The following is a 142,328-nucleotide window of genomic DNA, read 5'->3' on the forward strand; positions in this document are numbered from 1 at the left end:
CTAAAAGTTATCATTTTTCACATGTCACTTTATTTAAAAGTTGTCACTTTCTGTTATATCATTTTATCTAATAGTTACAATTTTTTATTATACTACTTTATTTAAAAAATTTCACATTTTTTCATGTCTCTTTATACTTATTCTAGCTCTTTCATCCTTATCCATCATTTTTCTATTTGGCTCTAAATTACATCCTAAACTTTATTATATATTTCTAAATAGATATAAAAATTAAATTAAATAAATCAAATATAAGAAATTAATTTGGTGGTATTTTCAAGCTATCACAAATTTAATTGTCAACGAAGTGGGCTGATTAGTCTTTGTCTTTGTTGGATGGGTGCTGCCATCTGCTGTTGCCTCGGGAACCTTGCCCAAGGCTTCTGATGTTTTTCATTATGTGAGTCTTGGCCAAGGCTTATTCGACAAGGGGCTTCTTATAGTTCTTTTCCACTTTGTAGGATGATTGCACTAACATTTGGTCACGAGTTTATTTCTGTCTACGAGGATAATTTACCTTGGGATTCTAACTTACTTATCGATGTTGCTAGTTGACTGAATTGAGTTTCCAAATTCTGTATGCCGACTCTAGTCTTCTGTTGGAATTGCTGAGTTTCCTATTGGAATTGATGGATGTTAGTGGACAAAGATTTAACTGTCTTCGAGAAACGTACCAAACATAGAGGATGTTGTTTCATGACGGTGATGGTGGCCTACTCGGGTATTGTTGGTAATTTTATTGTCGTTGCCTATAACTGAAATTTGGGTGGTCTTTCCAACCAGGATTGTACGTGTTGGAAAAATATTCGTATCTCCTTTACAGTTGGTTCCACCCACAGCATTGACTTGCTGTTGGTCGTCTTCTTGCAGCCATATTTTGCACAAAATGGGTTATTTCATAAATTTAGGATTCAAGAGAAAAAATATTTTTCTCATTCACCTTTTAAGGAGTGTCATGTGTGGCACCGAACTGCTTGGAAGTGGCTGCCAATTGTCTACTACTGCAAGTTCTTCATATAATATTTCTTCAAGAAAATTATTTAGGAATTTGTAAGGATATTAAAATTTTTCAACAAAATACGTTGATGGTGCTGCTTCTAAGTTTGTCAAGAAGATTATATCAATGAATAGTAACAAGTCATCAGAAATAGAGATTGAATCTAGAGACATGATCTTCTCGGCCAAATTCCTCCTCTAGATTGAATTCAAGATAAGGGCTTTTTTTTCAGGATACGAGAAGTCACAAGGATAAAACAGAAAGGTCTTTGAACAAATTCACAATTTTAAGATATTGACTACATGGTCTACTTTTCTGCAATGTGAAAAACCATATGTATTAATTTCAGTTTTCATTTCTGTAACCAAACAAAACCATGACAAGATAAAAAAACTCAACACGCCTAGGTTTGCCATCTCAATCCCATGAGAACATTAAACATGATATCCTATTCCATATATCCAATCTGATTTGCTTCTGGGTTCATTTTAGAACACTGAATTCTAGAGTTACAAGCTCTATGGTATTCACTGCCATATAGATTTTGACCCTGGAGCTTTAAGCCATTCGAAGCAATATCAAATGGAGACTGCTTAAACATGTTAGCAGAATTCGAATTGAATGTCCTGAGTGCTGCATCACTAGGGTTGTTCCAGTCAAGGCCTATTTTCGGCATGCTGGAAACAAGCTTGTGCTGCGGTGACAGAACATCAGAGTGATCAAACAAAGACAGTGAATGATGTTCGGAGAAGGCTGAGTTCGTTAGGTTAAAAGTTGTTATGTCATGGATGCTTGGTCTTCTCTTGTCTTTCCCTCCTGAAAGCTGTCTTTGGTAATACTTTTGGGCATGGCTTGCCACTTGAATAGGAGTCTTGGACACCACAAAATTCCTAGAGATGTTTCTCCAGTCCCCTTTGCCATATTTTAGAAGTCCCAATAAAAATCTCCTATAAACTCATACATCAAATCACAGAAATTAGCAGCTAATCTCCATGATAAATTTACAGACATTCCCAAAATTATCAGCTCTAAATAACATGCTGACTTCCGTAACTCCCAGAATCTAATAGGGTTTTCTTTGAGTAATTCGTTTATTAATTAAACAATATACATAGATCAATTAGACAATAAGAATAACCTTCAAGAGAGGAGACATAGAAAAACACAGATTCGACTTGAACCCATGAACTCTAGTAAAGAACGTACTGATCATTCAGTTATGAAGTAATTGATAAATCCAATATCACTCTAAATGAACTACAGCTAGACTTGCTAAGAGAACTGTTATGTATTAGCAACAATAGGGGTCTGAATTCTGTGAAATTCTACACATGATTTGCAGAAGATGGAATTCTGATGAAAAAAGAAATTATGTTTACCCACAAAAAAGATAAGATTTTTATTAATGGAAACTTTACATATGTTCATCTTCTGTCCATGGCACACCCTTCTTCCTCTCTTGCTCAGAAGCTCTACCACTCACAGGCTTTTTCCTGTATGCATCAAAATCACGATTGTTAACCAGTTCTAATGTAAATGACGAGCTCAAGTAACCCGGAATGGGCACCTTCCCTGCTTCTATATCACTAATATCATCGTCAAGCTCCTTGTACTGTTTCATCACATCAAACACTGTCTTTCCCGGAATCATGGCAACCACTTTCAGCCACCTATCAGGCGTGTCTTCTCGATAGATCGCCAGAGCGCTCTCAAATCTCTTGTTCTCTTCTCTCGTCCAGATTGTTCTGCTCTCTTGAATAAACCAGTTGGAACTTGCCATGAACGAGACTGGAGATAGAGTTTCCATGCTTCTGGATTGTGATTGTATAAAAAATGGTAACTTCAAAAGCTCATGTTGTAGATGAAAGGGGGAGGCACAAGGGGAGAAAAAGGTTGAAGCTTCTTTTTTTTTGGATTTTTAGGGTTGATCAGAGGAGGACTAAATCAAGAACTATTTACAGGGAATCAGGAATTTTCTTTTAGCTGCTTGATTAACAGCATAAACTGAAGAATCTGATAACGACCCACCTTTGAAGAATCAAAGAGAATCCGGAAAAAAAAAATCTCATAAAGTTCCTGGCTTTCTGAAAAAGAAAATAGAGAACAAACAAACACCCAGATCGATCTTTAGAATTTTGTAGCAGAGAAACACAAAGAATTGTAGTTAAAGAAGTGGGAAATTTTTGTTGTCTATTATTTACACCATTTAAATGACAAATACCCAGAAGAACAAAGCAACAGAAACTGTGAATAAGGAACCCGAAAAACAAGAGAGAAGGAAAGAAAACATAGGAGGAAGATGATCCGATATTGTAACGGCCCCGAAAATTTAAAAGAAAATATATGTATTAAAAATTCTAAGTGCGGAAAAAAAATAAAAATTCTGATTAACATCCCTTATACAATAACTAAAAACGTATTCAACGTATGAAAGAATAAGCTAATTAAAGGAAATACTCGAAATGAAAACTATAAATAGAACTATAAAATCTTTAGGCGTCTAACTCACCGTCTTCCTGTGGAACGGGCTCGGGAACCACGTATTCCTGATCTAAAATGGTTAAGTAAGGAATGAGCTGCACTACCCCAGTAAAGACATCACACTATCTCACTACTACGGAAATAAATGTTGGTAGAAAACAGAAACGACCAATAGAGCATAATTTATAACAAACTCATTTATTAATAATAAAAATCTTTACTGTCCACTTACCTCGGTGAGATTCGTGAAAATAACATATGAAAACAATAATATTATAACCATCATAAAATCATATACACTTTGTAACATAACACATGTTATACTTTTGCACTTCAATACTTTTGCACTTCAAAAACCAGCCTACTAGTATTCATGGGGATCCATAGGGAGTCCTCGCTACACGTGAACCATTAACATTAATAACTTAATTATATGGCCGTCCCCATACCCCGTTCGGTATGGGCGCCTAAAAGCCATGGACCTCAATACCCCGTCCGGTATGAGAGTGAAACGGGTCGTCCCCATACCCCGTTCGGTATGGGCGCCAAATCATAAGGTCTCTATACCCCGTCCGGTATGAGAGACCACATTCCCGGTAGGGTTCCCTACGGATCCGTTTCGTTCACCATCTCCCAGGATATCTAGTCAGGCTGTCCATATTATACATTTATCAATTCACATAACATTTTTCCCATTTTCTTTGGTCTCAATTATCCAAATCAAATATAAACACGTAAAACAGTAATGAACACCAAACAAGACAACAACGGGTTCACAATAATTCAAATCATAATAAACGAAACCGTGATTCATACATACGAAACCATAAAATAAATATATCAGATACCATGCTGAATTCTAAACTGTAAAATAGATCAAACAACAACTGACCGACAAATACACTAGATTCGAGCTCCATTAGCAACCTTAAGCAATTTTACACATCCATTAATTCACGAAAATACTGTTTTATCATTTATTGAACTTTAATACCGTGATAGAAAATAGGGTAAGAAATCTTTACTTGTTTCGGGGTCTGAAATTGGGTTCTCACTGCGCCTACGGGCTGTCCCTAAATTCTCTGAATTTTTCTCGGAAAATTAAAACAGACTACCGGTACCTGCACGTGTCCCAGAAAACCCCAAATCAGACCCAGGCCCCTTTTCGGCCAATATCAAAATTCCGGCACGGCGGCTCCGCCGTGCTCCGACGATGGCACCGCCGCCCGCGGCGGCGATCTGCCACAGGTTGTCCATTTTCGGCCGTTTTCGGTCAAACTTGCATTGGTTCCTACGATAAAACAACCCTAGGGCCCTCGGTGGGCCAAAAAATCACGAAAAACTGAGACTTACCGGCGGCGGAGCTCTCGGGTGCGGTGGCTTCTCCGGCGCGAGTCACGATTTGATGTTTTGCTCTGATCAACCTGTAGAGAAAAGGACGGTGATCACAGTGGTGTAAAAATTGCATCGAACGGGAACCGGGAAGGGCCTCATCGGAGGTAAAAACTGAGGGAAGCCATGGCGGTGCCGCTGGACTTCAGCGGTGTTTTTCGGCCGATTGGCCGGTGGTTTGGCTCCGATTTGGCCATAGGCGAATTTAGCATCAAAAAACGAGCCAAGGGGAGAAAATTTACCTCGTTTAGCGGTCGAAAAATCCTCCAGTGCGGCAGCGGGTGGCGGTGGTCAGCTCCTCCGGTGACTGGTTCTTCTTCTCCGGCGAGGATACTGGCGGCTAGGGTTTGGGGTCAGGTGTGGGTGAGGCTATTTATAACATTCTCCTTTTAATCTCAGCTGTCCATCACGATTTAATCTGAACCGTCCGATCGCGATTAAAATGGGAATAATCTGGGTCATCCATCGCGATGCGATCTGGGCCGTCCATGCATGATTCAATCATGGTCGTCCGTGCGCGTGAGATCTGGACCGTCCGTACGCATGAGATCTGGACCGTTCGATCGCGTGCACGTGGATCGCCCACGTGGCCTCCTGCGTCAGTGTCCTTGCCACGCGGCGTTTTCTGGTTGGTCGGGGCTGCTGACTGGGCTGCTGACGTGACTGCTGACGTGGCACAACTTTTCTAAATTGCGTTTTGACCTCTGATTTTCGATTTTTTTTTTCAAAAACACCCCCAGAATCTAAATTTTCACCCATTTTTTCCAAAATCAATTTCAATTAAATTACAAAAATAATTTTACCATATTTTATTATTATTATTATTTTTATTTCTATTAAATTAAATTAAATTAAATTAAAATCTTATAAATTAAATATTGAAATAGAATAAAAATTAAACAAAAAGATTCTAATATAAATTAAAATAAATTAAATAATAATAAAAATAATAAATAAATTTTTTTTTTGGTGTTACAACTCTCTCCCTCTTAAAGAAATTTGGTCCCCCAAATTTGTCTCTTACTCTTGGTCAAACAAATGGGGATATTGGGCTTTAAAGTCTGATTCTATCTCCCAGGTAACCTCTCTTGGCGTGTGGTTCTACCACACGACCTTTACAAATGATATTTTCCAGTTCCGAAGTATCCTGTTCTTTCGGTCCGTGATACCGACTGGTACTTCTTCATAAGATAAGTCCTCTTGGAGTGGAAGCCGTTCATGAGCCAAGACATGAGAGGAGTCCGGGTTGTACTTACGTAGCATGGATACGTGGAACACATTGTGAACCTTGGAGAGCTATGGAGGCAGTGCTAATCTGTAGGCAGCAATACCAATCATATCTAAGATCTCAAAATATCCAATAAATCAGGGGTTCAGTTTTTCCCTCCTGCCGAACCTACTAATTCTCTTGAAAGGAGTGACCTTAAGTAACACCCGGTCGCCTTTCTCAAACGCTAGATCTCTCCTCCGGGTGTCCGCATAACTCTTCTGCCTACTCTGAGCCGTCTGAATGTTCTTTCTGATTTTAACTATTTTAGGCGTGGTCTCCTCTACCAACTCCAGGCCGAACAATCTTCTATCACCTACTTTTTCTCAACAAATCGGTGATTTGCATGGGCGCCCATATAACGCCTCATATGGAGCCATGCCGATGCTCACTTGGTAGTGTTGTTGTAGGCAAACTCTATCAGGGGTAGATGGTCGTCCCAATGGCCCTCGGAGTCAAGGACACAAGCTCGGAGCATATCCTCAAGTGTACGAATTGTCCTTTCTGATTGTCCATCAGTTTGAGGATGGAAGGCAGTACTGAGAGACAGCTTTATTCCCATGGCTTGCTGAAAGCTACTCCAAAACCGAGAAGTGAACCTGGGGTCCCTGTCGGATATCACTGTCACTGGAACTCCGTGTAATCTGACTATTTTTCGGATATACATTCTTGCCAACTTGTCCAAGGAGTTAGTCATCTTGATGGCTAGGAAGTGGGAAGATTTGGTAAGCCGGTCAACGATTACTTAGATGGTGTCATGTCCTGAACGTGCCTTGGGTAATCCCGTTACGAAGTCCATGGTGATGTGTTCCCACTTCTACTCAGGGATTGGTAAAGGCTGAAGTAACCCACCTGGGCGCTGATGCTCTGCCTTGACCTGCTGACATACCAAGCATTTGGATACAAAGTCGATTATGTCTCTCTTCATCCCATTCCACCAAAACTGGGGTCGCATGCTTTGGTACATTTTGGTGCTTCCGGGATACATGGAAAACTTCAAGCTGTGGGACTCTGTCATGATATCTCTCTTTAACTCACTGTCGTCTGGGACACACACCATGTCTTGGAAACGGAGTAACCCATCGGCAGAGATTCGAAATTCTGAGCTCACTCCCTGTTCTGCATCATTTTTGTGGGCTACCAGGGCAGGGTCGACTGACTGGGCTTCCCTTATTCTTTGGATTAACTCGGGCTGGACTGTCAGGCGGCCCAAACATGTGACTCTCCTCAGGTTCTGAAGTCGAACCTATTGTGTGGCTCCAATTTGCCTGCATTTTGAAACCATCAAATGGGCTAAGATACCTGCACTTTTCCTACTGAGAGCGTCTGCTACCACGTTGCCCTTACCCAGATGGTATAAGATATCACAATCATAGTCTTTAAATAGTTCCATCCACCTTCTCTGACGCATGTTGAGATCCTTTTAGGTGAATATGTGTTTCAAACTCTTATTATCAGTATAGATCTGAAAGATCTCTCCGTATAAGTAGTGGCGCCAGGTTTTCAAGGCATGTATGATTGCGGCAAGCTCCAAGTCATGGGTGGGATAATTCTTCTCATGATTCTTTTACTGTCTAGATCCATATGCTATGACCTTCCCATACTGCATCAGGACATAACCCAGGCCTAGATAGGAGGCATCATTATAAACTGTATATTCCCCCGATCCACTTGGTAAAGCCAATACGGGTGCAGTAGTCAGCCGCTTCTTTAATTCTGAAAAACTTCTTTCGCAGTCCTCATTCCACTCAAACTTGGCATTTTTCTTTTTGAGTCGGGTTAGAGGAGCTGCTAAGCTGGAGAATCCTTCAACGAACATGCAGTAATAACCTGTCATCCCTAGGAAGCTCCGGATTTCCTTAACTGATGTCAACTTCTCCCAGCCAAGTACTGCTTCAACCTTTTCGAGATTCACTAATACTCCTTCCTTCGATATGATGTGTCCTAAGAAGGTGGTCTGCTCAAGCCAGAATCCACACTTACTCAACTTTGCATATAACTTCTTTTTTCTGAGGACCTACAAAACTTGGATAAGATGGTGAGCATGTTTTTCTCTGCTTTTTGAGTAGACTAAGATGTCATCGATGAACACGATAACAAATTGATCCAAAAACTCTCTGAAGACCCTGTTCATCATATCCATAAAGATTGCCGGGGCGTTGGTTAGCCCAAATAGCATGACCAGGAACTCATAGTGTCCGTACCTGGTTCGAAAGGCCGTCTTGGGGATGTCTTCTGTTCTTATCTTTACCAGATGGTAACCTGATCGCAGGTCTATTTAAGAGAACACATGTGCACCCTGCAGCTGATCGAAGAGGTCATCAATCCTGGGAATGGGATATTTGTTTTTAATTGTAACTTTGTTCAATCCTCTATAATCAATGCACAGTCTCAATGTTCCATCTCCCTTCCTAGCAAAAGTGACTCCGACACCTCAAGGGGACACACTGTGTCTAATAAAACCACTGTCTTGCAATTCAGTGATCTGTTTCCTCAACTCTTCCATCTCAATGCGGCTCATGCGGTAAGGCGCAACCGAAATGGGCTGGGTGTCTAGCTGTAGGTTTATAGTGAACTCGACTTCCCTGTCCACTGGCAGTCCGGGTAGTTCGTCTGAAAATACATCTGGAAAGTCTCGAACTACAGGAATCTCTTGGATACAAATTTCCTTCTTGGGCTTGCCTAATTAGAGAAAACAGCAAGATTAAGGTACTAGAAAATTAAGAAAACTTGCCATCAAGGAATAAGTGCTAAATGATTTTATTAATTTACAAATGGCTCTTCATTGGGAGGATTAAATACAACCTTCTTGTTAAAGCAATCTATGGTGGCGTGATACGCCGCTAACTAATCCATTCCTAAGATTACATCAAAATCTCCCGTGTCTAAACCTATCAGGTTTACACTCAGTTTTTTATTTGCTATCTCCACGGCATAAACCCTGTAGACAACTTTTTCTAATAGTGTTTCATCCCCAGCAGTAGACACAAAAAACATTGAATCAAGTTTATCAGGTGATACATTAAGTTTGCAAGCAAAAACATGTGAAACAAATGAATGCAATGCACCAGTGTCAAATAAAACATGAGCAATATGGTCATAGATAGTGTACATACCCTGTGCCACGTCCACATCGGCATCGGCATCCTGTTGGGTGTGGTTGTAAACCCTACCCTAAAAAGGAGGTCTTCCTTGGTTCTGGTTCCACGGGCATTCTCTCGCATAGTGCTGGGCACTACCACATATGCGACAGGTGTTGTTGAGGCGGTAGCATGGTCGGTCCCTGTGATCCCTGCCACAGTGCTGGCAGATCTTTCCACGTGCTGCCCCTGGAGCATGAGGAGAGGCCTGGATCACTGGTCTAGGCCTCTTATTTGGTTGGACTAGCGCAGTAGGTGCTGGTCTGCGAGGTGGAGCTGAGAGTTGGTGACTCCCTGCTGACTGAGGACGGTTGTTGAAACTCCTTTCCACAATCTGTGCCTTTGCTAGAACGGCTGAGTATGTCTTGAGCTCCAGTACCAATAAGTGTTGCTTGATCTCTAGGCGGAGGCCCCATTGAAATCTCCTGGCCTTCATGCCCTCATCCATCAATGTCTCTGGGGAGTATCGGCCCAGCTCTAGGAACTTACGAGCATATTTCGATACTGTTATGTTTTCCTGGACCAGCCGAACAAACTCAATCTCATTCAGGTGTCGGATGTGTTCAAGGAGATACTCCGCATGGAAGGCCGCTAAGAACTGTTCCCAAGTGGCTGGCATAGGCAGGGTGGTTTGCTTGAGCTCCCACCAACGACCTGCTTCCCCTACCAGCATGTAGGAAGCAAGGGCAGCTCTCTACTCAGGAACCACTCCCAAGGTCTTGAAAGCTCTCTCAGTCTCCGCCAACCAGTACTGGGCATCTTCGAAAGAGGATCCCCCTACAAAAGTGGAAGGGTTCACTCTCCTGTACCTCTTTATGTAGCCTGGGTCGATCAAGGAAGAAGTTGGGTCCCGTGGAAGAGGGACTAAACCCGGCTGGGGATAGACTGGGGGGCCCTGTGGTGGCACCTACTGATAGGGTGGGGGCACTGATTGTACTGTGGCGGTGCCAGGCAGTACGGTGGTTGGGGCACTGGTTCATACTGCGGCGGTGGTGCCGGGTGGTATTGTGGTGGAGTAGGCTCGTGCCGGGGTGGCTCGGGATCTGTTTGCTGCAGCGGTGGCTCAACCCATGGTAGTGGGGAGGTTCGGGTAACTCCCTTCTCTCCTCTCGACCTTGCTGGGCGGCCATGATCCTTTCCAGCATCTCAAATATTCTGTCCACATCTTCCCGAAGTGAATCATCCCGGGCTGCTTGGTTTAGTGGGGGTTTTCCTCTCCTCATTTCTTTGCACCTGCATTTCACAAGGAAGAGTTGAGTAACGATTTATCGGTGGGTATTTCTCTAAGCATTATTGTGTAAGGGATGAGTCTGAGGAACGCGGCTCTGATACCAACTATAACAGCTCTGGAAATTTAAAAGAAAATGTATGTATTAAAAATTCTAAATGCGGAAGTGAAATAAAAATTCTGATTAACATCCCTTGCACAATAACCAAAAACGTATTCAACGTATGAAAAAATAAGCTAATTAAAGGAAATACTCGAAACGAAAATTATAAATAGAACTATAAAATCTTTAGGCGTCTAACTCGCTGTCTTCCTGCAGAACGGGTTCGGAAACTACGTCTTCTTGATCATGAAATGGTTAAGTAAGGAATGAGCTACACTAGCCCAGTAAAAACATCACACTGTCTCACTGCCACGGAAGTAAAGGTTGGTAGAAAACAAAAACGACCAATGAAGCATAATTTATAACAAACTCATTTATTAATAATAAAAACTTTTACTGTCCACTTACCTCGGTGAGATTCGTGAAAATAACATATAAAAACAATAACATTATAACCATCATAAAATCATATACACTTTGTAACATAATACATGTTATACTTTTGCACTTCAATAATCAGACAACAAATTTCCTCTTTTACCAGCCTACTAGTATCCATGGGGATCCATAGGGAGTCCCCGCTATACGTGAACCATTAACATTAATAACTTAATTCCAGGGCCGTCCCCATACCCCGTCCGGTATGGGCGCCTAAAAACCATGGACCTCAATACTCCGTCCGGTATAAGGGTGAAACGGGCCGTTTCCATACCCCGTCTGGTATGGGCGACAAATCATAAGGTCTCCATACCCCGTCCGGTATGAGAGACCACGTTCCCAGTAGGGTTTCCTACAGACCCGGTCCGTCAACCATCTCCAGGATATCTAATTAGGCTGTCCACATTATCCATTTATCAATTCACAAAACATTTTTTCCATTTTCTTTGGTCTCAATTATCCAAATCAAACATAAACACGTAAAACAGTAATGAACACCAAACAAGACAACAACGGGTTCACAATAATTCAAACCATAATAAACGAAACCGTGATTCATGCATACGAAATCATAAAATAAATACATCAGATACCATGCTGCATTCTAAACTGTAAAATAGATCAAACAACAACTGACTGACAAATACACCAGATTCAGGCTCCATTAGCAACCTTAAGCAATTATACACATCCATTAATTCACGAAAATACTATTTTATCATTTATTTAACTTTAATACTGTGATAGGAAATAGGGTGAGAAATCCTTACTTGTTTCGGAGTTTGAAATCGAGTTCTCACTGCGCTTACGGGCTGTCCCTAAATTTCCTGAATTTTTCTCAGAAAACTGAAACACACTACCAGTACCTACACGTATCCCAGAAAATTCCAAATCAGATCCAGACCCTTTTTCGGCCAATATCGAAGTTCTGGCACGGCGGCTCCGCCGTGCTCCGGCGACGGCACCGCCGCCCGCGGCGGAGATCCGCCTCGGGTTGGTCGTTTTCGACCGTTTTTGACCAAACTTGCATTGGTTCCTACGATAAAACAACCCTAGGGCCCTCGGTGGGCCAAAAAATTACGAAAAATCGAGACTTACCGGCGGCGGAGCTCTCGGGTGCAGCGGCTTTTCCGGCGCGAGTCGCGATTTGATGTTTTACTCTGATCAACCTGTAGAGAAAAGGACGGTGATCACAGTGGTGTAAAAATTGCATCGAAAGGGAACCAGAAAGGGCCTCATCGGAGGCAAAAATCGAGGGAAGCCGCAGCAGCGCCGCTGAACTTCGGCGGTGTTTTTCGGCCAATTGGCCAGTGGTTTGGCTCCGATTTGGCCATAAGCGGATTCAGCATCGAAAAACGAGCTAAGAAGAGAAAATTTACCTCGTTTGGCGGTCGAAAAATCCTCTGGTGCGGCGGCTGGTGGCGGTGGCCGGCTCCTCCGGTGACTGGTTCTTCTTCTCCGGCGAGAGTACTGGCGGCTAGGGTTTGGGGTCGGGTGTGGGTGAGGTTATTTATAACCTTCCCCTTTTAATCTCAGCCGTCCATCACGATTTAATCTGGATGTCCGATCGCGATTAAAATAGGAATAAATATGGGCCGTCCGTGCGTGATTCAATCTGGGCTGTCCGCATGCGTGAGATCTGGGTCGTCCGTGCACGTGAGATCTGGGCTGTCCGTACGCGTGAGATCTGGACTGTTCGATCACGTGCACGTGGATCGCCCACGTGGCCTCACGCGTCAGCATCCTTGCCACGCGGGGTGTTCTGGTTGACCGGGGCTACTGACGTGGCACAACTTTTTTAAATTACGTTTTGACCTCCGGTTTTTGATTTTTTTTTCAAAAACACCCTCAAAATCTAAATTTTTATCCATTTTTTCAAAATTAATTTCAATTAAATCCCAAAAATAGTTTTACCCTATTTTATTATTATTTTTATTTTTATTTCTATTAAATTAAATTAAATTAAATTAAATTAAAATCTCATAAATTAAATATTAAAATAGAATAAAAATTAAACAAAAAGATTCTAATATAAATTAAATAATAAATATATATATATTTTTTTGGGTGTTACAGATATGGTGGAGAAAGCAAGATTACCCAGTTGAGAAAAGAGGGAGATTCTTGAGAATCAAAGAGAGAAAAAAGCGGGAAAATTTGCTTCTTTCTTTAGAGAGAAGAAACGGAAAGTGGAGAGCATAAATATATGCTTACACATATATGTATATGTAACTTAAATACATATTCTATCTTAATGCGGTGCTGACGAAGGGGTAGTCAGTGAGAAGGAATCGAAGACACGAATCAGAAGCAGTGATTTCTTTTTTATTTTCCCCCGCAAGATTGATCTCAAAGGGAATAAGAATTGAAAAGAGAAAAGGAGATCTTAGGAGTGGCCTGTTAGCATTGGATAATTAAGAATTGCTTTTCGTCCTTATATAGTTATTATTATTATTATTATTATTATTATGTTGTATAACATTTTGTTGTATTTTTTAATTGCTTTTTTTATGAATTTACAAAATTTATCTAATACTATTGCCCAAAAAAAAAAAAAAAACTACATTAGACAGTTTTATGATATTTTTGTCAAATTTTAACATGTGAAATTTAGTTTCGATTTTTTGTTGTTAGATATCCTTAAAAACATGAGGAAATTTTAAGGTATTAATACTTTAGTGAAGTTGCATTAATTAAATTGAATTAAAATCCTGATATAGTATTTTTCTTTTGCATAAAAATACATATTTTTTTATTTGGTCAAAGACAAATTATTTTCAATAAAATTAAAGAAAAATAAATGAAATGATAAGAAAAACTAAGAATCATTTTGCTAAATGAAAAAATTTTGTCCTTCGGATTTTTTTTTTTTCAAAAGTTATATACATTCTATTTAAAAATATATATATAATTTAACAACAAGCAAAATGGTAATTAAAATGATGATGAAGTATTGAAACTTTAAAATATTAGTTTTAACGTTTTCCGAAAAAAAAAATATTTTCATGTGTGAAACAGAGTATAAGCTTTTCTTAATCAAATTAAATTATTTAATATGAATTATTTTAAATAAACCAAAGAAAATTTCAATATTATATAAAATTTATAATCTATTTACAAACTTGCCCCTCCATTCTTCTAGCCTTTTATAGGGGACTTCATGAGAGAGAATCACACAAAAAGAAAATCAATAGTTAATTTTTTACTAATCTATAATTAATTATTTAGCATAACATTATATTAAAATAATTCTTAATCTTTATTTTCCAAAACTTTTTGTCTCCTAAAAGAATAATAAAATTAAATTATTTTACGCTCTTTTAAACTTAAAAATAATTATATGTTTCAAGAATATTTTTACCTTTTTAAAAATATTATGCCAGTTATTTATATTTATAACTTCAACTTGGAAGAGAATATGTGGTAATAATTGGACACGTGCAGCTAATTATTATTACTTTTTTTATAAATAAAAAATCTGAGCATCTTAATCAGCATGCCATTCTTAATCATAATTGACTAATGACCAAATGGCTGACAATCTTTAGTCATATAACCCCGCCTACATTGAATTTTAAAACTCAGTCCCCATCCATCAAGACGGCGCCTGTAGCTCAGTGGATAGAGCGTCTGTTTCCTAAGCAGAAAGTCGTAGGTTCGACCCCTACCTGGCGCGTGCCAAAGATTTTTTAATTTTTACTCTTGAAATCTCTGTTATTACGCCTATACAATAAGAATTTAAAATTTATTTAACAAAAAAATTAAAATATGATGAGATGAAAAAAATTAAATGTTTGGTTATTTAAATTTATAATTTCTTTTTTGTGTAGCATTCTAGATAGAGAATACACATACTCTAAGAAATCTAATTATTTAGTAAGTCCTCTTTCTTATTCAATTGAAACTAATTTTCTCAAAAAGATTGAGTAAAAAATATTAGTAAAAATTGAAGATATTTATATGATATAAATACATATTCTTTAAATTTTACATTAATTTTTAAATTTTTTATATTTTATGTAAATTTTGTAAAAATGTAGGTGTATAAATAATTCTTGTAACTATAAAGCATGTAGAATGTCAAATAATCATTAATACATAAATCTACTGCTAGTGTTATTTTCAAAGAAGTATTTCGAAATATCTCTTAATTAGATAAGTATTCATATACTTTTAGAGTAATAGTGAGATTATTTATAACGTATCGAATCCGAGAATTAGACTCGAAATAACGTATTTAGTCTCTAAAATAATAATAAAAATTAAAGAATTTAATTTGAATTACTTTTGTTTTTGAGAAAATTAGATTTCGAATGTTTTTGAAATCATTTTCAAAAGTTATGGTCAAACTGTAAATAAAAGAATGATATATTTAAAAGAAAAGTAAGAAAACATGGGCCAAATCACAAAAAGAAAAAATTAGGGCCACGTAGGACGACCACATCAGTAGTACAGCGAGTCAAAATGCGCCATGTAGCGGACGCACTGGCACGGGCTCCACGCAAAAGCCATGTGGGCGATCCACATGTCTGGCGATCCAACAACCTGTGCTCACTCCCGCGCGTATGAACGATCCAGATTGACTTTCTGAATAAGTGAGATCGAATGGCCCACACGCCTTCGATCGAACGGACCAGATCTTTTTTCCTAATAAGCACGATTGGACAGTTGAGGAGGCTCCATGCGGGCCTAGATGGACGACTCAGATCGAGGAGAGGGGGGATTTAAACTTCTCTTCCAAACCAAAACCTTAACTCTAGCCGACACCCCCTCACTAGAGAAGAATAAGAAGGGTGGCTAGAGGAAAAACCAGCCACCGCACCAATCCAACAACTTGTGCTCACTCTCGCACATACAAACGATCCAGATTGACTTTCTGAATAAACGAGATCGAACGACCCACACGCCTTTGATCGAACGGCCCACACACCTTTGATTGAACGGACCAGATCTTTTTCCCTAATAAGCACGATCGGACAGTTGAGGAAGCTCCATGCTGGCCTAAATGAACGACCCAAATCGAGGAGAGGGGGGATTTAAACTTCTCTTCTAAACCAAAATCTTAACTCTAGCCGACACCCCACCGCCAGAGAAGAATAAGAAGGGTGGGTAGAGGAAAAAACAGCCACCGGAGCCACTGCACCGATCCAACCAGCTGTGCTCACTCCTGCGCATACAAACGATCCAAATTGACTTTCTGAATAAGCAAGATCGAACGGCCCACAAACCTTCGATCGAACGGACCAGATCTTTTTCCCTAATAAGCACGATTGGACAATTAAGGAGGCTCCATGCGGGCCTAGATAGACGACCCAGATCGAAGAGATGGGGGATTTAAACTTCTCTTCCAAACCAAAACCTTAACTCTAGCCGACACCCCCTCGCCAGAGAAGAATAAGAAGGGTGGCTAGAGGAAAAACCAGCCACCGACACCACCGCACCGGAGACCCGAAATGCATCAGTTAGTGCGATTTTTTTTTCTCGTTTTTTTTCCATTCCTCTGCCCTTAGTTGTATAACTTATTTTCATTGCAGGAGAATCGAGAACAACCGCGAACCGCAAGGAAGGAGACAACGAAGCTCGTCTGAGCTGCCGCACCAGAAACTGAAAAACACTCCGGTAAGCCCTACTCTCTTCTTGTTCATCCTGTTTTTCCTACCCTTTAGCCGTATAACTTGTTTCCGATGCAGGGTGACTGAAAAAACCACGAACCGCGAGGGAGAAACATGTTTTTATCGAGAATCAGCCGAAAAATGGTCTGACCGAGAAGGGGAGCCACCGAATAAGGAGGACCCGATGGCGGAACATGGCGACACTACCGCTTTGGAATCCCAAAACCGACCCCCAATGAGATTTTTTGTCCTTTTGGCCATTTTTTATATATTTTCACGTAATTTTTTACGAATATTTTGATTTTAGTAGAAAAATCCAAGAAATCTAAGAACCAAAAACTATCAAGAAGTATAGTAAAACAGGAGGTGTTCTAAACACTGACCCAGTATAAGAATCCCTCACCTTTTTTTTATGTTCGGAAAAAATTGAATCTAAACTAATAAATAAACGAAAAATTTAGTTAATTTGAGGTCCTTTAATTGATTAAAGTACAAGTTGCCAATGAAGAAAGTAACCGGTTAGTTTACATCTGTTTGAGTTTTTAATCGCAATAACTATTCCGATAGTTGTTATTATGTTATTTTGTTTACTGTACTGTTTACTTTAATATGTTTGTTATGAATTCTATGGTAAACACGGTAAGACCTCTCTATACATTTTGTCTTGTTATTCAATTGTGCGTTTAGTAGATTTTTATCGGTATAATACGTGCTTTTTTCATGTACTTACCCTAAAATATGAATTCATTACTTATGTGGTTAGGATACAGATATACGTGCCTCTTATGGCTAAATAGTAAATAAAAGAAAGCATATGCATGAATTAATCGTGTCAAATAAAATGGCTTACCGGGTGTCTTGAGAAAGAGTGTACGAACTTGGTGCATAGGGTAAACCCTACTATGGACGTTACCTTTAGTCGAACAAGAATGAGAAGTCCCATACCGAAAAGGGTTGGAAATTATTTTAATTACACTCATACCAGATTGGGTATCGAGACGATTATGTATTTTAGTGCCCATTACCGAACGGGGTATGAAGACGACTGTTAATTATAGAATGAATGCTTGTGTCCACGTATAGTGGAGACCTCTATGGACCCCCAACGACACTAGTAAGCAAAGTAAAATGATAAAGATGGATGAGTTAGGAATCCAGTTTTATAAAATAATGAAAAATTAACTGTTATATGTTCTTAGAATACGCATTGTAGGTTATTATCCTGATATTTACCTCAATAAATGACATTTAAGAACTTACAGGTGAATTAAGAAAATTAAAATTTTTAGTTAAACGAGTTTTATTAAAAATGAGCTCCATTGGTTATTTTATGATTTCTACAAACTTTTAATTTTATGTATTAGTGGTAAGACGTTGATATTTTTACTGAGATAGTGTAGTACACCCTTTATTATTAACTATTTCATATTAGGATGACCAAGATCCGAATCCTAAATAGCAAGAAAGCTAGCTAGAAGACTGTTTCTCCACTTCTCCAGTTTCGATGAGAGGTTGATCACATTTATTTTCTTATTACACTTTTCATTTAAGTCTTTCAAGGACATTATCATAGCCCTATTAGGTATTTTAAGTAAACTATACAAGAAATGTAACCCTAAACTCTAAATTACTTCCGGTAAATTATAAATTTTAGTATTGTTTAATTCTACTATTCCTGAGTTATATTCTCGGGATCCCAAGTATGGGTTCGAACTTTTATAGTTGGTATGAACGTCGCGTTTCTCATAACCATTCTTTGCACATAGGGTAAGAGGGATTTAATGCAACCTGAATCTCAAACCATTATTATGAAATGTAGGTAAAAGAACATGAGGAGAAGAAGACCCCTGCTAAATAGAGCGGCCCTTGAAGGATCGTTTCGGGATAATATTGATCGACTCTTTGAGATGCTTGAAAGACTCATCTCTGCCTAGCAGACCAGGGAGGAGAGAAGGGAGTTGCCTTATCCCCCTCCACCACTACTACAGTATGAGCCACCTCCACACTGAGAGGATCCAGTACCGCCATAGTACAACCCTGTTCCTCCACAGTATCATCCGGTACAGTCGCAGTACAATCTAATACCTCTACCATACATCCCAGTATCGTCACAGGGCCACTTGGTCCTTCTCTAACATAATCTAATTCCCCTTCAGTAGGACTCAGCTCTACCCATGATGAACCCGAGCTACATTGAGAAGTACAAGAGATTCAATTCATCTACTTTTGCAGGGGCATCTATTTTTGAAGAAGCTGAGCATAGGTCAGTAGAGACAGAAAAAGCCTTCGCGACCTTTGGAGTAGTTCCCGAGCAGCAGGTTATCTTTGCCGCTTATGTGCTCGTAGGTGAGGCAGGATGTTAGTGGCAACTGAAGCAGGCTACTCTACCCACTCCAGTCACTTGAGAATAATTTTTGACAACCTTCAATGCTGAGTATCTTCCAAAACACCTCCGACATCTGAAAAAAATAGAGTTTGCACACTTAGTAGGAAGATTTGTCAGTATCAGAATATACTCAAAAATTCCTAGAATTAGGTCGGTTCTCTCCTGAGAGCATGACAGACAAAGGTAGAAAGGCAAGAAGGTTTGAATGAGGTCTTCTTCTTGAGATCAGACAATAGTTGTATGTCTTGAAACTTGATACTTATTCAGCGGTCTTGACCAAGGCACAGTTGATAGAGAGGAATCTCTACATTTTTTCCCTAATAATGGGTCACTCAAGGCCCCCAGTTTTGCATCGTGGGCCAATGCTTACTACATTGAACCTGTAGAATAAGAGACTAAGGTCCGTATCTCAGGCTCCTCCACAGGCCCCGATAGTATGACACAACAAGGTTTGCCAATACTGTGGTAAGGATCATAGAGACAGACTTTATTATCACCTCAACAACATCTACCGCATATGCGGGAGTGCCCAACATTATGCGAAAGAGTGTCCGCAGAATCAGAATCAGACCAGATCCACAGTCTAGGGTAGAGTCTACAGACTCACCCAGTAGGATGTTAAGGCCAACTCAGATGTGATACATGGTACATATACTATATACAACCACCTCACACATATTTTGATTGATACTAGTGCTTCACATTTTTTTTTCTCACATATTTTTACTAAAAAATAAAATATATTATCTGAAAGTCTTAATTCTGTATTATTTATGTCCACACCTGGGAACAAAACCTTACTCGAGAATGTTATATACAAAGCTTGCATCATAGAGATAGCGGATAAAGAATTGAGCGTAGATCTTATAGTGCTTGACACATAAGATTTTGGTGTAATTCTGAGAATGAACTTGTTAGCAGCGTATCACGCTATTATGGATTATTTTTACAAGAAGCATATATTCAATATTTCTAACAAAGAGTTTTTCAATAATTAATAAAATTTTAGATGTTGTTGACACATGGTAACTGTATTGTTTATCAAATACCTTTAACTTAGCTATTCTTTTCCATACTAGGCAAATCTAAGAAATAGATTTATATTCAAGATATTTCTATTGTCTGAGATTTTTCGGACGTATTCCCTGATGAACTTCCAAAACTGCCAGTAGATCGAGAAGATGAATTTGCCATAAATCTTCAGCCTGATAACTAATCCATCTCGGTTATCCCATACCGAATGAGTCGTGTCGAGATGGAAAAACTGAAAAAAATAGATCAAGAAATTGTAGGATAATGGGTTCATTTGGTATAACATATCCCCTTGGGGTGCCAAAGTTACGTTCGCAAAAAAAAGTGATGGGTCCTTGAGATTGTGTATAGATTATAGAGAACTGAACATGGTCATAATCAAGAACAGATATCTCATCCCCAAGACTGATGATCTTTTCGATCAATTACAAGGTGCCCGTATTTTCTCCAAGATCGATCTGCGTTTAAGATACTATTAGGTAAAGATCAAGGCAGAAAACATTCCTAAAACGGTCTTTAGGACCTGGTATGGACATTATGAGTTCCTTGTTATGTCATTCAGATTGACTAATGCGTCTGCAATTTTTATGGATTTGATGGACATGATCTTCAAGTCGTTCTTGAATCAGTTTGTCATAGTTTTTATTGATGATATCCTAGTTTACTCTAAGAGTAGAGAGGAACACGTTCAACATTTGACTCAGATCTTACAGGTTCTTAGAGAAAATAAATTATATACAAAGTTGAGTAAGTATGGATTTTGGCTTAAGTAGACTTCCTTCCTATGACACATAGTATCGAAAGATGGAGTGTCAGTAAAACCCCCGACAAGATTGATGCAGAGATGGGTTAGAAGCAGTTGACCTCAGTCAAGAAAATTAAAAAATTTTTGGGTATGACAAGTTATTACCACATATTTGTTGAAGAATTCTCAAGTATAGCAGCCCTCCTGACATGACTTACGAAAAAATGTGAAGTTCAAGTGGAATGAAGAATGTGAAAAGAGCTTTACAGAACTTAAGGAACGACTTATTACCACATCAGTATTAGCTCTGCCGAATGGAACAGGTGGGTATAACGAATATAATGACACGTCTTACCAAGGATTGGCTTGCGTTCTGATGCAACATATAAAAGTTATAGTTTATGGGTCTAGGTAGTTGAAAGTTTATGAAAAGAATTACCTCGCCCACGACTTAGAGCTTACCGCCATCATCCACGCCTTGAAGACCTTGTATCATTACTTGTATTAAAAAATATTTAAAATCTATACAAACCATAAGAGCCTAAGGTATGTATTTACCCAGACCTCAACATACATTAGAAGCATTGGATAGAACTTCTTAAGGATTACGATTATAAGATCTTGTACCACCCGGGCAAGGGTAATGTGGTAGCCGATGCCCCTTAACAGGAAGAATGCAAGTATGTTAACTCACATAATGGTCTCTAAGTGTAGGATGATAAAAGCCACACAACATATATAACTCCAAAACTTGAAAAGGGCCACATATCTAGCTCACTTAGCAGTCCAACCCGAGTTAATCCAAAGAATAAGGGAGACTCAATTGGCCGATTTTATTATAACAGCTCTCGAAAAGGACACAGAATAGGGTTTGAATTCAGAATTTTGAGTCTCTATAGATGGGTTGCTCAGGTTCCAAGATAAGTTGTGTGTTCCTATTAATAGTAAGTTAAAGAGAGATATCATGACAGAAGCTCACAGTTTGAAGTTCACCATGCACCTAGGAAGTACCAAGGTGTACCAAAGCATGCGGTCTTGATTCTGGTGGAGCAGGATGAAAAGGAAAATTGTTAATTTTGTCTCCAAATCCCTAATATGCTAACATGTCAAACTAGAGCATCAACACCTAGGTAGGCTACTTCAGCTGTTGTCAATCTCGGAATAAAAATAGGAACATATCACTATAGACTTTATAACAGGATTGCGTAAGTCACGTTCAAGACACGATGCGATATGGGTGATTGTTGATCGACTCACTAAGTCCTCCCATTTTCTAGCCATCAGAATAACAGACCCCTTGGATAAATTAGCTAAAATCTATATTCGGGAGATAGTCAAATTGCATGGAGTTCCAATGACAATGGTATCAGACAAAGACCCCAGGTTTACCTTTGGGTTTTGGACAAGTCTTCAATAAGCAATGGGAGAAAATTATTTCTTATTATAACATTCCATCCCCAGACAAATGGACAATAAGAGGAAACTATTCATACACTGGAGGATATACTCAGAGTTTGTGTTTTAGATTTCAAAGGGCACTAGGATGACCACCTAACCTTGATAGAGTTCACCTATAATAACGATTATTAGACAAGCATTAGTATGGTTCTGTATGATGCATTGTATGACCGACCTTATAGGTCACCGATCTGTTAGGAAGAGGTGGGTGATATAAAATTGATTGACACAGGTCTTATAGATGAGACCACAATGAAGATTACCAAGATCAGGAAAAATATTCAAATGACCCAGAGCAGACAGAAAAGTTATGCGGACACCCGAATGAGAGATTTGAAATTTGAGAAAGACAATCAAGTGTTCCTTAAAGTCACTCCCTTTAAGGGCATCACCAAGTTTGGAAAGAGGAGAAACTTGAATCTCTGATTCATCGGACCATTTAAATTTTGAACAAAATTGAGATATTTTTGCCTACAGACTAGCACTGCCCCCAGAACTATCCAAAGTCCATAACATCTTTCACATATCGATGTTGCGCAAATATAACCCTAACCCCTCACATGTTTTGTCTTACAAGCCACTTCCACTTCAGAAAAATTTATCTTATGAGGAGGTACCAGTTAGTATTTTGGACTAAAAGAGCAAAGTGTTTCACAATAGAGAAATTCTTTTTATCAAAGTTCTATAGTAAAATCACTCGTAGGACGAGGCCACCTAGGAGTTGGAATCAAACTTCAGGGTCAGGTATCCTCAATTGTTCGATTAGATGACAACAATTTGAGAGACTAAATTTTCTTAAGGAGGAGAGTTGTAATGTCTCGAACCTGAGTATTAGACTTAAAATAATGTGTTTAGTCTATAAAATAATAATAAAAATTAAAGACTTTAATTTTAATTATTTTTAAAAAAAATAGATTTTAGGTGTTTTTGAAATAATTTTCATAAGTCATGACCAACTGTAAATAAGGAGATGGTATATTTAAAAGAAAAGTTAGAAAACATGGGTCAAATTGCAAAAAAAAGGAAAAATCCAGCCATGCAGAACAGCCACGTCAACAGCACGACGAGTCAGAACGTGTCGCGTGACAAACACACTAACACAGGCTCCACGCGGGCGATCTGCGTGTCTGGCGATCCAACGGCCTGGGCTCCTCCCGTGTGCACGAATGGCCCAGATTAACTTTTTGAGTAAGCGATATCGGACGGTCCACACTCTTTTGATTGAACGGTCCAGATCTTTTTCCCTAATAAACACAATCGGACGATTGAGGAGACTCCACGTGGGCCCGGATGGACAGCCCAAATCGAGGGGAGGGGGGTATTTAAACTTCTCTTTCAAACCAAAACTCTAACCCTAGCCAATACCCCCTCACCAGAGAAGAAAAAAAGGGCGGCTGGAGGAGAAACCAACCACTGGCGCTGCCACACTAGAGACCTAAAATACACCAGTGAGTGTAGTTTTTCTTTTCGTTTTTCCTCGTTCCTCCGCCCTTAGCCATATAACTTGTTTTCGTTGCAAGAGAACCGAGAACAACTGCAAACTGCAAAGAAGAATACGGTGAAGCTTGGTTGACCTGTTGTACCACAAATCAAAAAATACTCTGGTAAGTCGTATCCTCTTCTTATTCATCCCATTTTTCCTGCCCTTTAGTCATATAACTTGTTTTCAATGCAAGGTGACTGAAAAAGCCACGAACCGCAAGGAAAGAACGATAGAACCTGATTGAGCTACCGCACTGGAGACCGAAAAATGCCAATAAGCCTTGATTTTTCCCCTTGTTCCACCGATAGACACCTCTTAATCATGAATTAAATAGGTTTTTATCGAGAACCGGGCGAAAACAATCTGACCGAGAAGAGGAGCTGCCGGAGAAGGAGGACCCAATGGTGGAGCACAACTGTATTGTCGCGCTGGAATCCCAAAACTGACTCCCTTATGAGATTTTTTGTCTTTTTGGCCGCTTTCACATATTTTCACTTCATTTTTTTATGTACGTCTCGATTTTAGCAGAAAAATATAAGAAATCCAGGAAGCGAAAATCGTCGAAAAGCATAGTGAAAAAGGTGGTGTTCTGAACACTGACCTAGTGTAAGAATCTCTTACCTCTTTTTCCTTTCGGTAAAAATTGAAGCTAAACTGATAAATAAATGAAAATTTTAGTTAATTTGGGATCCTCTAATTGATTAAAGTACAGGTTGTCAATGGAGTAAGTAACAAGTCAATTTATGTATGTTTGAGTTTTTAATTGTAGTAACTATTCCTATAGTTGTTATTATGTTATTTTGTTCACTGTACTATTTACTTTAATATGCTTATTCTAAATTCTACGGCGAATACTGTAAGGCCTCTATACATTTTGTCTTGTTATTCAATTGTGCGTTTAATAGGTTTTTACCGGTATAATGCGTACTTATTTCATGTATTTACCCTAAAATGTGAATTCATTACTCATGTAGTTGGGATTCAGATATACGTGTCTCTTATGGCTAAATAGTAAATAAAAAAAAGTATATGCATGAATTAATAATATCAAATAAAAGGGCTTACCGGGTGTCTTGAGAAAGAGTGTACGGACTTTGTGCATAGAGTAAACTCTACTGTGGACGTTAACCTCAGTTAAACAGAGTTGAGAAGTCCCATACCGGAAGGGGTTGAGAATTGTTATAATTACGCTCATATCCAACTAGGTATTGAAGTGGTTGTGTATTTTGGTGCCCATTACCGGATGGAGTATAGGGACAACCATTGATTATAGAATGAATGCTCGTGCCCACATGCAGTGGAGACCCATATGGACCTTAGTAGCACCGGTAGGCAAGGTAAAATGATAAAGATAGATGAGATAGAAATCCAATTTTGGGAAATAATGAAAGCTTAACTATTATATGTCCTTAGAGTGCGCGTCGTAGGTTACTATACTGATATTTACCTCAATAAATGACATTTAAGAACTTACAGGTGAGTTAAGAAAATTCATATTTTCAGTTAAACGAGTTTTATCAAAAATGAGTTTCATTGGTTGTTTTATGATTTTTACAAACTTTTAATCTTCCGTATCAGTAGTAAGACGTTGATATTCTTACTAAGCTAATGTAGCTCACCTTTTATTATTAACCATTTTAAATTATGACGATCAAGACCCGGATTCTGAATGACAAGAAAGCTAACTAAAAGATTACCTCTCTGCTTCCCCAGTTTCGAGCAGAGATTGATCACATTTATTTTCTTTATTATCTTTTTTCATCTAAGTCTTTCAATGATATTCTCGTAACCCTATTGAGCATTTTAAGTAAATTGTGCAAAGAATGTAACCCTAAACTCTAAATTATTTCCGCTAAATTATAAATTTCAGTATTGTTTAATTCCACTACTTCTAGGTTATATCCTCGAGATCCCAAATATGCGTCTGGACTTTTACATCATGTACTTTTATTCATATCATGAATGATACATATATATATATATAATTGTTTAAATTATACTAAATTAAAATTCTTCATTTAATTCAGACTTACAAATATATAATTCATTAAAATTGACTAATTACTATAAATATATTTATATATTCTAATTTAATAATTAAGTACGAATACTGAGGCTAGTTAATAAAAAAAAATAATATACCAATATAATTATATACACACAGTCTATATCATACACATACATAATACCTAAATATAAACAATATCAAAATCCAAATAATAACAATAACTAAATTGTTAACAAGATATGATTATATAATAATAAAATATAGTCAAATTTAATAAATATTATTACTTTAATTGAGGAATGTAACGTTTAAATAGTTTTGCCTTACAAATTTAAGATAAGAATGAGAAGTGAACAAGCACAACTCTTTTTATTCACTCTTTCTCTCAACCAGCTGCTACTTCTTTTTCATTCACCATCTCCTCCCACCAAAAAAGAAAGAAACAACAAGTACCAATCTCAATCTTCCTTTCTCTGTTTATTAAGAAAATAACCCAAAAATCCTCCAAGTTTTCTATTTATTCCCCTTTGTTTCTCTTCTGTTCTTCTCAAATCCTCTCTTGGGATTTCTTTTTTCTTTCAAAGTCATTGTCTCGATCTGTTCTATTTGTGTCTGCTCTGAAATTTCTTTGATCTTGAAATGGTTGGTAGCTTCTTGGGATTCATTGATTAACACTTTGGGAGATCACTAGGAGGTGGAAGAAGTGACTCGTTTGAGCCTTTTCCGTTGTCCACTAAGAATGCCATCTTGAGTCCCCATGTTGTGTGTACTTCTAAATGACAGTGAAAAAACCATATACCTATAGCAAAAAAATTACTTGCGGTTAAAATATAAATAATTAATTAATTATCTAACATGCATTGTATCAAAGTAAGATATTTAAATCAATTAAGTTTACACAACGTATGTTATGTTTATATTCTTTTATACACACTTTTAATATGAGAGATAACTTTAAAAAAAAAAATTAATATGAGAGATAATTTAAAAATTTTCTGGTAAGTAGTGTAATCTTATAGAAATTTATATTTCTGGAATAAATATAATTCGAAAAAAAACTAATATCGAATAAATATTAGCGATATTCTGATATAAGGATGTTATTATTTTCATAAAATTTAAAGAGAAAAAAAAAATTTATTATAAGATAAATAAACTTTCAAATTTCATTAATACATGAATTCTATAAAAATATATTTGTTTTAAACGACCTTAGTATATAAATATAAAGTCTTGTAATAAGAGAATTAGTAAGTGTTTTTCTTTTTTAATTGTAAAAGCAAAGGAAGCTGAGTTTGAAAAGGAAAAAAAAAATGATCCCCAATTTTCTTTTGGCAAAAGGGTATCCTTATTTTCATAAATCTTGTAAAAAAGGCAGTAAATTTCAAGAAATCATTATGATGCCCAATAGTTAAAGATTATATCTTTTACAAAAGGGTAATCTTTATTTTTAAATGTTTATTAAAAACCAAAGCTGTTAAACATACCTGGATTATCTGCTCTGAATCTGATTGCAGTCCAACCAGCAGTAGGCACACTCATTGTATTCCGCTCCACAGGATCGACAAGATTGAATCGTTTTGGATCATTTACAGGATCAAAATTTCCCAGTCCCTTCCCAACAGCAAAAAAATTGAATCCATGGAGGTGAGTTGGATGACTTTCAGGAGCTATAATAGTGGTACCTTGTAACACAAGTTGAACACTTGAATTAAAAGCCAGCCTATAAAGCCTTGTGCCATTCAATGTCTGGAAGCTTGATGGCTGTGGACCTGTATAATTGAAAGGTACTGGTGGATTCCCTGGAAAATCATCAGTAAAAACTCCACTGATGTTGAAGTAATGAGCTTGAAGGAGAGCTGTTGAGGGTAATGCAAAGGAAATGTTGTTAATGGCTGCCACAGATTTGGTCCCATTAATACATGTAGCACAAGGATTAATCCCAACACTCATGGCGAAAAGCAAGGAATGGTCTATTTCTAGTGGGACTTTCGTGGGGTAATCTTTCGAGTTCAGGCTCTTCAGAGAATCAATGAACTTCATTTGTGACACTGTTGAATTTATCGGAGGCATTCTAGTTAGTATAGTTGGCGGGAAAGAAGGTGTCCCTTTGTACCTTAAGTAGCCAATTGATGTTAAATTGTCAACAGCAACAATTGTGTCCATGAATGGAGAGATACCAATTAGGTACTTCCCGGAAAGTTGGTCTGCTGTTAGGAGGGCATTCGTGGTTTGGCCTGGACCGATGAAAACAGTGTCAAGATTCACTGGTTTCGTGTAGGATGCATCGACTTCCACAATGGTGAGATTGTGGCCAGCGAGTTTAAAGAAGAGCTCATCATTGACTGCAGCGTTGATGATTCTTAGCAGATAAGTTTTGCCACTTTCAACATGTAAAGTGTATCCTGAAAAATGTTAGAAAGCCAAAGCTATCTTAGGGTTTGATTTCCTTCAGCTTGAAACTCTTTAGTAATAAAAATGAACCCATTATTTCAAAATTTAAAATGGATATAAAATGTATCTAATCACTAGATTAGTACCTTGAGAAGTGCAGCCAGGAACCGGGCCTGGAAAGCCATTAATGGTATGTGAATCTGATATATTTGGTGGAAAACCAGTCTGTGTAGCCTGATTGATAATAGTTTCAACATCTGCTTTCCACCATTCTCCTACAAATTAAGACAAGGAAACTGCGTCAAACACTGAGAATGAGCCTTAACTTGCCATTTACCTGAAGAAAACTCCTCTGAGATAAATTCAGTAGAGCATTGAGCGCACCTAGTATGATGATTTTTTCCTTGTGAGGTTTAGGAAATGGGTAAGAAAGGCCCTTCTTTGGCAAGATCACAATGGCACCATGGACAGTTGCTCGTAACCATGAAATGTGAGCGTGCCAAAGGAGCGTGCCTCGTTGGCCAACGAGGGTGAAATTGTAAACAAAGCTCCCTCCTGGCTGGATCGGACATTGTGTGATGTATGCTGGTCCATCAGACCATCCTGTCCTAAGTTGCCTGACTCCATGCCTGCAACAATACTCAAATTAGGCAGTTCATAATCCAATTAGCATCTCGTATACTCATTCATATCCGAAGTACGGAGAGGGAAGAATTGTAATTCTCACCAGTGAATTGTTAGATTGTATTGGACATTGTTGGTGACTCTTACAAGCACATTATCATCTTCTCTTGCATAAAGTGTCGGACCGGGGAACTTACCATTCACAGTGACAATTGATTTAGTTGCACAAAGCTTTATTGTGTTCGTCATGGCTACCTGCATTGATTTAGTTAAGATTTTATGTATAATATCACATGAAATAATATAGCTGCATTTGGCACGAGTTCATAAACATTTTGAGTTATTTCATACTACTTATGTTTGATTAAAAGTATTAAATACTACACTGAAACATTTTTTTTAAGTTTTGTGACATAAAACTAGAATTTTGACTTTGATATTATTTTTAATTCTGATACTATTTTTAAATAAGAATAGAAGAAAAATGTTAATGACATGGGATGCTTTACTGTTATACGTGTTGAAAACCTGAAACAACAATATAGCCTAAAATAACTTACAGTGAAATTGTATCGGCGAACCTTGGCTTCTGCCAATGATGGAAACACAAGAGCCAACAGCAGTAGCAGTAGCATTACTCGAACCAAGTTTTTCATTTTCTCTTTTCTATAATTGCTAATTTAATCCCAGGATAATCTTCTAGTAAGCAGTTCTAAAGTGTATATATATATATATATAAACAGAAACAGATATGCCTCTGATGGAATGTCATTTTAGCTGGTTAGGTGAGTAAAGCTCACTGTTCTTCCCGAGGTTTCTTGGATGTTACACAAAGTCGTAATCATATTTTTCCAAGAATACTGATAAAACCTCTTGCCATTTTCACTTGAATGTTACCTTTGTTAGAGATGAAACATACTTCCCATCTATCTGCACATCGATCCATCTTGATATCCTGCTTGTAAAAAAGCCTCTTGTTAAAGTAATACAATGTACAACTTAGTAATCATATATCAATTACTTTTGCATTAATAAGCAATCATACAATATTAACAGTTAATCTAATTGCTTCTCTTTGAGATTTAATGTTATCAGGGAATTCGTCTAAAAGGAATTCTCAGCCGTTCTTGATAAATTATGTTGACCGAATCACGTAAATTTTGTGTTTTTATTTTACTATTTTGAATACTTATTTATTTTTTAATTATCCTGGAGAACACCAAGGTCTAAATATTCAAAATCTTCATTGAAGGGCTTAGGGGTTTTTAATGTGTATCTTGCAGCTTAATTATGCTCTCAACAACTCTCTTAATGTGATTAATTTTTAGATAATTAATTAAAAAATGTCGGTTCTTACAGAAGAGTTCAAAGAGAGGTGGGAATTGTGGTGGTGGTGGTTGGTCTGAGTTTATGATACATTGATGAAATCAAAGTGGAATTTCATTTGATAGTGGAGAAATAGTTTTCATGAATTGAACATCTGAAGGCATGGTCAGCTGTCCAAATCTCTAGCAAGAATCATATAATAGAGTTAATGTATAGTTAATTGCAGCTGAATATGCCCTGCAAATTCTCAAATCCCACCTCTACCTTTCTACTAATTCGAACTCCATTTTTTTTCTCTTGTTGCTTCTAACCTAGTTTATTAAGAAATTTAACATCTGTTTCGTGGTTTATTTTGTTACCCGTCTTGAAACGTATGTGTGTAAATAAAATTTAACCAACTTCATATCAAAATATTTAATAATTTATAAGTTTTATATGAAGTTACAACTAATAATTTAAAATTAAACCTTTAAAAACTGGTAATGTAGGCCTAAAAATATCGGATAAATAGTTTTAGGGTGTTACAAATAGTATCATGTTCTCGGTTGATGACTCTTTGTGATATAATTCATAATTATAGTACATTTAATCTTGATTAAATTCTCAATAATTTTTATAAAAATTACGATATTCTAATTTTACGTTAAACAATTTTTGAATTCTATATAAAAATTTAAATCACTTACTATTAATAATATAGTTTAAATTTATTTAAATTATATAATTTAAACCTAAAACATTGTTTGATGCTTAGAACAGATTAGTTTTAGTAGAATTGAATAGCTTTTCTTATTTAAGACAGATTTTATATGCATGATTGAGATTCATGTGACCAATATTTTGGTACAAATTGTAACAAGAGAAGCCTAGTTTGACAACTCCAGAATGAGCATTAAGATCAACCTTTTTGAGATGTAGTTTCTATAGCACCAGCAATCTTATTAATGCAAGATTTGTATAGAAATCCTAGAAAATCGATGATGGTGTCCTCGCTAGCTCCTTCGAGAGGATTAATCTCGAACGACCAATCAACTAGTGTTGATTCATCTCCATAATCCACGAGTTGTAACGAATTTACAGACCCGTCAAGACCAACATTGCTTGCTTCCATTTTATAAACATATTTGTATGATGATGAATCCATGGAAACTAGTATCTCCTTGATCCAAGACCTTTCTCCATCTTGCTGAGGGAACATGAAGCCGGAGACAAGCCGAACATAGCCTGGAATGCCTTCGTTACCGGCTAAATCAGTGCACCTTTCCACCATTGGCATCCATTCAGGTAACTTTTCAGTCTGAGAAACCATGATCCATACTTTTTGTATTGGTGCATCAACTATAGCTGCAACCGAGCCTTGCCATTTCCTCTGTCCTGCTCCTTCAACTGCCTGGAGAAAAGTGCAGAAGTTTATGGACAAGATTTTTATAGCATAGTAAGTATCGATGCTCGTCACAAAAAACAATACAGTTCAGAACTCAATCCACATTCTTAGAAAAATGACATATTTTATGTATATCTATAATATGACTACAGGGGGAAAAGATCCTAAAATATAGGGAAGAATGCATACCATGCTTCTCTAGTTTTCTCTCTTCTTTTCAGCATTGACTAGTTCTATCCGTTGACATGTCAATGGAGTTTTTCAACTTGCAAAAGATGAGTCTTTAATTGAATATAAGATGTTATAACACAGTAGGTGATGTTTATGTTTGGTCTAATATGGAAGAAACTTGATGATAAGAAGACATTGGTTGTTTGTTGTTGTGGAGTCCTAGGAAATACAGTGTAAATTTAGCTGGCATGTTCCTTTGCAGAAGAGACAATGACATACAAAGATAATTACAAGGCTTGTTTCTTAGAAATTTTCATTTTTGAAACAACAGTTACACTGTAACGCCACAAATTCAGAGACACATTATAAAGTTGTATATTCATAAAAAAATTTATAAATATGCAAATCTTGAAACAATTTTAAATTTAATCAAATATGTTTTAAAAATTTAATTATTAGTTAACTCTTTTGAGTTGAAGTTTTATCTTAAATATAAAAAAAATTGATCTCTTAAATGATTTCTCAATCCAAATTAAATAATTATATCATTATTTCTTTTTTCTTTTCTTTTCGACTGGGTAGTACATACACATCTATTCATATATGTATATATGTATATTAACAGATAAGATAGAGATATAATTAAGATATAAGTTCATAGGAAACAAAAAAAATTCCAACAATTGCCTGGGAAGCTACTTTTTTAGTGTACAAGTAAAATATTCTCAAGAAAATGCTTGCTGACTTGAAGATCACTTGGAATGTTACCAAGATTTCAAACTTGTAAATCTGGGTCTTACCGTTGATGGAAAATCTCATCAGTCTCATACAAACTTAGATATGAAACAGCTTGGATATTATTCCAAAATGTAGAAAAATAATTAAGAAAAAGAAGATTAAAGTATTGTGATTATTTAAGCAGCAGCTCCAACAGGAATTCCACTCTTGAGCCTTGATGATCCGTAAAGAGTTTCTTCGAATCTGATAATCTCGTTCTTGGAGCCGTAAGCAACTTGAGTCCTGTCATCAAGATTGTTGACCGTCTTGTCTAGCACAGACTGGTAGCCATCACTACTGTATCCTCCAGCTTTCTCAATCAAGTATCCTAAAGGAGCTACCTCAAAAAGCAGCCTCAGCTTGGCCTTCGAAGAAGGTGATATCACATTCGTGAAGACACCTTTCTCTTTTACAATTATCTGCAGATCAACAGTCATCAGCCGTTTTAGATTTCTTGAACTTTTGTAAAATCGAATAAACTCAGTCGAATAAGGACCACGTGATAACTGATGTTGTAACTTTAATATTTTATAGATTTCAAACAAGTTAAGGAAACAATTGATTAGTAGAATACTTCATAATACCTGGTTAACATCTGGAACCATCCCTCCGGTGTATCTCAATGTGTATTTCTCTTTGACATAGTAGTTGATCAGCTGCTTATGTGAAAACAAGAAAAAGAAAAAGTTTATACCAGGATTAATTGACCCCCTAATCAATTTTTCTGAAGTTATAATTGAATTGGTAGACGTATAAACCTTGTCATATTCAGGATTATCATATGTTGCTCTGAGATTTCCAGGAGAAAAGAGTTTTCCTTCACCTATCTCTGTTGTCTCCTTGACATGTTGCCATTTTCCTGATGAACCCACCAAGTAAACACGGTGTTAAAGGAACTGGGTTTGGCCATCGATCAAAATATTTAGTGAAACCAGATTTTCAGTAGCTTCGTTAATCACGCTCATGGTTACGGATGAACTAAGCATACATGTCAAGAAAGAGAAGGTTTCTGACTGAAAAACAAGTTGGGTAGGAGAACTTTATGCTTCAATGAACTATGAAATGTTATAGTGAGCAAACCTTCATCAAGGAGAAGGAACTCATGGGTTCCAGGAATGTCCTTAATGGCAAGAACATAGGTGGTTCGAGGCCCATAAATCCCCATGGCTGCTGCAACTTGTTCCCTTCCTGTCACACCAGTTAGCTTATCTCCAGGCCACACACCAAAAATGGTGCCTACAGTGAAATTCGTATCGACAATGCTGGAACCATCGAGTGGATCAAATGCAACACTGAATCCTCCTGTCCAAATTGCAAAAGATCTATTTAGTTAAAATTCTGATTTATCAGTTTCCAAGTTCAGAACTTTGTTCACATTTCAGACAGACCTTCAACTGGGCCTCCCATGTCTTGGAGCTCAGGGACTTCTTCAGAGCAAGCATACTTACAGAAATGTGAGTACTGCAAAGCCTATATATATGCAGAAGATAAAAATTATTCAGCTGTAGTTTGACAAAAAAGAAAAAAAAAAGAAAGAGAAAGAAACTCGAACCTCGAAAAGAAGCTTGTTGGCAAGCATATCAACAGCAAGCTGCTCATCACCAAAGGAATTTACACAAGCTGTTCCTCCACAAGAAGCTGTTCTAACTTTAAAGGCAATAGTCCTTAATGCCTCTCCCATACACATCAGTAATCTGATTAGTCCCTTATCTGGAGTTGCTTTGGTTAAAAATTCTTCCTGCAAATTTTAATTTACTGTAAAGTTTGAATTACAACGAGCTTGAAATCCAGAGGTTTAAAGTGTAATTTGCCATACATAAAATAGATTTTTGTATTAATGGGTTTCCATATGCGAAAAAAGAAGAACTTTACCAGACTATCACCAATCTCACATTTGGTCACAACAGAAGAATTGATGTTCTTCACCTTTGAAACTTTGAGGGATGATCTTGGCACCACTTTTAATGATTCTCCAAATAGTGAGCTTGATTTTAGACTCTGTCATCCATTTTGTACATCGATCAACAACAAACTTATAAGAAAATAGCCATGTGAGTAGAAATTCTTTCGCGTACAATTCTATTTGAATATATTCTATATACTATATTTGTCAAGTAAGCAGAATTTTATGAAATTACAATCCTCAGCATGAAATTACTAGTTTCCTCTAATTAGTACTCAAAAGCTCAAGTTACCGGCTGTTAATCATTTATTATCAAGAACATATATAATAGTCATAATCTTACTTATTAATCAATATATACACTTTCTCATAACTCAAATTCAATTCCAAAACAAATTATTAGTAGTTCACAACTTGAATCCTCATATAAAGTTTGATATCTGAGTATGACACTCACTTTCTTACTAATCAAATATATTGAGGTGTCAATTATCTTGAAAATTTAGATAATAAAAGAAAAAAAGTCGAAATTAATGACTAACAAGTAGCTTACTACATCAAATATGTGTGTATATATAGAAAAGCTTGACATGAAGATGTTAGCTAGTGCAAGCATATGTGAGATATACTAATCTGCATACGTGTATGTTGTAGTAATATGCACCTTGGAGCTAAAGGAAGGAGAAATAGAAGGTGGAGAGACAAGTGCAGTAGAGGAATGCTTAGAGGAAACACCGGGAAGGACTATCCCACGTGCATAGCACGTGATGCCGGTCTCCATTGCTGTCTAAGTTCAAGCTTATGAGAAGAAGATGAAAAAGGTTGGAAGGAAGAAGATGATGCAGGCAGAGCTTTGATGTGCTCAAAGCAAGCAGAGTGTTACGAGTATAGATAAGCAGTTAACTGGGAAACGCCACGTGGCGGGCGGTGAGGGGATTGGGAAATTGATCAAGTGGACACCCTGTGGTGAGATTAACTGGTATCGCTCATTAATGTGTGGCTATGCTCATATCATATGACGGTATATTTATATAGGACCACGAGATGAATTAAGGTATAAGGTATAGTTTAGAGTAATTTGAAATTTATTTCTTGATTATATTTTTAAATTTTTATGTAAATTTAATTATAAAAATATAAAAATTTTAAATTTTTAAATTTATAGATTAATTTTCCGATTAGTTCATTTATATGTTGTCATGTCTTTTGTCCTAAACTGTAACTAATTTCAACAAATTGACACACAACACACAGCGAGTTAGTTCGTGTACAAAAGGTCCGATCGGATTAAATTAGTTTTAAAAGTTTAAAATTTATTTTGATTAAATTAAATTTAATCTATTTAATTTTTTTTTTTTTTGATAAATTAAACTATACTACAAAATAAGGAGAAAAATAAAAAGTCATTTGACTTGTTTAATTGTTAAAAAAAAAAAAAAGGTTTAATTGAAGACAAGTTGAGTTTAGAGACTCAAGTTGAATTGGGTTAAGGTAGGCCCAATGGGCCGAGTGATTAGGCTCAATTGAGTTTTAATTGAAATAATGCATTACTTGATATTTTCTATAAATAAAAAAAAATGCTTGCAGATAAATTTAAAAATGACGTATTTTTAAAGTAAAATTTTTTGTAATTTCAAATAAAATTTTATTAAATTAAATGTGAAAATTTAAAAGAATTTTGGAAAAATTAGTTTCTTTTTCTTTTTTTTTTTTTAAATGTGACCCGAAAAAAGAAATGAAATAAAATCATTTCTAAACGTCCGTAATTCGTCATTATGGGCTTGGAAGTGTACGATTGGACTTTCGTAGTTTTAATCCGAAATGGGTTTAAGTTACTAATTCGTTGAATCGGGTTGACCCGCTTTTTCCAAATATTCTGAGAAATTTAGGGGGAACTGGAAGCAGAAGCAAACCTAGAACTCAGGGAAGATACAGGCTTTGCTTTGGCTGTCCAAAACTTTAGAGCTTTATTATTCAGAAAAACCGTAGACCTTTCCTCCCAATAACCAAAAATGGAGTTGAACGTATCTTCTAGGGTTTTGGGGAACAATAAAGTCCGTTTCTTTAGCTCTATTCCAACTACAAGATACCAAAATTCAGTAAACCCGTCAAGTTTATCGGACACTAGTTATCATCATCATCGATTCTCAAATGCTTCTTTTCAGATTTCCTCTAGACTTTCTAGCAAGGATTTGAATATCAATAAGGTAATTTATTCATCATTTCTTTCTTTTTATTCTTAATCTCAAGGCTCTGCCAGCTACTCTAGCATTTTCTTCCAATGGGCTTCGCCAAAATACCTGAATTCTGGAGAAAGTTTTTGTTTTTTTTTTTTTTAAATGTGGGTTTTTGTTGAAATTGGTTGTTTTTAGGTGGTGAAGATGCCTAGTCATGATTCTAGGGAGTTTGAGCTATCGACCTTAACGGCACTATCTCCTTTGGATGGTCGTTATTGGGGTAAAGTAAAAGACTTAGCTCCATACATGAGCGAGTATGGATTAATCCGGTTTCGGGTTTTGGTTGAGGTAAAGTTTTTATTATTGCCTTTGTTTCTACTATATCGCATTTATATCCTTGTTTACGCTGTTGACATATTTCTTTATTCGCTGTCTTTTAGTTTTGGGCTAGTTTGTTTTTGGTTGTTTTTGGGTGTTCCCAGGACAAGCAAATTTAGCTTAATGAATTTTGTTGTAACTGAAAGTGTATTGGAATATATAGAAATATTTTTTTTCCTAGATGATGAAGGTATAATGGGCTTAGCTTTTATGGTGGCAATGGACTTTAATGTGAGATAATATCATGCTTATAATTTCCAACACATGGGCAGTGTTTATATGTGCAAAATTTGCATAGTTTGTCTTGACCCCAAAACTTTAAGTGGAAGACTGTTGCACTTAAATAAATTTTGGTTTGAGGAAATTTTGAAATGTACAATTCAATCAGCTTTTAGTTGATCTTACCTACATGAATCACTGCTTGATTGACTTTGAGAGACCTGTAAGCTATAATCTGGGTGGATAACGAATATACTTCCACTCCAGCTGCTCATCGATTTGGACTCTGCAAGTTGTTTGCTATGTGTTGGATTGATCAAGCAGTTATTATCTCCAGAAATGGAAGTGATTGATCAAGCAATTATAATCATATTTTTCATTGATCAAATAACTTGGTGCATCTCTGTTGACGTTAGCAACAGTTACTAATATCAATTCACTATAATTATGAATCTTTAAAACTATATGCATGCACTTTAATGGTAAATTTCATTTATTAAATTTTTAATATTGAAAGTATATCTCTATGTATCATGTGGTCATTATTTTATTTTGAGGAGGCTCTTTTATAATTGAATCTGCTAGATCAAATGGTTGCTGAAGCTTTCACAAATTCCTGAAGTCGCAGAAGTTCCAAACTTCAGTGAAGAAGCTCGCTCTTACTTGCAAGGTGTGGTTGATGGATTTGGTATAGATGACGCTTTGGAAATCAAAAAGATTGAGAGGGTCACCAACCATGATGTAAAAGCAGTTGAGTATTTCTTGAAACAGAAATGTCAGTCACATCCAGAGGTTGCTAAGGTAGTGCTTTACTCTTGTTCTATTCTGTATAATCTGTGGCTAGAGATTTTGATATTTGGAATATGATGTCATCGTATGCCACCTTTTCAGGTACTTGAATTTTTCCATTTTGCTTGCACATCTGAAGACATCAACAATCTTGCCCATGCGTTGATGCTGAAAGAATCGTTCAATGAGGTTATGTTTCCCGTCATGGATGAACTGATTCAGGCCATATGCAATATGGCCAAGGCTAATGCAGATATTCCCATGCTTTCACGCACTCATGGGCAGGTAGTAATGAATCCTGCTTAACTGCCAATCTACGTTACTGTTAATTATCATTTGATGCACTATTCGGCTGAGTGATAGTGTGATGTTTGCTCTCTCTTTCTCTCATATGCACGAACAAACACACACTTCATTGCTTGCGAGATATTGGAAAATATTTGCTTTTTGAGATTGGTTGTGACTTCAACCTTTTAGCTTTTTGTTTTTTTCTTCATCAGGATTGTTTTTTTGCTTAGCAGTTTATATGGTATATGCTTGTACTTTTTTTTAAAATGTGTTTTGTCTTTGGATGGTTATTTAACTTTTCTTATCATTGGCAGCCAGCTTCACCTACGACGTTGGGGAAGGAAATGGCAATTTTTGCTTTCAGGTTAAGTAGAGAAAGAAAAGACATTAATCAAGTTGAGATAATGGGAAAATTTGCTGGTGCGGTGGGGAATTACAATGCACATCTTGTTTCATATCCAAATGTTAACTGGCCTCGGATTGCAGAAGAGTTTGTTCATTCTCTTGGATTGAGTTTCAATCCCTATGTTACTCAGGTGGTTAAAGAAATCATTTGTTTTATTGATTTGTATGAGATGTTCATGCTGTTTCTTGTTAAGTGAAGAAGTTCAATGCCTAGTCTGTGGACCTTTCAGAGGCAAATTAGATAGACCATGCAAAGCACTATCCGATTAAATGTTTACTTTGAATTTGTTTTGCAGATTGAAACTCATGACTACATGGCCAAGCTTTTCAATGCAGTTACCCGGTTTAACAATATATTGATTGATTTTGATAGAGATATATGGAGTTATATATCCTTCGGTTACTTCAAGCAGGTAATTTTTGTGATTAAGAGGTGAAAATCTCAGCATGTTCCTTATGTTTTACGGAAAATAGACTTAAATTGTTTTCAAAATCTGGAGCAGACAACTAAGGCTGGTGAGATTGGATCATCAACAATGCCTCATAAAGTAAACCCTATTGATTTCGAAAATAGTGAGGGCAATCTTGGTAAAGCAAATGCAGATCTCTCCTACCTGAGCATGAAGTTACCTGTTTCACGGTGGCAGGTATGACCTTGTTCATTCCAAATGTATATTTTTAGACGTTGTAGCTGGCTTTTTCTTCAAAAAAAAAAAAAAGATTATGTAATGATTGCTGTATACTCTATGACAGCGAGATTTGACTGACTCGACTGTTTTGAGGAACATGGGTGGAGTATTAGGACACTCTCTTCTCGCCTATAGAAGTGCGTTACAGGGTATAGGAAAGCTTCAGGTATGTTCATTGGGGTTAAAATAGCAACTTGGCCTGACCTGTCAGTCCTGTTGTCTCTTTATCAGACAGGTTGGATGTTCTTATGTTGAATAGTTTTGAGATTTAAATTATTTTTGCTTTCTAGGTCAATGAAGCTCGCATAATCGAAGACTTGAACCAGGCATGGGAGGTCCTTGCTGAACCAATACAGACTGTATGTATCTTCTGTTGGCATTTGTGATAAAAGTTACTTTTACGGTTTTACCAATTGTAACTTAAATTATTGTATGAAATAGTTCTTCGCCACATACTGACCTCCTCCTCCGAGGCCCTTCTCCAATCGGGGGGAAAAGAAGGGAACTCTTTCCCCGTCTGCCTGTTATCCCTGATATTGAAAATATGCAAACAACATTCTCCTCACCATCATATACAAAAATGTCTTCAAATGTTTTGTCCATCTTCGTGGAACATATATAAAAAGGCAATCTGTGTGAATCATTGTTAATTGCCATACATGAATCCTTTTGCCAAAGTCTGTTATACTATCTGTTTCACTTTGTTCAAATTTTGGAGAAGACGACTGATATGTCATGCAGGTTATGCGGAGATATGGAGTTCCAGAGCCTTATGAGAAGCTAAAGGAGCTAACAAGGGGCAGAGCGGTTACAAAAGAAAGTATAAGAGAATTTATAGAAGGGCTTGAATTACCCAAAGAAGCAAAGAGCAGTCTTCTGAATTTAACACCTCATACCTACATTGGAGCTGCCAGTGAGTTAGCTAGTTATGTAGATGCAGCTGTGAGTTTGTGAATGAGAAATTGGGAGTTGAGAAATTTTGTAGCCAACAAGCACAGAACTTGTGCTGATAGTGTTGTAATAATCTTTATGGTGTATAATACACAAGTGATTGAATATTATTATTTCTTTTTTTTTTTTTTGGGATGGATGGTATTAAAAGATCAATAAGCTAATGAAGTCTGTTGGTAGGATGATTATTTCAAAGTACAACATAAGATATCTTTTAAAAGGGTCGAAATTGACTTGTCCATATGGAGGAGGAGATAAAAAGATACAATGAAGTTATTTTAAATATATATATATATATATATATGTATATAAATTTGGTTTGAACGAGTTAAAATGTGAAATGTCATAAATGCCATTCACTTTCACAAAAGGACAAAATAAATAACCAAAAAGAAAAAAAAAAAAAAAAAAATCAGGGATAATACTACTTTATTATTACTTGGGAGTTTCATGAATCCCATGTACTCCCCTGTCTTTTTCAGATTTATTATTATTTTTTTTTTGTTTCTCAATACAATTTTGTAGGCAAAATAAATTCCACGAAATATTAATAATTATTAATATTGAGGTTGAAATTTTAGATAACTCTTTCTCTGGTATATTAATAGTAAATTTTGGAAGTATATGTTTATTTACATTAATATAATATATTCATAATTTTATTTATACTCATAACACACTGACTAAATTATTGTTTTATATTGAAAATTTTATTCATATCGCATGTTCTTTACTAAAGCTGCAATTGACAAACTTATTATCAAGATGATAATTACAACTTAAACTAATAACTACTACCAAAATTAAATTAATTAAAATTGATTTTAAATGTTTTTATTATAATTATATCCTCATTTTATGAAAAATAAATTAAATTATAATAAAAAGCATTAATTTCACAAAAAGTAATAATTGTTTTTATTTTTGTTAAAATGTTTAGTTAATTTTGTAATTAAACTAAAATTAAAACATCGTTCATAATAAAATCTATGAGAATAAAATAATAATTAGATTTGAAGATAATAATAATGATTTCTGAAAATACTAATAATAATGATTGTCAGAGACAAATACTACTACTCGATACCAATCTTGAAGATCTCCAATTGGTTCTGTAACTCCTGTTCCTACAAATCACCATCATCGCTTCAACTCTTCTTTACTGTTGAAGCTTTACGCATTAACGAAAGTTGCCACCTTTATAATTCATAAACAATGGAAGAAGAAAGGAAGCTTCCTTGCTCTTCCTCTTCCTCTGTCTTTTCTGGGTTAATCGCCTTTTCCACTCCTTGTCATCTTTTCAGGTTCTCTCTTCCATTCGCTTCTTCTCTCTTTTTCTGATACGTACTGACAAAAGAACTGAACTCTGCTTTATTTACTTGCTAAGACGCTGGTAGATTTTGGACCTTTTCTCATCAGTTTCTGATTGGTGATCTCGTAGATTGAACCCTTGCGAATCGTCTGATTTTCTGAAAATTATGGGCTTCATGTTTTTTACCCATTCATGGAACAAGTCACATGATCAGATAGTTTAAATTTTTATTCTGATGAATGGAAGTTTAACTTCTGAACCCCAAAAGGCTGTAGGCTTAAATGGGTAATTCTGCAAATGAGGCTAGTCGAATTCTGGAGGATGACGAGTTTAACTGAGTTCATGTCTGTGGAAGATGAGGGACATTACCATTAGTAAATTCTAGGCTTTTTCTCCCAATTATTTGTGTTGCTTGAATGAGCTAAGCCAAAGATTTGTTGTTTCAGGTGACCCTTTTTCTTATCTGGAAGGTTTGTGGAGGTTTCTTCTGGTTGCTACTTGAACTGGTGATTGCTGATTAGGGCTAAAACTATGTCAGCCTATGCACATCAGATGGAACGGGAGTTCTCAGCCCAGAGTCTATCCAGTAGAGGGAATTCTGGTTGGCAAAATCTTCTTCCTCATTATTTTTTCTTTCTTGGATTTATGCAAGATTGTTACAGACACGTATGAGAATGAAAAATAATTAAAAAGAAGTCGTTTTGACGGGTTAATTGAAGTTCAATAACAAATTCTTATACACCGCTGTTGTAATGGATCTTGATTTCACAAGATCGAATACTGACATTAACCTATTTTGAAGATTTTCTCCTGCAGTCAGCTCTATATAGTTTTGTGTACTTTTGCTCAGCTCTACATGATATTGAATGTATTCGGGCTTGAGTTTGAGAGAGAAAGATAGAGAAATATATTTCAATTTCTAGGATTCTTTAGATTTAGTTCTCTGATAGAGTAGGTTAGCTTGACCGAACCATGTAACTTCTCTATTGTTTCATCTGCTTGCTTAATTTACCATATTGCACAACAATCACAAATTGTGATTCGATACCGAAATCGTTATCTATTTACAACTGCTTGTATCAAATCGTGATGTTGCGTTCTAATATCAAGTTCTTGGTGTGAAATAATGAGCTGAGCTAGATGGGTTTTCAGCTAATTGCCTCCCGTCTATCGGTAATCAGTTAATAGATATGAAATATTCATGTCTACGTTCTATTTATTTATTTTCTACTTCATGTATTTCATTCTTGGAACAGAAGAAATAATTTACCAGTTGATAGTCAACACCTAGTATTGATTTCTGGTGATGATTATAAGGATAGACATGTCAACATAGTTACCTTTTCAGTTTTTCTTGGCTGCAGAGGTAGGGAGTCAATACATTGTAGAGACAGGCTTCTACATGACATCATTTGCAGGAACAATCTTCATTGCTGCTCTTGTAACTATTGGGGTATTGTTGATAACGTTGCTGATTGCACTATCAGTAATGTTGCAGTCCTGTCAAAGTAGGAATTCGGGGCTTGTTGAAATTCCAAAATCAAGTGATGATCACAGTTACTGCAAGATTTTTGCACAGCACGCTGAGCTCAACAACTTGGAAGTGGGAGAGTTCCCTTCAGTTTGCAGGGATTTTGGTATTGAGTACATCAGAGAAGGACAGTATTGGAGAGATTTAAATTTTACAATGTGGATGATTGAGAGTTATTTCAGTAGTCTTACACCATTGGATGATGGATTAGATGTGGTGTTAATGGATGTAGATGAGATCTCTGCTTCAGATCTACACCCTAGCATATTGAAGTACCGGTAATTCTCGTGTAACTTCTACTTTCTTCGTGTATGTTCCTATATCATTGAATGATATCATCTATAGACCTGTCTATGAAATATTTGTACTAGGAGTTTCTTAACATAGATCATTCTCACCTCATTTAAATTCAATCTTAACATGCTTATTTCCTACTTACCAACTTTGTTGAGGTAGAATACGTGGGAGAACTAGATTAATTTGCCTTACTACCAAATTTCTCAGAGTAAAGATTCTATTCGTTACAGATTTGATGTATGGCACTGTGGTTATACTGATTGCATTGAAGATGCGAGAAACCAGAAGCATATGCTCATTCTGAAGTTATACTTGAAACTTAGATCCAAAGGATGGTTATTGATTTTCATATCGCGGAAACATGAGAATGAACGCAACTCCACTTTGAAGCATCTTATTTCTGTTGGATATACTGGATGGTCTTCTTTGATTATGAGGTATTATTACCGTCTTCCTTTCTCTGAACTGAAACCCTATGGATAAATTCTTACATATAGGTTTCTTTATAAAGAATGGTGTATTTGCTATGCCACCTTGGGTTGACCATAAGCTGGAAACTACGCTTTAACCCTAAAGGCTCAATTTATCAGAACAAAGAGAAACTTAGATCCACATTTGTTGATCCATGGACTTTTTCGTTCTGGTTAGATTATAACTCGACATAGCCAAATAAAAACTGCCTGCAATTTTGCAGGTTGGACGAAGAAATGCAGATGAATACTCATGAATACTTTTCGAAACGCAGAACAGCAATGCAGGAGGAAGATTTTAGAATCGCTGGTGTGATCAGCAGCCGTATGGATGCTTTGACCGGTCCATATTTAGGAAAGAGAATTTTCAAGCTTCCCAATCTTTCATTTTACAATTTAGAGGGTTATACTGAAACCAGAAAAATATCACTATAAAATGGTGTTAAAAAGGTGGACCTTACGTCTATTTATTTGTTCTCAATCTATTGGTTCTTCAAAGATCAACTGTATGCTCTGCCGTTGGAGAACTCTGGGTTTCCCCCAAGTATTTCTTGTATATAATTCAAATGAGTTTAGCTGTAATTCACAGCTTATATGACCATATGTACATAATAATAATATCTATGACATTTATAGTCGAAGGTGACCACCTGACTTATATCATAACTCGTGAAAAACTTGGTTGTAATAAATTTTCTGGCAAACAAAAATTTCTTGCAGTGCACCTCATCATCAAAAGACCCCCTTTTGATCAAGGGGGTGTCATCTTTCTGCCGGAGCCTTTGGCAAACCTCCATCCATTTATATGTGCAGGTATGTGTGTGTGTATATACACACATGCTCAAGCTCTGTAGGACATGCATCCATTGATAAAATATAAATGAACTCGAGGAGAAAGAGATTATTAACCCATCTGCCAAGAAAAAGAAAGGGTAGAGCAAAGATCAAAAGCTTATATAAACAGCCTGTAACCTACACGCCAAGAAAATGTTTTGACAAGCAGAATTTTTCAGCTAAGATTTGGTATTCAAACACGTTTCCTACTCAAAACTGCATTTGTTCATCTTTTTGTCTACAAGAATCCTATCTGTTCAACTTGTTGAAACTAAACAGGGTCAGTTAAGAAACCAGCAATACATAAGTTGCTGAACTAACATCTATAAACTACCAAGAAGTGTAAAACAAAAAGGCAAAAGCAAAGGAGATTGGGGAGTGTCAGAAGGAGATTAAATCAAAGGTGGACCAACAGACTGCAGCCGCTGTAACCACGCAATCCTAACACTAGGCTTCTTCAACTGAAGGAAAATTTCTCTATATTCCTTCTTCAAGAATATGTCCAAGGCAAACAAGTATAGGTCACTTCCTTGTTCTACCTCCTCCATCCCATCAAGACATTCAATGCATTCCCCAATATTGTAAGTAAATTTGTTGGGCATAGACTGGATCGGTGCAGGACTCCTTGGAACTGTAACAGGACTCCTTGATTCAACAGCATCAAAAAGATACTCACTTTTACTAATTGGATTTGCCATGGTATGTTCATTTATAAGCAAATATGAACTTGTAGAATTATCTTTGGACCTCATCTGTCGAATCAGAGGATCTGTCTCTCCAGTACTAGTTGCTTCATCGAAGATAATTTCCAATTTGTCAATGCACTGGAGTTCCTTATGGCGAAAGTGAGCAGCTTCAGGATGTTCCTGTAACAAAAGCAATAGGCATTTGATGAACACTATGCCATTGATATGCTAAAGTTCTATAAGATCTTCCAAGAAATTCTAATTAAGTAACAGCACCAGTAATTAGCTTTCTTGACACACCTGAGTATAGTTCATCCAATCCTCTTCACTAGCGCCAAAACACCGGGTATCTGGATCCCATTTCATCCTATCGTCATTAATGAGCTTACACCAGATTTTCCATTGTTCTTTAGTGTGATTCAAATGGTTTTCTAGTTGTATTCTATCATAATTCGTACCAGTCTTTACATAAAATGAATCAACAATATTCATCCATCCATCCCTGGTAAAATGTGTCCCGGGTTTATTTCCTTTCAGTACCTCTTCAAGACACAAGTCAATAAATATTTCATGGAAAGCAGGAGTCCAAGTGGCTTTTATCTTTGTAAGCAATGAGCTGGATTCACTGGGTCCACTTGCAAATCTTTGTTCATGTCTTAAGTCAACTGCATTAGCATCACAAAGGGATGTGGTTGAATCAGCAGCTTTTCGCTTACGCTGGACTAGAAGTGGCTTGTCTCCATTATTCATTTTACCAGCAAATATGACTTCTAATTTCTCAACATGTGGAAGCTCCTTCAACTGAAACTGTGCAGCTTCTGGGTTTACCTGTTATAACTACTATACAGTTATCAACAAGGAATTCATAATGAATTTCTAGTTAAACCTGTTAGGACTAATTGTTATGGAGTCAGTTCCTGTACCTTTAAATGGTTAGCCCAATCTTCTTGAGTGGCACCAAATGTATTTGTTTCTGGATCCCATTTCATGCTACTGCAATTAGTGAGCCTACACCAGGCTTTCCATTGTTTACAAACACAATCCCAGTGATTCTTTAATTGTTTTCTATCATACCTTACCCCAGTCTTCTTGCCAAATGATTCTAGAATATTCTTCCAACCCTCCTTGTTAAAATAAGTACCGGGTTTGTTGCCCTTCAATGTTTGTTCTAGACACACTTCAACAAATATTTCATGAAAAGCAGGTGTCCAAGTAGCTTTCACTTTCGGAACTGACAAGTCTGACATCCCCTTCCACTAGGCACTATTCTGCTAACATTCAAAGGAAATACAATAATTAGCATCTCTCATTTGAATAAGAGCAAATTTACCAACCTTGCTTAGTCTCTTACATGCTCGCCTGCACCTATTCACGAACAAACACATGCATGTTGACTTACAAATACTTCTTCTTGAACAGATTATTTTCACAAAAAAAATATATATAGAGGACCCACTATCTATTAAAAGATTAATACTAAAACTTGCTAAGAAGATCTGAAATCAGAAATATGTAGCTACATGATTTGAATGACTACCCTAACTAATGATTCATGAAGAATATACAAGATTCATGAAGGTAAAAATACAAAGTATCTTCTAACTAACTAATGATGTCCAGGAAAGCAAAGGGAATTTGAAGTAAAGAATCATGATGTAATCCAGAGTGACCTGTTCTTCAATGAAGTCAGAACAACTTATATCCTTGTCAACATTGAATTCCTTAAACACATATCTCAATATCTAATTCTCAAACATTGTACCGAAAAACACAATACACAATTACTTAAATTTCCTCCATCAACGGAATGACACGCACACGCACACGCACACGCACACATATAGATTAACAAAACAGGAATAATCGGGAAAAAGAAGCACTATTATTTGGCTTCTTGAATTTCAGGGCATGCTCAATGGATATGTTTCTGAACAACATACTACCAACATAGAAGCCACTAAATCTTTTTCCGAAGAATGTTTAAGAGACAGAATAGTTGATAACTTTAGAAAATTAAACTGTGGTTATGCAGTATGATAGGAATCGAGAACGTAAATACAAAAAGAAGATAAGCAAAAACCCCTGTCCAAAGCAGACCCGTGTATCCTCATAAGCAAAATTGAAGGTGTTACGGGCGAAAAAGAAACCGAAACAGAGATGCGTACCTGCAATTCAGAAGGGAGAAGACACCATTTGAGATTTTTCGAGCTTTTTGAAGAACCTCCTAATATAAAATTTGTCATGCGTTTTGGCCTTTTTAACCAAAATCTTCAGTGAGATAGCAGCACTAGGGCCTTATATGCTTTACATTGGGTTATAAACGTTCAAACTTTTAAAAAGGCCCAAAAGCAAAAAAGCGAATTTTTGGACCAGGCTTTACCACCCATGTCGGCTTGTTGCCATTCCGATTCGCCGTAAGTTCAGATGTACTCGGCTATGGAAATGGAACGGAATAAAAATTCACACTTTCGATTTTTTTTTATATTCATAAATATATGTGTATCATCGTCTTCCTCTTACTCTCCTCAGGGGACTCTTCAGTAAACCTTTTCTCTTTGGTGCTTTCTTTCCTCTTCATCCTCTCCCTGTTCGTCAGAGGAAAGCCGCCTCGCTTGTTTGGTGAAAATGAAAGAGTTGACTATTCATCGATGCAAACTTCCTCATGAACTCCCTTGGCACCTTACCACTTCTGAAGAGATCCCAGTTTCGAGCCTTTTTTACGAAGTTACTAATAATTATTTCATTTATGGAATACAAAGATCTCCTCCATGCATGGCATTTTCTGGTTTTGACGACTTGAATTTTCTTTCTTCCTAGGAATATGTCCTTTACAGATTTTGTTATTTGGATAGTCTGAGTCATAGTCATGTTGGATAGTTGAAGACTGAGTTTATGAACAAAGACAGTAAAATTCGATGTTTTATTGAAGCCACATTTATCACAGAATGCACACATCATTCACATCTTATCAAATCCCCAATCATCAAGCCTGTGATCTGTAATTTTCTTTATCAAAAATTTCTGTGGGGGAAATGAACAAGTCTGTACAAAGAAAAATTGCTACAAACAAGAATCTAAGCTTAATTTCCAAATGGGTATTTGTTGTACTAACACTGTAACCCTGAGTTCTCAAAATTGAGAACCCAATTCATCAAAAAGAAAATCATAAAATCAGAACAAACCCATTAAGAATATTGCAATCAATATCCCTCTGAACCAACCAATCCTGCTCACACCAGAGTACTCAATGTTGTACTTCTTAGTCGTGTTCTGATACAGTATTCCCCAATTCCTGGTTCCTTGCTTCCAGTCCTTGTCAACCAGTTCGTATATGTACGCTTCTGTTATTCCTTCTTTCCTCAACGGCGTACCCAGCCCAGACCTCAGGTGACCCACCAGTCCTTTTAGATACATCTCTGCATAAAACGGTGTCGCATCAACCTCCCCGGGATCGGGGCTGGAGCTTGGCCATCCGGTTTCAGCCACTACCACAGGGACATTCTGGTACCCGGCCACTGCCATGGCGCTAATCACAGCGTCCACCATCATATCGAACAGGTTCCTGTACCGGACTCCGGTAATCAAATCGTCCCGGAAGTTGAACGGGTGTTCTTGAAACAGAGCGAATCCGATGGGGATCTCGGCGTTTAGGCGGTACATGTTGTAAGGGTAGATGTTGATCAAGAAGGAAGAGTTTGTGTCTTCCAAGAACTGGAGCAAGGGTTTGATGATGAGATCGCCGACGGGTTGCTGGAACAGAGCTGAGGAAGGTGGGAACGCGGTGGTGATGGTGGAAAAGAAGGAGAACGTCGATGACACCGGGACCTTCCTGATTCCCAAATCGCGAAGGGCGAGATGGAGGTTCCTGACTGCAGGAAGGAGATAGGAGGAGACGTCCGGAGAGGAGGAAACGGCGTCGTTTCCAACCGAGATGAGGGAGATCTTTGACCGAGGATGGAAAGGAAGGACATGGCGGTAGACCCACCTGAGAGCGAGTGAACGATTGGCGGCGAGGAGAGGAACCAGGAGATTGGGGATGGAAAGGAGGAGAGAGGTGTTGGTGTAGGAGAAGGCACGGACCATTGACGGATCGGAGTCCGGGAGCCGAACGGCCGGCAAGCCGAGATTATTAATCACCGCCGCAATACGATCCGGGGACGGAGGCTGATCGGCAGCCGGCGGAGGCGAGGTGGAAATGATCGTACGTACTGTTGTGGGGACCGAGGGGGAGGAGTAGGTGACACCGATTTTGGGAAGCGAGGTGGTTCCCTGGAAGGTGCAGAGGAGGGAAAGAATGAGGAGAGAAGACGAAAGAGACATGGTTCCCTTCCTCTTGGTTTCTTGAGTGAGAGAAAGATGTCCGAAAATGGCGGTCTGGGTTTGGCGCTGCTTAGTCTCGGCTTCTGCAGTTCTGCGGGTTAAGTTACAGAGTTTTCTGGGTTTTGGGAGGAGGAAGAGGGGGTGCACAGTGCGCACGGGAGCGTAGTTTAGCGCAGGGCTGTGCGTTGGTTACAGTTGAATTGGGCGGGAAAATTCATTTTTCCTTCTGCGGATGAGAGATTCGGTGCGGTCGAGTACATGTTTTGAAATTTTACGTTGGGCCGTCCACGTTATTATTTAAAAGAAAACATGTCATTGATTTCCCTCTCCCTCTTTCCATTTCTTTTTCTCCCAAACAGAGCCTTAAAAGCGTGACAACATAATCCCCTCACATGGTCAAAATAAAAAAAAAAAATAGTTGATTGAATATGTAGCCTATATGCATATAATAAAATTTATATCTCTTCAATCTTACGGCAGTTATTATTGATTTACATCAAATTGACAGCTTTTTTTGGCAATTATTAAGTTATAACTCTTTGATAATTACAGGTTTAAAATGGTAATTAGAAAACAAAAGTAAGTGTTTGAGAAAATTTTAAGCTCGCGTCTTAGATTGTTCGCATGTGTATGGATGGGAGCAGAAGCAAACACCAGTCTCAGTTAAACATTCCTACCAGCTTTGGGGGGAAAAGGCTTTTTATCCATTACTAGCCATATCACATTTTTCTTCCAAGTTGTTGTCAAAATATATATATATATATATAAAAATATATGTGTGTGTGGGTATTTTATTTCATAATAATAATAATAATAATAAATTTAAAATATTTATATATATTTGGTTAAATATATATATATTTAGTAATGAATTCACCAGGAGAAAAAATAAATTCCATTATTGAAGAGAAGCCAACAAGTAGAAGACAAGGACACAATAAAAACAAGCTTTAGAATGTCTGACCATGTGAGCATCATAGTTGTTGAAATTTAAAAATTGAAAGGACCCTATCCACGTCCCCCCCCCCCAACACTCTACTCTTTTAACTACCACAATCACATACAAAGCATGATACCTCATTTCTCTACAGACTCTCTCTCTATACACACACACATCTGAAAGTCATAGTTATAACTTTTAGTGAGAAAAATAAATTTTATTACTTTCTGAATATATTATTAACTGACAATAATAATTTTATAATAATTAATTTAATAAAATTAATTTATTAATGTTTTTACAGAAATACAGTTATCAAATGACGAAAAAATATTTCGTTATAATTAAATTTTCTTATTTCAATAAACTTGTTATGCTTTTAACCAAAAAAAAAAAGGGAAAAAACATTTATGGGTAGGCTTCTTTAGTTCAGTTGCCATGACATGTTAAAAATTTGATTCAACTTTTTTCACCTCGAATGTATGCATATATATATTATTCATGAATGCACGAAGCTTGTATGGAATCCTTTTTGTATAGGTTTTATATGTATTATGATTATATGAAATTATTTTACTCTTTATCAATAAGATTAAATAAATCATAGTAAATTATGATATATTTTTATTGAATATTAAGTTATAATAGACCCGAACATTTCATTAATATTATATAACTTAAATAATAACAAAACCAATAAATAAATTATTAAGTTTTACATTTGTTATAATTTGGTCTTTAATTTTGTTCAATTATCTTTGACATTTTCTATTATTTCAAACTGTTCAGTTTTCATTAATTTTTTTAATTATAAAAATAAAAATAATCATATCATATTTAAATACTTTAAAATAATAACTCAAACAAAATTATTTTTATTTGTAATTAATTAAATTAATAATTAAAAAAAAGTACAATATGATTAATTAATTAATTAATTAAACTATTTTTTAAACATTTCACTGTGATTTAACTTTTTAAATTAAAAAAATTATAAGAAAATGAGTGTTTGAGACAAATAAAAATCATAGACATCAAATTATAACAAGAAATAATATATATCAATCTATTTATTTTTAAATAACCCACTAACAATTGCATGCCTCAACCAAATTTTGATAAAGCATTAATTTATAAGGGAATCAGAAGGTAAAAGAGAAGGACAAATGGCCTCTTGTTGTGGTGAATATGGCTTTAGAAAGGGCTACTATTATAATTGGACTATGGGGCTAAATTACACTTTCAGCAGGCTATTCTTCTTGCAGTTTTTAGGACACTTTTTGTAGGGTGCCACCTTATAACACGTTCATGCTCTCCCCGGCTCAAAATGGAGAGCTTGGAAATGAGCGTTCAGGAAAAAAAATTATGTTGGAAATAAGTATTTACCCTTTTGAAATAATTTTTTTACTGTGGTAATTAGAGATAGAAAAGGAAATAAAATCAAATGAATACTTTAGCACAAGACACATGTTGTAATTCTTTTAAAGCTAATAAATATATTTATTTATGTAATTTCATGTACTTTACTAACTTATATAATTATAATTATAAGCCATTTCCAAAACAATAATTGAAGGGTTCTCCATATATATATATATATATATATATGTCCTTCTTGATCAACATCAACAGATAGGACCACGGGGCTTGAAATGTCATCTTAACATTTGTCCGTGAAAAGAAAGTGGGAATGTGACTCTCCAAATTAAGGGGTGTGACACTTCCCACTTTTTATTTTTATTTAATACAGAAAGATTAAAAAATAAAATAAAAGAGGAAACAGTGTTTTGAAATATGTTTTTTATTGAATGTCAATAAATAAGGATGTGATTGGTGTTAAAAAAAATATATATATATATATTGAAATTAGCTTTTTAATTTAGAAAGATCAGAGAATGAGGAATAAAAATTAATTTATATTTTTACACATTAAATAATAAATTTTACAAACCCATAATTTTAATTAGAAATATATAGAATTAATCTTAAATTAAGATATTATTTTTATTGAAATTTGTATTATTATGTTTACATTTTTATTTGACTAAATTAAAATTTAAATAAAATTTACCATAAATCCTTTTAAGTGTAGTGTTGTATTCTTAAATAGAGCACAACAAATTTATTTTAAATTTAATTTGTATTGTTAAGAAATGGAGTTAAAGAATGGATAAAATAATCCCCCAATCAACCAACTGAACCCATTGAAAAACAAAGAAACAAACAGTGAAGAAACGATAACTGCGTTTTACGACCACGGAACGTGGCAAGTCACACCCCGTTTTGCTTCTTTACTCCGTTTTGTCTCAACGCGCGTTTCGATCCTAATTTGTTTTTTTTAAGAATACCGAACTTATTTTTCACTTTAATAATGTATGATATTTAATTTTATTGTATAAATTACTTTCAATTTTTAATAAGTTATTAAAAAAATTTATGTCATTATATTTTCATTTGGAGGTGATAAATTTAAATTCCATTGAGGAAGTACATTATAAATTTATAATTTATAATATTAGATTAATAATATTAAAGATTTTATTCATTAATATATTAGTAAAATTATAATTATTAAATTATATTAAATATTAATAAATTTATATATTTGTAGCGGAATATTTTATAGATACGATAATTTTTTTTTACATGGCATAGTCAGAATGACTTTTAAACTAAACATTTTTTATTAACGTATATATATATATATATATAAGTGTTTACATTTTTCTTTTTTTTGTTTTTATAATTAAACTGAATCAGTGAGCGTCAGTTAATATTGCATGCCTTTTGTCTTTATCTTCCTTGTATCCCCTCTCTCCACCCATCTCGCAGAATCTCTCTCCTTCTTCCTCCTCAGCCCTCAGTTTCAGGTCCCCAAAACAAGTTTTAAAAGCCACTTTTCTTCGTTACCAGATGCGTTAGACATGGGCTCTTTCAAGCCCCTAACCACACCATTTTCTTCTTCCTCCTCCCTTTTCCTTACAACACTCTACCTGCTTATACCCTTGTTCGCAGCATCTGATCATGATCCTTCCACCAACACCCCGCCTCCCCCTCCCGCCGATGCATTTATCCACACCACACCCGCAACCACCACCAACCTGTTTCTGTCTTCACCGCCGCCTCCTCGATCGCTGGTCAAGCCCAGCATAGCCGTCATAGTCGCCGTTTTAACTACTATGTTCTCCATCATCTTTTTCATGCTCCTCTATTTAAGGCACTGTAAGCAATCAAGCGATGACTCTTACGGCCCGAGTCCATACGACTCGTTAAGCGGAGGTGGGGGAATCAGCGGGCGAAGGAACTCTGGGATCGACAGAGCGGTGGTCGAGTCGCTGCCGGTTTTCCGCTTCGGTTCGCTGAGAGGCCAGAAGGAAGGACTCGAATGCGCGGTATGTCTCGGCCGGTTCGAACCGAATGAGGTACTCCGATTACTCCCTAAGTGCAAGCACGCCTTCCACGTTGAGTGCGTCGATATCTGGCTCGACGGCCATTCCACCTGCCCGCTCTGCCGCTACCGAGTCGACCCGGAAGACGTCCTCTTGGTCGAGGATTCCACGTTTTTGCGGAATAATACGGAAGATGATCCCGGTTCGGAAACCTCGGAAAACCGGAGGAGCGGCGCCGGCTCATCGACGATAACTCGGGCTGAATCGTGGTTACGTCGTGTTTCGGGGCGGCACTCATCGGCCGGGGAGAGAACGAGCAACAGTTTGTTGCAAATCAAACTGCACAGACACAACGACTCAGGTTCGGGTCCTGGTTCTGCATCCTGTCGTGATCCGACGTCGTTTAGGATGTCGTTGGACAGTTCCTCATCAGCCGCTAGAAAGAAGACAGAATCCGTAGCCGTAGGGTGCTTTGACCGTTCCATTCGAAAAGACGGTCTTCTGTTGACTGATGGATTGATGGCCGATAGAAAAAGCTTCGAACGCAGGTTCGAACATAGGATCATTGTCTCCGTCGGCAACAATAACGGATCCGGGGGGCCCCATTTCCACCACCAATACCAGAGATGGAGCGACGTACAGCCGTCAGATCTGCTCTATCTACGGTCAGAAATGATAATCAGCGAGAGCCGTAGATTCTCGCTGGAGTCCTCATCACGGCCGTCAGCTAAGAAGCAGCAGCTGCTGCAGCAGCAAAAGATGCTGCTGCCATTGTACGTGATCAACAGAGAAGGGCAACAGTCACAGCGCAGTGATGACGGGAATGGCAGAAAGGTAATTAACTCGAGAAGTGTGTCGGAAATCACGGGCTTAAGCAGGTTTTCCAGCAGAGGGAGTAATAACAGCCATCACCATCATCGACAACGACAAGCCGGGGTCGTTTCGAGATGGCTGGCTTGGATTTCTTCTCAGTCACATCCTGGTGTACTGAGCCAGCGTACTACTACTACCCCTTCCATTTTAGTCTAACCCCAATTTTTTGTTATAATTATAAATTATACCCAAAAGGATAAAAATCAGTTCAGAAATCAGACCCAGAGCAGTGATATTCAATTTTTTTTTTCTTTTTTCTTTTTTCGTTTCAGTGGTTAAATTATTACCATTTAGGATCTAGACGCACGGATGTAAGAACGGTTATTCACATTCTTTTTCTCCATTAGAGAAAGATATAATTACAAAAATTTTGGAACCATTTTAATCTTTATTTATCATGAATTATAGTACGATGATGTTTTTATTTGTACTGTCTTGAATTGTATATCTACGTATATCGCAAAGGTCACCCATTTGGGATATTCATGCGTGTTTTTAGAAAAATTATAATGGTAAAGTGGAAATGAAGTATTATTTTTTTATATATTTTATTCGGGTGGTATTGATAAACGTGATACTTAATTTACATCAATTTTTTAATCGGCAATACACACATTTATGGTGTTTAATATTTAAATATTATTTTAAAAGTTGAAATTTAAATGTAAATATAAAATAAAAATTACATTTTAAAATTTAGTTTTACGTTAATTAATTAATGGGAGCTATTAATGGCGGGTATTGGGAGGATGAAATTGCGGGTGGATGTTCTCCACGAGGCTCGACAACTGCACAGGCTTATGTGCAAAAGAATGTGGCATGAGCGAGGGAAAAGCGAGTGGTTGGCATAGAAAACGACGTCGCATGGGAGGGGCCGTACGGCTTTGTTTTTGGAGTAAATGAGCCGGGCCCCCACTTACCCTACATCCGCTTAAGTTTGGACGTAATCTAGATCAGTGGCCCAGATTTTGTCTTGCAGCGGCTTTTACGGTGGCCTAAAGACGCAGTGAATAAAAAAATATTTTATTTGGGATGAATAGATATTATTGTTTAATTAAGTTATTGTTTATGTTATATATTTTTTTTAAAATGAAATTGTCAGCATATGATTTAAAAATAATATAAATTTATTGAAAACTTAATATCACTGACAAATTTATTTCAAATTACATCGTATTTTTTTATTAATATCTTACTTGCAATCAAATACGCGCGTACACATATGTGGGTGAATTATGTAAACGTAGTTTAATATCACAAACCATAATATATTTTTAATTTTATATTCTAAAAAATAAATTCAATTAAAAAACTAATTTCATGTTTTAAATAAAATTATATGTTGAGAATGTTGAAAATTATTCGTATTTCACTGAAACTAAGATAATAAACTTATTTTAAGCATAACTATATATATTCCAGAAGAAAAAAAAATAAAAATAAAAAAGTAATAAAGAAGCTTCAATTTAGTATAAAATTATAACAAAGGTAGTAATAATTGTAATCAATCTTTATATAATGAATTTATAGATATATGTGGGTGCACGTGTGACACAAACATCATGGGTAGCCATGAAATGCCATACCAAATATACGTGACACTTAAATTTTGTGTATTATTTAATGCATCTTGTAGTATTATTGAGTTAGTTAATTTGTACTTTTTCTATAGTTAAAATAGACATAAATCTTAAAATATTAATTTTAATAAACACAACTTCTCCGAACTTATTATATTATACAATCATCATATTGTTTTTTTCTTATGATGGGTGCTTCTTAAAGTTGAATTCAAGTTCCAAATAATTGAATTTATTTGGCTTTTATTATAGGTTATCTTAAAAATAAGCATTGAGATGGATGACTCGTCTTAGTTAACACTTTATAAAATATGTAAAAATTTGTATTCAATACAAAATACGAGACTAATGTGTATAGAAAATTATGAATTTAAAACAGACACAGAGCATATACAAATTTAATAATTTACCCACTCCCATGCCTCCGGCTAAATATATAATTAATAAATTTAGAAATAATTAAATTTTTACTAATAAATATTATATCGTATATTTATGAAATTAATATTATTGAGTACTATATTTAAATACTATTTTACTAACTAAACTAACATTTGTGCATTTGACAAAATATTATAGAATTAAGAAAAACTAAATATTTTGATTTAATTAGCAGCAAAACTATTCATGACCCAATAATTCCCATTAACATAAGATGGTTAGGTGTAGGCCCAACCCAATTGTTTGGGCCCATTGATGTAACCAGTTTAAGCCAGCCCACGGGCTTTTTCAAATTGATTCCATGTAAGCCGAACATTTTTGCACCTGCATATTTTATGTGCGTGTTTATATATATACATGTCTTCAAAATTTATATATACACGCAAATAATTATTTATTAATTGTATAATTGTTAATTTCCTTTGTGATATAAAATATTAAATTATAATTAACGTGTATGTGATATTTATAATATATATAACAAATGACATGGGCAATTTACGTGACTTTTAACAGCATCATCTTCCTCAATCATGCCACGTGACTTGTCGATCAAACTCTTTTTCTGTCCTTTTTGATCGTTGATTTAAGTTAAAAAAAAAATTTAAAAGAAAAATTTCAAGAAATAGAATATTCAAAATTTTTAAAGATATTATTAATGGGTATGATTAAAAAATATTTAATTTACAAGGAACAAAAAAAAAAACAAATAATTTATTTCAAATTAAATTATTGTAAAGTAATTTTTGAAAAATGCAATTTCGTGTATAAGTATTGTGTTTCATATGTGTATAGAACAAGGGTCAACGTGAAAATTTTTGGCTCTAACAAAACGAAAAAACGACTCAAAGGGAGCCGTGTAATTGGTTAGTTAGACCGGGCTAAGTGGAGCCGCACTGTTTTACAGCGAATAACAAAATATTTATTTTTTTAAATTTATTTATTTATATACAACAATCCCTCTGTACTTCTCTCCTCTCCATCACCCTCATCGTTTATCTACTTTGCTGCCTCGACTCTCTGCAAATATCCCCCAATTTCCGCTTCTCTTTCTCCGCATAAACCTTAATAGGAACTTGGGTTTTTCGAATTTCGACTTCCTTACTTTCTATTTCTGCTTTGTGTTTACATTTCCTTATTTGGGTTTAGATCGATAGACTTCAAGCAGCTAACAACAAGCTCGCAGATCCATCATTTTCTTCTGGGTCTTCTCAAGGTAATAAAACATTTTCCATTTGTTTGCTTGCATCAGATCCTGATAAATGCATTTTTCATATATTTGATAATTTCTCTTGAATTTGATCCTTGTTGATGATCAAGTTTTTGTTTATTTTCTCTTGTATATTCGATTGCTGGATCGCTAATAAAGAGAAATTTTAACAAGTTCCGCAAATTTGATATCTGGGTCAAAATCAGCTGCTGTCTTTTCTTTTTGTTTTTTTTTTTTCCGTTTTTGCTTTGATTGTTTCAAGTAGTTGAAAGTTATTTTCTTTGGAGCAAAGCAGGAATTGATACTGTTTGTTTGTTTGTTTTTTTTTCTTTTTTGCTTTTTAGATTTCTATATTGGAGACAACTAGTTTGATTGGTGGAGTGATCTGGAAGAGGATAGAAAGAAGAGTCAGATCTAAGAAAAAGGAAGCAATTTAAAGCAATGTCTTTTATTGGTACCCAGCAGAAATGCAAGGCCTGTGAGAAGACGGTCTATCCCGTGGAGCTCCTCTCTGCAGATGGGGTTCCTTATCATAAGTCTTGCTTCAAGTGCACGCACTGCAAAGGCACTCTAAAGGTTGTTATATTCATATATATACATTATCGAGGAATTTATGTGTCTGTGTGTATATTATTATCTAATTGTACATGCGTGGCATACAATGCTTAATAGTGCCTAGTTTATAATACTGTTACTTCCCTTTCAAGAACAAAATGAATGTGTGTGCGTATTTATGTGTGTGCGCGCGCGCGTGTGTGTGTGCATGTATTTGAAGCTTATGTATCTTAGCACATTGGTTGCATTATGAGATCAATTGCATCTATTATCTTCTTTTAGCATTTTTGTTACTGATTTTAACCTCTAATTTTGACTCTATGCTGGTAACCATGCAAAATAAATGCAGAAGAAGATAGCTCAGATAACTTTGTTAAATCCCTGGATATAAATTTTGTAGAGCTTCTGAAACACTGTTAATGTAGGAATTTCCGAGCATAGACTTTGTGGGAGGGGATTTGTTTACCAAAACAATTTGTCTGATCGCTTGGTGAAATTATAGTTCTTATCAAGTTTTGTAACTTAATGTTTTCAGCTTGGAAACTATTCTTCCATGGAAGGCATATTGTACTGTAAACCTCATTTTGAGCAGCTGTTCAAGGAGACGGGTAGTTTCAACAAGAACTTTCAATCACGTACGTTTTCTTGTACTGTTACAAAACTCTCTTTCTTTTCCCATTAGCTTTTTCTTTTTTTACCTGTTTAATTTGCCATGAATTTCATTGTTAACAGCTGTCAAGTCAGCTGAGAAGTTGACTCCAGAGCTGGTAAAATCTTCCTTCCAACACTGCATGTGCTTAATGTTTAATTTATGACTAGAAAAAATTCATCATAAGGAGATTGATTCTTCAGTTGTTGTTGTTGCTGAATCCTAATAGCTTTTGTTGGTCTTAGACGAGGTCACCTAGCAAAGCGGCCAGCATGTTTTCGGGGACACAGGAAAAATGTGCTACTTGTGGTAAAACTGCCTATCCGTTGGAGAAGGTAAGATTATGGAACTGTAAAGGTCATTATGTTAACTAAATATCAATCTAGCGTTTCATAATTTTATGACTAGGCATCAACATGGTATTGGCGATCCGCACTGATGTATGATTGAAATTAGTTTTATAGCTCCGGATATGGAAATACAGAATTGAGATTGTTTAGCAGCTCAAATATTGATTACATAAACATTAGTTTGTTAGTCTCAACCAGATGACATAGTCATCTTTTTCTAACTGCTGGATGGTAGATGATGAGTCCCAAAGTAAATCCAGAAGTGACCAGTGTCATTTGTGATATTCTCTATTTTGTAGGCTTATTTTGAGCTTCGTATCAAGCAGAAGGTAACTGCTGTAAGAGAACTAAACCTCTGCATATCTAAGAGGATGTTTGAGATTTCTTATAGAAATGTATTTTAGCTTACTTTAAGCACTAAAAGCTTATAGCAACCAAGGGTTTATTTAGAAAACAAACAATTATGTATAGAAGCGCAAAAAATAAATCATCTGGGAAAAAGAGTTGTACCTTTTAAAAATTATGAATACGATGCTTATTTCTTTTCATGTTTAAAGTTACTTTTAGGCACTGAAAGAGCCCTCTGCCTATTTTATTACTAAACGTGTAGATTCCAAGGCAATGTTTGGAACCAGTCTAAAATTTTATTTTGAGTTTATTTGCATATTCACATTTATTTTATTTAGAGATGATAATAGTCTTACCTAAAGATGTTAAAATTGATGAACTCAAATTTTTTATCTTCCTAATACAATTTATAAATTCTTTTAGTTTAACTAAGTATGAATTTGTAAATGAATTATATATTTTTTCTGAATTTATTCCAAACAGATAGTGCTTATTCCTTGTTAGCACCAGAAAGAGAATCTGAAACACCCACTAAGTCTTTTAATTTTAAACTCATGCACTCAACTTATACAGATATTCAGGTTGATTTATTTTCCTCAAGGACCCCGGTTTGGCTCGCTCTGATTTTGTTGTCCTGATCCTTAGCTTTCTGCCCACTAGTTTCAGTTAATATAAGTCTAAAAAATCATGAACTTATTATATAGACCTTATCTTGGTTTCAGTAGCATCAAACTTGAGAATATTGAATTTTAGGAGCTTCTAGCTTGCATTAATTCTTAGACAAGATAAGATCTCTTTTATCTTTCATCAGATTATGCGTTTTATAGTATCCACCGTGATTTGTGTCTTATTTTTCTCCCCATGCCTGTAAAATCATGTAAGGAGTTGTTTTACCAAAAACCTGCAGGTAACTGTGGAGGGTCAGTCCTACCACAAGTCGTGCTTCAAGTGCTCTCATGGCGGCTGCCCCATTTCACCTTCAAATTATGCAGCCTTGGAGGGCATTTTGTACTGCAAACACCATTTCTCGCAGCTTTTTAAGGAGAAGGGAAGCTACAATCATCTGATTAAGTCTGCATCGCTGAAACGTGCAACAGCCTCTGTTCCAGATGCCTGAAACAACTTTAACCGATGTATATTTTTCATGTATTTGGTTGGATTTTATACTGCTTTCCCTGTGTGCCTCTTTCTTTTTACCTTTTGGATCCCTCTGATTTTTGTTGTGGGGAGCAAAAACTTGGCTTCTCTTCTCTTTTGTTGTTTTTGTCTCACTGATCTTTTGGGATATTGGTTGTGTTTGAATGATGTATGGGACTGTATTGCATGCATTCCCAGATCTGTAAAATGACTCTTGCAGGACTTTGTCTGCGTAAATGAATTAATGCTTTTCATCAGCTTCTGATTTTAGCTTTGTGAAAATGATGATGCATAAATGTAAAATAAAAATAGGAGAAGTTAAAGCTTCCGCCATCCGGGTTTTAGGCTTATTGCAATTTAGTTCTTATTTGTTGTTGTTGTTGTTTGTTTTTAAATGTTTGTGGGTTTATTTTTATTATTATATGTAAAAGCAATAATTTTTAGAACTTGTTATTTAATTTTCATTGTTAAGTTTACTTGTTTGTAATATGGAATCTCAGGTATGTCTAAATTTTTTACAGGAAGTAATATTTGTCTGTAAATTATAGAAACCACATTGGGTGATGAATATTTTTGAATGAAAATAATATTATTTAATATTTATTTTTTAAATTATAATAATTACTACAACACAAAAAATTTAATATAAATCTTAAAAAATTATCAAAAAATAATTTAAATGATATTATGAGTTTTTCACTTCTTAAAATTTTTTTCCTTCTCTTTTAAATTATTTTCATTTTCTTTGCACATTTTAATGTTTAAATAAGGAGAAAAGAGTAAAGTAAAAAAAAAAAAAAAAAAAGGGTTGAAATTTATTGAAAATTTGATTATCAATTATTTTGGTAACAAGGAAATTCGTGTGGATGTCATTTTATATATCATTCGCACCACACGGAAATTCTAATTTAAAAATCGAAATAAAAATAATTTAAATGAAATTATAAGAATATATATATATATATATGCTGTACATTTTTTTTTTCCTTGGTATTATAGTGATAGATATTGAATATTTTATGATATTTACTAAGTTACTAAATAGTAAATTTCTTTATCATTTTTTAAATAATTTATTAGAGTATTTCTTCTCTCGCCTCTAAGTAAAACTAAAACTCAGATTGAACGTATTCCTGTATGGTTTAATTCCTTCTTGCTAGTTCTGTTTAGGAAAACGTTTGACTCGTTAAACCGAGTTCAACCCACTCCACAATGTCGAACTCCTTCTCCGACCTCCATAACCATCTTCTTCAGTAAGCTCTCTCTTTCATTCTCTATCGTTCGTTTGTTCGTGTGGATGTGTTTTCTTTTCACGAAGATAATCTCTATTTCGATTCACAGGTTAACGGACCCAATCTTAGACTCACTTGAGCATACGCACTACACTCCACCAGACGGCACCGCCATTTCCCCAAAAGAGATACTCAAATCTCTGCTACCCCGCAAAACGTCACAAAGAAACCCTAACATCACAGAGCACCAAGTCCGCACCTCGATCAAGGACTTCGCTTTAGCATGCGCTTTACTATCTGCCTCTCAATCCTCGACTCACGAATTGCTCTCATGGATCCCTAGACACCTCTCGGCCGCCGTGGAATCAACCTTTGAGGAGATCTCAATTGGTTACGTTCGGGTTTTTGCGGAGAGAAATTCGGAGAGGATGGCTGTCTTTGGTGTGGATTATTCTGGTTCGGTGAGGGAGGATAAGAGGCTTATAGTTGAACTGATGCCCGAGGTTTTACCTGTATTGAAGGAGACGATTAAGGAGAGTTCAATTGATAAGAGCAGTGAAGGTGACGAGATTTCTGCAGCATCAGCTAGGGCTCCTGTAGGAAATGCAATTCTGGGTGCTTATCAGTTTAGATGGTTTGTTAATCAGGTTGGTTTTGCGCAGATTGTTCTGCTAGAAATTTACCGTTTTATCTCCGTTATGTTGACTGTTCTTTTACCTTTACAATGGCATTGCTGTGTTAATTTACTGCTATATTTGTTTTGTGGGTAATCTCCTTTTTGCAGATTGATCCTCCCCATTTGGGAAAGTTGTGTAATTTGGTCATTCCTTGTGGATTGACAGCACTTGATCACTGGTCTCCTGAGGTCAAAGTACGTGCTTGGAGTTAGATTTGAAACTTGGTCAAGTTACACTGATTCTTGTTTTGGCTATTCCAGTCTCTCTTCATGCTTAATTTACTTGCAAGTGTTGTCTGCCACATCAATTTTCAAAATAACTACCTGCAAATGAGTGAAAGCACTTATCTGATTGTTTATGCACTTCATGGCTTGGTCTCAGGGGCAGGGCATGATTAGCTTTATACATCTTGCAAAAAATGTGACCGCAGCAGAGTTCGGGTTATATGGAGATGTGATTCTTGATGCATGTTGCCATAACATTGCTTCTAATGATGACATATGGCTTCATGTTGTTGAGATGACAATACTTCTTGTTACTAGTATTCAGAGAAATAATCCTCGTAGTCCATGGTATACTTGCTTTCCATAAAACTCATTTTACTTCCTGACAGTTTTAGGTTTTGTAGTGGCCAGTAGATGACCATTATAAGTAGATTATTGTTGAGATACTTCAGGTCAGTGCCATAGTGATCCATGGATCATGGTACTTTCTCTATTGCAAGGTTATGACTCGGTTAAAGAGGGTGTTAACTGATAGATTCTGGTCATAGTCTCTTTCATAGCATGGCGTCTGTGCTTTATCTCAAAAAAAAAAAATAGCATGGCGTCTGTGCTCATGGCTGATAAAAGCAAACTTCTTTTTTTTATTTCGTATTAGACCTCTTGCACCAATGATGTTTGTACTTTGTTTAGGAATATTATCAATTGAAAGCTTCGACATATCTTCATGTGTCTTTTCTACATATTGTTTGGTAATTGTTTCATTATATTCATTGTTCCAAAGGTTTGAGAAGATAATGAATGAGATGTTATGTCACTTGGAGCGCCAACCAAGAAATAAGGAACGTCGAATTGCATGGCTGAGATTTATCGAGCCATGTCTTAATGCTCTTGGTCTTATATTATTGGCTCATTTTAAGCGTATATTCCTGCTGATCTTTCGATGGATGCATGTGGATGATGAGGAAACTGTTCTACTAGTAAGATATCTGGATCCCTTGTTCAATAGAAATCACTTCAGCCTCCTGAAATAAGGTTCTTAAAATTAAGGAGTCCATATCTCCACTTCTGCCTAGTTTGCAAGACGAAATTTCTCTCAGTCCAGTGTCTACACAAAAACTGTTTTTACTCTGGGGAAACAACTCACATTCTTCTGCAGGTTCTTAAACGGCTCCAGACACTTATAAGGTTGACGTGGATAAGAAATTCGCCCTTCTTTACAAGGTAACTCGACTACTGCTGGTTTATCCTTGCTTACTACATTTCCTTTGTCACAGCTTTAATTCCTCACGTCTTTCACTTTAGATTGGTGGATGAACTTGTTGTCCTGTACAAGGAAGCAGCACTGAAAAAGGCTCGCGAAGAAATTAGAACCAACATCCTTCATATATTGCTCTTGCTCCAGCAGTGAGACCATAATCTTGGATAAAATCTTTTTATAAACTTTTCTTTCTGAAAGCCATATATTCTTCGTTTGAATGATTTTGTTCTTGTTTCCCTTAATAGATGCAAAGGCCAACAATTTGAGGCAGCCTGGGATAAGCACCGGGAAGATACAAAGTTGAGTGGTTTGTGCTCCTCTTTATCAGCCAGTAGAGATGTGCATGCCCAGACCCAGAGCAGTTTCACTGAGATTGGTCATCAGAGAGGGTTACAGGCAGAGCTAGTATCCACTCTCTAAACTTCCTTCGAGTACTAATACCTCTTAATTTCAGCCGTTGGATTGAGGTACTTAATACTTTTGTAATGGCTGAGATAGAGAGAAACCCCCCAAATGAAAATACACAACAGCTGTTCCAAAGATTGTTTAGTTGAATTCCGGGTGTTGTAGCTACAGATGGTTGGTAGACGGGATCTGTTGAAGAAGAAAAATATTGTATAGAAGCCAGCAGGAATCTAGTAAACATTGCTAACTTTGACTGCCGTGAGCTGTGGATTGGAGCCACGTGGCAGTGGTGGCCCCTACTACTCCCGTTGGACGGCTTCTAAGATACGTATCTTGTAATCATGACAGTTATTTCTGTTATGTTACCTAGTATGGCTGTTAATTTTGGCGGGCAAATTAATGATGTTACTCAGCCTACTATAAGAATGTCCTTTGTGCAGTGTTTACAGCATATGAGACTTCCTTGATAAAGGTTAATTTTATATACACAATTTATTCCTTAAAATCTTTAATAATTGAAAATTTTCCCATCTTACATGGTAAGAATTGAATTTCTACCTTCAAGAATTCAAACAAAAAAAAAAAATGATAATTTTTAAACAAAAAAATTTATGTTCTAATCATGCACATTACAACTAGTATGAAAATTAAAAGTATACATCTATAAATTAAATAAGAAATGAATAATGGTATCTTCTAATAATCATCTGATAATTGGAAATCAAATTTGCATAAATCGGTTCCTCTTGTTTTCCTTCCAATACACAGAGAATCCAAAGATTCTTATTTGCATAAATGGGTTCCTCATAAACTTGTGTTATCAAAGTTGGGCTTAATTCCATTAAAGCTAAGATGGAAGAATACAAGATTGCAAATTTATGGGTCTTTTTCATTAATTTATCAATATGACAAATGGTAACAACAGAGTGAGTGTGTAGAGACAAATTCTACAGGCTTTTCCTGAAAGAATTAAAAGAAAAAAAGGATAAAAATGATATTCTCTGCAATCCCAAGCTGGGAGTAATAGAGATAAATCAGTCACTTATTGGAGTTTTCTTTTCTATTTCTTGACTAATCCTGCACTTGTTGCTGATACAAATTGGAAACCAGTTTCCAAAGCTTCCAGGGAAAAAAATAGAACCAAAAGGGCAAAATCCAAACCACCTCTGCTACCACATGGTCCAAGCTTGCCCCTCGGTTGCTGCCATCCCTGTGACGAGGAGAAAGTATACCAAGACTCAACTTAATGGTTCCCCAATCTGACTTCTTTCATTTGCTTCGTTTCTTGGCTTCACTGTAAAGGATAACTCCAATGACTGTGAGAGTGTACCCGAGCATTCCAGTAACAGAGACAGGATTTCTAAATATTAGAATTGAGACCACCACTGCCACGGCCCCTTTTGCATTTCCTAGTACCTGGACAGAGTAAAGACACCAATAATCTCTTGAAATTTTAGAGAATTCTTGAATAATATCCTCAAACCCGTTAAACACTTAAGGAAATAAGGAAAAAAGGGAAAGTGACAACAAATAGAAGCCATGAATGCCAGAAACACATTTATCTCAAAACAAAAAAAAAATGAATGCCAGAAACACAGACTCTGGCAGCATCAGGCCTCCAAGACAATAAGCAAAGACATACCGCACGGCACATCCTTTTGTCCAGCTCTTATAGTAAGATTGGAAATTGTCATGGAGGAAGAGGACAAAAAAGAAATCTCTTCAATAAATTTCATCCTCTTGGCTGGGAGCCAGTTGTTCTACTTGACCTCACATCATAAAACTCTCCAACTAGAAGTCTAGAACTAATTGGCATAAAACCCTCCAACCATTATTTTTATGTCCATGGAATTCAGCTTAATTGACATTTATATTTATTTATGCGCGCTAAGGAAAATTACCATAAGATAATGAAAAAAATGGAAAGACTCGCAATTCTGTTCACATAACTTCTATCATATGGTTCCCTTCCAAACAGTAGACTAAAAAACTAACTTTCCAGGCAGTTTAATTCATATAAAAACCGGAAGAGTACAACAGTGCACCATAAAAGAAAATTTAATAGACCACACTGTTGCAAGCTCTACAAAGAAAATTTAATAGACCACACTGTTGCAAGCTCTACACTATCGCCATATGGTCCTACAAATATTGCCCTTCTTTACTGCCATGAACACACCCTCGCAGGAGTAGCATATCCGTCTAATTAAACTTCACGAATACAGTTGAAAATTTAAAGCATCAATAAAGTCAAATACTAGCCATACATTTGAGGTAAAAGAAATAATTAAGGGTTAAATGACTGGACAAGATCTTGATCTCATAAGATTCTGGAAGAACCATCTCATCACAGACTTGAATCCTATCGAGATATCATAGACGAGAATTCAATATATTCTTTTGAGAAACTCTTGGGTAAAGCAAGAATTTTCAAAATAATATGACCAACAGCAAAATAATTTCTCAGCGGATCTCAAACAACCAAAAATACGAACAGAAATAATAAAACCTAATATTTCACCAATCTTGGAAACATATATAAGACAGGCACCAGAAAGACCTTGCCTTCTAATAATCCCAGTACCATAATATCCACCAAAGAATAACCTAAGCCCTAAGAGCATAAATTCCCTTACACTTAATTGCATTAGTTAGAAAGGAATTTCGGATATTGAAAAAAATTACTTAATTTACAGGTTGTAACTACTGGTTTTATATGAATCAATGGCTCAACTAATGCAACAATTACTTAGATACTGATAACCGAGATAGTGGATTAAATAAGTGTATCCAAGAATAAATGGATACAACCAAAACCTTTTTTTGAGAAGGAAAAAGAAGGATGCAGTCAAATACAATAAGTAGTTGCTTTTTCTAAATTCTGGGAATTTCAATTTCAACATACATCAAAGAGATTCATTTATTCCCTAAATTTTAATAATAGTGCAGACACATTGAATTCTTAATGCCGATATATTTTTTTCATAAAACAGGATATGTTTTGTGCCTTCCATTCCTGGGATGAGAACTTTTATTTTACTTATCTATAACCCATACCATACAAAGCATTTGATGGAAAGTACAACATGCATAAATGACATACATACAGCAACCTATATGAAGAAAAAATCAATACCTGAAGAGTCAGAGCACTTGTGTGTTTGGTGACCAAGAAGTTGGTCAAATTTACAAAATATGCAAGCGCTGAGTTGAATAATAGATACCAGATGATCTTGACATCATCTCTTGCAAGAGCAAGTGCAATACCAACGACATTTTCTTCCATAATAAGTGTCGCAGGGAGTAGAAATACAACAGCGATCGGAGCCATGTAAAGGAGGAGGTTCATGGAATTCAGCTTCTCCCTAAAAAAGTAAATTACAAGCTCTTTAATACTCCTTTTCTCACCTCATAATTTTTTTTCACCTCATAATTATCCAAACAACAAAGAAGTACCTTGAGCCATCAACTAGAATAATCATTACTTACCCTTCGGATGAAAGCAAAATCCCTTGCAAAACTGATTTAAGTGCTCTTGCAGCCGTAGCTGCAATGCACATTATGAATCCAAATAGATGGAAGCTTGGTTCACCCTATGGCCACAATAAAAGAAAAACAATACTCAACCCAACAACTGATAAACGGTTTGCAGTCAATGAAATGATGGTTAGACATGATTTGAATTAAAAACAAAAAGTATATCTCTAGGTTCTTAAATCAATTTAAGATGCCTTCAAGAATTTGTGAAACCTCCACAAATCTAAAGCAAAACTGAAAGTGAAACAGCTAACAACTCAATTGACCTGGTTCTTTCCCTCAATAACAGAAAACTCCATTTGCAACAAGGGGATTAGTTGATAATTAATCAAATAATATGAGTTTCTTATCTACAAAGCTAAAAATGAACTTTTCTTTTGAAATTTACTGCTGAATTAATAGTCAATCTTGTACTAAAATGAAATTTCTAAGGTGGATTTGGAAGCCTGTGACATTTACAGCAGCTTCACCAGCTAAACAGACTAAGCAAACAGTCAAATCGAAAGTAGACCCCAACGAAAGAATCTGAACCCAGTATTTGAACCAGTTGCAGCTCCTTAAACAATGGTATGCATGCATATATAGTATACATTTGAATACATACATTTTCCAAATAGATCAAATTAAATCAATGGTTTAGATTTCATAACTCATTTCTCATAACTCTTAATTATTTTCCTATTGCTCTAATTTTCACGAACAATTTTCCTTTCAAATTATCAGTTCAAAGCTCCAACATACTCAATTGGAACAATTAAAAGAAGACCCAACTCCAGAATCAAATCAAAACCCCAAAATTATGAAGCAAAAATTAGAATCTTAAAACCCCAGAGCAATAAAATGCGAGAAAATGAAGCCCACTTACCCCACTGGCGATAATAACTCCGGTGACGACAGGAACAAGGGTGAGGTAAGTCAACCACGCCTCTCTCTTCAATGTCATCAAGTAGGCGAAGACCGCAGTGAAAAAAGGCGTCGTAGCCCCGATCGCCTGGTTGAAGGACACCGGCAAGAAGCGGAGAGAGATGTTGCCGAACACCACCGACACGCAGAACACCAAACTGAGAGCAGAGATCTTAAAGAACTGTACCCGGGATCGAATCGTTTGCATGGGGACCATCTTCATCCATGCTATGGCGATGTAGCTTAGCAGAGAACAAGCCGTCATGTGACACATGGTGAGGAAGATCGGGTACTTGAACCCATAGTTGCTAAGCAAGTACTTGTTCAGCAACAGAACACCAATGTTCGAGGAGTACCATGAAGTTACCAGCCCGATCGTGAAGAATCTGCTGTTTGTTGCCCCCTTCATATTCGCGGATTTCTGGGTATTGGGTAATGGCTATTGGTTGGCTCAACGGGGTCGGGTTTTTTGACAGACAGCAGAACAAAGGGATTGCCTGCGATGGAATTGTACTAAAACGAGGTGGATCTGGGCTGTGCAGATGAATTTTGCAGAGAGATTTCGTGTCGGCGTTCTTCCATGGATCTGTGAGATAGTGATGTCTACAAAAGGCAAGAGTTTTCTGCAAGGAAAAAAAAACAGAGAAAAAAAAGGAGGATTTCAGAGAGAGTTGAAGAAGGAGCTTCCTTGAAGAAGACCGATTAGTAAATGTGAGAGTCCGCAGAATGTACAAGAGAAAAAAGGAGGGAGAGAAGCAGGGAGGGAGATCAGCCGACGACGATGATAAACGCGTTTTTTGTTTTTCTTTTCTTTGGATTATTTATATGTTATATTATTATTTTAATTCATTATTTTATATCTAATATTAAATCATTTTTCTAATTATAATTTAATTATTAAATTTCTAAAATTAATTTAATTATGATATTTTATCTAATTACACAATAAATTTAAAAGAAAATTACGGAATCATATATTTATCTTCTCTGTAATTTAAAATTTGTAAGTAAAATTAATTCTCACAAACTTAAAAAAAAAATTATAATATACTTTTAATAGTTATTTGTTTGAATATTTGTTAATTTCTAATACAATTATATTTTTAAAGTAATTTTTTAATTATGTTTTGTCCTTTATGTTAAAAAAAAAAAAAATCGTTATTTGTACGCTTCTTTTATTTTTAATTTCTTTAACGATATATTTTTTTATGTATTAATTATTGTTTTGAATTTCTTATTAGTAACTTCTTATTTCATTACTGTTGAAACTCGTTACAATAACTAAGTGGAAATTAATTGAATATCTTTTAATTTAGTATAATATTTTTTAATCCATTCCAAGACGTTGAATTGGAATATCTTCAAATAATTCCAAACGTAAGTATAAGTTTCTTAATAAAATAATTGTTACACTCAATTATACTTAAAGTTTATAATAAATTATTACATCCCTATTTATGATTTTGAACTTTTTTTTTTTTTTTTTCTAATTTAATTTTTGTAGGTTTTCAACGTGGTAATTTAGTGTACCCACTATTAGTTTTTAATTTTCATGTTTATTAATTTTTATATTTTTTCTTTAATTTTAATAATTTCGTATAAGATGACAAAAAAAATTAAATCATATAATTTGAATTATCAAAAAATTGACATAACTTGAATTACAATAAAAACTAAAATAAAATAAGTAAAACTTTACTTATCTTAAATTCTATGATAAAAGCAATAATTAAAATTCATCGTGACGTTATTGTATAAACATCAAATTTTTGATATAACTTATGAATTAATATTTATTTATTAATAAATTATTTCAAGAATAAAACAATTATGTGGGAATTAAGAGAGATTGAAATTAATAATTAAAACAACGTTGTTAGAATTTGGGTTTTAAAAATCTGACATTTGATGCGGTCGTAGACAAATACTCCAAACACGTTTAGAAGATTAGAAAATATGTTATTGTTCATATTTCAGTTTTTTTTTTTTTATAATTATAATTTTTTTAAAACCATATAAATTAAAACTTTAATTTTTAATATTTTAAAATTAAGTTTTCTTATTATTTCAAAGTGTAATTAATATCGTACGACAATTTAACTAATTATCTAAAAATAATAGAATTAGAAGCCTAATTTAATAAAAGGTGAATGGCTAGAGGAAAATGCACATGGAAGTGGAGTATGTATTACCTAATTGAATGACGCACTTAAAAGCAAATTTATAATACCTTTTTATTGCCTACTTCTTCAACGTTCACATTTCACAAAACCGTTAAATTAAAATCTAATTCCCACTTTCATTACCAAAAAAAAAAAACAACAACTAATATATATATATATATATATATATGTGTGTGTGTATATTTGAGTTTTGTTTTTGTTCCGTAGTATGGACCAGAGAGAGTGATAAGCAGAGTCAAATAAAGGATGCCTTTACCAGAATCTGTACCTAATTTTGACATTACACAAATACATTATATATGTGCATATATTTTTTTTTATGGGTAATGCTCGTTGAAGAGATATTATATTTGTTCTATTTGAATAGTCTCTAATCTTATTTTAAATATTATAATAATTGAATATAACAATAGAAATGCCTTTCAACCAAAATAGTAATTAATTAAATGTCATGAAGGATTGTACTAAAGGAAAAAAAAAAAAAAAAAAAGTAATAAATCATGTTGACACTGAATTGTAATTTACATGTTTTATGGTTTGGACTTTTCTTAGTTTAACATACATGGGTTTCCAAAATATATATTAATGAGAAAATTACTTCAGACTCCAAAGGAATATTGAGAGTTTCGTAGTAATGGCACCCCATGACCTTCAAATGAATAAATTCAAAGGTTGACTTTGCAATTCATACGGGCTGGGCTGACTTCCGCGAACAAGCAAGATTCCAAGTGATTTGATTTGATTTGATTTTTTTTTTTTTGTTAAAAAATTTTTACATCGGAACCGTTAGTGTTGTGGATAAAGAAAGGCCATATAAAGCCATAATTACAGTGTTGGGTTTCAGGCCCATCATCGCCACCGTGCTCCGTCCGTAACCATCAGCGATGGCGATTCTCTTCCCCACTCCGCTGAACACCCAATTCAAATATTCTCGCCATTCACAGCATGCATACCGAAAGTTCAGAGCTTTTGACAAAAATGTATACATTACAATCCCGAGTAATAATGATGATACTAAGTAGTAAAGTTGATATGTTCTTTGATCATGGTGGTAGGGCTGGTTTACGGATGGCTTTCGGGTTAGGGTTTGACAACAGTGCTAGAGTAGAAGACGATGAAGATGGTGAGGATAGTTTTGTTGCGGGTGCTTCTGTGTGGAAAACTAAGGAGGTGGCGGAGGAAAGGAGGGATAAGAAGAAGGAGATTGGTGCCTAGTTGCTCGGTTTGCCAAGAAAAGGAGGAGGAGAAGACTGTGAGTGTCACTCACTCACTCTCTCTCTCTCTCTCTCTCTCTCTCTTTATTAATATATATATATATATATATATATTTACATATATATTATGGAACTTGATACCCAGTCAATCGGGAAAAGAATCCGATGATAAATAACTTGAATCGAAATCAACCGTAAAAAGAAATATTATTTATGTAGGAAATTATTGTACCCAACCAAAAATCTAAAACAAACAGTCTTAAATCGGTAGATTTCCGATTCACTTAGACAAAGTTGAAAAAAAGAATTAAAATAACTAGTTGCTGCATAATTTTTCTACTTAATTATTGAAACTACTAATATCGACTAATTGCACGATCAAAGATTATGCATGGCAATGCTCCAAGATAGAAACAGCGAACAACGGATTATTGAATTGAGCGAAGATAGTGTCTCTGCAAGTCTGATCAGTCTGAGCAATAGCCCTGCAGCAATCCGGTCCAATTGAAATTTGACGTGTGAAGAAAGACGAAGCGATCTGAAAGTAGCAAACGCTCTCCGCACCGAAAGACAGCAAACAGTTAATAGGTTGGGTGGGATCCACCACTACACCAGAAGAGGGTGGTTGTGTTGATCTGTGAGTCGGAGGAGAAGGTGGCGTTGTTGCTCCTCTCTGAGCCGGTGGAACAGCGCCTACAAAAGGAAGCCATGGGAGTCGTATTTCAACCGCATTGACAACTGTGATCTGGGCCTGTGAGAAAATTGCGAGGATGAGAAAAAACAATGCAAGTGCTCCCTTCATGATTGAAATCTCTTGTCGAAAATTCTTTAACTGCTAATGGGATTTGATTTGAAGGTGTGATTGATGGTGGAGGTTGATGAGGTTTATATAGAGTGAAGGAGGTGAGTGCAGTTGAATTTCTAAGACTACTAGAAATTTGTGTAAGAATAAGAAGTGCAGTTGGATTACGTCTTGGAATTGTAATCGGAATCGCATTGCTTTTGGTTTCTAATACTACTAGAAATTTTTTTCCCTTTAAATTTATTGAAAATTTTAAGTAGCCACTTATAATTAAAACAATTAATAATAGTAAAATTAAAACTTTTCCGACGTGATTTTCCTAATTTTAATTGAAATTATTCATATGTGTAAATATATATATATATATATATATATATTCTTTTTTCTCGTCAGTGGTATAAGTATAATTTTATACCGAATACCAATATGAATAATTATTTTTCATCTTAAAAGCAAAGCCCAATTACTTACGAACTCTCAAGTATTTCAAGTCATCTGTAACACAAATGTTAAATCTTAATTACAAGTTTTATTTACTTCGACACTTTTAATTTGACTTAAAAAATATATAAATTATAAAAGAATAATAGAAGTTATATTTATATAAAATCTTTAAGTGTATATGTAGTATGTCATTGTAAAATTAATAATAAAAACTGAATTATATCAAATTTATTACAATTGATGAATTTATATTTACATATAATTGTAATTCCAGTTTTATATTTACCTATAATCTGTTTCTTATCAATTTAAAATAATAATTTCATAATCGATGGCAGACACAAGTATTTCATTATTTTATTTATTTTTTAAATAATTTATTTAAATATGTAATCAGACTTCTTCCTTAATTACAAAATTATCCTCTTAAATATAATATAAATTTTAGAGAAACATGGCATAAAATTAATCTACTTTTCAAAGAGGAAATACGTTGAAAATTTCTCAGCAGGCAAAGAGGGAAAAACAATGAATAATGCAATAAAAGATGAATTTCCAGAGTACTCAAAAGAAAGAACCAAGCAGGCATGAAAATGCTTTTAATCAAATTAGTTGATAAGAGTCGACCAATATCCTAAACAAGCAAAAAAATGACTCGGCCAAAGCACACAATATTTAAAAACTAAGTTTATAGAAACAAGTAAGACTGCAGATCCCTTCTGAAGTACAGCATCTACTTTAGTACCTACAAGAACAAAACAGATACAAAAGCTTCAGATTAATTTAGTTAAGTTGAGAAACACAAAACAAGAAGTAGATCTGACAGAATTTTCATCACAAAAGAACAATTATTACAAAACTATCCTAAAAACATGAACAGAAGCTCGTTATTCTTATAACCATCCTTAAAAAAAAAAAAAAAACCAATTATTAGAAAAACTAGTTGCCATCTAATGGTGAATATCATCCTTAGCAAATATGAAATTCCAATAATGAATTGTTAGCCCTAAATCCATTCGCACCATCTTTTACTTAATCCATAGTCCATTTATATGCGCAAAATCATAGAGATGGATCCCTGAACACTCCAGTACTGCTATAATGTTGCCAGAATTACATGATAAGGGTGAATGCAAGGACAAATTTAAACAGAAAACTTAAACCAATTCTTATCACAGTCGTTGTGTAAGATTCAATGACCAGAACATAATTCAAGCGTTGGTATGAAAAAATCTTTAACTAACGGCTCAAGAAAAAAATACAAAATCTTTGAAAGATAGTAAAGCACACCTCATATGTTGCTTGGGTACATGAATACCCTTACTCTATCTCCCTGAAAAAAGAACCAAAAACTTGATTAATACAAAAAACAAGGCACCGGATCTCTATTTCACAAGAGACATAACATGAGATAAATCGTTATACCATTGATTTAGGAGGCAAGTTTGATTTGAACTTGGCACGAACAACCCCGCTGTTACCATGAGGCCTTGCGACCTTGCCCCAAATGCAGCGGTAATGTGTTCCATTCTTCTTCACCTTAGCCTTGTAGATGTAAGCCATGCGCTTCCCCGCATACCAAGCAACCTCCTCCTTGGAATTGACTCCCTCAATCTGGATAAGTGAAGTGTTGGGGTACTGATTTGACTTTGACCTAATAACCAATTAGAAGTTCACATTCAAATTTAAGGCCAAAAAAACCAAATTTTACTGAAAGAAAAACAGGGTTAGCTGAGATGACTAGTGTTCTGTAACATTTCATTATTAGAACTCAACAGATAAAAAATACAAATCAGAGTGCTCTTGAAAATAAATCTTTAAATTCCCTTGCTTGTCCAGCTATGAAATGTTACCATATCAGATAACTTTTAAAAAAGATAGAACGCCCACAATTTCATTAAAGAATCGGCTCAGAAGGTTATTTACATGCTATAACAATTTCAGTCTGTAATTGGTCAACTAAAGAAAATGTTAATGACCGATTCTTCTATTAAAGACGAACCTAACCTCGAATACTTAGCCAAGAGCCTCTAGCTCTATTGGCGTCTGTCCTCATCTAAAATAAAGCCGGCATTTTCCTGAACCTCACTAATTCCCTACCATGGACAAATGGGCAGCCAAAAATCCGCTCAGCTAATATATGATGAGGCAAAATCAGGGGCCAACCACGAGATCAGTAAAAGAATGATAATCTCTCTCCTCCATTACATTTTCTAATCATGCACAAGACGAGAAGCGCGCGGCACTAGCCCCCCAAACCCACAAAACCAGAAGCTAAAACCAATGAAAAATGAAATACTAAACTAAAAGGAGAAAATGACAATAGCCCCCACATTCCAAACAAACACACCAGGAACGTCAAATTAAAAACTTCCAATAAGACAAGTAATTAAAACAGTTTGCTCTAACCAACAACCAAAGTATTTTCTCAGGAACCAAGCACACACTAGAAACTCATCAGAAACATATACACACGAAACTGAAGAAAATTAGAAAATAAGACGGTGGTAACACATGCCCCTTACCTCTTGTACCCGAGGATGGTTCCTCTGACGTAGAGTCTGCAAACATCAAGAAAACAAAAAAAAAAAAGATTTAAGTAACCGAAACCGATATTCAAAATGAGAATGTCTACGTTTCTTAATCAATAAAGAGAGAAAACATTCAGATCAACAGACCTGACTCGCTCTCCTTGGCGTCCCTTCACCATTTCCGCTTTGGTGGCTGAAGATCTTCTTCTTCCTCTAGTTACAGACGCCTACTCGGGAGGAAACTTAAAACCCTAGTTTTAAGTGGCCCTTTATATATAAAGAGCGGGTGGAGTTTATAGACCGGAACTTGGCACTATAATCGCTTAAGGGTTTGTAAATGGTTCGGGTATGAACTATGGGCCCTCCTGCAAACTCTACTATTCAAATGTGGGCTTTGACAAGGAGTAGGCTAAAAAATTATTTTTTAACGATTAAAAATATCATCAAATAACAGTAAATTTTTTTAAATAAAATAATAATTTTTATTTTTAAAGTATTAAAAATATTACTAAGTCAGTTTTGTGCTTCCAGACTAACTTTTTTAATTTTAATATATTTAAAATTTAATTCTCCAAATAATATCCATAAAAATTAAATTCACACGGTGGTATATATTTTATATTCATGATAATACTGTTAAATACAGTCGAATATGTGAAAGAATAATTTACAGTAAATTTTTATATGTTATTTAAAAAAAAAACCAAAATACCATTATTAGCAATTTTCATAGTTATAATTTATGTGCATTTTTATATCATTTATTAAAATTTCAGCCAATAAATACTTTTTAAGACAAAACTCATTATTTATGTGTACTTTTAAGAAGTAAGTAAAAATATATTTACTAAATTTTTTTATTTATTTTTCAAGAATATAAATTTTATGAACTTTTAAAAATTTAATATACTAATAAGTTAATACTATATTTGATATGATTTTAATACCATACTCAAATTTTAATAAATAATTTTTTTTAAAAAAAATAATTTAATTCCCTAATTTTCCTCCAAACGTGAATTAACAGAAGAGAAAATATCTTATAGAGTAAAAAAGAAGAGAAATTTGTAACAAATATATATATATAAATTAAAAAACAAATACAAAATCACAAACAAGGAGTCTACTTCGGCTTATATTTCGCACCCATTTATATACCAAACTGCAAAAGCGAAAAGGCAGAGAGGAAAAAATAATTAAAAAACTAATTTATAATTATAATTATAACGCACCATTAATCCTCCTTCTGCAACCATTGTATGTCTCAATCTTAATTTCTCTCTTCAATGTCATCATCTTCCTCTAAAGAATCCTTATCACGTAATGCAGCACCAACTCGGACATTGCTGAAATTCGTAACCAGGAGACGGATTGGTGAAAATGTAGAGGAAGACAATCTCATACCCATCTCTAAAAATAATAGCACCAACAATAACAACAATAATATTATCACAAGTTTGTATAGGCGAAAGGTGAAGTACTTGCCGGAGCTGTTGCCAATAGCAACGAGACAAGGTGGGCGAAAGATAAAGAGGAGGACAATACTAGGCGGGTTCATGGGGCTGCTGCTGGTATGGACGGTGGTGAAGTTTGCGTTGATCAACACTTTGATGGATTTGCAGACTACAAGAGACTTGCTGCCCATGCGACAGAAAAGGAATTTCATGATGGATGATGTTGAACAAATTATAGGAGTTGATGATGATGATGATGATGATGATAATGATGATAGTTATTATGATCGTGAGCGTAAACATCGACATGACCATGAACGTGACGACGTACTTTATGATGATCATCATAAATTCTGGGGAGAAATGGCAAAACCAGACAAGTTACAGGTTAGATTTTCAATATTAATAACAATGGTGGATTAATTGGGGGACAATGTGTGACTTTAATAATAATTGCATTAGAGGCAATGATAGAAAGAATACCAAATAGTGATGTTGATAATGATGTTAATAATAACAATACTGTAACGAGAATATATGGTGAGTGGTGATAGTAATAATAATAATTGTAGCGATAACAATAATGATAATACTAAATTTGATGTTCGAACGATTGATAATAATGTATAAATTATAATAGTTATTTTAATATAATTGAGGTTCATTAACAATGACTATACCAATAATGACAATAATAAAAATAATAATAACAGTGATAAAAATAATTATAATATTTATTATAATTAATTATACTTAGAAAAAGAAATTAAGCATCCAGAATTAAATAGGGTATAACAAGAGACTCTATCTACTTTTTACTTTGCTCTACTAATAGCACCAAATATAATTTTAATAAATAGTTAAATAAGCTATTATGATATTTTTAATTGATTTCTTATTAAATCAGATTCCTGAAATTTGGAGGAAGCCTGAAAGTAGCAACTACTATAAATGCATCGATCAAACTGAAAAGGGAAAAAGTAAGTGTACGCACCTTGTTTGCCACCAGCAGATACATCCTGTCTCTATACTTATTTGACTTTAGGAATTGGGATTATGTGCTCTGCCAGGAAATGGGAGTGCCACAAATGGGTACCTTATGGTAAATGCCAACGGTGGATTGAATCAAATGAAAACTGGGGTAATTATATATATACACACATCAAAGTTTGTGTACTTCATTTGATTAATTATCATCTGATTGTTACAAGGTTAACCTTAATAATCTGATTATGAATGGAACCCAGATAAGCGATATGGTTGCAATTACAAAAATCATGAATGCTACTCTAATTCTGCCTTCTTTGGATCATGCTTCCTTCTGGACAGACCCAAGGTGAACGTCTTCTTAATCTATACACACATATACCTTTCTGTTTCACACACATGTATACATATATATACGTATGCACGGCCTCATAATGTGTCTGATTTCATGTTTGGCTGGGACGAATTTGATCAGCAACTTCAAAGACATATTTGACTGGAAGAATTTCATTGAAGTTTTGAAAGATGATGTCAACATTGCTGAGTCTCTTCCCCCAAATTTTGCACATATTAAGCCCCTTAACAAAGCCCCAGTTTCCTGGTCTACGGTATGTATATATCTATACATACACACATACCAACATCAACATATGCACATATATATGCATGTACATCTTTGTCTATTTTTGTACAAATCTTAATTGGTATTTCCATTTATTTACATATGCACAGCCTGTTTACTATGCAAGGGATATGGTTCATTTGTTGAAGAAACACGAAGTGCTCAACTTTACCCACACAGATTCGCGCTTGGCAAACAATGGACTCAGTGCTTCTCTACAAAAACTCCGCTGTCAAGCAATGTATGAAGCACTTAAATTCTCGAAAGAGATTGAAGAACTTGCCAAGAAATTGGTTAACAGACTAAAAAACAACAGTGACAAGTACATTGCTCTCCATCTAAGGTATAAAACAACTATGATATATATATATATATATGTATATATAAAGGATAATTTCCATTAAATTAGAATTTAATGTAATTAGATACTCTATTAACTGGAGATATGTCATTGCAGATACGAGAAGGACATGCTTGCTTTTACCGGGTGCAGTCATAACCTAACCAAATATGAGCGCAAGGAACTAAGCAAAATGAGGCGACATGTAAAGCATTGGAAGGAGAAGAAAATCAATGGGACACAAAGGCGAGTTGAAGGACTCTGCCCTATGACCCCAAGAGAGGTTGCTGTGTTTCTTCAGGCAATAGGGTATCCTTCTGATACCAAAATCTACATAGTTGCAGGAGATATTTATGGACAGGAGGGAATTCAAGCACTCAAAGACAAGTTCCCGTATGTGTTTACTCATTCTAATTTAGCAACACTCAAGGAATTGGAGCCCTTGAAGCCATGTCAAAACAAACTTGCAGCCTTGGATTATATTGTTGCTGTTGAAAGTGATGTGTTCATTTATAGCTATGAAGGAAACATGGCGAAAGCTGTGCAGGGTCACCGGAGATTTGAAGGTTTTCGAAAAACCATCAGCCCTGACAAGTACGTAAACGTTATCTTGTTCACCAGAAGAATATACACTATCAAGTCAATAGTTTGTTCTGTCTTTATTGTTGGATTTCACCTTAGACATATTTCAGAAATCATTTTAGGCTAAAGGTATGTGTTTTGGTTGTTGCAGACAGAGTTTCGTGGGGCTAATTGACCAACTGGATAGAGATGAAGTTTCCTGGGAAGATTTTGCATCGAAAATTAAGAGCCTACATGCAAATAGGACAGGTGCACCGTACCAGAGGAAACCTGGAGATTCCCCAAAATTCGAGGAAAATTTCTATGCAAATCCATTTCCAGGGTGCATCTGTGAGAAATCCCAGAGGATTGATTGAAAGATTACCTGGAAAGTAGATATATAATGCGATCATAATTTCTTCAGGAGAAAGATAGACTTAACACTGAGCCTCACTCTGTAGATTAGGCAATGCACACCAGCTCAACTTTTCCCAACACGACTGTCTTTGAAGAAATCTTTTCACTAAGCTAAATGACTCTTTGCAGGTTTATACAGTAGGGGTAGAGTTCGTATAGTAAAAACTAGATTTTGTATAGTAAAAAGAAGAAGACCCAAGCGAGCATACTTTTATACATAGAAATATTTTTGGATCATTTAAAATATATATTCAAGAATAAATAAGATCGTAGGAGAATTACAGAAATTGTTGTATAACAGACTGTTACATCTACTCCTGCATATAATTTCTTTTATTCTCTTGGGAAAAATGGAAATAAATCCAACCCAATTATCTGTTCGAAATCAAACAACCTCCTTTGACTATAGAACCACAATCCAGGTCAATTGTTCTGACCAGAGAATACCTTGATTGAAAACCTTTTCTTCCCAAGAGAGTATACAATTAGACAGACTTGGGCTCCGCATCTGGTCTCTAATCCTAAAGAAAGAGAAAATATCACAAACTGGAAGACAGCTCGATATGATCTCAAAATCAGAGCCTGAAGATATAACATCTGTACTATATGCAAGCAACTTTGTTTTTCCTCTTCCTGGTAGTGTTATCGAATCTATGAGGTGATGGTACTTCTTCAGCGAATCAAATTATATGTACTTCAACTATACCAATCAAGAAACAGGATTGAAAAGGTGAGCACAAACAGAAAAAGCAAGAGAAAAGTCCTGCTGCTGCTATTCCGTTGGATAGCTTGGGATATTTCTTTGTTACCAAGCTCTACATTCTTTGTCGCTTCGACTGCCTGCATAGATAGAATTAAAAAAAGGGCATATGAAGACTACAAGCCCAGGTGTAAACAATGACACTGGAACAATGAAATCACCCCATTTGCATGCACTTGTTACCAGTAAAAGTAATGTAAATGATTGCCAACACCTAACTGCACTAGTCGTGTTTATGGTACCAAACAAAACCAGCCCAAGGAAAGTTTTGCAGCCAAAAGAGATGTGTATGTTTCATTGAGTTATTATTTGTGTATCCAATTCCAGGACATCTTCGCATGCAAGGGTTTGCCTGGCACCTCTCAAACTGGAACCAAAGGGACAATCAAGTAGATGCTGAGTTGTTTTTAATTAGAAAAGATCAATTAGATACTCAGTTCTCGAATAATAACTGCATGTGGTTTCCAATCATTTGAACTGAAAATCTCTTCGAAACAAGTAAAATGGCAAAGTGAATTGCAACATAAGATGCAAAGGTCTGCAGCTCATCATAGCTGGATACAGCAGTGCATGTAGCCTATCCCAAACAAAAAACCACTGCCAATAACAGAATAATCATTCATTTTAGGCAAATGTGCGTTTTTCTTAGTATACAAGTTTTATTTCTAGCCTGTAATTTGTCTCCCAGTTTATATTAGATTACTTTTCATAAAAACATGCGAAAAAGAAGTTATCACTTAAATGCTCAGATAGTAAAAATTAAATAAGGCATTGGTAAATTAAGTACCAAAAATCAAAAGTATGAAGACGAAAGAAACTCCTTACCTGATCATAGAGAAGCTCTATTTGTTGGGCTTGTTGTAGAACATGAGTAGACATAAGGTGATTTAGTGCTGACATTTCCACCATCTTAGTTTCAGTTTCTTGAACAGCATCTAGAAGGCTAGTTAACTCTACCTGTAGGAAGTACAGCAGCAAGTGGCTTCAATTCTAGAGGACTCAAATATCAAACAACCCATAATAAAAATATGTACTGAAATTTTTCCTAAATCTCATTATAAAAATTATCTAATAACCTGAAGTGCACGTGTTTCATCATCCAATAGTTGCTGCTGGACTCTAAGTGGTTCTGGCTGAAGCACATCAGGTTCTTTGAGCTCTAAATTGTTGGCTTTGGAGGCATCTGTAGGAATGGGAGTGGTAATACGACTAAGTTTTCTTCTTGGTATTGCTTTACTAATGGCATCCTGGAAGCGGATTGCTCTCAACTGGTCAAATTTTGAAGTGACTGAATGAAGTCTTTCACTTAAAATCAAGACCTGTATACCAGTAAATTGCATGAAGTACAAACTAAACTGATGCAAAAAGAACAGAGAGAAGCGCATACTAAGCATGAATCTCATTAAGAATTAATGATATACAGAAGAAAATCAAAGAAAAGAAAACATAAGATTGCTTATGGCAACAACTGATGAAAAATCTACTTTGACTGCCACAACCAGAGTCGGCAGGTATCTGTCTGTTCTCCCTTTAATCAAAACAAAAAAGCCAGCCGGGCAAAGTACCAATCCTAGAAATGCAAATATCGCCAGGCAAATGTTATAAGACTAAATAAGTCAGGCTATAGGCCCCTCTCTCTCTCACCACATAAAGACACTGCTACAACCCTAAAAACTCAGTCAAGTTATCAAGTGGACCAATTGAAACTTAAAGGAACTCCTTGTGATATCTCCCATCAGCGAAGGCATTACTCCAAGACGAACAAAAAACAGTGCATCATGCTCTGAAATTAAAATTCTAATGGAAAGTTGATTTCTGAGCTAGGAATATCTCAATGCCATCTCCGCTAAGAAAGCGAGAAAAATCCAAATGCCATGCAAAAGCCAAATTCCACATTTTCCCATTACTACATTACAGGCTACATAGACCATATATCTTCAAATCTTTCTGTATGGCCACCAAAAATCTAATTTATTTGAGGTTGAGGGAGTAGAACCACTAAAATTGTGGAGATTTAGCCTTTTAAGATTTATTTCCTTTACCAACCTTTTCTGTCTTCAACAGCCTACAGTATCATAAGGACAGATAAATTGTAGTTCACAATTTTAAATCACATCAGCGACATAACTACATAAAAAGAATAACACTCTCCATGGGCCCACTTTTTCAAGTAACCTGCTTTCTCAAAACATCAGTGACCTAAGAAAATCTAAGTGATTCTAATGTATTGGCTTCTTACTAGCAGTTTAAGAGGTCCAAAAAGTATCTTCTGTTTTCTTGAATTTTCATATTATTTATATATTAAGCTTGCGGTCTAATTCCAATATGAACATTCAAAGACAGTAAAAAAATTATCATTTTGGAAATTTGTCTGATCAAGAGTAACTTCATCAGATAGTTTCAGAGTCCCTATTCATTCTCAAAGCAAGAATAAAATTTTTTTTGGCAGTTGTCAAAAGTGAAAACAAACATGGACAACAACTAGAAAGAAAGAAGAATCTTGTTCTTTCTTTCTGTTTCCCATTATAAGACCAGGTGAGATGGGACATAAACCCAAAATGCTTAATTAAATAGCAATTGGAATTAAATCCTTAAATCAATCAAGAGGATATGCAACCTTTTAAGAGTAAGGTCATATTACCAGTTAATTCAAAAAACAATAGTAGACATAGAGATTCGTTCATACCACTCCATGTTTATGTGCTATAGTATCAGCATTAGAAATATCAGCCTTGATGCCGAGCCAGCCCTTAGAATTTGCTTCTTCACTATGTATGCTGTTTTTGAGCAAATCAATCTGTTCTTTGCACACTTTAATGAATGCTGTAACCTGGAAAAATTCAAGAAAAAGGCCATTGACTCGGTGAGATATAAATATTAAAGCAAACAACTTCTAGTCCCAGTAAATGTTGACTCTAGATGACTAGTGAATCAAGCAAATTGAACACTCAGTCCCTAGCTTCATGCCCTGAGGCTGAGTGGAAATCAGAAACCCATATCATCACCAAAGTTGATAATCAACACAGAAGAATGCAGTCATTAAGACAAGACACAAGATACAATTCTCAATATCACCAGAAAAGCCATGGAAAATTTTGACAGAAACATAAAGCCACCAATTATATTGCATAAAAGAAAACCTAAAGAGCATGAAATTACTCACTTCGTGTTCGATGCTATCTCTTTCCTGCTCTGTAGTACGATGCAAATCCACATAATCCTTCCTATGCTTCAACATAAATTGTTCCAACTCTCCAATGCTTTCGAGCTAAAAGAAAAACTCTTTAAACATTAAAACCAACACAAATGTTTAATAGCAAATCAATATGCTAGATTAATTTCACAGTTCAAATTGCTTTATTTGCCTTCGACAGAAAAAAAAATCCCGAAAATTGTAACCTCGTAAAATTTGAGCAAAAGAAGAATGTTTATCTGCAAGGCTTGCTAGCATACCGTTTTCAACGCTGCGGTCATGAAAGGCGACCTCTGCCGTGGCTTATGAATGATGAAAGATGCCATTAGTGCTGCCAATTTAGACTGCAATAATAACAAATGAACGAAAAAAACAAACCAAAAATTAACAAAATAGCAATTGATTTCACTAAAAAGAGAACTTAAACAAGAAAAATTCAAATAAGAAACCACGGACGAGAGGACAGAGAGAGAGGAAATGTTACCTCGTTATAACCCAAAGATAGAGCATTTTGCCGCACAGAATCTTTGAAATCCTCAGTTCTGTCTTTGAATCTCGACATCATTCCCAGCACTCTTCAAAATTTTAAACGGAGAAAATTACTAGATTGAGAACGAATTCACTTGTTTCCGATCAAATCGCAATAACCTGAAAAAAAATCACTAAGCCGATTGATTTCCTATCACAAGCATAATAACTATGTAAATTACACCATTAGCTACGGAACACTTCGAGAGTTGAAAAACTTAAAAAATATACTTGTAAATCAGATAGAGAACTGTAGCAGTTAACTAAAAGCAGAGATGTATACCGAGATTTCGCGAAGACGAAATTGTAGTCCTTTATCGCTAAAACTAGATGTACTAATAGCTATTACAATAATTCCTGAAAATGCACATGAATTAGAGCCTCAGATTTATAAATCTAATGTACTTTCAGCTCTGAAATTTACCGAGAAGAGAAGAGAAGAGAATACGAGATTGGGAAAATAACCGGAGACCGATTACTCACAAGAGAGGACTGATGGCGCCCCGTCGACGGAGGTTAACCCCGGTGGGAAGCAACAGAGGAGGGGATACAATTCTGGATTATCGGGATTTTTAGGAATATATTGGAATTTGTGAGATTGTTCGAGGGCATTATAGACTTTTTGACTTATAAGCAAGAACTCTCTAATTATGCAAGTTTCAATTGCCGGGTAGTAGAAATAAGGGGCTCCTCTAAAATTGTGATCATGGATGTGTGCTTTAAAGCATAGAGGAAGAAACTGTATTTTTAATACATATTTATAATTAATAGTTAACTAATTAAATCAAATACATAATTGATTGAAAACAAAAAATAAAATTCTGAAATTTATGTTTCAAATTTATTATATCTTTTTCAAAAAAATTTACATAGTTAAAGTATTGCAAAATTAATTCTATCTTTATCTTAAATTTGATAATTATGATTAGAAAGAATTACAGAAACAATATATGTATTATAACTCCCCACTTTTATTCTGTTCTATAAATTTGAAGTTTAAAATGTCTATCCATTATAAGAAAGAAAAGCAGGGTAAGTTATGTATTGCAAATATGGAAGAGCTACAATGAATACAGCATGATCTATATGCTTAAGCTCTTTTCTTTTCTTTCTTTCTTTTCCTGGGAAACAATCTATGCTTTGAGCTATAAGCTAAACTTAACAAAAAGTCGAGAAAAGAACTCTTTAGACATCAGCAAAAATATGGTAAGTTTTGGAATCCACTGCAACAAGTCTCAAAGCTGCTACCGCTGCTGCGGCAGACATGCAACTGAAAAAACAAACGTTAAGCCAATGCTAGAGCTTCGGCAAAGAACTTAGTTTGTTCCTCTTTGCCACTAGATACAAGTGATTTGCCCGAATAAATGAAAGTGGGAATGTGCTTAGAGCCCCGGCGAGGCTCATAAAGTCCCCGAGGAATGGCAGGAGAGCTGAGACGAACGTGTTGAGTGTTAAGTAGCCGCCTCTTTCAAGAACTCTGAATGACAAGTTTTTGAATGCAAAAGCACTTCCTTTAATTCCATACTTGGTCTCCAGATACTCGTATGTTGGACTCGCGAATATCTGCAAGCAGATATAAACTCAGTAGATTAGATGTTTGCAGGCATTGATAAAGGACCATAGGGTGAGACTTGGCATTGAACCAATAAGTAACTAAATAATTTCTCATTGTGCAGTGCAGGTTGCAGGCTGTGCAGTGCAGAGTTCCTCGCTGCAGGTGACAGGCTGTGTAGTGCAGAATTGCAGGCTGTGATTTTGTGCAGTGCAGATTGTAGGTGCACTGCTAATGGTGTTCCCTTGGCTATTTGTTACATGTTCCTTGAAAAAGACCACATAGCCGTTGACGTTCCCGAAACTGCACATCAGATTAGCACCGGGAGTAATTTGTTGTCATTCTAATTTCTCTCTTGGACTTTTTGGTTTTCTTGGTTTCTGCCGTTTTGGTTCTCTTCTGGGTACGTTGAAATTGGTTCCGGGTATTTATTGATTTTTTTTTGGGCATCGTGATTGATTGTTGATGGGTTTTTGTTTTTGTGAAATGGGTTTGTCTGCTTTCAATAGTTTTTGGGGATTTTGTTTGTTTGGTTTGTGGGAATTTCATTGTGAAAAATTGTGTTTGTTTGGTGCTGTAAGATTCTGACAATTTTCTCACCATTTTCTGTTCTTGCTTCTGGATATTCTAATTCATGAAGATCGTCAAGCTACCTGGTTGTTTTTGAGCTCATCTCTTATTTTTCTTCTTCTTGTTCTTGTTCATGTAATTAACAGACACAATGGTTTCAAGCAGCATTTCTCCTCACAAAATCTTTTTTAAAAAGGTCCTTTATGGTTGCTATCTTCGAGAATCTGTCATCTCTACGTGTGAAATTTGTCAGTCTACACTCAAATTGCTGGTGTTGCTTTTTCCCAGAAGTAGCCACACTTTTTAGGAATAATTTTGATTAAAAAAATAAATTCTATTTTTTTAGATTTTTAAAATTTGAAATCTATTAATCTGTTTCACTGAATCAATTTTTAATTATTTCTAAAAATTTTCAATACTGTAATAATCAAAATAAGCAAAGATTTTGTAAAGAATTCTATACATCAATTTTCTGATTTGTTCTAAACATGGTAATTAATTTACTAAATAAATTATTTGTGCAACATTTCGATTTATTATTATTTACATTTTCATAGTGTTGACAGTTCATTAAGAATAAAAATATAAATATACGCTTGGCAAAATAAGCGGCTCTTCTTAAACTGGTGATTAACTGGTAGTTAAATTGAGAGTTTAAACTGTTTATGGATTATAACAAAAGAAAAACAGTGTGAGTCTTGTATTGCAAATATGGAGGAACTATAATGAATACAATATGATCTATGCTTAAGCTCTTTTATTTTCTTTCTTTTCCTGACAAACAATCTATGCTTAGAGCTCTAAGTTAAACTTAACCAAAAGTCAAGAAAAGACCTCTAGACATCAGCAAAAATGTGGTAAGTTTTGGAATCCACTACAATGAGTCTCAAAGCTGCTACTGCTGCCGCGGCAGACATGCAGCTGAAGAAACAAACGTTAAGCCAATGCCACAGCTTCTGCAAAGGACTTAGTTTGTTCTTCTTTGCCACTAGATACATGTGATTTGCCAGAATAAATGTAAGTGGGAACGTGCTTAGAGCTCCAGTGAGGCTCATAAAGTCCCCGAGGAATGGCAGGAGAGCTGAGACAAACGTGTTGAGTGTTAAGTAGCCACCTCTTGCAAGAACTCTGAATGACAAGTTTTTGAATGCAAAAGCACTTCCTTTAATTCCGTACTTGGTGTCCAGATACTCGTATGTTGGACTCGCGAATATCTGCAAGCAAGTATATTCTTGGTAGATTAGGTGTTTGTAGGCATTGATAAAGGACCATAGGGTGAGACTTGGTATGAGACAAGTCACCATGCCTTACAACACAATTTTACAGTTTGATTCACCAAGAGCAGATTTTGGGATTTGTTTTAAATGAATTAAAAGTGAGAACAATAGAAGTCATGATGAAAGTTATATCGACAAGTATGACAGTCTATCAAAAATTGGTGTTGAAGAATAAAGAGAATTACATGCAGTGAAATGACTGACTGAAGGAAGGCACAGATGTTGGCAACAGCCTTCACCCAAACTGGACCATTTACACTGTTGAGCAAATAAGTTGATGTTGAGGATCCGTAAGCCCAGTATCCAATGAAAGTAACAGCATACATGGGTAAAACTCCGACAGTGAATTGAAAGTACAGAGCTTTTAGCATATTGGGGACAACAGGCTGCCTCACTGTTGCCTGTTGCACAGATATTGAAATGTTGTTAGTTTAGGAGACGACAGAAAACAGAATAGCAGAAGTGGAAGGTATAAAGCATGCTCTGCTCTAATTCAAGCAAAACGTCCGATGATAAATGTATACTTCAAAGAGCTAAGGTATTCAGCAACTTGATCCTAATGATTGATCCATAAAGTGCAACAAATTCCATATAGAATCGCAATACAAGCATTTAGAAATCAATGAAAGACAGTAAAGACCATAAGCTCAAATACTTGATTGATCATTTTAAAAGAATGAGCTGGCCGCCGCATGAAAAACTAAAAGGAACTGACAAGTTCTCAGATGATCCGGAAGTTTTGTAGAACCTTTAACAACAAAACGGTTTGCCCCATACTCACATAAACTAGTTTGCCCATGTATGTTTTTAGTAGCAAAATCCCGAAAATCACAGATTTCAGAATGAGTGATTTATGGATCATAAAGGATAATGAATACAGTTCCAAACAATATGCCATACAGGACATGCCTTGCAAGCAGAAAACTCAGGGAATTGACTGCTGATTTACCTGTATCTCTGGAAGCATTCCTGTATTGAATGCAAAAACTAGATTAGCGGATGCCCCAATTATAGTAAAAATTTTGCTTGTTGATGTCCCTGGGATGCTATAATCTCTGCTTGGTGCCTTGATTCCTTCAGAAGCAAGGTAGTTATCAGCACCAATTCAACGCAATCAAATTTAAAACTTTAACCAGCAATTAGTGCAGAATATGAGAAGAACCTATCCAGGTTACCAAAATTAACACAAAGAGCACTATCAAGAAGAGAAACTATTATGGAAATGACTAACACTTGCCTTAAGCTTTTTCAGGGGACATAGATTAGATATGGATTCTGAGACACAAATTTTAGGATCCAAGACCTACAAGGACTATGACTACTGTCACTAATTTGATTGGAGGATCAGTTTCTTTTTTAGTGTATTAATCCTGTGAAATAACAAAAAATCTTATGTGAACAGGACAATCAAAAATAAAACAAAACTTGTCATAATCCCAAATGAGTTATCAAAACTACTTGTGCTTGACAAACTTGAAGGTGCTGACTGCAGGTGAAGGAGCTAGATCAAAATTAAAATTTCATAACCATTAGCTCGAGTGACAGATGCTCTCCATAGTTTTTAAAACAGCCAGTCGAGTCCTGGGAAACTGACATTTTAGGCCAGCCCAAGAACCTAGTCAGTTACTTCTGTTACACAGAAAACATAGAGGCCGTCTTGCTATACGTGCTATTATTTCTATGCCGGGAGCACATCTAATTCGTGAGGGAAAAAAAAACAGTTTCATACACAAAAACATAAGAATTCCCAAATTACAAAACAGTTTCCTTCACTTGCTATATTAGCTACCAACACAAACATCTAGTTTCTTCACAAAAAACAAGTTATAGATCATTGAAGGATGAACTCGAATTAGAAAAGGAAACAAATAAAAGAAAAACTATGAGATAACCGAGCATGAAACTTACCATCTTGGAGTGCAAGCACAAATGCTACAATGATATAGACCAGGCTGAAAACTGTGGAAACTCCAAGCCAGATCCCTAGAGCTGATAAATGGGGAATCCCAATGGCAAACAAGGCACAGACAAAACCAGCAATGGCTATAAAGTACGGGAGCTTCATCGTATGATCATCCCTGAAAAGAACATAGACAGCCTGCAGATAAAGTGCAAAACAAAATAAAACGTTTGAGACAACTTGGAAATATCTGTTAACTTTCTATGATTCACATGAGTAATGTTCCACAGAGACATTAAGCCTATCTTCCTCAATTTGATGTTTACCTTTAGGGCAGAACCAGCCAAGATGATAAAACCAGTATTAATCATAAAAAGATTGATGTACTGCAGTGCCCATGTAAGAGAATAAGCTTTCTTACCTGCATAATATGAATGAATGACAGCCAAGAAAACCAACATCAGGCAAAGTTGGAACAAATAAGCAGTTCCCATATGGATTTTTTAAAAAATCTTGCTTCCTCATACCGTACAAAAATCCGGCAAGATCTCTGTATCTAATGTGCCTCTTGCCCCCAAATTCGTGGAGCTTGGCGACAAGTGTATTTGCATACAATGACACAGCAGTCGCTAAAATCAGACCAACTACACCACCTATCCAACTCAGAGGGACCATGACAGTCCCAGAATATCCCAATACATAAGCACTGTTTATACCAGTTGTGAGGACAAATGCTGCTTGATACCATGTGTCTGAAAATTACAAGAAGAACAACAAGAAGAAGAAATGAGCTCAAAAACAAGCAGGAAACTTGCCGAGCTTGATAAATTAGAATATCCAGAATAAAAAAGAGAAACCAAACAAACACAATTTTCTACAATGAAATTCCCACAAACCAAACAAAGAAAATCCCCAAAAACTACCGAATTCAGACAAACCCAATTCACAAAAACAAAAACCCATCAACAATCAATCAAGATAGCAAAAAAAAAAACCAATCAATACCCAGAACCAATTTGAACGTACCCAGAAGAGAACCAAAACGGAAGAAGTCAAGGAAACCGAAAAGTCCAAGAAAGAAATCAAGATAAGAACAAATTACCGGTGCTAATCTGATGTGCAGTTTCCGGAACGTCAACGGCTACGTGGTTTCCATCATTGGCCTTGTAACTATTAAGCTCGTAGCAGCGGCCACCGTCACCGCCACCAGCTGCCATTTTTAATTCTGGTTTTCCAATCACTTCAAGGAGAGGCACGGTTTCGTCTCTTCCTTGATCTTCGGATATATAACCCGTTATAGCCAGTCTATTCCCACCAGGTTTCCAACTCTGATTCCCCGACCTCAGGTTGGCTTTCCTTTTCCGGGTGGGTCTCTATATTCAATGCTGAATTAAAGGCAAAAATCAATCCATATATCCTAAAAAAATGGGACTACCGCAAATAGAAAAGACGGGAAATTAACACTGCCCATATAAAAAGTCTACCACCCACCACTAATGACAGGAGTTTGCTTTTCTGAGTCAACTTGGTTTTTTTTTGGTTAATTTGAAAGAAGAAAAAAAAAAAAAAGAGTCGTTATGGTTGCTATCTTTGTGAATCTGTCATGTGTGCGTGTGAAATTGTCAGTCCACTCAAATTGCTGGAACTAACCACACTTTTAGGGTTGTTTGTTTTGGCGGGATCTTCTGATCATTTGGGTTGGTTGCTGTTTGGATATTTTTCTTTCCTTTTTATATTTTTTATTAGGTGGGATTTGAATCAGTAATTCTCATCATCATTTATCACCAATATTTTACATTTTATTTGGATTATATATATATATATTTTTTTAAATATATATTTTATTTTATTTTATTAATGTAATAAGTAAATTAAATTAAATATTTAAATATTAAACATAATGGAAGAGCATGCAAACACATCTTATTGGCCACAGTTATAGCATGCATATATTATATCAATTTTGATATAGTAAATGTCATTATATACATATATTTTTTTATAGAGTACGTTGAATTGGAATGTGATCATAAGACAATTTTTTATAATCTCATTCATTGAATCAAAAAATTCATAACGATTTGGTGTTGTTCTTAAAAAGTATTAATTATTATTATTATATCGTGTGGACTGTAAATTAATTATTTTTGTGCGATATATAAATATTGAAATCATGAATTTGAGAGAGTGCTGGTAGTGGAGACCAAAATAAGAAGAGAATCAAATTCCCAAACCACACAATTATATTATGTTAAGAGCAAATTAATGAACTTAAACTTCTCTTATAATTTATTATAAGATAATAAAGATTTACTAAAATGACTTTTTTTTTTTTATCATTAATTGTAAGCGAAATTGAAACAAATATATTTCGTATGTGAAATTTTTTTAAAAAAATTTTCTATGCTGTAATAATTATTAAAATAAGTAAAGATTTTGAAAAGAAAAAGTATAAATCAATATTCTAAACATACATAGGGTAATTAAGAAAGAACAAATTCAAAGAAGAATATACTAGTTCCACTCAAGATAAGTTTGGTTAATTGAAGTAAAAATCCTCAACCACTAGTAACAACTAATTAGAGATTGGAGAATCCTGTTTCTTCTTAGTCAAATGAAGGAATAAAGCTCCAAGCTTTTGACTTTATAAATTATTTAATAATTTAGTTTTACAACTTCAAATCAATACGAAACAACTATAAATTAATAATGTTGATGCACATTGAAACTTGCATATCAATTAGGGTTTTAGAGAAAATATTTTACCGACCACATTTTCTTTAAGTGAAAAATCCATAATCTTTAATACGTTATTAATGATAGATGTAAAAATCTAACCTTCAATAGTTCATAATAGAATATGTCAATGTAAAAAAAAAAAATTCATAACTCATCATTTGAAAGATTTCTCATACCATATTAGTTATATGTGAAAAATCTTCTTACATATTTGGTATAACAAAATTTTGTTCTAAGTCAAAGATTATCTCGTTAGGCTTTATTTTACAAAGGGTAATTTAGAATAGAGGAAACATCTCCTTGCACCTAAAAATATCCTCTCAAACTAATATCAATATAGGATTAATCTGTTCTAATGTAATCCCTCGAATCTTAAAATGGGTGTACCGTTGACACTCAGATTTATTAAGATGATAAATGATGTAGCTACAAAGTTTTCTAAACAAATGAGATATTGTCTTACTAAAATTTTATTGTCCTCTATAACACATCCTATTAAGATAGAAAACAGTTATTTTAACTCGAACTTATACAAAGTTATGAACCTTTTATAAATCCAAATAACTCTCAAGTCAAGGAAATCTGTATAACTCATCATTATATCACATTGTAAGTTTCTCGATACAGATAGCACTAACGATGTCTTCAAAATTGTGAATACTGCTCCCTTCAAATTTTTTTAGTTTTACTTCTCGCTTTAGAATGGTGAACTCTCCTTATAAATAAGAAAACTTCCCATAACTCAAAAACTAACGTGAGTTTATAAAACTTTTATACGCAAATAAATAATTTATCAAAAGATAGGAATTATACATATTTAATAACATGCATAATTCTCTCTCTCTCTCTCTCTCTCTCTCACCCTCTATGCAATGGTAATACAACGATTTAACATTAAAAGACATTTTTAATTCTTGAGTTTCATATAAATGTTCAAGTTCAAGTCACTCATTACAAATAAGATATTCTAGATAGCAATTTAAAGTAAAAGTTTCAAATGCATGAAATTAACATATGAGAGTATGTTCTTAAAATCACCCAGAACAGGAATCTAGACTCTAGCAAAGCCAAAGATACCCCTTACCATCCAATAAAAGAATGATTAAATAATGGTTGTAAATTTCTATATGATTTTAATGTTTAAGTATTGAAGTGGAACTATGATGCCTCTGAAGCGCCATAAAATCATAACTCAAATGATTCTCCAAGCAATTTAGATCACTGTTGCGTTTATGGACTCTTTCATGCTACAAGCTTCATCCTATAAATTTACATAAGTACATGGCTTACAAGAAGAAAAAGCTCAATACTCTATGTATCTAGGGCATGTATCCTTCCTATTGATTCATCAAAATTTGATAAGGTTGTTATATCAAGAGCCATCACAAGGAGAAACATCTCCCTTATCCTTAAAAAGACAGAAGAAACTCAACCTCAAGAGAAAATGAGAGTGGAAAATGAATCAAGACTTAAATAGAGTCTCTATAGAGATTTAAACAAAATCCAACGCAAATTTGTGAAACAACGAGTTACTGATATCAGACTGGAGGCTTACCATCCTATCCATGAAAGCAATTAACTACAATCAGCAACAAATATATTTTCTTTGGTGTTCCAAGGGTTTGCAGAATTGTGAAGTTCCCAGGGTAAATTGACTATGGTAAGCCTAACACCTGTGATGGTAGTTACTGCATGAAGCCTTAGGCTGGCTAACTTGCTAGCATGGGCACCTTCCTTTCTCATGAGGAAAATTGCCCATTAGTTGGGGAAGAATTACCTAAGCTCATGAACTTTCATCTAAATATGCTTGCTTTCAATATGGCTTCAAATTATTTCTAGCTTAGGAAAGTAATATTGAATCCTAGCATGTCCACAGACAATAGCTGCTCGGGGCCAGAGGCCATGGGGCCCCCTCCGGATGAATTGCCAGGGACCTCTACCGAGAGGTTGACTGATACTGGTGGTGGAAGGCATTTATATTCCACCAAAAAGGCAATATAGTTGCTCAACAGTAACACAGAGTATGACTGATTCTTTTTTAAAACTACAAAACAGAATTAATACATTATAACCAAGAATGCCATATAAGCATATAGAAATGGAAATACTGCATTATAACCAAGAGCAACATATGAAACGTGCCGTATCCATAAAATGCCAAGTAAACAACATATTGTTCATTACAACTCAGCAACAGAGTGCCAAACAGACAAGATCAGTTAGTCAATAACATCATCACTACCATCAACAGAAACTACAGAACCCTAAATTTACAAAGGGAAAGCACATTTTACTTCATTCTCTGGTCCTTAGATTCTTCACCATCTTTCTCTACAACTATAGAGATCTTTTCATACCTGAAGTCAGCTGGATGCATAGGACCATCCATGGAGAGCACCATGTGTCTACCAACAAAGATTGCCCAAGCAAACAGCAACACGAAGGCCAATAATGCCCCACATCCAGTTGCAAAAATCAACCCACCAAGAATTTTTGAAGGACAAAAGGTCCTCTCTTTTGCTCTTAATTTCTCATCACCTCCAGCTATGTAACTACGAGGATCAACTGGCATTGAATGCATCCAAGTAGGAAATTTTTTCAACCTAAACCTCCAAGAATAAACACTAGTAGTCTGTGATGTCTTGGTACTTGTCGAAACTAAACCCACAAACACGTTTTCATCTCGCCACATTTCTAGCAAATCAGTATTATATGCAAGAAACGGATTAGAAGGCCTAGCTTCACCTAGTTTACTCAGCCTAACTTCTAAGTTTTTGGAGCTTGGATTATAATCAACCCAGGACTTCAGTTTCTCTCCATTGTTAAGCACCAAATTCATTGATGATGCATTCCTAATACTAACAGACACAAGACTACCCACGTTAAGACCAACATGATTCGCATTCAAATCAGCTACTTTTTCATCCTTTTTAGTATCAAATTCAATACCCAGATACTTATTTTCACCCGAAAGCCCAAACGAGCCTTGACCCACAAAATTTGAGGCGAAACTATGAGGGATAAAGACAAGAGTTAGACCATCACCATTACCGGGAGACATCGAGAACGAGAATGCGGTGGAAAACGACGTCGGTTTGGCGAGATTTCCTTTCCCTTCCATGAACTTGAAGGGTTTGTTGTAGCAGAGAAGCCCGGAGCTTTGTGCAAATGGGCGAGTGAGTTGCACGTGAGAGCCACCATTGACGACCTCTGCGTCACCCAGAAGCGCAATTTCAGGATCGAAATCGGGGTTATTGGTTAGGGTTTGATGAGAGAAAGAGGACGCGATTGCTGAAGATACGATCAGGAAATGGAGAATTAGAAGATGGAAAGATGAAATGCATCTCCGAATTGTAAAATTAACCATAATGTTTTGCAATTTTGATGATGGGTTTGTTTGGTTTATGATAATTTGATCCAATAATTTGCAGGAATCACCAATCTTATTTAGAGATTGAGTTGAGAGACAGATGCAGGTAAAGGTAAGAGGAAGCAACTTTTTCAGTTTCTGTTCATTTTTCTTTTTTCTAATTCATTTGTTCTTTTTCCGATGTTTTTTTTTTTTTTTGAGGTTACTCGAACTAAAAAAAGTTCTCTGGATTTCAATTTCATCAATTAATTTAATTTTTTTTCCAATTTGGAAATTTATTAAATCAACATATTTTTTTACTATTCTATATATTTATATATAATTTTAAAATAATATATTAAAATAATTAATAAGTTTAAGCTAACTTTTACTATTATTATATATCATAGTAAATTTTTTCTTGATTTTTCAATTTTATTTCATATTTAATATGTAGCAGCCCCGGTAATTCAAAAAATGGAAATTATATTATAAATATTAAATACGGAAGCGAGATCAAAATTTCAGTTAATATCCCTTACACGAAAACCAAAAACGTATTTAAAGTATAAAAGATTAAACTAACTAAGAGAGAAACTCGAAAATAAAACTATGAGTATGACTACAGAGTCTCTAGGCATCCCCTTCGTCATCCTCCTGCGGAACGGGTTCGGGAAACATGTCTTCCTGATCTGAAATGGTTAAATAAGGAGTGAGCTACACTAGCCCAGTAAGAACATCACGATATCTCACCGTCACGGAGGTAAAGGTGGGTAGAAAAACACAAAAGACCAATGGAGCATGATTTGCAACAAATCCTTTTTATTTATGATAAAACCTTTACCATCCACTTATCTCGGTGGAATTCATGAAACAATATAAGAAAACAATAACATTATCACAAACATGGAATAATATAAGCTGTAAAACATAGCACTTATCACGCCTTTTGTAATTCAATCATTATACAACATATCATTTTCTCATTTACCAGCCTACTAGTATCCATGGGGGTCCATAGGGGTCCCGCTACCCGTTAATCTTTAACATTCATAATCAGTTTCCAGGGCCGTCCCCATACCCCGTCCGGTATGGGCACCAAAACCATAAACCTCAATACCCCGTCCGGTATGAGGGTGAAACGGGCCGTCCCTATACCCCGTCCGGTATGGGCGCCAAAACCATAAACCTCAATACCCCGTTCGGTATGAGGGTGAAACAGGCCATCCCCATACCCCGTCCGCCATGTGAGACCACAATCCCGGTAGGGTTCCCTACGGACCCGGTCCGTCCACCATCTCCCAGGATATCTAGTCAGGCTAACCCCATCATACAATTATCAGTCTACACAATCTTTCATTTTCCTTTTCCTCAATAAGCATCATCAATTCACATTTAAGAAAGCAAATCGTAATTCATGCCAAACAGACAACATACAGTATCAGTTCTTCAGTCTTTCAACCCATAAATAAATAAAACAGTAATATATGCACTCGAAACTATAAAATGAACACATCAAACTTCATAATGCATTTAAAGCTGTAAAACATGTCAAATAACAGTAAATCATAAATCACACTAGACTCGGGCTCCATTAGCAACCTTAAGTAATTTCACACATGCGTTAATTCAAGAAATACCGTTTTATCATTTTGAACTTTAATACCGTGATAGGAAATAGGGTGAGGGGTCCTTACTTGTTTTCGGGATCCAAATACGATTCACAGTGCGCCTACAGGCCGTCCCTAATTTTCCCTAAATTTTTTCCGGGGAACTGAAACACACTAACGGTACCTGCACGTGTTCAAAAAAAAACCCAAATTAGGCCCAGGGCCTCTTTCGGCCCAAATCGCAACTCCGGCACGGTGGCTCCGCCGTGCTCCGGCGACGGCGCTGCCGCTGGCGGCGGCGAGTCGCCTCGGGTTGGCTGTTTTCGGCCGAATTCGGTCACACTCGCATCGGTCCCTGTGAGAAAACAACCCTAGGGCCCTCGGGGGGCCAAAAAATCACGGAAAAACGGAGCTTACCGGCGGCGGCGCTCTCGGGTGCGGCGGCTCTCCGGCGAGGTTCGTGTTTTGGTGATTCGGCTCTGGTCAACCTGTAGAGAAAAGAATGGTGATCACGGTGATATAAAAATTGCATCAAACGGAGGCCGGGAAGGGCCTCGTCGGAGGCAAAAACTGAGAGGGGCGCGGCGGCGCCGCTGGTCTTCGGCCGCGTATTTCGGCCGTTTGGCCGGGATTTTGGCTTCGATTTGGCCATAGGAGGAATCAGCGTGGAAAAACGAGTCGGGAGTATGAAATTTACCTCGATCGGCGGTCGGAAATTTCCCCGGTGCGGCGGCGGGTGGCGGCGGTCGGCCTCTGGTTCGTCTTCTCCGGCGAGCGGCAGGCGGCTAGGGTTTGTGGTCTGGTGTGGGGGTTCTATTTATAACCCCTTGCCCTTTGATCTCAGCCGTCCATTTTGTTTTAATCTGGACCGTCCGTTTTTGATTAAATCTGGGCCGTCCGTGCGATTAAATCTGGGCCGTCCGATCACGCGATTGATCTGGGCCGTCCGATCGCGCCCACGCGGATCTCCAACGTGGCCCGTTCAGGAGCGACGTGGTCTTGCCACGTGGCAGGCCCCGGTTGGCCGGGACTGCTAACTGGGCCTGCTGACGTGGCTTTTTTTTTTCCCCTCGGTCCGGGCGCTACATAATCATTATTATCGATTAAATACAGGATCTGAATTAAATTAGGATCAAAACAAAAATATTTTTTAAAAAATAAAAAACAAATAAACATAAATATTTATTACATATAATTAAAAAATAAAGTTAAGATAAAACTTTAAAATTTAGAAGCTTGAAAATAAATTATCAAAAACTAGAGTTTTATATTAAATTTATGAAAACAATCAATAAATGGATTTTAAAAATATAATATATTGTCTTAAAATTTTTTAAAAATAATATAATACAAACTAAGTGGAGTTTGACCTAAATTAATCAATTTTAATTCTAGCTTGAATGCCAATGGGTATAATCGTTTTTAGTTAAACCCATAAAAATAGTAAGTCAATTTATGAATTTAAGCAAATTACAAATAGATTGGGTGATAAATAAAAAAAAATTAACAACATAATATAAAGAGATAATTAGATGCATTTTTTTACACAAAATATATAACGCCCCGTCCTAAATATGGAAGCACTATTGTAACACGTAAAGTCTCAAACGTGCATCATGCAACGAATTGAAATCATCTTGTCATCAAAATATATAAAATTTATTTTCAGTAAATATAACAGCCCGAACTTCAATGTCAGTAGGTACACACGTTAGTACAACATTGTCAATTAGTAGAATAGATAAATATTAAATATACAGCAGAACTACACTTTAATACATATCCCTTGTGATAGAAAAATTATTCGTTTACAAATAATTGAAGCATCTAAATTAATTTATATTATTAAAATAAAAGCTAATAAAGTTTTCTTCACCATTTTATATTGATCTTGAACTTGTTTCTCATCTTATTTGATCTGGGTGGAGGTAAATTGGGGTAAGCTTCACGAGTTCAGTAAGAAAAATGATTCTATAATAGAGACTTACGTACATCCATTCACATAATATATAAAATATAATAATATTTATAATTAAGAAAATGTTAAGAAAGCATCATAATCAAAATACACAACAAACATTAATAAAAATTTATCTTAATTTTTCTCATTATGTTGTACTCTTATTCCTAAATATTATTTCTGAAATCTTATATTTAATTTAAATCATTCTTTATTCGTAATATTTCTCTACTTTAATATTACATATCCACTCGAATATCACACATACACTCGAAATATTACAATACACTCATAATATCATATCTAAGGTTTTATTGCGCGATGTCATTTATATCGTCATCGAGGAGAGGCAGAAAGGATCTCCCTTGCATGGATAGGACACACAATCTTACATTGGTCACAACAGTTACGTTTGCTAGGTAACCCGCTCACAAATACCTATCCATGTCTGGACTAGATTTCAAACACTATTCATATGCAGGTACATCATACCCGTTGAACTTCAGCCACACACACACCTTCCCCTCCTCGATTTATACTAAACAAGTAGATATTCAGGATCTTTATACTCTACGCTCTTTACAAATCTTTCTCATTTTTAATTTACTTATTCCATACCTAAGATCTCACTATGCATAATAGAATACAAACACACACACACACATACAAAATATATGATATCATCATGCACATAAGGGCCATATATTTTAAATCACTTTCTGAATTATCCTGTAGTAGATCACACAACAAGCACATGATCTTCAAATTCCTCACGCAACTGTACCAGATCACACAGCAAGTGTAGTGCACCGTACATTTTCACTAGATCACACAACAAGTGCAATGAACCCAAATTTTACACGTACACACACTAATTATACATTTCACATGCTGTGCACATTGGTTATACATTTCACATGTAATATGTGTACACACATATACTATAATACAGACATGTATCGTCCCTACATGTTTCAAACAAAATATATATTTATATTCACACACACACAATCTCTACCGATACATACAAACACATTCATACTTAAATACATAGACACAATCGTACACAATATACTATATACATATTTATTCACGCATTTATTCTTATCAGTTCTGTTCTCATCAATTCTGTTCTTATCAATTCGTATCTTATTCATTGTATATGTTTGTATATATACACACACATGCATAATAACATATATTTATACACTACATAAACAAAAACAAATACAAATACAAATTAGGTATACTAATTATATTACACATACATTTAAACATTCATGCATAATGCACTATACATATACACATTTACATAAATATATAATTTATATCTCCGTACGGAATACACATCATTCTTACCTATGGTGTGATCGAGAAAGTTTTGAAAATCCTTTCTAACTAGGTCTACAGTCATCTCGGAAATCTGAATACTATTTAGATAATTTTTTTCGTTCATAATAGAAAACACATATTAAATTATGAATAATTTTAGAAATTATATTATGCGAAATTAGGAATGAATTTTACCTTAGGACATGGGGTCTTGGTCGCCAATGTCACCATGCGCCATCACGCGCGTGTCATTGAAAATGCTACGCGCTGATTGTAAAGGCTCGAAACCTTAAGGAAATGAATATATATTAAAATAGTGGAAACAAACAATAAAATTAAGGTTTACATTCTTTATACAGTAAATTAGAATACTTAATAGGGTTATAAGAATGTCCCTATTACAGTGGCTTGTAAAAGAAGTAAATAAATCATTTAAAATAAATAGATAAATATCCTAGGGGTTAATCTCCATTATCTCTTGAAGGAGTTCAAGAGGTAAACTACTCATAAATTTCTTACTGATCGGGATCTGGATCTTAAGTTTCATGATCTAAAATAGTAATAGAAGAGTGAGATACACTAGCCTAGTAAAAATATCACGCTAATTACTGATACAGAAAATAAATAGTGGTAAAAATAACAAAATAACTAATAAAACCCTTAATTTAAGTAAATTCATTTAATATCAAAACGTTATTTCCATATTTACTATTACGAGTTTTTTAAAACCAAACTATAAGATAAACACTCATATAACATTTATAATTTCATGTACAAGTGAGTAAAGATGGTCATTCTCCCTTTTTACTTGTTTACTTGGACTCCTGGGGGTTGATAGGGATATCCCCCTACTCGTGAGCCCAATATTTAGATTTGTTAATTTATCCGGCTGTTCCCATATCCCGTCCGATAATGGGCGCCAAACACACCATTGCCTCGATACCCCGTCTGGTATGAGGGTAAACCATATCTCCTAACTATTCCGATATGGGACCCCTTAGCTCCTTCCGGCTAAGGTATTATCCATGGTAGGATTTTTCCTATGTACCGGGTCCGTTCATCCTTTTTCATGGTACCCAGTAAGCATCTCATATATAGAACCCCATCAACAAACAATCATCAATTCCCTACTAACATCTTATTTTATATTCGCAAATAAATCAAACGGTATTTAAGAAAATAATACATTTTTTATACCTTAACAATTAAGAGATGTAATTAGGGTCTCTATTTTAAATTAGCCAATTAGATAAAAATCACAATCAGACAATCAATAACGAGAAAATAATTAAATATAATAATTTAAATCATATCGCAGAACAATAAGCAATTTATGCAGTATAAGAAAATACATAGACACCTAGACGAGCTTAAAGCAATCGTATACTGACCAATTTTCTGGCTCCACTAGTGACCTGTAATTATTGTTAGGATTTTTTTTTTTATTTTTACAAAACACAAGATTACCGATTTATTAAACCTCAATTTACCGTAACAGAAAATAGGGTGAGCGATCCATACCCAGATTAGTGTTTCTATGTGCTATGCTACCCACTACGCCTTTTGACGAGCACCAGATTTCCTGAATTTTCTTTGTGAAAATTAAAATACCCGTTACGTACCTAAAAATACCCCAAATATCCAAAATTGGTGTTGAAAACTCTTTTCAGCCAATTTTAGAGTTCCGACATGGCAGCGCCATTGTGCTCGGGCGCCGGCTCCGCTGCCCACAGCAGCGGTTCGCCTCAACTTGGCTAGTTTTGGCTGATTTTGGCTGATTTTACACCTATCCTTGCGAAAAAATATGTTAGAAAGCATCAGTTGGCCAGAAAAATTAAAAAATTGAACTTATCAATTGGGGGGGGGGGGGGGGGTCTTTGGGTGCGGCGGCTCCGCTGGTTCTCTTTTGCGGCTAAAGTTTCTTCTTTGGATAACCTACACAAAAAGGAACGGTGAACACGATGGTCAAAGAATCGTGTAAAACAGAAAACGGGAAGAAGATCATTGGAGAGGGATTAAGGTTTGGCCGTGGTGACTCTGCCGGGGTTCGCCTGCAGTTTCTAGCTCACTCACTGTCCTGTTTGCTCTGATATGACCACAGAGAGGCTTAGAATTAAATTTTGAGCAGGGAGAAATTTTTTTTACCTTTTTTGGCAGTTGGCAGTCGGCAGTGGCCGGGAGTCGACCTTCTTCTCTAGCATCTAGTTCTTCTTCTTTGGCGAAGGCTAGCGGCTAGCCTTAGGTTCTCCTGTGAAGAGGAGTTTAAATACTCCTCTTCTCTTTGATCCAAGCCGTCTGTTTGTGTCGACGTAGAGTGAGGAGGACCATTCGATAGTTTCCCGTTTAGGCTGATGGTGTGGGCGAATTTGGATCGTCCATCGCAATCCATCTCGTTCATCCGATTGCGTCTAAAGAAGGAATGCGTCTGGGCCATTCACGCGTGCAGGATGAAGTCTGGACTATCAGATTGCCAGGCACACGGATCGCTCACGTGGCTTTCCACATGGTGTCGATGTTTGTCTGCCTATCAGGCAGCATGCTTTAGTTCGCTCGGGTTGCTAACTGAGTCGTCCCACGTGGCTGAATTTCTTTTTTTTTTTTACGATTTTACTCCCTATTTTTAAATTTTCTTTCAAAAAAACTCACCATATTCAAAATTTTACTCATTTTTTTCAAAATTATTTTTAATTTCGTCCCTAATTTATTTTTTTCTCAAAAATTTAATAAAACTAATTTAAAATAAATTAAATTAATTTTTTATAATATACTGAAATATCACAATACACTCAAAATATCACATCTAAGATTTCATCGCGTGATGCCATTCATATCGTCATCAAGAAGAGGCGAAAAGGATCCCCCATTGCATGAATAGGACACACAATCTCACGTTTGCCACAACAGTTATGTTTGCTAGGTGACCCGCTCGCAAGTACCTATCCACGTCTGAATTAGCTTTCAAACACTATCCATGTACAGGTTCACCATACCCGTTGAACTTCAGCCACACACGCACCTTCCCCTCGATTCAGATTAAATGAGTAGGTATTCAGGGCCCTTACACTCCACACTCTTTCTAAATCTCTCTCATTTCCAATTCACTTATTCCATACCTAAGATTTCAATTTATATACATAATAAAATACAAACACACACACACACACACATAAAATACACGATATCATTATGCACATACATTTCAAATCACTTTTTGAATTATCCTGTACCAGATTACACAGTAAGCACAGGATCTTTAGATTTCTCACGCAACTGTACTAGATTAAACAGCAAATACAGTATATTGTACATCTGCACTAGATCACACAGTAAGTGTAATGTAACCAAATTCCACACGTACATACACTGATTATAAATTTCACACACTACTCACACTGGTCATTTCACATGCATAACATTTGTACACACATATTAATACACATATATATATATATTATAATACAAACATGTATCATCACTACATGTCTCAAAAAAAAAATATATTTATATTCATTCACACATAATCTCTACCGATACATACAAACACGTTCATATTTAAATGTCTAGACACAATCACACACAATATACTAGATACATATTTATTCATGTATTTATTCTTATCAGTTTTATTGTTATAAATTATGTTCTCATCAATTCATTGTATATTTTTGTCTATATACACACATATGTGTAACAACGTATATATATACATCACATAAATACAAAAAATACAAATTAGATATACTAATTATATTTATACTATATTGCACATACATTTAAATATTCACACATAATGCACTATACATAAACACATTTACATAAACATATAATTTATACATTTGTACAAAATACACATAATTCTTACCTATGTTGTGATCGAAATAACTTTGAAAATCATTTCTACCTCGGTCTACAGTCCTCTCGAAAATTCGAATATCGTTCGGATATTTTTTTTATATATAATAGAAAACATATATATTAAATTATGAATAATTTTGGAAACTATATTACGCGAAATGAGAAACAAATTTTACCTTGGGACACGGGGTCCCGGTTGCCAATGTCACCATGCACCATCACACGCGTGTCACCAAAAATGCTACACACTCATGATCAAATAAGTGTTCGTTGTCGCATGTGGCGCATTAACATCATATTTGGTCGCCACACTTCCATTTTTTCTTTCTCTTTTTTTTTTTCTTTTTTTTTCTTTTTTTTTTTTTTCCTTTTCTTTCTTCATTTTTTTTTTCATTTTTTTTCTTCTTTTTTTTTCCTTTCTTCTCTATTTTTTCTTCTTCATTCCTCTTCCCTATGGCCTTTCCCTCTCCTCTTCTTCGTTTTCTTCTTTAATCTTTTTCTTTTTCTTCTTTTTCCTTATTCCTCTTCTTCTTCTTCTTGTTTATTTTTCTTTTCTTCCTCTTCTTCTTCATCCTTTTTCCTTTCTTCCTCTTCTTCTTTTTTTCTCTCTCTACCTCACCGCGTCTCTTCTCTCTTTCTCTCTCTTTCCTCTTTTTCTCTCTTTAACTATGGCGATTCCTCTCATTTTTCTTTCTCCTTCGGTTGCCGCGTTGCGCAACACCGCGTGAACCTTCTCTATCAGTCGTCGACGCCGCTCGACCCTTTTTCTCCTCTCACAGTCGTGTCTCTCTCTCCTTGCTCTCTCATCTCTTTATTATTTATTTATTTTTTCTTTCTTTTTCTACTTTTTCATTACTTATATATACATATATAAATATATATATATATATTATAGTTATGTGTTTCTTTCTTCTGCTCACAGAGTGCACCTCTGGATTCTTTTTTTTTTTCTTTAATTCTCTTTTATTTTTTATTTATATATGTGTATATATTTATACATATATATATTTTCTTTGCTCTAGCTGGGTGTTCCTTTTTTTTTCTTTTGTCGCATTATATATATGTTGCAATTATATACATATACATAGATATGTATGTCGCCTAGGTATTACAGCAAACACTTAGAGAGTACATAATCAATCAGTATGAATCTATATCATAAAAATTCCAATCGCAATGGTGACAAGGTGTATATACACGCATTTATCACGAGAAGTATTCTATATTAACAATCGTTCCTTCTTTAAGTATGGTGCTCCATTGCTAAAAATTCTAATTCAGACTCCTATTTTAACACATATGAAAATAAAAGTAATGAACATAAATAGGTCTAGTAAAATAAATGTAGAACTTGAAACTCAATTATAGAAGCCAGTTAAGTTTTTATCCCAGCACCCCATCACCTAACCTCTATACACTGCACCCCTTCTCTTTTTCTTTATTGCCCCCATTCCCCCTCTACAATTTGACAACTTCTTCCCCTAAGAGGATCCCTCCCATCTTTCCACTCAACTAGGCACACTACCTAATTGTACTATTTACATGGTGCTCACATTAGATACTGATCGTCCTTAACACACAAACCCTGCAACCTGTGACCATTGAATGGCTCAAAGGCACTTCCCACATCACCATAACCCACAATACTAGAATACATACACACCAGCCATTAGATGACCACTCATACATACACTTTATTCCACCTATATCAACTTACTAAAGCCAGCAACCACCAGCCTTGGAGGGCCACACACACACTGCTCACATACAACCATTACACCATATCAGTATCGATAATAACCGGCTTCTACAGACCACACACACACACCTTACTGCACCTCTGGCCTAAAGAGGCCACACACATACTGTAACGCCTCGGAATTGAAAGGGAGATAAAGACATGAATTGAATACGGAAGCAAAATAATAGAGTTAGGGTTTACATTTCTTATACAATAGTTTAAAATACCCAAAGAGCTACAAAAATATCTCTTATAAAAGAACAAATAAAAATCAAGAAAATAAACGAAAAGTAAACAACTGAGTATCTTAGGACGATTTTCATTAACTTTTGAAGGAGTCCGGATGGTGAACTATTCACAACCCTCTTATTGATCGAGATCTGGGTCTTGGTCCTCTTGATCTAAAATAGTTAATGAAGGAGTGAAGTACACTAGCCTAGTAAGAATATCACATTACTTACCAATGTAGAAAATGAACGTTGGTAAAAATCATAAAAACAACCAATGGAGCTCTTAATTTAAGTAAATTTATTTATCATACGTAAAATAGTTTATTGCATACTTATCGTTGCGAAATTTCTAAAACTGACCTATAGAGACAATAACTCAACAACATCATAATCTCATTTAAGTAAGTAAGAATAACAAATTTTTCTTTTTATTTACCTACTAGTATCCATGGGGGTCCATAGAGATGTTCTACTACACGTGAACTATTTTTCAACCTTGTTAACTAACCAACTGTCCCCATACCTCGTCCGGTATGAGCGCCAAAAATATCATCCCTCAATATCCTGTTTGATATGAGGGTGAAACGGGTCGTCCCATACCCCATCCGGTAAGAGTCGATGTTCACGGTAGGGTCCCTTATGTACCTGGTCCATCCACCATCTCTCAAGATATCCCGTAAGGCTGCCATTCATTCATTCACTTAACCAATCAATTTTTCATTTATATTTAATTTTTATTTCACAATTTAACTTTAAATTAATGCAAGACAAATAATACATGCATTAAGGAAACATAACTGAATTATTTTATCAATTCCAGTATGTTATCATGCATTTAAATCTGTAAAATTAAATAATTTGTTAAACAGGACAAACAATAATAAGTAATCAGTTCTGATACCATTAGTAATTCTCAAATCTTTCTAAATTATACAAGATACCGTATTATTGATAATTAGACTTCAATTTCATAACCTGAAATAAGGTGAGAGATTTTTACCCGAATCGGTGTTCAAAATACTGAACTTTCAGCTACGCCTACTGGCGGTCCCTAGTTTTCTTAAATTTTTCTGTGGAGGTTAAAAAATGCTTCATGTACCTAAAAATACCCCAAAAAATCTCAAAATTGGTGTTAAAAATCTTTTCTGACTAATTTTATAATTTTGGCACGGCGGCACCGTTCCAGTAGAGGTGTTTTGCATCGGACTGGCCATTTTCAACTGGTTTTATATCAATCCCTGTGTTAGGGGGCTCGGTTGGCAAAAAAAGTCACAAAAAGATGGTGGAAAGATTACATGAAACAGAAAACAGGAAGTGGCTCATTAGAGGCAATTTTTGGTTTTTTCTGCGGCAGTGCCGCTGGACTTTACCTATGGTTTCTGACTCATCCACCATTCTTTTTGCTCGGATTTGGCCATGGGGGTGTTCAAAATCAAATTATGAGCGAATAAATTTTTTTTTACCTTTTTTGACAGTCGGAGGTGGTTTCGGCGCAGTGGCGGGCAGCGGTTGGCTCCATTATCTGATGACTGGTTCTTCTTCTCCGGCGGGGGGCTGGCAGTTAGGGTTTGGATTCAGTGTGAATGAGATATTTATACCCGTCTCCCTTAAATCTGGACCATTCATTGTGCTGGATCTTGACCATTCGATTGCGTTTAAAGAAAAAATGAATCTGGACCATTTATCGCGATTTGATTTCGACTATAGATCGTATTTAAAGAGGAAACAAATTTGGACCGTTTATCGCGTTTAATCGCGACCGTCTGCTCGCACCTGTTTAGGGAATAGATCTGGACCGTGCATGCGGTGGGAATGCATCTGAGCCGTCTGATAGTAGGCACGCAAATTGCCAGCATGACCTCCCGCATGGCACCGAGTCAGCATAGCGTGCTTGCCACGCGACGTGCTCTGGTTCATCAGGACTGCTGACTCGGCAATCCTACGTGACATATTTTTCTTTAATTACGTTTTGACCATTTAGTTTCTAATTTTTCTTTTAAAAATACAATCCGAACCCAAATTTTTATCTATTTTTCTCAAAATCATTTTCAATTTCATCATCCACCTATTTTTTCTTAATTTTATATTAAATAAAATTAATAAATTTAAAAATTATATATATTTTTTAATTTTAAAATTAATCTCGAGTCAAATTTTGGGTCCGTGTATTACAACTCTGTTTCCCTCAAAAGAAATTTGGTCCCTCCAATTTGTCTATCTCTCACTCAACCAAACAATTGGGGATACTAGATTCTGAAGTCTGATTTTAGTTCCCATGTGGCCTCTCTCTGTGTGTGATTTTGCCATAGATTTTAACAAAGAAAATTTTCTGGTTGCGGAGTACTCTGTTTTTTTGATCCACAATACCCATCGGTACCTTCTCGTAGGACAGATCCTCCTGGAGTGAAAGGAGCTCGTGAGCCAAGACGTGAGAGGGGTTGAGATTGTACTTGCATAACATGGACACATGAAACACATTATAGACTCTGGATAGTTCTGAAGGTAGTGTCAGTCTGTAGGCGGCGGTGCAAATTCTACCTAAGATTTCAAATGACTTAATAAACTGGGGGGATTTAATTTCTCTCTCTTGGCAAACCTACTGATTCTTTTAAAAGGAATGACCTTAAGGAACATCTGATCACCTTTCTCAAATTCCAAATTCCTCTTCAAGGTATCCGTATAACTCTTCTGCCTGTTCTGAGCCATCTGAATGTTCTTCTTGATCTTAACTATTTTATTTGTAGTCTCATCTACAAGATCTGAACCAAACAATTTTCTATCACCCACCTATTCCCAATAGATCGACGATCTGCATGGGCGTCCATATAATGCATCTTACAGAGCCATGCCGATATTTGCTTGGTAGTTGTTATTGTAGGCGAACTCTATTAAGGGTAAATGATCATCCCAATGGCCTCGAAAGTTAAGAACACAATCTCGGAGCATAACCTCCAGTGTGCAGAATGTTCTTTCTGATTGTCCATCGGTTTGAGGGTGGAATATGGTACTAAGGGACAGTTTCATTCCCATGACTTGCTGAAAACTAGACCAGAACCGAGAAGTGAACCTGGAGTCCCTGTCGGATACTACTGTCACTGACACTCCATATAACCTAACTATCTCCCGGATATACATTCTTGTTATCTTGTTAAAGGGGTCGATCATCTTGATGGCCAAGAACTGAGAAGACTTGGTGAGCCGGTCAACAATTACCCAAAAAACATCATGTCTCGAGTATGCCCTAGGCAATCTTGTCACGAAATCCATTGTGATGTGTTCCCACTTTCACTCTAAAATTTATAATGGCTGAAGTAGCTTGCCTGAGCGTTGATGCTCTACCTTGACTTGCTGACATACTAAACATTTGGAAATAAAGTCGGTCACCTCTCTTTTCATCTCATTCTAATAAAATCAGGATTGCATACTTTGATACATCTTAGTACTTCCGGGATGCATGACAAACTTTGAGCTATGAGCCTCTGTCATGATGTCATTTTTTAGCTCACTGTCACATGGAACACACACCTTGTCCTAAAATGTAACCAACCCATCAGCAAAAACTCAAAATTTTAGATTTACTCCCTGTTCTGCATTTTTTTTAAGGGTTACTAAGAGACAGTTTCGTTCCCATGGCTTGCTGAAAACTAGACCAGAACCGAGAAGTGAATCTAGGGTTCCTGTCAGATACTACTGTCACTAGTACTCCATGTAACATGATTATTTCTTATATATATATTCTTGCTAGCTTGTCCATCGAGTCAGTCATCTTAATGGCCAAGAAGTGAAAATACTTGGTGAGCTGGTTAATAATTATCCAAATGACATCATGTCCCGAGCGTGCCCTAAATAAATCTTGTCACAAAATCTATTGTGATGTGTTCTCACTTCCACTTCAGAATTTGTAATGGCTGAAGTAGCCTTCCTGGGCATTGATACTCTGGTTTGACTTGTTAACCTACCAAACACTTGAAAACAAAGTCAGTCACCTTTTTTTTCATCCCGTTCCACTAAAATTGGAGTCGTATACTTTGATACTTCTTAGTGCTTTTGGGATGCATAACAAACTTTGAGCTATGAGCCTCTGTCATGATGTCTCTTTTCAGCTCACTATCACATAAAACACACACCATGTCCTGAAATCTAAGAAATCCATCGGCAGAGACTCAAAATTTTAGAGTTACTCTCTGTTCTGCATCTTTCTTGAGGGCTGCTAGGGTGAAATCGGTGGATTGAGTTTCCTTTATTCTCTAGATCAACTCAAGTTGAACAATTGGGTGGGCCAAGCATATAACTCTCTTCAGGTCCTGAAATCGTACCTGTTGTGTGACCTCTATTACCCTGTATTATGAAACCATTAGGTGAGCTAATATACATGCACTTTTTCTATTGAATGCATCAGCTACCACGTTGTCTTCGTCCAGGTGATACAAAATGTTGTAATCGTAGTCCTTAAGGAGCTCTATCCATCTTCTCTGAGGCATGTTGAGACCATTTTGAGTGAATATATATTTCAAACTCTTATAGTCAGTATAGATCTGAAAAGTCTCCCCATACAAGTAATGACACCAAGTCTTCAAAGCGTGGATAATCGTGGCAAGTTTTAAGTCATGGCTGGGGTAGTTTTTCTCATAATTATTCAACTGTGTAGACCCATAGGCTATTACCTTCCCATGCTACATTAAAACACAACCCAACCCTAGGTAGGAGGTATCACTATAAACTGTATATCCACCTGTCCCGCTCGGCAAGACCAACACAGGTGTAGTAGTCAACTGCTTCTTTAGTTCTGAAAAACTCCTTTCACAGTTCTCGTTCCACTCAAACTTGACATTTTTCTTTGTAAGCCGAGTCAAAGGAGTAGCTAGGCTAGAAAATCATTTGACAAACCTGCGGTAATAACCTACCATCCCTAGAAAGCTACAAATCTCCTTAACTGATGTCAATTTTTTCCAGCTGAGTACTACCTCAACTTTTTCAGAGTTCACTGATAATCCATCCCTTGATATGATGTTCCCTAGGAAGGTAGTCTGCTCGAGCTAAAATTCACAGTTACTTAACTTTGCATACAACTTCTTTTCTCTAAGAACCTGGAAAACCCGAGTCAGATGGTGAATATGTTCCTCTCTACTTTTTGAATAGATCAGGATATCATCGATAAATACAATGATGTACTGATTCAAAAATTTTTTGAAAATTCTTTTCATCAAATCCATGAAGAAGACTGGTGCGTTAGTTAGTCCAAATGACAATGATCATGAACTCATATTGTCCGTACCTAGTTCAAAAAGCTATTTTGGGAATGTCTTCTGCCTTGATCTTTACCTAATGGTCACCTGAACGCAGGTCTATTTTGGAGAAGACTTGAGCACCCTACAACTGATTAAAAAGGTCGTCAATCTTGGGGAGGGGGTACTTGTTCTTGATCGTGACCCTGTTCAATCCTCTATAATCAATATGTAACCTTAATATCCCATCCCCCATTCCTTGCAAATGTAACTTCAGCACCCCAAGAGGACACACTATGTCGGACGAATCCACTAGCCTGTAATTCGTTGATCTGGTTCCTCTGCTCCTCTATCTCCACACGGCTCATGCGGTAAGGGGCAACCGAAATAGACTGGGTGCCTGGCTGAATATTTATGGTGAATTCAACTTCTTTATCCACTAGCAGTTCGGGTAGTTTATCTGGGAACACATCCGGGAAGTATCGGACTACCAAAATCTCTCGAATACAAATTTCTTTCTTAGGTTTGCCTACTTAGAGAAAACAACTGAGTTAAAACACTTAATAATAGAAAAAATTATCATAAGGGAATAATATTTAAATAATTTTATTAATTTATAAATGACTCTTCATTTTGAGGGTTGAATACAAGTTTCTTATGAAAACAATCTATGGTGGTGTGATACGCCACTAGTCAGTTCATTTATAGAATTACATCAAAGTCCCCCGTGTCAATTTCTATTAGGTCCACACTCAATTTTTTGTCTAGTATATCTATGACACAGACTCTGTATATAACATCGTCTAGTAGTGTCCTACTCCTAGGAGTAGACACAAACAACACATAATCAAGTTTTTTAGATAATATATTCAAGTTTGGTGTAAAAATATGTGAAACAAATAAATGTGAGACACCAGTATCAATCAAAACATGTGCAAGATAATTACAGATAGTGTATGTACCCTGTATCACGTCTGAGTTAGCTTCTGCATCTTGCTGAGTGAGGTTATAAGCCCTGCCCTGGATAGGAGGTCTGGCTTGATTCTGATTTCTCAGGCACTCTCTCGCATAATGTTGGGCACTCCTATATATATGGAAAGTATTGTTGAGGCAATAGCAGGGCCGATCCCCATGATCTTTGCCGTAGTGCTGACAAGTCCTACCGCGTTCTGTTGTCGGAATCTGAGGAGGAGCCTGAGTCACTAGCCTAGATTTCTTGTTCTGCTGAACAAGTATAGTGGGTGTTGGTCTGCGATGTGAAATCGAGGGCTTGAGGTTCCCTACTACTGGAGAAAAAATACGAAGGTTCCTCTCCACTAGTTGTGCCTTAGATAGAACGACCGAGTAAGTACTAAGCTCGAACACATACAGCTCCTGTATAATCTCAGGACAGAGGATCCACTCAAACTTTTTTGCCTTTCTGCCTTCATCCATCATACTCTCAGGGGAATATCAGCCCAATTTTAGGAACTTTTGGGCATATTCTGATACAATCATATCATCCTAGACTAGGTGTGCAAACTCCATTTCTTTCAGATGTCAGAGATGCCCTGAGAGGTACTGTGCATTGAAAGCCTTTAAGAACTATTCCCAAGTGACTGGAATAGGCAGGGTGGCCTGCTTGAGTAGCCACCAGTGGCCTACCTCTCCCACTAGCATGTAAGTGGCAAGTATGAATCTCTATTCGAAAATCACCCAAAGAGTTGTGAAGGTCTTCTCTGTCTCAGATAACCAGTACTTAGCCTCTTCAAAGAAGGATGCCCCTGCAAAAGTAGACGAGTTTAGTCTTTTATACCTCTCAATATAGCTTAGGTCCATCAGGAGAGGAACTAGGTCCCGTGGAAGAGGGACTGGATTGTGCTGGGGATAGACAGGATGGCCTTGTAGTGGTACTGGATGATATGGTGGGGGCACCGGAGTATACTGTGGTGGTGCTAGGTGATGCAGTTGGGGCATCGAGCTATATTGTGGTGGTGTTGAGTGATGCAGTTGGGGTACTGGACCATACTGTAATGGTGCCGGATGGTACTATAAAGGAGTAGGGTCATACTAGGGTGGCTCAAGATCCTCCCGCTGCAGGGGTGACTCAACTTGTGGCAGCGAGAGAGGGTCAAGTAGCTCCCTCCTTTCCTCCCGGGCTTGCTGAGTAGCGATGAGTCTCTCCAGCATTTCAAATAGTCGGTCAATATCCTCTCAAAGTGAACCCTCCTAGGTTGCTTGGTTTAGTGGGGGTCTTCCTCTCCTCATCTATCTGTATATGCATTTCACAAGGAATGATTGAGTGATAATTCATTTTTTTGGTGTTTCCTAAGGTTTTTGTATAAAGAATAGTTCTGAGGAATGCAACTTTGATGCCAACTGTAACACCTCAGAACTGAAAGGGAGATAACGACATGAATTGAATGCGGAGGTTAGAACACGCTTCACATTCCTAAAAATATCCCAAAAAATCTAAAATCGGTGTTAAAAATCTTTTTTGGCAAATTTTAAAATTCTGGCACAGTGGCACTGCCGTGTTTCGGCGATAGCACTGCCGCTGCAGCGGTGGTTTGTCTCAGACTTGCCGTTTTCGATTGATTTTATACTCATATTTGTGAAAAAGCACGTTAGGGGCCCTCTGTTAGTCGAAAAAAGTCGAACAATAAAAACTTACCGGTGGAAAATTTTTTCGATGCGGCGGCTCCACCGACTCACCTTCGTGGCTGGGCGTTGTTCTTCAGTCAGCCTATAAAAATAGAATGGTGAATACAATGGTAGAAAAATCGCATGAAACGGGAAACAGGAAGGGGCTCATCAGAGACAATTTTTAGTTTTTCTTACAACAGTGCTGCCAGATTTTACTCACGATTTCCAGCTCATTCATCGTTTCTTTTGCTCTGATTTGGCCATGGGGGTGTTTAAAATCAAATTCTGAGTGAATAAATTTTTTTTTTATCTTTTTTGGTGGTCGGAAGTGGCTTCGGCGCCGTGGGTGGTGGTCGGCTCCCTTCTTTGGTGACTAGTTCTTCTTCTTCAACGGGAGGGCTGGCGGCTAGGGTTTGGGTTCGGTGTGATATGAAATATTTATACCCATCTTTTTTAAATCTGAGCCATTCATCGCGTTTGATCTCGACCATCCGATCGCATTTAAAGAATAAATGAATCTGGACCGTTCATAGCGATTTAATCTCGATTGTACGATCGCATTTAAAGAGGGAACGAATTTGGATCGTTCATCGCATTTAATCGCGACTGTCCAATCGCGCCTGAAGAGGGAACAGATCCGAACCGTCCATGCCTACGGGAACGCATTCGGACCATCCGATCGTGGGCACGCGGATTACCAGCGTGGCCTCCTGCGTGGCACCAAGTCAGTGTGGCTTGCCACCCAGCACGCTCCGGTACGTTGGGGTTGCTGACTGTGCGGTCCTACGTGGTACATTTTTTTTAATTACATTTTGACTCTCAGTTTTTTATTTTTCTTTCAAAAATACCTCGCGAACTCAAATTTTTACCCATTTTCCCAAAATTATTTTCAATTTCATCATCCACCTATTTTTTTTCTAATTTTATATTAAATAAAAATTTATAAATTTATAAATTAGATTTGTATATATATATATTTAATTTTAAAATTAATCCAGATCAAATTTTGGTCCCAAGTATTACACATACGTCTACTAGTCCACCATTCATTTCAAAACCTGAAACAACGGCCTGTGAAGGCCACACATACACTCAACCTATACTACAAAACCATACACCAATTCGGCAATACTCAACCTGTGAGGGCCTTTCACCAATCCACAATAAACCTATAAAAACTGGCCTATGAGAGCCACACACACACAGAGCATACCACAAACAACACTCTATTCTGGCAATACCAAACCACACAGAATGGTAAACATAGCCTGTGGAGGCCACACATACACACAAGCACATCACAAAATTGCACATACTGACCTATGACACCCAGCCTGTGAAGGCCATGTACACACCTACCTTTTCACCGACTTTGACCATAACAGGATACACACGCCGACAGTTCCTGCACTCGCATCTTTCCCCTCCTACCACACAATGTGATTCTTCTTCTCAATTTCTATGATTTCGTCCTAATCTATCTTACTCACACTCACCTCCAGCTCCTCACCCATTCTCCTCTAATCGATCCTTAATGACCTTCCCTCCTAACAAGTCCTACTCCCATCCGATATCAACCTGGTGTCTCCAGTCTAGTTCCATATGCATCACACAACTCACTTTTTATAACAAGACTCAATCGATATAGAAGACCAGAAAAGTAGGGATTCAGACATAATTTACCATAATAGAGTCTGAAATTCTAAATTTTCTTACCTCTCGCCTCCATTTCCTATCCTTCAGCGACTGTTCACTCAAACCTTCCTTTTCTTTGGATTCTCCCAACAATTTCACACTAGCTTGTCTCTTTCCCTTTCCCTCTCCCTTCTCGGTCTCTCTCCTTCTTCCCTTTTTCTTTTCCCCTTTTTCTTTTTTTTTTCAACTCATAATCCCCCTTTTATGCCCAGCCCAGCTAAAATCCTAACCATTGAAAATACTTACCCCTCCCCCACTGTTTATCTCGATACCCCTAGTCTTTACTGTTAATTTTGGCTCTCTCCCTTATTTACCTATACTAATATATTACAAGATCTCCCATTAAAAAAAATTTGGTCCCTCAAATTTTGTACATTACCTCAAATAATTGGGGGTAATTGGCCCTTATCTCGTCCTCTCGCTCCCAAGTTGCCTCCTCTTTAGAGTGGTGCCACAGTATTTTCACCATCGGTTGTCTGACTCCTTAAATTCCTTTCTTGTTGGTCGAAGATGCAAATTAGCTTTTCCTAATACGTCAAGTCTCTCTCAAGCGAGAGGATCTCATGTTATATAATGTGCATAAGATTAGGTTGATACTTTTGTAACATCGAAATATGAAACACATAATGTATTCTAGCATATTTCGAAGGAAGTGCTATCTTGTAACCCACTACTCCCACCCTCTCAAGGATCTCAAAAGGCCCAACGATATGAGGGCTTCGTTTTCATTTCTTTCTAAATCTCAATAAGCCTTTCATTGGCGACACTTTCAGGAACACCTGATCCCCCACTTCAAAAGCTAGATTCCTCCTTCTGTTATCCGCATACCCTTTCTATCTACTATGTGTTGCTAGTAAATTATTCCTTATCACGGATAACTTGACGGTAGTTTCTTCCACTAACTTTGGTCCAAAAAACTGCCTTTCTCCAATCTCATCCCAACAAATCGGTGATCTATAGGGTCTACCATAAAGGCCCTCATAGGGTGTCATTCCCATACTAGCATGATAACTATTATTGTTGGTGAACTCTATCAACGGTAGTATCTCTTTCCAATCCCTTCCAATATCTATTATACATGCCAGTAACATATCCTCTAGTATCTTTATAGTTCTTTTGGTTTGCCCATCCTTCTGGAGGTGAAATGTTATACTAAAGTTTAACTTCATGCCCATTGCCTAAGCTTCTCCAAAATCTAGACATGAACCTGGGATCTCCAAAAATTTAGTCCCTCAACTTTTGTACATTACCTCAACAACTGCGAGTAGTTGGTCCTCATATCGTCCTCTCCCTCCCAACTCGTCTCCTCCTTTTTCTACCTGCATTTCAATAGCTGGCGTCAGTTTTCGTTTTCACAGAGTGTAAATGGTTCTACCATCTAATGCATGACCTCAAGTCCTGTAGTTATGCTCTGATACCAATTGTAACACCCCATCTTAAATATGTAAACGTTATTGTAACCTGTCAACTCACTTCAAGACAAACACACATCATGCAATGATTCAAAATCATCTTTTTTATTAAAATGTATGAAATCTCTTTTTAATAAACGTTTAGAGAGTACATGATCAATTAATATAATCTATAACACAAAAATTCCAATCTCAACGGTGATAAGGTCTATATACGCATGTGTTTATCAAGAGAAGTATCTGATATTAACAATCATTCCTTCTTTAAGTATGGTGCTCCATTGCTAGACATTCTGATTCAGACTTCTGCTTTAACACATTTGGAAATAAAAGTAATGAGCATAAATAAGCCTAGTAAGATAAATATAAAACTTGAAACTAAACTAAGGAAGCCAGTTAAGTTTCTATCCTGGCACCCCCTCACCTAACCTCTATACATCGCACCCCTTCTCTTTTTCTTTGTTGCCCCCACTCCCCATCTACAATGTGAGAATGCCTTCCCTAAGAGGATCCCTCCCATCTTTTCGCTCAACTAGACACACTATCTTATTCTACTATTTACCCGGTGCTCATATTAGATACCGATCGTCCTTAACACACAAACTCTGCAACCCGCGACCATTGAATAGCCCGAAGGCACTTCCCACAACACCATAACCCACAGTACTAAAATACATACACACAGCCATTAGATGACCACTCACACATATACTTTATTCCACCTATATCAACCTATTAAAGCCAACAACCACCTGCCTTAGAGGAACACACACACACTGCTCATATACAACCATTACACCACATCAGTATTGATAATAAAGGGTCTCTACAGACCACATACACACACCTTACTGCACTTTCGGTCTAGAAAGGCCACACACACATGCCTACCAGTCCACCATCCATTTCAAAACTTGAAACAACGACCTATGAAGGCCACACATATACCCAACATATACTACAAAATCATACACCAATTCGGCATTACCCGACCTATGAGGACCTTTCACCAATCCACAACAAACTTACAAAAATCAGCCTGTGAGAGCCATACACACACACAGAGCATACCACAAACAACACTCTATTCTGGTAATACCCGGCCTGTGAAGGCCTTTCACCAAACCACACCAAATGGTAAACACAACCTGTAGAAGCCATACACACACACAATCACATCACAAAATTGCACACACTAACCTATGACACCCGACCTGTGAAGGCCACGCACATACCTACCTTTTCATCGATCTTGACCATAACATGATATATACGCTGACGATTCTGCACTCTCATCTTTCCCCTCCTACCACAAAGTCTGATTCTTCTTCTTAATTTCTATGACTTTGTCCTAACCTATTTGGCTCACACTCACCTCTAGCTTTTCTGCTGCTCTCTTCTAATCGATCCTTAATGCCCTTCCCTCCTAATCAGTCCTACTCTCATTCGATATCAACTTGGTGTCTCCAGTCCGGTTCCATATCCATCACATGACTCACTTCTTATAATAGGACTCAATCGACCTTCAAGACCAGAAAAGTAGGGATTCAGACATACTTTACCATAATAGAGTCTGAAATTCTAAATTTTTTTACCTCTTGCCTCTATTTCCTATCCTTCAGCGATAGTTCACTCAAATCTTTCTTTTCTTCGGATTCTCCCAGTAATTTCACACTAGCTTGTCTCCTTCCTTTTCCTTCTACCTTCTCGGTCTCTCTCATTCTTCCCTTTCTCTTTTCTCCTTTTTTCTTTTCTTTTTTTTCTTTTCTTTTTCAACTCATAATCCTCCTTTTATACCAAGCCCAACTAAAATCCTAACCATTAAAAATACTTACCCTTTCCCCCATTGTCCATTTTGATACCCCTAATCTTTATCGTTAATTTTGACTCTCTCCCTTATTTACCTATACTAAGATATTACAATATTCCTCCCTAAAAGAAATTTGGTCACTCAAATTTTGTACATTACCTCAAACAACTGCGGGTAGTTGGTCATCATCTCGTCCTCTCGCTCCTAATTCACCTATTCTTTAAAGTGGTGCTGCCACAATATTTTCACAATTGGTATTGTTCGACTCCTCAACTTTCTTTATTGCTGGTTGATGATACAGATTGTCTTTTGTTCATACGTCAAGTCTCTCTTCAGCAGGAGGATCTCATGTTGTATAATGTGTGTCAGATCAGGCTGATACTTCCGTGATATCGAAACATGAAACACATCATGCATTCTGACATATTTCAAAGGAAGTGTTATCATATAAACCATTACTCTTACCCTCTCAAGGATCTCAAAAGACACAACGAAACATGGGCTCAGTTTTTCCTTATTTCCAAATCTCAATAAGCCCTTCATTTGTGACACTTTTAAGAACACATGGTCGCCTACTTCTAAAGCTAGATTCCTCCTTCTGTTATCCACATACCATTTATGTCTACTTTGTGTTACTCGTAAGTTCTTCCTTATCACGAACACTTTTTTGGTAGTTTCTTCCACTACTTTTGGTCTGAATAACTGCTTTTATCCAACCTCATCCCAACAAATCGGTGATTTACAGGATCTACCATAAAGGGCCTCATAGGGCGCCATCCCTAGACTAGCATGATAACTATTATTGTAGGCAAACTCTATCAATAGTAATATCTCTTTTCAATCCCTTCTAATATTTGTTACATATGCCCATAACATATCCTCAAGTATCTGTATAGTTTTTTCGATTTGCCCATCCGTCTGGGGGTAAAATATTGTACTAAAGTTTAACTTCGTGCCCATTACTTGCTGTAAGCTTCTCCAAAATCTAGACGTGAACCTGGGATCTCCAAAAATTTGGTTCCTCAAATTTTGTGTATTACCTCAAACAACTGTGGGTATTTGGTCCTCATATAATCCTCTCATTCCTAAGTCGCCTCCTCATTTACCTACATGCATTTCAATAGTTAGCGTCAGTTTTCATTCTCATGGAGTATAAATGGTTCTACCATCTAATGCATGACCTCAAGTCCTATAGTTATGATCTAATGCCAACTGTAACACCCCATCCTAAATATGGAAGCGTTATTATAACCTGTCAACTCACTTCAAGACAAACGCGCATAATGCAACGAATTGAAATCATCTTATTCATCAAAATGTATGAAATCTCTTTTCATAAATCCTTATAGGGTACATAATCATTTATTATGAATCTATATCACAAAAATTCCAATCTTAACGGTGATAAGGTGTATATACACGTGTTTATCAAGAGAAGTATTATATATTAATAGTCATTCCTTCCTTAAGTATGGTGCTCCATTGCTAGACATTCGGATTCAGACTCCTACTTTAACACATCTAGAAATAAAAGTAATGAGCATAAATAGGACCAGTCAGATAAATATAGAAATTGAAACTAAATTATGGAAGCTAGTTAAGTTCTTATCCTGGTACCCCCTCACCTAACCTCTATAAATCGCACCCCTTTTCTTTTTCTTTGTTGCCCCCACTCCCCTTCTATAATGTGACAACTCATTCCCCTAAGAGGATCCCTTCCTTTTTTTTCCGCTTAACTAGACACACTACCTAACTATACTCTTTACGCGGTGCTCACATTAGATATCGATCATTTCTAACACATAAACTCTGCAACCCACGACCACTGAATGGCCCAAAGACACTTTCCACAACACTGTAACCCACAGTACCATAATACATACACACTGACCATTAGATGACCACTCACACATACACTTTATTCCACCTATATCAACCTACTAAAGCTAACAATCACTAGCCCTGGAGGGCCACACACACACTACTCACATATAACCATTACACCACATCAGTATCGATAATAACTGGCCTCTATAGACCTCACACACACACACATTTTACTACACCTCTGGCCTGGAGAGGCCACACATACATGCCTACCAGTCCACCATCCAATTCAAAACCTAAAACAACGACCTGTGAAGGCCACACATACGCCCAACCTATACTATAAAACCATACATCAATTCGGCAGTACCCGACCTGTGAAGGCCTTTCACCAATCCACAACAAACCTGCAAAAATTGGCCTATGAGAGCCACACACACATAAAGAGCATACCACAAACAACACTCCATATTAGGATAGGGCATTACAGAATAGGTATAAATATGTACAAATATGCCCCATACCCACCTTATGACCACTATTAATGCTATTAATCTGATGCTTGATATTATATGTTTGTAGTGATTTTTCAATATTTTATAATAATTTAATAGTTTTATGTAGTAATCAATGTAGTTATTTAGTTAATACATATTCTTAGTTAATTTCTACATAAAATTATTGTGAAATGCATGAGCAATATTTAAAATCATAATTGATCTTTTGCTTTTATATTAAATTGCATGTTTTACATCCAATCTAATTGTAATGTTCATTTTGAATTATAATTTTCTAATTCAAAAATTAAATTAAGTATTAACCCGTTGATTACTATGCTCCATGGAATTATGATCTTATAATAAATCATTATTTTTATTTATGAAAATGATTAATTTTGAGTTTATTAAACACATGACATTTTGAATGAATAAGTAACTTGACATAAAGTTATAGTGTATGGGATACATTACTTTCATAAAATCATATTATGTGTGTATATACATACAGAGAAAGAGAAAGACTATAACAAGTTCAATAAAAATCATAAGCAACAACTAATTATAATAACTGTCATAATTGAGCATGGCAGTGTGTATATCCACGTGTTGGGAATTATATGTATTTGCATACATTTTAATCTTGACATTTTAAGAACCATTATATCAATTTTCATATATGGGAATTAAATTTTTTTTATTGGATTAAATACGATAACTCATGCTAATCTTACAAAATTATAAATAATAATAATATTATTTTATTATTATAAAACATCAAATTTTTATTATTATTATTGTAAAACATCGACAGTTTAATCTTAAATGAAATATATGTATATATATATATATATGTCATTTTACAATTGGCATCTTAATTTTAAGAGTTAATTCAATTATGTTTTGTAGGATTTTATAAGACAACAAAATCTTTTTTCCAAAATGTTGTCTTATACCCCGATCCTCTTTTTTTGTCCTCGTCAAAAAAAGACAACATACCATGTAATTTTTTAATGAATTAACAAAAAGTTTAATTTGTCAGATGAAATTAAATTTGCAATATTAATTAAATTTTGTTAGATAAAATTCAGTCATTGGTGAGTAGAAAAAAGTTATTTATATTCATAAAGTCAAATATAAAATTAAAATTAACTTAATATATAAACTACTATATACAAATAATTAGGATGTAAAAATTGACGAGAATGATATAAGATATTAAAACCAAATAGAGTGCTAATATATCATTATATTACTTTATTATAACAAAAAATACAAAGATATTAAAAACCCAAAATAAAAATTCTTAGACTATGATGAGAGGCTTCAAAAATTTATGTAGACACTTAGTAGTCATTGTGATGCCAATTGGAGTCCGCCAGGGCACTCACAATGAATAATAATAATAAATAAAATTATTCTCTATAATAAAAAAAATTAATTATATAATGTACGTTATAATTAAATAAAAATAATTTTTTTAGATATAAAAAATTTAAATAAATAAATATTATATATATTATCAAAATAATTTATAATTACATTCTTTTTATTTCTATATTTTAAATAATTTTTTAATTAATTAATACTTAAAGTAATTAAATTATTATTTTAAATAATAAAATAAAAATATTTTAAAGATTATAAAATTAGTGCATATCAATTCTTAATATTACTTTTATATGAAAAATATATATATGACGTAAAAAAAAATATATCCACCATTACTGTGAAGATGAGTCCCACGAGATTGTGTTTCAGCACAAGAAATGACCCATCATACCGTACAATATTTCAATTTCTTTTGACCGCTTTTTAGGATAATGTACCAAACGTGGAACTTTAAAATAATGTTAATTCACCATTATTTCTATATACATACACATATACATATACACATTTACTTGAGAGTAAATTTTTATTGTATAGTAAATTTAAATAACTATTATGGTAATCTATTAATTTAATTTATATTTTTATCTAATTTAACAAAAACATGATATCGTTAATAAATAAACAATTTTTTTTTCATCTTTAGATAAAATTTTTATGTATATAAATACCACCTTTACAAGGAGAATATATGTATAATAAAAATTAAGAATAATCAATAAGCTTTTTTAAATTTCCATTTCTTTTCAATTTCATGTAATCTATTAACCGCAAAAATAGCTATATATTTTTATTAAGATAGTAAATTCTATTTGATTTATATTATGTCTTATCTAATTTATAATATTCGGGCCTAAAAAATTAGTCCGGGATAAATTTTTTTAATTTAAAGATGTATAAAAAATATATTTTATAAATTAATTTAATGAAATTTTTATTATATTGAGGAAAAAATAAATTAGGGATGAGGTTGAAAATAATTTAAAAAAAAATGAGTGAAAAATTTAGGATCGGATAGTATTTTTGAAAGAAAAAAATAGAAACTAGGGGTCAGAATGTAAATAAAAAAAAATTAGCCACGTATAACTGCCTAGTCAGCAGTCTCGATAAATCAAAACGCGTTGCATGGTAAGGCACACGACTCGGTGCCATGCAGGAGGCCACGCTGGCGATCTGTGTGTCTCGCAATCAGACGACCTAGAAGCGATCTAGCGCGCGTGGACAGTCCGACTTCATTTCTCCCTTAGAAGTAATCGAACGATTGAGATCAAATGCGATGAACGACCCAGATTAACGCGAGATGGATATAAATATTTCGCATCATACTAAACCCAAACCCTAGCCGCCAGCCTCTCGTTGGAGAAGAAGAACAAGTCGTCGGAGAAGGGAGCTGACTGCCGACCGCCGACTGCCGACTGCCGACTGCCGATCGTCGACCGCCGACCACCGATCACCGACTGTCAACCATTATTCTTCGACCACCGCAGCACCGGAACTACCTCCGACCGCTAAAAAAGATAAAAATTCTCATACTCACTTGGAATTCGATTTTGAGCACCCCTATGACCATATCGGACCAAAACGAACGGCAGGTGAGTCAAAAACCGTGGGCAAAGCCCGACGAAGCTGCCGCAGGCAAAACTCACAACCTCCTCCGTTGAGCTCCCGTTTCGTTCGATTTTTTCATTGTTTTGTTCACTGTTCTATTTTCTACAAGTTAACCGATGAAAAAATTCTAGCCGCAAAGATGAGTCAACGGAGCTGCTGCACCTGAAAAACTCCACCATCGGTAGGTTTCTATTTTTTATATTTTTGGGCCAACCGAGACCTCCTAACATATTTTTTTACAGGAATATGTATAAAGGCGACCGAAACTGGTCAAAAACTAACCGAAAATGGCTAGACCAAGTCAAATCACCGCTGCGGGCGGTGGTGCTATCGCCAGACCGCCGTGCTGGAACTCCGAAATTGGCTGGAAATGATTTTTAATACCGATTTTGAGTTTTTGGGATATTTTTAGGTATGTGAAGCGTATTTTAATTTTTGCAGAAAAATTCAAGAAACCCAGGGATTGCCAGTAGGCGTAGTAGAAAGTTTGGTGTTTCAGATACTGATTTGGATAAGAATTCCTCACTTTATTCTCTGTTATGGAATTGAAGCTTAATAATCAATAATAAAATATTTTGTAAAATTTAGAAAATTTTTGAAAATAATTACAAGTCACTAATGGAGCTGGGACTTGTCAATTATTTATTTGTATTGTTTAACTGATTATTTTAATTTATAACTTTAAATACATGATAATATATTGAAATGGTTAAATGATTCAATTGTGCTTCCTTGATGCACATATCGTTTGTCTTGCATGTGAAATTTGAAATTAATATGCAAATGAAAAATTACTTGGTTATGTGAATTAATGAATGATTATCTTACTAGATATCCTACGAGATAGTGGATGGACTGATATGTAGGGAACCCTACCGTGAACGTTACCTTATATTGGACAGGGTATCGAAGGATGATATTTTTGGTGCTCATATCAGACGGGGTATGGGGACGACCCTATTCATCCTCATACCAGACGGAATATCGAAAGATAATATTTTTGGTGCTCATATTGGACAAGGTATAGGGACAGCTAGTTAGTTGACAAGTTTAGATATTAGATTCATGCATACTGGGACACCCCTATGGACCCTCAGGGATACCAGTAAGCAAAATAAAAAGAAAAAATTATTGTTCTTACTCACTTGAATATGAGATCATAATGTTAATTGAGTTATTGTCTTTATAGGTCGGTTTTAAAAATCTCGCAACAGTAAATATGCAATAAATTATTTTTCTTATGATAAATAAATTTACTTAAATTAAGAACTCCATTGGTTGTTTTTATAATTTTTACTAACATTCGATTCCTATATCGGTGAGTAGTATGATATTTTTATTGGGCTAATGTAGCTCACCCCTCCCCTATTAACCATTTCAGATCAAGAAGAATAAAATTCAGATCCTGATCAGTAGGAGAGCTGTGTGTAGGTGTCCCACCGGATCCTATCAAGAGCTAGTGGAGGTTAACTTCCCTACAACATTTATTTACTATTTTCATATGTTATTATATTTTTTGTTTTATGAACAGCTATGAAATGAACATTTCTGTAACCTTATTGGGCATGCTAATTTATATGTAAGGAATGTAAACCCTAAAGTTATTATACGTTTTCGCATTTAATTTATGACCTTGTTTCCATTTAAGTTCCAGATCTCTACAGTTGGTATCAGAGCTAGGTTTTCTCAGAATCATTCTTTACACAAAGACCTAAGGAAACACCAAAAAAATAAATTATTGATAAACCATTCTTTGTGAAATGCAATTATAGATAAATGAGAAGAGTAAGACCCCTATTAAACTGAGCAGCTCGGGAGGGTTCGCTTCGAGAGGATGTTGATCGACTATTTGAAATGCTGGAGAGACTCATCGTTGCTCAACAGGCCCGGAAGGAAATGAGGGAGCTACATGACCCTCCCCCATTGCCACAGTTTGAGCCACAGTTTGAGCCACTCCTGCAGCAGGAGGATCCTGAGTCATCCCGATACGAACTTGCTCCTCCACAGTACCATCCAGCACCACCACAATATAGTTCAGTGCCCCCACTGTATCAACTAGCACCACCACAGTATAATCTGCCTCCACCGTATCATCTAATACCAACACAAGGCAATCCCGTCCCTCTCCAACACAATCCAATCCCTCTTCTACGGGACCCAATTCAATCCATGATAGACCCAGACTACATTGAAAGGTACAAAAGACTAAACTCATCTACTTTTGAAGGAGCATCCTCCTTTGAAGAGGTTGAGTACTAGTTAGCTGAGACATAGAAGACTTTCACGACTTTTAGGGTGGTTCCTGAATAGAGTGTTATACTTGCCACCTACATCCTATTAGGAGAGGCAAGTCGCTGATGGCAGCTCAAGTAGCCTAGCCTACCCGTTCTAGTCACTTGGGAGCAGTTCTTGATGGTTTTCAATGCAGAGTACCTCTTAGAACATCTCTGACATATGAAGAAAATGGAGTTTGTACACCTAGTCCAGGGTGATATAACTGTGTCAGAGTATAACTGAAAGTTCTTAGAGTTGGACCAGTATTCCCTTGAGAGCATGATGGATGAAGAAAGAAAAGTAAGGAAGTTCGAGTGGGGCATCAGTCTTGAGATTAGACAGCAGCTGTATGTGTTCAAGTTCAATACTTACTCAGCCGTTCTAACCAAAGCACAACTAGTGGAGAGGAACCTTCGCATTTTTCCTCCAGCAGCGGAGAACCTCAGGCCCCCGGTTTCACACCACAGACCAGCACCCACTGCACCTGTTTAGCAAAACAAGAGACCTAGGCCAGTAACTCAGACTCCTTCTTATATTCTAGTAACAGGACGTGGTAGGACTTGTCAGCACTATGGCAAGGATCATGGAGATCGATCTTGCTATCACCTCAACAATATTTACTATATGTGTAGGAGTGCCCAGCACTACGCGAGAGAGTGCCCGAGGAATAAAAAACAAGCCAAACCTACTATCTAGGGCAGATATTACAACCTCACTCAACAAGATGTAGAAGCCAATCTAGACGTGATACAGGGCAAACCTAAGAAAGAAATTTGCATTCGAGAGATTTCAGTAATCCGAGACTTTTCGAATGTGTTTCTTACTGAATTACTCAGACTGCTAGTGAAGAGATGTTGAATTTACCATGGATCTTCAACCAGGCATCCAGCCTATCTTGGTTACCCTTTATCACATAAGTTGTATTGAGATGGAAGAGCTGAGGAAAAATATCAATGAATTGTAGGATAGTGGGTTCATATGACATAATGTGTCCTCTTGGAGTGCTAAAGTTACATTTGCAAAAAAAGGAGAATGAGACGTTAAAGTTATATATTGATTATAGGGGACTGAACAGGGTCACGATCAAGAACAAGTACCCCCTCCCCGGGATTGATGACCTTTTTGATCAGTTGTAGGGTGCCCAAACCTTCTCTAAAATAGACTTGCATTCAAGTTACTATCAGGTAAAGATCAAAGCAGAGGACATTCCCAAAATAGTTTTTCGAACTAGGTACGGATACTATGAGTTCTTGGTCATTCCATTTGGACTAACCAACGCACCGACCATCTTTATGGATTTGATGAACATGATTTTCAGACAATTCTTGAATTAGTTTATCATTGTATTTATCGATTATATCCTGATCTATTCAAAAAGCAGAGAGGAACACGCTCGCCATCTAATTCAAGTTTTGTAGATTCTTAAAAAAAAGAAGTTGTATGCAAAATTGACTAAGTGTGGGTTCTAACTCGAGTAGACTACCTTCTTAAGGTACATCATACCAAGGGTGGAATGTTATTGAATCCAAAAAAGTTGAGGCAGTGCTTGGTTGGGAGAAATTGACCTCGTTCAAAGAGACTCGTAACTTTATGAGAATGACAGGTTATTACCGTAAGTTTGCAGAAGGATTTTCTAGCCTAGCTACTCCGTTGACCCGACTCACAAAAAAGAACGTCAAGTTTAGTGGAATGAGAAATGTGAAAGGAGCTTTTTAGAACTAAAGAAACGGTTGACTACTACACCTATGTTGGCCTTACCGAGTGGGATAAGTGAATACACAGTTTATAGTGATGCCTCCTACCTGAGGTTTAGTTGTGTTCTCATGCAGTATGGGAATGTCATAGGCTATGGGTCCAGGCAGTTGAAGAGTTATGAGAAAAACTACCCCATCTATGACTTAGAACTTACTGCAATTATTCATGCCTTGAAGACTTGACACCATTACTTGTATGGAAAGACTTTTCAGATCTATATCGACTATAAGAGCTTGAAACATATATTCACTCAAAAGGATCTCAACATGCGTAAGAGACGATAATAGAACTCCTCAAGGACTATGATTGCAACATTTTATATTACCCGGGTAAGGACAATGTGGTAGCCGATGCACTCAGCAGAAAAAATATAGGTATGTTAGCTCATCTAATAGTTTTAGAATGCAAGGTAATAGAGACTGCCCAATAGATACGACTTCAGGATCTAAAGAGAGTTACATGCTTGACCCACCTGACTGTTCAACCTGAGTTGATCCAGAGAATAAAGGAAGCCCAATTCGTCGATTCTACCCCAGCAGCTCTCAGGAAAAATGTAGAACAGGGAATAAATTAAGAATTTTGAGTATCTGCAGATGGGTTGTTCATATTTCAGGATAGGGTGTGTGTTCAATCTGACAGTGAGCTGAAAAGGAACATCATGACAGAGGCTCATAGCTAAAAGTTTGTCATGCATCACAGAAACACTAAAATATATCAAAGTATATAACCCTGATTTTAGTGGAATGGGATGAAAAAAGAGATAGTTAACTTTATTTTCAAATTGTCTAGTGTGTCAGCAGGTCAAGACAGAGCATCAGCGCCCAGGCGACTCACTTTAGCCATTATCGATTCCAGAGTGAAAGTAGAAACACATCACAATGGATTTCGTGACATAATTACCTAGTGCACACTCGGGACATGATGATATTTGGGTAATTGTTGACAGACTTACCAAGTCTTCTCACTTCCTAAGATGACTAACCCCTTGAATAAGCTAGTAAGAATATATATTCGGGAGATAGTCAGGTTACATGGAGTGTTGGTAACAGTAGTATCCAACAAGGATCCCAAATTCACTTATCGGTTCTGTTCTAGTTTTCAGCAAGCCATTAGAACGAAATTGTCTCTTAGTACCGTATTCCACCATCAGACTGATGGACAATCAGAAAGGACGTTCTGCACACTGGAGGATATGCTCTGAGCTTATGTTCTTGACTTCGGGGGACATTAGGATGATCATTTACCCTTAATAGAGTTCACATACAATAACAGCTACAAAGCAAGTATCGGTATGGCTCTGTACGATGTGTTATATGGTTGCCCATGTAGATTGTCAATCTGTTGGAAAGAGGTGAGTGATAGAAAATTGTTCAACCTAGATCATGTGGAGGAGACTACAGCCAAAATACTTAAGATTAGGAAGAACATCTAGATGACTCAGAACAGACAGAAGAGTTATACAGACACTCGGAAGAGGGATTTAAAATTTAAAAAAGGAATTGAGTGTTCATCAAGGTCACTTATTTTAAGGAAATCAGCAAGTTTGGCAAAAGGAAGAAACTAAATCCCGAGTTTATTGGGCCATTTGAAATTTTATACAGAATTGGTACCGTCGCCTACAGACTAGCACTACCTCCAGAACTATCCAGAGTCCATTTTCATGCGTCCATGTTATACAAGTACAACTCGGACCCCTTTCACATCTTGGCCCACGAGCCCCTTTCACTCTAGTAGGATTTGTCCTATGAGGAGGTACTAGTGGACATTGTAGACCGAAAGAGCAGAGTACTCCGCAACCGAAAAATTCTCTATGTTAAGGTCCTATGGTAGAATCACACACGGAGAGAGGCCACATGGGAGCTAGAATCAGACTTTAGAGCTTAGTATCACCAACTGTTTGATTAAGTGAGAGTGACAAATTTGAGGGACCAAATTTCTTTTAAGGGGGGAGAGTTATACTACCGGGCCTAGAAAATTAGTCAGGGATAAATTTTGTTAATTTAGAGATGCATAAAAAATATTTTTTATAAATTAATTTAATGAAATTTTTGTTATGTTTGGGAAAAAATAGATTATGATGAGATTGAAAATAATTTTGGAAAAAATAGGTGAAAATTTGGGTTCGAATGTTGATTTTGAAAAAAAAAATCAGAAACTGGGGGTTATAATGCAAATAAGAAAAATTTGGCCATGTAGGATTGTCCAGTCAGCAGCCTTAACGAATCGGATCGCGCTATGTGGCAAGGCACGCTGACTCAGTGCCTCGCGAGAGGCCACGCTAGTGATCCACTTACCCTACTATCAGACGGCCCATAAGTGATCTCGTGCGCGTGGACGGCTAGGATCCATTTTTTTCTTAGGTGCGATTAGATGGTCGAAATCAAATGTGATGAATGGTTTAGATTCGTTTCCTCCTTAGGCGCGACCGAACGATCGAGATCAAATACGATGAATGGCCTAGATTAATACAAGATGGGTATAAATGTTTTACATCACACTAAACATGAACCTTAGCTGTCAACCTCCCGTCGGAGAAGAAGAACCAGTCGCTAGAGAAGGGAGCCGACTACCAACCGTTGTTGCACTGAAGCCACCTCCGACGACCGAGAAAGGTAAAAAATTCTCATACTCACTCGGAATTCAATTTTGACCACCCCTGTGGCTATATCGGACCAAAACAAACAGTGGGTGAGCCATAAACTGCGGGCAAAATCCGATGGAGTTGTCGCGGGCAAAACCCGCAACCTCCTTTGATGAGCCCTTTTCCGTTTCCCATTTCGTGTGATTTTTTCACCGTTGTGTTCACTATTATATTTTCTATAGGTTGACTAAAGAAAAAATCTCAGCCGCAAAGGTGAGCCGGTGGAGTCGTCGCACTCGGAAAACCCCACCACCGGTAGGTTTTTATTTTTTAATTTTTTCGGTCAACTGAAACTCCCTAACATGTTTTTTCATAGGGATATGTATAAAGGTGACCGAAACTGGTTAAAATCGGCCAAAAATGGTCAGGTCGAGATAAATTACCGCCCTAGGCGGTAGTGCTATCGCTGGAGCACCGTAGTGCCGCCGTGCCAAAACCCCAAAATCGGCCCAATTTTGAACACTGATTTTGAATTTTTGGGCTATTTTTAGGAACGTGAAGTGTGTTTTAGTCTCTGCAAGAAAATTCAGAAAACCTAGGGACCACTAGTAGGCGCAGTAGAAAGTTTGGTGTTTCGGATACCGATTCGGGTAAGAATCTATCATCTTATTTTCTGTTATGGAATTGAAGCTTAATAATCAATAATATGATATTTTGTGAAATTTAAAAATTTTTTGAGAATAATTACAGATCACTAATGGAGCCGGAACTGGTTAGTTATTTATTTGTCCTGTTTAACTGATTATTTGAATTTACAGTTTTAAATACATGATAATATATTGGAATGGTTAAATGATTCAGTTGTGAATTAATGAATGGTTATCTTACTAGATATTATGGGAGATGGTAGACGGAACGGGTACATAGGGAATCCTACCGTGAACGTTACCTCATACCGGACATAGTATCGATGGATGATATTTTTGGTGTTCATACCGGACGGGGTATGAGAATGACCCGATTCACTCTCATACCGGACGGAGTATCGAAGGATGGTATTTTTAGCACTCATACCGGACGACTGGTTAGTTGAAAAGTTTAGATATTAAGTTCACGCGTAGTGGGATACCCCTATGGACCCCAAGGGATACCAGTTAGCAAAATAAAAAGAGAAAGTTATTGTTCTTCCTCACTTGAATATGAGATCATAATGTTATTTGAGTTATTGTCTCTATAGGCCGGTTTTAGAAATCTCACAACGGTAAGTATGCAATAAATGATTTTCCTTATGATAAATGAATTTACTTAAATTAAGAGCTCTATTGGTTGTTTTTATGATTTTTACTAATATTCAGTTCCTATATCGGTGAGTAATGTGATATTATTATTGGATTAGTGTAACTCACCTCCTTCCCTATTAATAATTTTACATCAAGAAAACCAAAATCTAGATCCTAACCAGCAGGAGGACTGTGAATAGGTGTCCCCCCCCCCGATCCTATCAATAAATAGTGGAGGTTAACCTCCCTACAATATTTATTTACTATTTTCATATATTATTACATTTTTTATTTTATGAACCGCTATGAAATAGACAATTTTGTAGCCCCATTGAGTATGCTAATTTATGTGTAAGAAATATAAACCTTAATGTTATTATACGCTTGCGCATTTAATATATGATCTTATTTTTATTTAAGTTTCAAATTTTTATAGAAATTAATCTTTTAATTTTTTTTATTAGAAACAAGATTCGAGCAATTAAATGAATAATTTATATATTTTTAAAATTTAAAAATAGATTATTTTTTTACTTAGATAATTTTAAAAGTACTCATATGTCCCATAATTTGATATACCTAAGAAATTTTATTCTTTAAATACTATTTTTAAAAATTAGATTCACATAATGAAATTAAAAATACACTTCATATTTTATATCACCCTAATAAAAAAGTACGTATAAGTGATTCTTTGATTTATTAACTTTAGTTTATATGATCAATTTATATTCAACCCATTCGAATAGGGAATATACCAAATACATATATGTCATCATTTTTGAACTTCTGACACATTCTCATTTGAAATCTTGTAAGTATTCTATTCATGAAATTCAAAAAGAAGAGAAAATCGGGTCAATTTTGAATTGATTAAATGAATTAGCAAGGTCAATGAATTGGGACCCAATGTACATAGAGGTGTGATACAAAGAAAGAAAATATATATATATTTTGTGCTAGGTAGAGTTTTTATTTTGGCAGTTTATATGTCCTTTGGTAAGGCTAGTGTAGTCCTAGAAGGAGACATTTGAACTACAAATTTTGATACTTGATGACAATTTGTACATCTATAATGTCCAAAAATTCTTTTGCTACTGACCATATGACCCCATCACTTTGCACCCATTAGCCCAACATTCATATTCAATTCCCTTTCCAATTTCATACATACATCCACATATATATTTCCAATATCAATCAATGAAATAATTAATTAACATTATAAATAATTAAGTAATTATCTACATCGTTTATTGTTTAGTATAGAAGGGGTCCCATTTTTTAAAATTTAAATAATTAAAATAATATTAATGTTGATTGGACTAGATCTTCTGATTTATATTTATACTCTCGCACAGTAAGTTTAGTATTTAGAAAAGAGAAGATTTTCCTTTCCACACATAATTTTTATAACAAGAAAAATAAAATGAGTAAAAATCTGAGGAACATGGAAATTTAGTTGATTGAATTGGAGAGTATGGGGCCATGTGGGTGAAATGGGTTTTACTTGGGTGTCATGTGCTTATAATAATAAGATATATGTATATATATATATATATATTACCCCAAGAAAAAGGATCCCAATCTTTCAAAAATGTTGAACTAACAAGGGTTAAAGAACTTTTTTTAAGGGTCTCATCACATGGTCTATGATTCCTCCGCCTTCGGGACACTAAATGCGAGGCCCAAAATTAAACAAAAAAAAAATTAAAAAGTTCCCTTGTTTATACATGTATATATGTATATATATATATATATATGCGTGTGTGTGTATTTATGTGTATAGACATCATAATCTATTCCTTGGATTCTAATTAAAAGTCCTCTTAAGCATGTGGTAATTTGAAGTCTACACCTTAGAGTACATGTACTATTCCCTGATAATTCTGTATCCCATTATTTGTAATTTAGTGAGTTACACAGTTAAATAATATTACTACAATTTAGAGAAGTAAAAAGTAATTCTAATGGGTTTTACAGTTTCTTGAGCTTATCATATATATGTCTATATATATAGAGAGATAGATACACACACCATGGTTTACAGGTAAATAATGTTTGGGAAATGGAAAGAATGAAGAGATGTACTACTTAATTAAATATTCATAATTAGTAAAATGTTTATTAGAATTATAATTAGCTATTTGATCGTAGTAATTAATTTCTATTTTGTTTAACTTAAAAAATCTTTACTCAATTTAACCTAGAGCACTCGAAGTAATTAAGAGATGTCATCAATCTTTCTAATCTTTTATTATATCCTAAACAATTAATTATGAAATAGATTTTGAGTAAATCATTAAATCCAATGATGGGATTGAACTTGGAACAAACTTACATTCATTTCTAATGACAAAGAAATTAATAATAATGAAATTAAATGAATTAATTAAAAAAATTGGGGGAGGGCAATTTTATTTTTTTTTTGAAAATATGAAATCTTATTAGTTGGAATTTAAAATTAAAATTAATTAAATTTAAAAAAAATTTAACGAAATGGGGGAAAATTGTTTTGCTGGAAGAAATAGCAGAAAATTATTTTAGTCTTCATTTTCAACTTTCAAAGCATGCAGTTGTACTGTTTTATTAGCAGTACTGGCATTATGTATACATACATATACATATACATATACATATACATATACATATACTTATGTATGTATTACAATTATAGGTAGCTGCCTAGCTATCTTCCACTTTGGATTTATCTGTTAATCATGCATGTACTTCACTTAATCAAAACAATTGTGTTTGTGTGAGATACATATATATATATATATATATATACACCCACATGTATAGAGACACGAAATCATGGACTAAAAATATTGCATCTGACTTTTCTCATGTTGCTTCAAAAGATGATATACAAGCGTATATAGGTGCCATAGATCTTAATCTATACTTCTTCCTAAAACAAAAGACAAACTCGTGCAGGCATTCACACATACATAAATACATGTACATATATATATACATGTATTAGAACTAAGCACTTACGACTCTAATAATAGATTTTGAGTTCAAATCTCTTGTTCGTATCTCAATTCTCTCCAATAGATATATATATAAATATATATAATACATGACCAGTTCTTAGTTAAGCTTATTACCAGGAGGATATTTGTGTGTTTGTTTGACGATTGGGAAGTCATATTCAAAGATAACTATGATGAACAGCCATATACATATAGAGAGAGGACATATAAGCAAGTAATTAATAACATGTAATCTTAAGTGCTTTTATTTCTTGGATTAATTTTCGGGGTCAGTTTCAGTTTTCGAGGGTCAAGCCAAATCTTAGGGAATCCGATCCAATGCTTTCATTAGGGATTTGGGGATAATTTAATAATTATATATATATATATATATATCATAGCTAATTTTCTATCTTAAATTCTTAATTAATAATTTATCTCGTGCTTAATTGATTAATTTTTAATTAACAATTCAACTCCTTATATATATACACACACATACATACAATGATGTGAAGAATTTTAATCAAGAAAATCTATACCCAAATCACAGCATATATGGTGAAACAGGTAATTATGAGGTAATTAGTTTAATATTAATCATTTTTTAACAAGTTAAGAAAAAACTGCTATAGATCCAAGAAGAACCGAAAAAATTAAATTAAAGACCAAAAGTTTCATGTGATATCAAAAGTATACCGTTGGAATTAATTAAGGGTAATTATTCCAAGAGTTTGAAGATATATATGTATAGTCTTAGGCAATATATATATACACACACACACACATATATAAAAAGAGTTGAGGAGTATAGTTTCTGTAATTAACTTACTTGAGAGGCTAAGATATGCGCTTCTGATGAGACTTTTTCACCGGACAAAGTGAACCGACGAGGGAAATTTCCGGCGAATTTTGAAGACTGGTAGTCACCGGAGATTCGAGTTGCAGGTTGATGGATGAGGAGAAGAGAAGTTGCCATGAACAAATCGATAGTGAAGAAGCTACCGAAGGAAGAATCCAAAGGGATAGCATGATCCTAAACTCTATATATACAGGAGACAGACTTATATACACACACACACATATATATATATAGATTGCTTTCACCTTGTAAAGGATCAATGCGATCCCTTTGGATGCCTCCTTTAGTTGCAGAAAAAGCAGGAATTTAATTACAACGAAACAGCCCCTTAACTGTCTCTCTCTCTCTCCCTTGCCTTTCTTCTTCTTCTTCTTCTTCTTCTTCTTCTTCCTCTCTCTCTCTCTCTATTATAGAGGAAAGTGGTGTGTGAGAAGGAAGTGGTCTTTAATATAAAAGATATATAATAAGTGCTCTCTATAAATAAATAAAAATAAAAAAAAAAAGGACAATTGGAATTTCTTTTTTCAAATTTTTTTGTTATCATTTTATTTTATTTTTTGAACTTTTATTTATTTTTTGAAAACTAAATAAAATAATATTTTCTTTTATATTTTTTGTAACTTTATTAAAATACAATACAATACAATTAATTATTAAAACAAATGAATTACTACATAATTTATAAAAAAAATTATTGTAATTATTTTTTTAAAAAAGCATTGGGTATATATTAATTAAATTATATTTTTTTTAAAAAAAAAGAAAGAGAAAATGGGTTATATATAAAAAATAATTAGGAAAATATTTTTTATTTTTTATTTTTTTGTAAAATAGAAAAATGTAGAGGCCTTCCCATTCTCTATCAAAGCAGACACAAGGGAAAAGGTTTTAGGAGGAGTGGGTCAGATATCTCTTCTTAGAAATTCCCAACAAGTTGGGTGTGGCAGAATTATTAAATATTTTTATTATTTTTGTTGCTTGCTTATTTTAATGAAGCTTTGTGGTCCAATCCATGTTCCCTTCTCCTTCCTTCCTTTTCTTTTCTTTTTTTTTTTTTTTAATAAAAAAGTAATATATATATATAAATATAAATATACTTATTTCACAAGGAATATTACATTCTCATATATTTATAATTAAATAATTGATATATGCATGTATGTATAGTTTGTTTTGGGTGTGTATATATGTATACAGGTCAATGATATGATCATATGATTGACCCCATGACTACTAGTGTAAGTGGATCCAGAGCAATCCAAGCTGTCGGATGCAGGCTATAATACATATATCATCATCATCATCATCATCTTCAGCGTGGTCAAAGATCGATGCATGATACTGTGTGATTCTTCTAAAACAATTATTATGATGTAATTGCTTCCCATTATAATTAATGTATAAATTGAAAACTTTGAAAATTATAATATGTAATACGTACTATTATCAGAGGAGATGGTATAATTTTTGCATTTATTAAGAAAATGAATGACATTATATATAAAGATATAAAGATGTGTCAAATGACTTGAAAATTCATTAATAAGACCAGTTACTGCAAGTAAAATTAGACCACCGGACTCGTTTTGGTTTGCTTTTGTTTAAATCTAGACCCATCAATTTATATTAAAACTTTTTTAAAAAATAATAAACTATAAAAATTAATAATAATAATAAATTAATAAGATAATAAAATATAAAAAAATAAGTAATTCTTGACTTAATATTCAAACTCTATTAATTTAATTTTATAAATTGAATTTATCTTGATTTAGTTGTTAAATTAAGTACGTATTTCGTACTGGATTAAGTGATTAGATTGAATGATTATTAAAAAAATAAAAATTAAATAAATATTTATAGATTAAAATAAAATTAAGTACAAAAATTAAAATTTCGATTGTTTTTTTTTTTCCAAAGATCTATTCTACCAAATTATGATATTATAAAAACTTAAATATATAAAATTTTCATAAAGATTATCAATATCTAAATTCGAGCTTTTGACAAATTATTCCGATTTAATCATAGATACCGATCAGAAATTTTCTTTCCATTGATTAGTTAAGCATATATATATATATATATATATATATATCCATATACTTTTTCCTTTGGAGAAATAAAATATCATGTAAAAATTTGTACTTCAGTGCTAATAAAAGTAATTAGTGAAAAGTATAATCAATATTATTATAATAATATCTCTGTGCATTAAAAAAACATTTATATTGTATCTGTACATATATATATATTTATATTTATATATATGTAATTGCCTACAAAAGAGAAGCTACACAATTAATTCGTAGGTGCACATGGTAAGGCACCACGCCACTATAGTATATAGGTATATAGAATCTTATAGGTGTACACATATGATCCTAATCGAAATTCTTATCAAACAATAGCTTGTAGTTGTAAAAAGTTCAATTTCTAATTAAGGGTTAAAAGACAAGAGAATGTGGGGAATATTTTCCAAATCACATTGTGAAGGACTCAAAACCTTTGTACAAATGGATATGTCTAGAAATTATATATACATAAATCCAATTCGTTATTGTGAATCGATTTGATAGGTTCATAAAACATCACAAAAGTGTTCAACAAACATTATGCCATTCTTTTACTTCCAAATCATTCAATGACAATAAAAAGTTTGCTTGGTTGCATCACAGGCACCAATTATCTCAAGAAATATGTCATGCATGTTAACATTATACTAAGTATTCTATATATTTGCACATTTTGTGATAGTAATGAGAATTCTATATCTAAATCTTCTCAATATATTAATGATTCTAGTTCATATGATTCTTATATCTATATTTCTTTAACGGGGAACTTATGGGTGAGTTTAGAGTCAATAAGCAGTTGTTGAAGTTCAGGAGTTTTGCTAATTAAAAGAAGTTTTCGATTTGTTATTTTATATATTATTTGGTTAAGTTGGTTAGCTAGAAATATACAAAAAAAATTTACATATAATGTTTCACCATAAGTTAACTTAATGGCTTAGGAATGAGTTCCTAGGTCTTCGTTAACTTAATGGCTTAAGAATGAGTTCCTAGGTCTTTCCCTCTTTAATTGATCTTTTAAATCCACTAGAATAGTATTTTTAGCTTACTGAGGCTCATAGAATCTTCCTCCTTCAAGGTAGTAAAAATTTAATGTAGACGAGTCATCTAAATAGAAGTTTAACTCGGTTGACATTAGAGCTGTTTCTTTATAATCACATCATGGATATTAAATGTGTGTTCTTTTTCATAGTAAAGATGCTAAATTTATGTTCTCTTTCGTCATGGGAATTACTTAGGAAGCTCTTAAAATCATTATAAGCTTACACTTTGGTGATAAGAGCTTTTTGCTTATGGAGAGTGAGTGATTCTCATGTAGCATTTTCATGGATAAACAAGTATTAACCTTTATAAAAGTTAAACTCAATTATCAATAAAATCAAATTTTGGTTGCAGGTATTAGTTGCGTTATAAAGAAAAATAATGATTTTCATGACTCTTTTAGAGTTGGTAAGACTAATTGTGTGACGGTTAGGTGTGACTTGAGATAATAAATTCATGTTTATAAAGGTATTTTTTGTAGTGTGCTAGTGAATGTTAAATTAGCTGGTTTCTCTTTGTTGTCTATAAATTAACTCGTTTTTTAATAGTTCTTAATATAATTCTACACCAACCTCACTTGACCTTTCTTGATGGATGAAAAAGAGATTTTTTCTTTTTGAGGGTGTTTGTATAAGGATGGGCTCATCTTTAGCTACCCACTTATAAGTTTTTAGTTTATGAGGTTATAAATTTATTATTATTTTTCAACTAACACTGTTTATATGTATAAGAGTACTTCTCTTGAGTTAACTTATTTTAATGGATGCATCATCAACGTTGCAATATATTATTCTTAATGGTTTATCCAAAAAATTGCACAAATACTATTTATTTTATTAAAGATTATATTTAAACAGTATACTTCAGAACTAAGTTCATGAAGAAAACCATAGAATCTTCTACAAAGAGGATTCAAAGATTTCTAATTAATGTCCAAGATAAGTTTAAATGTGTTGATTGTATCATTAATATATATCATCTTCGTCTTCATATCCATGTTTATAACTACAAGTCCTCTAATTTCACTTTAATCTTAATATTTTCGGTCCAGGTTATTAGTGGTCCAAATATTGGTTCTAGGGCATTAAACAATCAAGCTGTTACTTCCAATGAAGAAAGGTCTACTTTCCTTGGTCTATGACTCATAAACTTTAGTGGTTTATACAGCCTACTTGGGATACGTATGAGTAGTTTAACAACTAATTCACCTTATTGACCATCTTAAATATTAATCCTCTTATATTGATTTCAATTTCAAATATATGTTAAAGAGACTTAGAGCTTCTTTTAATATTATGTTGATCAAACACTCTTCTGTTAGTCTCTATACAAAAATATAAGCTTAAGGCATATATTCACTTGGAAAGATTTTTTAACAGGTCTTATGTCTAAATGCCACTATTTTGAATATAGTTTCACAACCTTCCACATTATTTAATCTAACAATACTTTTTTTAAACACATTTATATTAAAAGAATCTTATCAATCCATTTGCTAAGCAAAAACTTGATTCCATCACCATTCCCCACCCTCTAACTAATGACCTTGTCAACAAGGTGAGCTATAAAGCCAATATTTCTTCCCATGTGAGACGTCTAACTTAATTATTTACCAAAATAATTTAATATAAGTGCATTATATTAAATTATAATCACAAATCTCCCTTCTTCTTTGATTAATAAACCTCATCTAACTAGATTTTGCGAACCTCTTAATCTTCCATATGCCCTAAATAAGTTTGTGATTCAATTTTTTGATCTTATTTATCTTGTTACTCTATAGTTTATCAATATGCATAACATGCATAATTTAGCTATCATATTAGTTTATTGT

The 142,328-nt window shown here is 35.5% G+C and overlaps 17 protein-coding genes and 1 non-coding gene across 27 annotated transcripts; 7 read left to right on the plus strand and 11 right to left on the minus strand.

Annotated features, from left to right (window-relative positions):
* Positions 1-1,334: 1,334 nt before the first annotated feature.
* Positions 1,335-2,912, minus strand: LOC148268684 (transcription factor DIVARICATA-like). Its single transcript, XM_088212842.1, has 2 exons — positions 2,416-2,912; positions 1,335-1,944 (listed from the first exon to the last, which is right to left on the minus strand). Exons 1-2 carry the CDS (start codon positions 2,802-2,804, stop codon positions 1,446-1,448), a joined length of 888 nt encoding a protein of 295 aa, XP_088068968.1. The 5' UTR covers positions 2,805-2,912; the 3' UTR covers positions 1,335-1,445.
* Positions 2,913-14,649: 11,737 nt separating this feature from the next.
* On the plus strand, positions 14,650-14,722 carry TRNAR-CCU (transfer RNA arginine (anticodon CCU)). The gene has a single exon. It is a non-coding gene; the product is annotated as a tRNA-Arg (tRNA).
* An 11,374-nt stretch (positions 14,723-26,096) lies between these two features.
* LOC110819313 (laccase-22-like) lies at positions 26,097-29,449 on the minus strand. The gene is made up of 6 exons (XM_088212848.1): positions 29,349-29,449; positions 28,892-29,043; positions 28,549-28,793; positions 28,311-28,439; positions 27,258-28,175; positions 26,097-26,569 (listed from the first exon to the last, which is right to left on the minus strand). The coding sequence occupies exons 1-6, from the start codon at positions 29,442-29,444 to the stop codon at positions 26,439-26,441; spliced, it is 1,671 nt and encodes a 556-aa protein (XP_088068974.1). The 5' UTR covers positions 29,445-29,449; the 3' UTR covers positions 26,097-26,438.
* A 1,420-nt stretch (positions 29,450-30,869) lies between these two features.
* LOC110819247 (lachrymatory-factor synthase) lies at positions 30,870-31,839 on the minus strand. Its single transcript, XM_088212847.1, has 2 exons — positions 31,688-31,839; positions 30,870-31,504 (listed from the first exon to the last, which is right to left on the minus strand). The coding sequence occupies exons 1-2, from the start codon at positions 31,688-31,690 to the stop codon at positions 31,013-31,015; spliced, it is 495 nt and encodes a 164-aa protein (XP_088068973.1). The 5' UTR covers positions 31,691-31,839; the 3' UTR covers positions 30,870-31,012.
* A 571-nt stretch (positions 31,840-32,410) lies between these two features.
* On the minus strand, positions 32,411-35,219 carry SBPASE (sedoheptulose-bisphosphatase). The gene is made up of 8 exons (XM_022048458.2): positions 35,014-35,219; positions 34,319-34,444; positions 33,999-34,184; positions 33,835-33,916; positions 33,527-33,748; positions 33,205-33,305; positions 33,031-33,102; positions 32,411-32,865 (listed from the first exon to the last, which is right to left on the minus strand). The coding sequence occupies exons 1-8, from the start codon at positions 35,128-35,130 to the stop codon at positions 32,584-32,586; spliced, it is 1,188 nt and encodes a 395-aa protein (XP_021904150.1). The 5' UTR covers positions 35,131-35,219; the 3' UTR covers positions 32,411-32,583.
* A 1,014-nt stretch (positions 35,220-36,233) lies between these two features.
* On the plus strand, positions 36,234-40,355 carry LOC110819312 (uncharacterized). The gene is made up of 10 exons (XM_022048457.2): positions 36,234-36,556; positions 36,722-36,874; positions 37,709-37,924; positions 38,015-38,197; positions 38,515-38,736; positions 38,902-39,018; positions 39,109-39,252; positions 39,359-39,460; positions 39,585-39,653; positions 40,036-40,355. Exons 1-10 carry the CDS (start codon positions 36,362-36,364, stop codon positions 40,246-40,248), a joined length of 1,614 nt encoding a protein of 537 aa, XP_021904149.2. The 5' UTR covers positions 36,234-36,361; the 3' UTR covers positions 40,249-40,355.
* Positions 40,356-41,321: 966 nt separating this feature from the next.
* Positions 41,322-44,496, plus strand: LOC110819315 (HAD superfamily, subfamily IIIB acid phosphatase). Of its 7 annotated transcripts, none has more exons than XM_088212845.1 (5): positions 41,322-41,549; positions 42,004-42,158; positions 42,906-43,366; positions 43,616-43,822; positions 44,080-44,496. In XM_088212845.1, exons 2-5 carry the CDS (start codon positions 42,099-42,101, stop codon positions 44,288-44,290), a joined length of 939 nt encoding a protein of 312 aa, XP_088068971.1. In that variant the 5' UTR covers positions 41,322-41,549; positions 42,004-42,098; the 3' UTR covers positions 44,291-44,496. The 7 variants fall into 7 exon arrangements, with proteins under 7 accessions (XP_088068971.1, XP_021904152.1, XP_088068970.1 ...); XM_022048460.2 differs by having other exon boundaries at positions 41,324-41,549; positions 42,922-43,366; XM_088212844.1 differs by lacking the exon at positions 41,322-41,549 and adding an exon at positions 41,556-41,931.
* Positions 44,497-44,788: 292 nt separating this feature from the next.
* Positions 44,789-47,678, minus strand: LOC110819248 (Myb/SANT-like DNA-binding domain protein). Its single transcript, XM_022048372.2, has 4 exons — positions 47,541-47,678; positions 46,299-46,643; positions 45,676-46,203; positions 44,789-45,555 (listed from the first exon to the last, which is right to left on the minus strand). The coding sequence occupies exons 2-4, from the start codon at positions 46,620-46,622 to the stop codon at positions 45,082-45,084; spliced, it is 1,326 nt and encodes a 441-aa protein (XP_021904064.2). The 5' UTR covers positions 46,623-46,643; positions 47,541-47,678; the 3' UTR covers positions 44,789-45,081.
* A 586-nt stretch (positions 47,679-48,264) lies between these two features.
* LOC110819250 (Glycosyl hydrolase superfamily protein) lies at positions 48,265-50,090 on the minus strand. The gene has a single exon (XM_022048373.2). It carries the CDS (start codon positions 49,693-49,695, stop codon positions 48,547-48,549), a length of 1,149 nt encoding a protein of 382 aa, XP_021904065.1. The 5' UTR covers positions 49,696-50,090; the 3' UTR covers positions 48,265-48,546.
* A 3,315-nt stretch (positions 50,091-53,405) lies between these two features.
* ATL43 (RING/U-box superfamily protein) lies at positions 53,406-55,276 on the plus strand. The gene has a single exon (XM_022048246.2). The coding sequence runs from the start codon at positions 53,416-53,418 to the stop codon at positions 55,051-55,053; it is 1,638 nt and encodes a 545-aa protein (XP_021903938.2). The 5' UTR covers positions 53,406-53,415; the 3' UTR covers positions 55,054-55,276.
* Positions 55,277-57,873: 2,597 nt separating this feature from the next.
* Positions 57,874-61,424, plus strand: LOC110819160 (LIM domain-containing protein WLIM2b). Its single transcript, XM_022048247.2, has 6 exons — positions 57,874-58,134; positions 58,473-58,704; positions 59,219-59,318; positions 59,416-59,450; positions 59,578-59,667; positions 60,938-61,424. Exons 2-6 carry the CDS (start codon positions 58,570-58,572, stop codon positions 61,145-61,147), a joined length of 570 nt encoding a protein of 189 aa, XP_021903939.1. The 5' UTR covers positions 57,874-58,134; positions 58,473-58,569; the 3' UTR covers positions 61,148-61,424.
* An 839-nt stretch (positions 61,425-62,263) lies between these two features.
* Positions 62,264-65,468, plus strand: LOC110819251 (ARM repeat superfamily protein). 2 transcript variants are annotated; one of them, XM_088212850.1, is made up of 8 exons: positions 62,264-62,420; positions 62,509-63,046; positions 63,184-63,270; positions 63,458-63,648; positions 64,082-64,277; positions 64,457-64,521; positions 64,603-64,704; positions 64,804-65,468. In XM_088212850.1, exons 1-8 carry the CDS (start codon positions 62,380-62,382, stop codon positions 64,976-64,978), a joined length of 1,395 nt encoding a protein of 464 aa, XP_088068976.1. In that variant the 5' UTR covers positions 62,264-62,379; the 3' UTR covers positions 64,979-65,468. The 2 variants fall into 2 exon arrangements, with proteins under 2 accessions (XP_088068976.1, XP_088068975.1); XM_088212849.1 differs by having other exon boundaries at positions 62,275-63,046.
* A 363-nt stretch (positions 65,469-65,831) lies between these two features.
* LOC110819161 (putative sugar phosphate/phosphate translocator At3g11320) lies at positions 65,832-70,207 on the minus strand. Its single transcript, XM_022048248.2, has 4 exons — positions 69,366-70,207; positions 68,453-68,556; positions 68,100-68,328; positions 65,832-66,379 (listed from the first exon to the last, which is right to left on the minus strand). Exons 1-4 carry the CDS (start codon positions 69,810-69,812, stop codon positions 66,233-66,235), a joined length of 927 nt encoding a protein of 308 aa, XP_021903940.1. The 5' UTR covers positions 69,813-70,207; the 3' UTR covers positions 65,832-66,232.
* A 4,413-nt stretch (positions 70,208-74,620) lies between these two features.
* Positions 74,621-76,881, minus strand: LOC110819162 (large ribosomal subunit protein eL33w-like). Its single transcript, XM_022048249.2, has 5 exons — positions 76,725-76,881; positions 76,572-76,607; positions 75,472-75,700; positions 75,337-75,379; positions 74,621-74,791 (listed from the first exon to the last, which is right to left on the minus strand). Exons 1-4 carry the CDS (start codon positions 76,754-76,756, stop codon positions 75,338-75,340), a joined length of 339 nt encoding a protein of 112 aa, XP_021903941.1. The 5' UTR covers positions 76,757-76,881; the 3' UTR covers positions 74,621-74,791; position 75,337.
* Positions 76,882-77,693: 812 nt separating this feature from the next.
* On the plus strand, positions 77,694-81,030 carry LOC110819252 (O-fucosyltransferase 19-like). The gene is made up of 8 exons (XM_022048375.2): positions 77,694-78,418; positions 78,939-79,011; positions 79,102-79,172; positions 79,279-79,367; positions 79,494-79,626; positions 79,751-79,983; positions 80,098-80,574; positions 80,714-81,030. Exons 1-8 carry the CDS (start codon positions 77,864-77,866, stop codon positions 80,916-80,918), a joined length of 1,836 nt encoding a protein of 611 aa, XP_021904067.2. The 5' UTR covers positions 77,694-77,863; the 3' UTR covers positions 80,919-81,030.
* Positions 79,037-86,089, minus strand: SYP81 (syntaxin of plants 81). 3 transcript variants are annotated; one of them, XM_088212852.1, is made up of 9 exons: positions 85,923-86,089; positions 85,723-85,796; positions 85,396-85,559; positions 85,172-85,255; positions 84,882-84,986; positions 84,405-84,548; positions 82,795-83,037; positions 82,544-82,675; positions 79,037-79,127 (listed from the first exon to the last, which is right to left on the minus strand). In XM_088212852.1, the coding sequence occupies exons 3-9, from the start codon at positions 85,474-85,476 to the stop codon at positions 79,086-79,088; spliced, it is 831 nt and encodes a 276-aa protein (XP_088068978.1). In that variant the 5' UTR covers positions 85,477-85,559; positions 85,723-85,796; positions 85,923-86,089; the 3' UTR covers positions 79,037-79,085. The 3 variants fall into 3 exon arrangements, with proteins under 3 accessions (XP_088068978.1, XP_021903894.1, XP_088068977.1); XM_022048202.2 differs by lacking the exon at positions 79,037-79,127 and adding an exon at positions 81,168-81,798 and having other exon boundaries at positions 85,923-86,082; XM_088212851.1 differs by lacking the exons at positions 79,037-79,127; positions 85,923-86,089 and adding exons at positions 81,168-81,798; positions 85,864-85,882.
* A 2,150-nt stretch (positions 86,090-88,239) lies between these two features.
* PROT1 (proline transporter 1) lies at positions 88,240-92,244 on the minus strand. The gene is made up of 8 exons (XM_022048201.2): positions 92,230-92,244; positions 91,841-92,123; positions 91,266-91,490; positions 91,065-91,159; positions 90,747-90,936; positions 89,788-89,912; positions 89,024-89,239; positions 88,240-88,775 (listed from the first exon to the last, which is right to left on the minus strand). The coding sequence occupies exons 2-8, from the start codon at positions 91,953-91,955 to the stop codon at positions 88,398-88,400; spliced, it is 1,344 nt and encodes a 447-aa protein (XP_021903893.1). The 5' UTR covers positions 91,956-92,123; positions 92,230-92,244; the 3' UTR covers positions 88,240-88,397.
* Positions 92,245-95,607: 3,363 nt separating this feature from the next.
* Positions 95,608-97,030, minus strand: LOC110819253 (lectin-like protein LEC). The gene has a single exon (XM_022048377.2). The coding sequence runs from the start codon at positions 96,842-96,844 to the stop codon at positions 95,768-95,770; it is 1,077 nt and encodes a 358-aa protein (XP_021904069.1). The 5' UTR covers positions 96,845-97,030; the 3' UTR covers positions 95,608-95,767.
* Positions 97,031-142,328: the final 45,298 nt, after the last annotated feature.

The sequence above is a fragment of the Carica papaya genome, chromosome 2, assembly GCF_054855325.1.
Source record: "Carica papaya isolate Zhongbai chromosome 2, ASM5485532v1, whole genome shotgun sequence".
Lineage (NCBI taxonomy): Eukaryota > Viridiplantae > Streptophyta > Magnoliopsida > Brassicales > Caricaceae > Carica > Carica papaya.

Coding starts and splice junctions, on each gene's coding strand:
- LOC148268684 (XM_088212842.1), bottom strand. CDS start 2,804: ATGGAAACTCTATCTCCAGTCTCGTTCATGGCAAGTTCCAACTGGTTT. Junction 1,945..2,415: donor TGGACAGAAGATGAACATAT/GTAAAGTTTCCA, acceptor ATGAGTTTATAG/GAGATTTTTATTGGGACTTC.
- LOC110819313 (XM_088212848.1), bottom strand. CDS start 29,444: ATGAAAAACTTGGTTCGAGTAATGCTACTGCTACTGCTGTTGGCTCTT. Junction 29,044..29,348: donor TTCGCCGATACAATTTCACT/GTAAGTTATTTT, acceptor AAATCAATGCAG/GTAGCCATGACGAACACAAT. Junction 26,570..27,257: donor ATTCAGAGCAGATAATCCAG/GTATGTTTAACA, acceptor TTTTTGCTATAG/GTATATGGTTTTTTCACTGT.
- SBPASE (XM_022048458.2), bottom strand. CDS start 35,130: ATGGAGACCGGCATCACGTGCTATGCACGTGGGATAGTCCTTCCCGGT. Junction 34,445..35,013: donor CTCCTTCCTTTAGCTCCAAG/GTGCATATTACT, acceptor AATGGATGACAG/AGTCTAAAATCAAGCTCACT. Junction 34,185..34,318: donor GTGAGATTGGTGATAGTCTG/GTAAAGTTCTTC, acceptor TAAAATTTGCAG/GAAGAATTTTTAACCAAAGC.
- LOC110819312 (XM_022048457.2), top strand. CDS start 36,362: ATGGAGTTGAACGTATCTTCTAGGGTTTTGGGGAACAATAAAGTCCGT. Junction 37,925..38,014: donor CACATCCAGAGGTTGCTAAG/GTAGTGCTTTAC, acceptor CCACCTTTTCAG/GTACTTGAATTTTTCCATTT. Junction 39,019..39,108: donor CCTTCGGTTACTTCAAGCAG/GTAATTTTTGTG, acceptor AATCTGGAGCAG/ACAACTAAGGCTGGTGAGAT.
- LOC110819315 (XM_088212845.1), top strand. CDS start 42,099: ATGCACATCAGATGGAACGGGAGTTCTCAGCCCAGAGTCTATCCAGTA. Junction 42,159..42,905: donor ATCCAGTAGAGGGAATTCTG/GTTGGCAAAATC, acceptor TTACCTTTTCAG/TTTTTCTTGGCTGCAGAGGT. Junction 43,367..43,615: donor CCTAGCATATTGAAGTACCG/GTAATTCTCGTG, acceptor TATTCGTTACAG/ATTTGATGTATGGCACTGTG.
- LOC110819248 (XM_022048372.2), bottom strand. CDS start 46,622: ATGTCAGACTTGTCAGTTCCGAAAGTGAAAGCTACTTGGACACCTGCT. Junction 46,204..46,298: donor ATTGGGCTAACCATTTAAAG/GTACAGGAACTG, acceptor TAGTTATAACAG/GTAAACCCAGAAGCTGCACA. Junction 45,556..45,675: donor ATTGGATGAACTATACTCAG/GTGTGTCAAGAA, acceptor CTTTTGTTACAG/GAACATCCTGAAGCTGCTCA.
- LOC110819250 (XM_022048373.2), bottom strand. CDS start 49,695: ATGTCTCTTTCGTCTTCTCTCCTCATTCTTTCCCTCCTCTGCACCTTC.
- ATL43 (XM_022048246.2), top strand. CDS start 53,416: ATGCCTTTTGTCTTTATCTTCCTTGTATCCCCTCTCTCCACCCATCTC.
- LOC110819160 (XM_022048247.2), top strand. CDS start 58,570: ATGTCTTTTATTGGTACCCAGCAGAAATGCAAGGCCTGTGAGAAGACG. Junction 58,705..59,218: donor ACTGCAAAGGCACTCTAAAG/GTTGTTATATTC, acceptor TAATGTTTTCAG/CTTGGAAACTATTCTTCCAT. Junction 59,319..59,415: donor CAACAAGAACTTTCAATCAC/GTACGTTTTCTT, acceptor CATTGTTAACAG/CTGTCAAGTCAGCTGAGAAG.
- LOC110819251 (XM_088212849.1), top strand. CDS start 62,465: ATGTGTTTTCTTTTCACGAAGATAATCTCTATTTCGATTCACAGGTTA. Junction 64,278..64,456: donor ATGAGGAAACTGTTCTACTA/GTAAGATATCTG, acceptor ATTCTTCTGCAG/GTTCTTAAACGGCTCCAGAC. Junction 64,522..64,602: donor AATTCGCCCTTCTTTACAAG/GTAACTCGACTA, acceptor CTTTCACTTTAG/ATTGGTGGATGAACTTGTTG.
- LOC110819161 (XM_022048248.2), bottom strand. CDS start 69,812: ATGAAGGGGGCAACAAACAGCAGATTCTTCACGATCGGGCTGGTAACT. Junction 68,557..69,365: donor GAGTTATTATCGCCAGTGGG/GTAAGTGGGCTT, acceptor TTGTGGCCATAG/GGTGAACCAAGCTTCCATCT. Junction 68,329..68,452: donor ATTTTGCTTTCATCCGAAGG/GTAAGTAATGAT, acceptor TTACTTTTTTAG/GGAGAAGCTGAATTCCATGA.
- LOC110819162 (XM_022048249.2), bottom strand. CDS start 76,756: ATGGTGAAGGGACGCCAAGGAGAGCGAGTCAG. Junction 76,608..76,724: donor CGCCAAGGAGAGCGAGTCAG/GTCTGTTGATCT, acceptor TGATGTTTGCAG/ACTCTACGTCAGAGGAACCA. Junction 75,380..75,471: donor ACTTGCCTCCTAAATCAATG/GTATAACGATTT, acceptor TTCTTTTTTCAG/GGAGATAGAGTAAGGGTATT.
- LOC110819252 (XM_022048375.2), top strand. CDS start 77,864: ATGTCATCATCTTCCTCTAAAGAATCCTTATCACGTAATGCAGCACCA. Junction 79,984..80,097: donor TACATTGCTCTCCATCTAAG/GTATAAAACAAC, acceptor ATGTCATTGCAG/ATACGAGAAGGACATGCTTG. Junction 80,575..80,713: donor AAAACCATCAGCCCTGACAA/GTACGTAAACGT, acceptor TGGTTGTTGCAG/ACAGAGTTTCGTGGGGCTAA.
- SYP81 (XM_022048202.2), bottom strand. CDS start 85,476: ATGATGTCGAGATTCAAAGACAGAACTGAGGATTTCAAAGATTCTGTG. Junction 85,256..85,395: donor TATCTTTGGGTTATAACGAG/GTAACATTTCCT, acceptor TTATTATTGCAG/TCTAAATTGGCAGCACTAAT. Junction 82,676..82,794: donor ATGAAACACGTGCACTTCAG/GTTATTAGATAA, acceptor TACTTCCTACAG/GTAGAGTTAACTAGCCTTCT.
- PROT1 (XM_022048201.2), bottom strand. CDS start 91,955: ATGGCAGCTGGTGGCGGTGACGGTGGCCGCTGCTACGAGCTTAATAGT. Junction 91,160..91,265: donor TCTTGCCGGATTTTTGTACG/GTATGAGGAAGC, acceptor CATATTATGCAG/GTAAGAAAGCTTATTCTCTT. Junction 89,240..89,787: donor GAATGCTTCCAGAGATACAG/GTAAATCAGCAG, acceptor TCTGTGCAACAG/GCAACAGTGAGGCAGCCTGT.
- LOC110819253 (XM_022048377.2), bottom strand. CDS start 96,844: ATGGTTAATTTTACAATTCGGAGATGCATTTCATCTTTCCATCTTCTA.